Source organism: Saccostrea echinata, unplaced genomic scaffold, assembly GCF_033153115.1.
Source record: "Saccostrea echinata isolate AGI-Se365-2 ecotype Australia unplaced genomic scaffold, CSIRO_AGI_Sech_v1 ptg000027l, whole genome shotgun sequence".
Lineage (NCBI taxonomy): Eukaryota > Metazoa > Mollusca > Bivalvia > Ostreida > Ostreidae > Saccostrea > Saccostrea echinata.
This window is the reverse complement of record NW_026889776.1, coordinates 9,703,980-9,848,158: the sequence shown is the minus strand read 5'-3', so window position 1 is coordinate 9,848,158 and position 144,179 is coordinate 9,703,980. Positions and strand designations below refer to the sequence as shown.

Here is a 144,179-nt window from a genome sequence, read left to right as displayed (position 1 = left end):
AAACACGATTAAATTACATTCAAATAGGATTAAGCCAGGAACTATATTTTGTTGCGGAAGATTTTTTTAGAAGAAAATGATCATTTTTCCCTTTTGAAATATATACAGTACTGTTAAGTTTAGATTCCTATTTTTCCATGCTGGTAGCACACAGAGCTATTTTGTGCATTGAAATGTTTAATGCTGGTTCTAACATATTAATTAAATCAGTTTTTGTGAATTCTATCATCATATTGTGACAAATATAGAAAATATATTCTGAAACTCCAGGAAAAAATTGAGCCAATTTTATCACAAAATTAACAGTTTTTTAGTAATATCTAAAAAATAACATCATAGACCTCCACTTTTGATTTTCTTTTCTGAATATATAAGATAACTCTGATCAATCTACTTAAATTCAGCAAAAGTTTAAGACTTTAACATATTTTTCTTGCTTGTTAAATTTTTAATGCCCGAAAAATGACCTTTTGTGAGTGCAGAAAGGTCAAATAATTGATTATGCGAAGCAATTTGACAATTTTTCTTTGTCACAATTTTAATGTGTCTTTTTTAAAAGAGAATAATAGCATACTTTGTCCCATGATTTATTTGGATAAAAAATATTGGAGGGAAAACGTCGAAGATGTTATTTTTGATTAAGACACAAATTCAGTGCAAAAGGGTCATTTTAAATGTACTGTAGCGCCAAAAGAAGCATATTGACCCCCATTTTTTGTTTTGATTTTTAATTAAGCTATGTGTGTACAAGCTAAAAATATACTTGACAAAAAAAGTTTAAGACTTTAAATATCAGGATCCAACGTCGTTAAGAAATAAATAACAAGTTTAAAAACTTCAATGGGAATTGAAGTGGGTCGGTCACGTGATCAAATCCTGTGAAGGCCGAAGGCCTTCTCAGAAGATTTGATCACGTACCGACCCACTTCAATTCCCATTGAAGTTTTTAAACTTGTTATTTATTATTTATATATACATTTGAGACGGACAATCGAATGTAATCGAATATAAATATTGCACTAACTGTACGTCGTAGATTTTGACAAATTACGCTAGGTGTAAATCGGCTTGAAAAGCGGTTACGCTTCAAATTCATCTGATAAAGGATTCTGTTTTGAATGGAATATTCTGTGAAAGGCTACTAGTTATCAATTATAGTGAGTATATTGGTGTCTGGGAATTTTTGTATTCATGAGAACCCATATTCGATGTTAAAAAACACAAGAAACACGTCCGATGTTTGATAAAAAGTTGGAGGAATTTCGGTCCGAAAGGGATGGATGGAGACACTTGTCCGGACCAGATAACTTGTAATCAAGTACAAACTTTGATCAAAAACATAAAATCTACGATTTCAGTAAGGCATATTTATTAATTTATTATGTTGACATGGAGACAATGACGACAGCTTACATTGTTAAGACAACGTCACAACGATCTCGATGATGAAGGTGTGCATGTGCCTACCGAACTTCCAAAGTGCAGTGTTTGTCAGCTGTTTGTGGCGTGATTGCATTACATTGATATTTTTCGACAGATTTTCAAATTTATTGTGAGTAAAGTTTAATGAAAAAAAATTATAGCATTCAGAGGTCTGCGAGAAAAATAAGGGTAAACGTTGAGACTATGCCATGTATGCAGCTCAGACATGAAACTTATAACACGTAGTTTTCTATTCTCTATGTAAAATCGATCAAGAACTGTATTAATTACTCGTTTACATTGTAAATAAAATTATTATTATTTTACTTGCGTATTCTGTACATTTTTATGCATGAAAAACATGCTACATTGCTTAGTGGAGTAAGTCTTTTTATGTAGATATTACTGCGCTGTGTGATTAGGTCACGTAATGACCTATGACCTTCGAAAAACTTCATACAGGTATGAAGATATTTGCTCTCTGCATGTTTATATAATAGAGAGATACCACAAATGTATATATACGGATATAGATACGCGTTGCTCTTAATAGTGTTATTTAAGAAATAAGGTATCATTTTTAAACATCTATCGGGATATAAATATGGGTTGGTCACGAGATCAAATTCCATAAAGCCCGAAAGGGCTTTATGGTAAATTTGATCTCGTACCAACCCGTATTTATATCCCAATAGATGTTTTAAAATGATACCTTATTGCTTATATTTACATTTGTGACTTATTCATATCATATATTAGCCTGGTTATAACCTTTGACGCGTGAAATGTTTTATTTTTTCAAACTCAACGGCACGAGTTTGATCTATTGATTTCGCGTCGACCCTTTAAAACGTCACTGAGAAATTACGTCGAACCTTTATGACGCGAGGAACCCGTGTTTATACGGATATAGATACGCGTTGCTTTTAATAGTGTTATATAAAAGAAAACATTTGCAAATGTAAATATATAAAAGAAAACATTTGCAAATGTAAATATGGCTAAATGAATGTAAAAATTTGTTTTTCATAAACCATTTCCATGGATATAATAAAAATATGCGATTAATGTATGCAAATTATATAGAGGAATCCATGGGAGTGCATTTACTGATATGTAGCCCCACTGATTCAAAACTTACGATCTGAGTTTAGATCACTGACTCAGTACAAATTTACATGAATGTTATTCTAAATATATCAAGCTCAATTATTATGCTAACATATTACATAGACAAGTACTTATTGGTAGTACAGGCGGAATAAAAGCAATGTGATTAAATTCAAAGGAATGCATACATCGCAGCTCATTGCAGCCGAGAATGCCTGTATCGAGTAACACAGAGTGAGTTATTCTTGTCTTCGAAGAAAGTTTGCTATGCTGAGGTATAGTTCCCACTGCTGGTAAAGTGCGAATCGAAAAAATATTGGTTTCGGACAATCGCTACTATTGGCACCTGTGAATTGTCTACTTCAAAATATATTTTTTTCAAATTGCACAATAAAAATCATTTTTCAGAAAGCAAATTTATTAAATAGTTAAGCGATTGAATTGCTTTCATACCCGAAAAGTGCTCAATATCGAAACAGTACATGTAAATGGCTGTTTACATCTTGTTTTCATGTACTCGCAATCATAAAGGACTACAAGACTAATTGGACAGCTAAGTGGATAAATTTAAGTTTAATTCAATGTTATTCAATATAAAGTAATGTGCCTTGAATGAATAATTTCCATGGAATTTGCCAATAACTAGCAAAGTCATTTTGTAGGTGCTACAACTAGTTTCTGTAAAACGTTGACACAGGAGACTTTCTATTTCTGTAGATGCTACAACTGGTTTATGTCTATGTAACTGTTGGTTTATGTAACTAAACGTGAATAATATGAAATTATTCCAACTTGCATGATAAGAATAATAGTTTTTATAGCATATAGTCATTTTTGACCATTTCCTGGGGCTCGTTTCTCAAAAAGTCGTAGATTTGGGCCTAAGTTAGTCCGACTAAGTAAGTTACGCCAAAATTTAGACAGGTCTAAATCGCGTTTCAAAAAGCGGCGTAAGATTAGGTCTAAGACTAAGACATCTCCGCTAAGTACTAAGCATGCGCAGATCGTATTTTATTTGGTTTAGAGACTACAATTACATGTGGCGGATCAAATTAATATCAAACTTAAACTAAAATACAGAAGTAAGGCACGGAAAGCATTAGCGCGAGTGCATTTTTTTTTCTCTTTACCATCTTTATAACAGATATATTACGCAAACCTATCTGTATTTTCAAGGTCAAAGCATTAAAATTAAATAACTAATTTTGTATGCTCAGATAAATTAAAAAAAATCTATATAGGTACAAATTACATTAGAAAAGCGTAAACGTGCATGTACTCGATTGTAATATTTCGATACACAATCGTACATTAAAACCCAAACGATGTACATAGCATACGTACTTAGAAAAAAATTGGAATACATTAAGCATGAAGAATTTTGCTGAAGTAATTTCCTTTGAAAATAAGCCATATTGTCTTTCACTTATGTTTTACATTAAAATAAATACACATACGGTAGTGGCAAAGCCATGGAACGTTTGTAGCTACGGTTTAAAAAGTGGGGGACCCCCCCCCCCCCAAAAAAAATCTGACAATCCAAAAAACCTAAACAACCAAAAATTGGGGGTTGCTGGGGGGGGGGGACTTCCTAAATTAATTTGACCAAAAAAACTTCATTAACTGTCCAAGTCAAAAACCTAATGAACTGTCCAAGTCATGGAATTTGCCAGTTCTCGACCTTACAGCGACAGAAAGTGGAAGGAGGGGGAAGGGGGGGGGACCAGCATCTGAAGGAAAATTTAAATAGCAAAAAAACTACACTCAGAAAAAGTGGAGGACCGGGGCCCCTGGCCCCTTCGCCTTCTACGGACCTGTGGAAAATTTAACAATTATGAAATCATATATTATTAATATATGGATATGAGGTTTTTGAAAATTTATCAGTTGTGTTGAATTTATAATTTCAGAATAATCAATTCTAACTGAAATAATTTTTTTTTTTTTGGCATTATGCTGATACATATATTATAATACATGCATTACACTCTGGACATACAGTATAACATTGATATCGATATAATTTACACAGTCCATGTAAAAATACGCATATACAACATTTCCATTACCACACGCATTCTCAATAAAGGTCTGCAAAAGCTTAATTAGTTTTTAATCAATTTCTTGTAATCCATTTTACAGGCAAGCAATCTAGTATTTTTATAAATTTCTGAAATATTTTCATTTAATATATTTCCAGTCGGGATCAGATTTATTTAGATCGGGAAAGGTATAAATGTCAACATCACCATCTTCTTATTTTAAATCTAGTAATTCCGTTTCAATTTCTATTAAGAATGTGATCATGTAATATTTCTTTTATAGATGCAGAATATTTCTTGAAGATTTTATCTCCATATAAAGATATTACCAAGTCATGATTTTCATATTCATAAATATTTTTAGATAAGCAAAATTTCTTCTTGATATGTTTTATGAGTATAATGCATTAAATGACAGCAAATTTGAAACTCTGTTTCTCATTTACTCATAAAAACATTTTTAACACGTTATTGACCACTTTCTTTTCAAATGCATGTAATATAAAGTGTTTATCTGTTCATAAATCCATCAAAAGACACTCTCAAACAAAATTCGTCTGAGAAACGTACGATAGATTGTAAATTAATTAAAAACAAGTACCTATTTTGAAAAAAATGATAGACCAATCTGCACATCTTGTACGCCATGGCAGTTACTCCTTTGAAATAGGAAAAAACAGTATTACGGACAAGATAATTAATTACTGGAACATTTTACAAATTCATATTTTTCTGTTCTATAAATTTCATATTGAATTAAAGGGGAAATTAAGGTAAAAGGTTCATTAACTTGGCATAATTACCGAATATTTCTTATTATAGTAAACATATTAAATGTATATTGTTTGTGGAGTTTTTTTTTTTCAAAAACATTATCCATTAAAAAAAAAACAGGGACCCAGTGTCTGGGGGAGATGGGGAAGGGGGGGGGGGTAGGTAATTGAGTAACCAGAAAAAAAATATTCAGCAAACTTTGAAAGTACAAGAAAACAAATGCTGAAAGTGTAGGTCAGCCTAAATTTCAACTTAATTTTTAACAGAAAACACCATTACTGGAGAAAGCGGGAGGGTTGCAGCCCCTTCCCCATACTACGCGTGCCTGCTTTTTTTTTTTTTAACTCGGGCACTTCTTAATATCTTAAGCTTACCTAGTTTCACAATTCAAATTTCTTACTTACAAATGTCTAGGTCATCAAACCTTTTTACGGAAAAAAAATCTGCATCCTCGCTGGAGTTTTACTACCTTTCTATTTACCTACATAATAATTGTATATTTCATGATTTTTCGCATATCATGTATGTACATGAATAGGTATTACATCGTTTACGTACAAAATACTTATTCTTTTATCTCTTTATGATCAAAACACTTGCCACTTTTTTCAAGTTGTGTACAGACTAAGAACTTACGCCTACTCACGAGCAGGCCTAGATTTAAGCTTAACTTTAGTCTCGACTAAGTCTGCGCCTTTTTGTGAAACGCTCCTTGGTCCGATTTTGGGGTTTAGTCACTGACTTAGTCCGGACTAAGCTTACGCCTGGTCGTAGGCCTTTTTGAGAAACGAGCCCCTGAAGTGTTTTAACTAATTAAAATTATTTTGTTACTTTCAAATAGAATGTTATAGTATAAACGAGCAAAACGATGACACCGAATAAAACAAAATTGAACCAGGTGTATACGAATGTTTGATGGTTGTAATTTTTCTTTAAAATAGCGACCAAGCTTTTTAAAGTAATAAACGAATGCATAATGAAAACATTTTTCCTTGCAATATACAATATTGGCATCTTTAGTATTGAATTGCGTTTGACAAAATCCATTTATCCAGTAAGATCTCAAGCCCGTAGTATGCAAGTCGGGGTGTACTTTTTTCCCGCAAATAGTCTTTTGCCGTAGTTTTGTTTTCTTGTTTGTAATTTTTTATGTATAGACCTGCTTGCCCCCCCCCCCCCCCCAACTTTTCTAAATGCAAGGTAACTGCAGTACTGTAGCTCGCTGGTCTGAAAAAATGAAATAGACAACCAAAGAGCTGCAGTGCCACCCATACAAAAAGCTTGATTTAATATTAAAAAAAACTTAGACCTCTAGCAACTACTTCCGTATCTGACATCTGCACGAAGCGCGTTGAACCGAATTGTCTCTTGTCATCTTAAAAATGGTATAAAAAATGCGAAATTCGATGGTCTCAATCTCGTGTCAAGGAGGGCTATTTGCAACAGGTTTAAAGACTTTGGGAGGAGAAGATTTTCAAAAAATTATTCACTTTCAACATATGATCTATATAGCCCCAATCTAGCGCCAGAACCCCTGACCCTGGGGCCATGAATTTCAAAATTTAGATAGAGGGCCCAATGCTTATTACAATCATGCCAACAGTTTGACTGCTTGATGTCCAGGAGTAAAGAAGAAGATTTTTAAAGATTGCACCAATATTGGTGGTTTCAGCCCCACTCCTGGGGCCCCAGGGGGGCAGGGACCATGAAATTCACAATTTTTGTTCCCCTTTACCCATAGATTCTATATGCCAAAATTGGTTGAAATTGGTTGAGCGCTTCTAGAGGAGAAGTTGAAAATGTTCAAAAGTTAACGCACCACGCACGACAAAAATGGATAGCAATAGGTCACCAGAGTGACTCAGGTGACCTAAAAATTCAATTCCATTGTTTAAATATTGCAGTGAATAAATGTATTTTTACGTATTTTTTGCCATAAAACATTTCAATATTTTTCCATTGAAATTTAGAAACAATTTAATCAAATTAGATATTCTGCCAGAGATTTGCACATAACACTTTGTGATGTGAAACAAATTTTCCAGACAGTGAGCAGAGTTCGGATGCTTTTTAAGGAGAAAAACAAAAATACAAACAAAAAATAAATAAATAAATGGGAGAGGGCTACATTACTGCAGCTTAGGTTTGACCATCAAATGTGGGGTAGAATTTTTCATGGGACTTGAATGGGAAAGTATTTTTGTAAACAAAAATTTTGATGAACAGCATGGCAAAGGTGACTCAAGTGAGTACTGTGCCCCACAGGCCCTTTCTTTCATTGGATGGCACCGGCCAATTAATTTAGAAACAACAAAAAAGCTCATTGCATGCATCAACTTTAATAATGCTAGACATTCATAGTCTTCTTAACAATAAATGTACATATATTTAACTATTTAGAGAAAACAATGAATTTGGATTTAAAAAAAATAAACACCGTAGGAAAAAAAATATTTAAAAAACACCAAAGAGAAAAAAATTAAAACATCAAGATTCAAGAAAAAATAGTTTACAATACATAAGAATAGTCTACAGTATAACAGCCTTTAGAATCGCATGGAATGCAACTGCCAAATTGGAGAATTCTCAGGGTTTTTTCTACCCTTTCTCTTAGGTGATCTGCAAACAAAATTATAAACCGACATGTAAAGGGTTGAAAAGATAACTTAAATAATGCAAAAGATGTCATCAATTCATTTGATGCGTACAACAATAATTAATTCTATCCAATTCATCAATCTAAATTTAATAATTATTTAATCTCAATTGAATTCTGAATTATTGTATACATTAACTTGAAAGTTGATATAATAAATATTGGCCGAATTAAAGCACAATACCAAATTTAATTTTTTCTCCTAAAAAATTGATAATGAGCAACTGATACACACAATAATTCAGTTAAAGATAGCACTTGAAATTAATTCAAGCAAACGTTAAATTTGTTATCCTGGTCAACAACATACTTTCACATGCTAAGTAAATCAGCTAGTAAGACCATAATAACCCTAAAAATTGGTCTATTACAATTTAATTTAAGAATAGGAAAACATGAAGGTGGTAATAATGAAAAAGCACTCGTGTACAAATTTAAGTGGGGGATTCAGTAACATTATTGTATAATTTTGTTCGTAGCACTATTCCTGAAATAGAATTATTTGCTTTTAATATTTCATAAATAGCTGAAATTTTTGTAGTGAAAAAAAACTTCTGAATTTATAGTAAGTACTGCAATTGGTCTGCAAGTCATTGTGTGACATTGCTATAAGTGCTTATATTAAACAATGTTAAAAAGGCATCTACAGTATGTCAAATTGTGAATCAATGAAGTAAGGATAAAGTATAATATACTATAGCTGTAATAATTTAGCCCTCTCCGATTTTTTATTTTATGAAGACCCCCCCCCCTTCCATAAAAAGCCAGAGGGCTACATTATTGCAGCTAATAATATACTTGTGCAGTCCATCATTAAGAAAAGAAATGTGTTAAAATAAATTGTAAGAAAAAAAGCCTTCGTTGATTTGACTTTTTTTTTTGTTATAATCAGAACAGATGTAACAAACATACAAAATCTTGTAATTATAAAACTGTTAATGCCTGTATGATAAAAATAGATAATTTCAATTTATACATAGTCCAACACGATATTGTAAAAGAACATACATACCTCATCCAATTGTCTCCAGACAAAGCAAATTTATGCATAAAAATAAACAACATATATTATAAATGATAATATCAGATATAAAAAAAGAGCTATGGTTGACCCTGTATTACGAGCCTATAAAGAAAAATGCTACCAGGAAATAACATTCTTACAGTTTTCTGTTTACAAGTACTTCATTACACATGTTTAGATACTAACTTACTTATGAAATTGTTTTCCAATGTCTGGTAAGTTTTTAAAGAAAAATCCTTGCTTATTAACCAATGAAATAAGTTTACTAAATATTTAAACTTTTTTCATTCGAATCATTTTGAATTTGTATAATTTTGCTTTTAATTAATTTTTTCCTTGAAAAAAAAAAATAATAAAAACTGACTTTTAAAAAAATATTTTCACCTATACCAAGGGGTCTATGATTCAAATAAATCTCAAGACTATATAAAATAAGCCTGGAAAGAAAACTAACAACTATGATAATATTATAACATGTTGGCACTTTTGAAAAAAAAAATGTTTACAAAGGACAAGATAGGCTAAGACCCATTTTTGGCCCCTGGTTTGGGGTGTCCTTTAGAATGATGCAACAGCTTATTAATAAAGCCTGTTTTCATCCTGCCACAAAAAGAGTATTGGTTCTAAGTTACGGGATACACAAAGGTCAAAGGAAGGTCAAAAAATATGTCAATTTCCGAGTTTTCTCATTTTCATTGATTTTACAGCACATTCTGTTTCAGATAACATAGAGAACAAGCTTGCCTATCTACCAAATTTATATATTTATACACTAGCATCAGATGCATCTTGTGTATAAAAATCTTAGATAGGGAAGTGTGTACTCTATTGTTTTCTGAAGTGAAAAGTATCTCAAATTTGATGAAATCCCACCAGAATTGAGGAAATTCGGGAAAATGTCCCAGTCCTCTGCACCCACTTGTGGCCTTTGTGTAAGATTTGAATCAAAATTAGTGCTTGTTTTGAAACAAGCATCATTTTAGCTCTAAACTACAAACTATCATAGTTTTAACTGTGTTCTGATTTTTACATAATAAGGGGCCAGATTCGGTCCTTACCATACTTTGTCCTTTATATATCGTATCATTTAAGTAAATATATAATTACTTTCATAAACCATATTATTCATCATTTAATACTTTCTCTAAAGTATTCTATTATTAAGGGAGTACTGTCAAATTTGGTGACAATGAGGTCACTTGGATCTTAGATTTTGCATCCTCATATCCATATTCAGAGAAACAAATTAAAAAGTCTTTTAAGGGATTAAAATTAAAAACATTCCTTGTAGCTGAGATTTCCTTATAAGCAAATTCTCTAAAACCAAATTTTCCTGTATAATAATCCAATGTAAGCATTTTAAAATCATTTCGATGGAAAAGAAGGGGGAGATGAGAGTCAAGTATTTTGCATCTTATAATAATTTCTGTTAGGAAAATTATAAAGCCTAAAGGTCTTCAATAACCATGTTAGACAGGAAAAACGCTGAATATAGGTATAATCAATTATGAAAGAAAATTTGAGATTAGAAACTTTGATCACTGTCATTTATGATGGGAAGTTGCTAATCATAGTGGGTCACTATGGCAGGCCAGACCATTTAATGGGGGGAAATTTTACTAAAATAAGATAAAAGTCGACAAAATTAAATACAAGATGTGTGTGGGTTATAATGTTCACCTCAATACCTTTCAGTATCTAAATAATGCCAAATTGTTTTCTTTGTTATTAGATTTGGAACATACTCCTGTTTACTAATTAAAACACTAGTCTTTTAGTTATTTTTGGACCAAAACTGAACATATTAGTAAAGAACAAAGAACGTTATTGGCTATACACGGCTGAGAAATTTGAGATTTTTCAACATTTTTTTTTTGGTGCAAATTTCTTAAGTTTTGTTTACAATGAGATCATTTAGCGAATGTCAATTAACTTGTATGAATAAGACGTCATATGCAAAAGTGACACTATAAAACTACGTCAAACACCAGCCGCTATACCAAATCTGTTTATATTTCATGGAATATCAGTAAACCGTGATCGGGAGGTCGTGAGTTTGAATCTCGACCGTGACTGACCTAAGTCGATAATAAATGGGTAGCAACTGTTCCTTCGCCATGCGCTCGGCACTTTGAAGTGAAAGTTGCGGGTCCTTTGGATAAGACCTTAAAAACCGAGGCCCCGTGTCACGGCAGGCGTTGGAATGATAAAGAACCCTCACTGCTCAATGGCCCTCAGTGCTGCGTAAAGGTCAAAATTTGAAGCTAGAAAACTTTTGAAAAAGTTTTACAGGTCTTTAGATGTTTGACCCTATATGCCTCAAACTGTCTTATAATCTTCTGCAGACCTCAGGATCATGAAGCAGTTATAGCCTTAAGTCAGAAAATGTTCATGGCAATATCAGAGTCTTATCATAAAAAACATAAAATCTGAATTAATTGTCCATTTAAAGCAGTCCCCTGTTTTATGTTGTTAATTTTAAATTTTAAGAGTTGGCATAATATAATAAATATAAATAATTTATGAGTGACTGAAATTTTGATTTGAATGGTGGTCGGATGGGTTTGATTGCCAGAGGCCAGATTGCTCAGTTGGTAGAGGGTCCGGGTTGAAATCTTAGTCTGGTCCACTTCATTTTTCCTCCCATTACATTTGAACTGCCAGGGAAGAGCTTGGGTTGATGTCTTCGGTGGCTTAAAACCCTTAAGTAGGGAGGACTGTGGCAGTCAGATAGTTGTGATCCCCGGAAGCCATATAGCTGAGTTAATAGAGCACCTGACTGGAGATTCATGATGAGGCCCAGGTTCAAATCTATCTGGTCCATTGTATTTTTCTTCTCTCCTTTTACAGACAGGTCTATCAAACCAGGCACAGATTCAGCTGGTGGTGCCCCAGACATGTACCCCTCTACCCCCTCCCTTTCAAATATAGGTTTTACTCAACAAAACCAAAAATGTCGCGGGTTCGAATCCCCCTGTGAGACGTGGAGACAGGTCCTTTGGATGAGACCATACAAACTGAGGTCCTGTGTCACAGTAGGTGCTGGCAAGAAAAAGATCCCTCACTAAGTGCCGAGCATAGTTAAAAATTTGCAGCTCTCCACCGGCAAGTGGTGGCATCTCCATTTGAGTGAAAAATTCTTGAGAGGGACGTTAAACAACAAACAAACAAAAACAAAAAATTATAGCCATTTATGCATTCAAATGAGATTCACTAAATCGCTGATTTCAGGGAGATTACAAGGCCTTTGCTCAAGACCAGTCACCACCACCAGACAGAGTCTTTGATGACCTGCTGAGGACCTTCTTGTCAGTACCCAGACCACTCATCTAATAATAACCCCTCTAAATCCCGGATTCACACTTGTACACTGCTTCAAGAATCATGATCCTGGGGCCAGGTCTCTGTTTTTCATGGAAAATACGAGTATTATATCTACATGACATACCCATAGGAGTAGAATGTCTATATTATGTACCCACAGGAGTAGCGTGTCTATATAATGTACCTACATGTATAGGAGAAGCATGTCTACATTAATACATACCTATAGAATAAGCATGTGTACACTACATACCTATAGAATAAGCATGTCTACACTACATACCTATAGAATAAGCATGTCTACATTACGTACCTCTAGGAGTAAGCATGTCAACATTACGTACCTGTAGGAGTATGTCAACATGACCTACCTCTAGGAGTAAGCATGTCAATATTTGTACCTCTAGGAGTAAGCATGTCTATATTATGTACCCATAGGAGTAGCATGTCTACATTACATGCCTCTAGGAGTAGCAAGTCAATATTACGTACCTATAGGAGTAAGCATGTCTACATTACGTACCTGATGTGTCCATTTCTTGAAGCCTTCTTCTGCTCAGTTGTTCCACCTACAAGTTCACAGACAAGAATAACTTGTAATAGTTCTACAATGATTGATATTAATTCTTAATAAGGAATGAAATACTAGTTGGTAACTTTTCTCTATAATGTTATGTTTTTGGAGAAAAAAAATGTGTTTACCAATGGCAAAAAGAATAATGTTATGCACAATTTATTTCTTGAGTATTTAAACATTCTACATGAGTGACATATTTACAAGTATATGCTTTTCTTTTTTATTCTTATGTATGAATGTGAAATGTGAAGACAATGAACAGTTAAATTGATCATCAAAATCCAGAGTTTAGTATACAAATCATGAACAGAGAGAATGGATCAGGTTTAAAAGAAGATTTACCATCTCAGCCTACATGCCCTCTGTATTGATCGGGTTAACAAAGAAATCTATAGTCAAATTTACATTTAAAAAAAAAACAATGGCCTGACAACTGGAAGAAAAATCATAATCCATTGTCTTAAGCTATATGTTGCATTGCAGTTGCATTGCAAATAGTCACTGTAACAAATACTGTAAATCAGTTTTAATTCGCGAGAACTTTATTTTCGCATAATTACGCGAGAGGGCCTGCTTGTGAAAATTTCATTTCCACGTAAATTTTTGTTAGTATAGATTATATACAACACTTTTGTCTCATTTATATATACCAAATACATATCTCACAAAAATAAGGTGTTCTACAGTAATTAATAGATAGAATTTCTATAATGCTGACTTTGAAGAAGGTATCTAAAATATCTTTGTGACATCAATTTATTTGTTAGTAGCCTGTTTTGGTTTAAAAACTGATTGTACTCGAAACATGCTCGGGCATACAAAATTCAAGCTTGCAATCTCTTTCATTGGTTATTGAATGGTGTTAAGTACTATCAAAGAGCTGTCAGAATTTTTTTTTTCAGAAGTTGTTTTAAATGACCCCACTCCATTTCTGCCTTTTCTTGATTAACTCTTGGAATGAGAACCATGTCCAAGATAATTTTTACATTTTTAATGTTAATTACAATTTAAGATTCAATGTCTAACATTGCTTTAAATTTATAATGGACTTACATTTAGAAGTGCTGTATTGTTGAACTTTTGGATGTTGTTCGCACAGCAGGCTTGAAGAGCTAACAATTGGCATGTAGGCATGACAATTAAAATCTTGCGCCATCTCCTCCGACATGTTGGTTACTTCAACTTCAACAGCCTCGTTTTCAAAATCAGCACTTGAGTTGGCCTGTTATTGAAAGAAAAAAAAAAGATAGGAATAAAAAAATCAAAAAGCAAAATTTCTGAAGATTCCTGTGAATGTTCAATTGTTCATTGATGTTATTGATGTGAACTTTAACCACCATAACTTGTCACATGCAACGTAGGCTTACTGACGGGAAGTGCACTTCAGTGCAATAATATCAAAGATGAAGGATTTAACAAATAATGACCAGTCTTATAAATCTTATATAACATAATACTTAATCTTATGAATTATACTTCTAGATTATAAAATGTGAGATTTTGTGAATTGACATTTTATCAAAAATTGCTACATGGATAAAAATAAATAAGAATAATGTGAGCAATGTCTCAAGCAATGTTAATTTCTAAAAGGTAAGTTAATGGTAAATTAATAGAATTATGTGAATATAATAAAATTCATGCATAATATTTATGAATGTAACAACAGTAAGCTTCATGTCATGAAAATAATCTTTTAAAATGCTTGAAAAATACAAGATAAAGAAATATGTTATACTTAGAATTAAAGAAGAAAGATCTATTTTAGGAAGAAAAGATAGCAGATATAAGAAAATAAAAAAAAATGATGACCTACTTTTAAGTAATTGCTGATGCTTTGTGGGCTATTCATGTCCCTCTTGTTTACACAGACATTTAGTGGGTCTTCCTCCTCGAGTTCAAATGAGGTCTGAGCCCTTGTTAAGTAAAACAAAAACAGCTGTTTGAAGCATATACTTGTGAATTATTAAGGTATTCAATGTATAACGACCATATTTTGTACCTAAAAAATGAATGGTCCAATATTTTTAATCACAGTAGCATTTTGAAGGTGTTACCTAATAAAAATGCTCCACCAAATGAATTTACAAAATTTTGATTATTTTCCAGTTAATTGCACCTTGAATTTTACATTGAAGTCTATGGGCAGTGCATGTTTTTTTAAGATATTGTAAAAAGTAATTTGAATTTCAAACAAATCTCTTGGTGAAAATAAGCATAAACTCTGTCTCTATTAATCTATGAAATAAAATGAATCATTTACCGCAGAAATTTTTAGAAATTAATAATTTTCTGATTTTAATCAAGGGGAGATAACTCTTCAAAACTTTTAAGGTGCAAAATGACCGTCGTCTTACTTGTAATCAGTCATGTGAATTTGGTTCATTTCACTTTTATCGTTATCAAGCAATGCATTTTTAAATAGTTTAAATTTATTCAAAATTGATAAAAATCCCTTCATTATACATTGAATACCTTAAACTCAGTGCTGAATGTGTTAATAAGTTTTTTGTTCAAAAAACAGGGTTGTCCCTTAAAATTGATATAGCAGGGGACATTGAAAAGTAGAAAGGGGGTTTGGGGCTTCAAGAATCACAAGACTCGAATAATCATTTTAACTGTAAACACTTTGATCTACCTTTTAATGACTCTTCAGACAGTTACAAAATGAATGACTAAAAGGGCTTACAGCTGGTTAAAATGATTATTCGAGTCTTGTGATTCTTGATTTTTTTTTTCATTGGATATATCTACATCTTATGATCTCTCTCTCTCTCTCTCTCTCTCTATATATATATATAATTATGTGCAAGTCAAAATAAATTGTTGATTGAATCATGAAGGAATAATTAACAGTAGTTCAATAAAATATTAAACATGATTTAAGAACTCGACCTATCAGAGAAAGTGGAATTAATTAATTTCTAGTAAGGTACATGGGTTATGAAACCTTTATATAATTGATTTAAAATAATATTATTGAAATGTGAAAAATGAATAAAAATTATTTACCAATTGGCTAAGGTTATCATATTGACGCAGTTCAGGTTATTCCTCAGTGGTGGGAATTTTTTAAAACAAAGAAAAAGCTCCTTTCTTGACATAAGAGAAAATCTGATGCAGCTCATCACTTTTTCTAAATGCAGGGCTCTTTTTTCGAAATCATGGTGCTGTATCCAAGAAACTGCAGCCGAGAAGACGTCGAATTCAGTTGGCACCATGATAGTGTCTGATGACAGGATCATGCACAGCGTGTCTGGATCAAGATGGAAAAACGCTGTGCATTCCTTTGCCTCCATGAAATTTTTTGTTATTTTAGTAACTATAAAGTTACAAATTTCCCATTCCTCTAGCTTTGTCATAGTTGGTAATAGGTGTAATAAGGCCTCATAGCTTAGTTTTTCTAATTTCCTAAGGCACATTTTTCTCACATCCTGAACTTCGAAGACATGAGCTAATTTAATAATATCACTAATACAAGATGATGTGATATTTAACCTTCCTGTATAAAGGTAGTCCAAAAATGACTTTAGGGCTTCCTCGGAAACTCCTCTCACTCTTATGACCTTAGGGGCTACAGGTTCTGTTGAAAACGCGTCTCTTTCAAAAATGTCTTGAAAAAGTTGGCTTTGAGAAGCCAAAACGATCCGGTGTGCCGGAAAACATGTGTTATTAATTTTGAAACAAATGTCACATATTTGTTTCTTTTCGTATTTTTTTGTAATGTAGTCCCCTAAATGTGAATAATGGGAAACCGCTTCATTTTCACTGGGCTCTAGGTCAGGATCACTGATTTCTCTTTTCGTGTTTTCATTTCGATCCTTATCTGTAATAGCAAATAATATATAATTATGATTGACAAAAGTATAACTATAAAACATGTCTCATCCTGATACCACTGATTCCCAAAAATATGGCACAACATTCTGGATTAGGCAACATTTTAAAAAATTTAAAACACTTTAAACCATTGAAAAAACTGAAAAGGGACTTAAGGTTTTCATCATATTAGGCAACATTTCAGAAAACACAACATAAAGATTACAAAAGTTTTACTGTTATTTTACTATGCATATTTTACCATATAATATTTATCTGTTTGTAACTGCTGATGTGAGTAGGATGTCCACCCAGAATATAAATTAGTGTACCCTACTACACACACATGCACATGGCCTCAAAATATGACCTGACACTCAGTAACCTTTTGACCTGTTTACTATCGACACAGAATTGTCCTCAGCAGTTTTGCCTTTTCCCGTCTTCATTAAAGTCAGGTAATGTCTATATTATTTACATTGCAACGGGAAAGGAGGAAATTATGACCAGATCTGGATTTGAACGAACCCCCTTGAATCACCTTGTGACAAGATCTTCCATTTGATACCAACCACTTTGACCTATTGACCTTCATCTAGGAGTTTGACCTACTTTGGAAAAACTTTAACCTTGGCCATAACTTTTGAATGGTTGGTGCTCAGGCTTTCATACTTAAAATAGGTAATCCTTGTGACAAGACCTTCCTTTGGTTACCAACCACTTTGACCCTTTGACCTTGATCTAGGAGTTTGACCTACTTTTGAAAAACTTTAACCTTGGCCAAAACTTTTAAATGGTTGGTGCTAGGGCTTTCATACTTCACATATATAATTCCTGTGACAAGATCTTCCTTTGGATACCAACCACTTTGACCCTTGGACCTTGACCTTGGAGTTGACCTACTTTGAAAAAAACTTTAATCTTGGCCATACCTTTTAAACATTTGGTGCAAGGCTTTCATACTTCACATACGCATTCCTTTGGACAAGACTTTCCTTTGGATACAACAATTTTGGCATTGACCTTGACCTAAGAGTTTGATTTACTTTTAAAAAAACTTTAACCTTGGCCATACTCGTGAACATTTGGTTCTAGGGCTTTCACATTTCATGAACATGTGTATCACTTGTGACAAGACCTTCTCTTGGGGCTCCATTTGACCTTGACATTTTACTTACTTTAATAAAACTTTAACCTCTGCCATATCTTTTGAACAGTTGGGGCTAGGGCTTTCAAATTTCAATGGTATAAACAAGACCTTTCTTTGGGTACCAACATTTTTGATCTCTTGACCTGGAGTTTGACTTGCATTTGAGAAACTTTCACCATCACATAATCTGCCATAGGTAGGCAACACTCAAAAAGAGAAAGGATCTGTTCAAAATCATTGTATGACGAATGCACTAAAACAGTTTTAGACTTTTGAAGAGACAAAATATGTATGGTAAAATAGTCGGTTACAGTGGATGACTGATTTAGACTGACCAAGTAATTGGCTTACATTATTGTTAAAAATACACCAGGTACTGTAAAGATTGAATATTAGAATATAATACACTTAAAAGAAACTCAGCAATATTCAATAGTAAACCAAATTCCGGGAAAATCTTCTGATTTCAGAGATGTGTTACAAACTATGGTATTTTTCCCTAAAACTGATTCTGTTAATTTTCATTTATTTTTTTGGTCGCCCGCGTGGTGCAGTGGTTAGAGCGTCTGCTCTTGAGTCGTGAAGTAAGGAGTTGATCCTTACGACACGGGTTTGAATCCCACTGTGGGACGTGGAGACCGGTCCTTCGGATGAGACCGTATAAACCAAGGTCACATGTAGCAGTAAGTGCTGGCACAAAAAAGATCTCTCACTGCTCAATGGCCATAAGAGCCAAGCAAAGGACAAAATTTGCAGCTCTCCACCAGCAGGAGGTGGCATCTCCATATGAGTGAAATTCTTGAGAGGGACATTAAACAACATACAAGCAAGCATTTATTTTTTATAGTTACTCTAAATTGTTTCAAAGTAATTTTATTTTAAAAAAATAATTATTTTTTGCAAAATGATGTGTTATGCTTTAAGAGCATACAAGCATACATGGAAATTACACTTGCCCCCCCCCCCCCCTCCCCCCCTCTTTTTTTTTTTTTTCCAAAAATGATGTGGGTGTTTGTGTGTACAAACATAAGCATTGCTACGCGCCTGAAAGTTCAATTTTAATCCAAATCAGTTTTGTTCAGATCAGAATATGAAAAGGCTCTCATAGGTTCAAATGAATGCAAGATGGTCATGAACAAAATTAGTACATATCTAAATTTCTGGTACAAAAATTTCCACTTAATATATTAAATACTAACTACTGCAACCCTGTCCTTGCTGCAACCCAGAAGATTGAGCTGAATGCTGAGCAACCCAGTTGCTCACTTGTCTTATTTTGCTCGTTTCACTGGGAGCCCTTTTTACTGGTTCAGATGGAGGCGTTGATGGTTTTGAGCGCCTGTATTCTTCCTTGCCTTTATAAAAAATGACAGAGAACATATAAACACAATCACTGATTAATTACTCAAACATACTTGGATGACATTTTAAGGTCATTAACTAACTAGTACTACAAATGCTTTCTCCTTAAATAATAAAGGAGCTGGCACTAGAGCTACTGCTACTCAGAGACAGCTTCATAAAATGTTTCCTGCCTTTCCAAAATTATACTAAATAACAAAGAAAGTATGAAAACAATCATTGATTCAGAACAAATTTGTATTTGGATTGACAAGGATTATATAACTTACCACTACCATTAGTGGAGCCGCTGCTCTCACTTTGTATAGAACTAAGTGAGGGGCTGTATCTCTTGGAAGCTGTAAATGTGAAAATGTTTTTATAGTGAAAATTTAACAAGAATTAAATCTGTGAACCAATGCTCACTAATTATATCCCCTCTCTGATGAAAAAAAAACGCTCCTCTAAATCCCACCACATGGCAGGTCTAAACAAAAATTTGCAAAACTTAAGCCATGTTCGAGGTCTGTTCTGTTTTTGTAAAAAATGTGGACAAACCACTCAAAATGAGAAAGGATCTGTCCAAAATCGTTGTACGATGAACCCACTTAAAACAATTTTAGACTTTTGAAGAGACAAAATATGTATAGTAAAATAGTCGGTTACAGTGGACAACTGATTTAAACAGACCACGTTAATTGACTGATAGTCACAGTCTTACATTAATTTTAAAAAATACACCTGTAAAGATTGAATATTAGAAATTATAATGGACTAATAAAAATAAAACTCAGCAATATTCAATAGTAAACCAAATTCCAGGAAAAATCTTATGATTTCAGAGATGTGTTACATACTATGGTATTTTTTCCTAAAACTGATTCTGTTAATTTTCATTTATTTTTTATAGTTACTCTAAATTGTTTCTAGTAAGTATTTTTTTTTTATTTAAGAAAATAATTATTTTTTGCAAAATGATGTGTTATGCTTTAAGAGCATACAAGCATTCATGAAAATTACACCCCCCCCCCCCCCTCTCCTTTTTTTTTTGAACCAGAAGTCTCTGACGAGACTGTAGCTCTACTGGTTGTACTTAAAAAGGGAGACAAAAGTTGCACTTGGACTTGAAACTTTGCAACAGCAATAAATAGATGGATTGATTATTATTGTTTAATGCCGAGTTGGCAATATTTCAGCCATATTTCGGCAAACAATCATTTTTATAAATGATTGTTGGTTTAGTCTCTTTTTGTGGCAAGATTTATTGCAATCAGACTAGAACTGTAGGAGGACTAGCCGTTTAAAACAATTTTAATTTACAGAAATTTCGATTTAAGTAACCATGACAACATCATTCAACAAAATAAAAAAACAATAACATCAATTATGTATGTCAGTGTAGTCCACTAGTATGCCACGTTATACTGAAATCAGACAAAAAGTGTAGGAGGAGTAATGTTTTGAATGTATTTCAAGAAAATTTCTATTTTTAGTAACCATTGCAACACTGTTCATTGAAATCCAAAACTGGTATAGAGAATTATGTATCCTAGTGTAGTCTACTTGTGTGCTAAGTTATATTGATATCAGACCAAAACTGTAGGAGTAGCATTTTGAAAGTATTTTCCAGAAATCTCTATTTTTAGTAACCATGGCAACACCATTCATTGAAATCAAAAACAGATTAATAGAATTATGTATCTTAATGTAGTCTACATGTGTGCCAAGTTATATTGAAATCAGACCAAAACTGTAGGAGGAGTAGCGTTTTGAAAAATTGTTTACAGATGGACGGACGGACAACGGACACCTTACTATCGCAAAAACACTTCTTTTCTCTGACCAGTAGAGCTAAAAATGATGTGGAGATTTGTGTGCACAAACATATGCCTGGCTACGTGCCTGAAAGTTCAATTTTAATCCAAATCAGTTTTGTTCAGATCAGAATATGAAAAGGCTCTCATAGGTTCAAATGAATGCAAGATGGTCATGAACATAGTTACATATCTAAATTTCTGGTACAAAAATTTACACAAAATATATTAAATACTAACTACTGCAACCCTGTCCTTGCTGCAACCCAGAAGATTGAGCTGAATGCTGAGCAACCCAGTTGCTCACTTGTCTTATTTTGCTTGTTACACTGGGAGTTGTTACTGGTTCAGATGGAGGCGTTGATGGTTTTGAGCGCCTGTATTCTTCCTTGCCTTTATAAAAAATGACAGAGAACATACAAACACAATCACTGATTAATTACTCAAACTTGGATGACATTTTAAGGTCATTAACTAACTAGTACTAAAAATTGTGTTCTCCTTAATAAAGGAGCTGGCACTAGAGCTACTGCTACTCAGAGACAGCTTCATAAAATGTTTCCTGCCTTTCCAAAATTATACTAAATAACAAAGAATGTATGAATACAATTATTGATTCAGAACAAATTTGTATTTGGATTGACAAGGATGATAACTTACCACTACCATTAGTGGAGCCGCTGCTCTCACTTTGTATAGAACTAAGTGAGGGGCTGTATCTCTTGAAAGCTGTAAATGTGAAAATGTTTGTGTAGTGGAAATTTAACAAGAAGTCTGTGAACCAATGCTCACTAATTATACCCCCTCTCTGATGTAAAAATACATTCCTCTAAATCCCACCATATGGCACATCTAAACAAAAATTTGCAAAAACTTTCAAACATCTGTGATGAGTATAGTTCAGATGAGAAAACTGCAAAGGAAATTTGGTATGGACAGACACATAATGAATAAACAGAAAGCTGACATCAGATTCCTGCGTAAATAAATGCCACCACATAGCATCATATAATGCACTTAGAAAAAACTCACCAATATTCAATAGTAAACCAAATTCCAGGAAAATCTTATGATTTCAGAGATTTGTTACATACTATGGTATTGTTCCCTTAAACTGATTCTGTTAATTTTCATTTATTTTTTATAGTTACTCTAAATTGTTTCTAAGTATTTTTTTTTATTTTAAAAAATTTATTTATAAATTCATTTATTTTTTGCAAAATGATGTGTTATGCTTTAAGAGCATTATACAAGCACACATGGAAAGAACTACGCACGCTAACTCTCATTCTCAATTCCCGCCTACATTTTACACCCATTTAATTCAATATTACTAATAGCAATTTGGCCGTAAAATCTTTGTTTAATGCACTCAAGAACAATTCAATGGTAATTGACTGATAATTTTAATTCCAGTGTTAACCCTAACCCTAATTCCAGCTCTTTAAATAAGGGGGGGGGGGGGATAATATTTTCATTGAAATCGGATTTAAAGCATCACCACATTTTAAAATACACTTAGATATGAATAAATGTTCCTTAAATCTTTTTTTTTATGTTTTACTCAATACATACAAAATTAAACATAATTATAACTAGAAACTCTGCTATTGCAAGCAATATAGCTTATGTCACCCCGAACCAAACCATAAGCTTTTAGATTGTTCAATGCTTAAAGAAATGGGAATTCATAGAAACACACCCCCCCCCCCCCCCCTACACACACACACACACTTTCACACACAAACTAAACAAGTTACAGATGCTAGGTATGATCGAACCAAAGTTAAGGAAAGTGAAAGTAGAGCTTGCGAAGTCATTCAAGATTCATATCAAAACATGGCTGAGGCAAAATAATTCCTTAATTTTCCTCTTCAATTTGGACATTTCTGCACTGGAAAGGGGCTGATTTTTTTAGCTCACCTGAGCCGAAGGCTCAAGTGAGCTTTTCTGATCACATTTTGTCTGTAGTTCATCTGTCCGTCTGTCTGTCCGTCTGTAAACTTTTCACATTTTCGACTTCTTCTCCAGAACCACTGGGCCAATTTCAACCAAACTTGTCACAAAGTGTCCTTGGGTAAAGGGGATTCAAGTTTGTTCAAATGAACGGCCACGTCTTGTTCCAAGGGGAGATAATTAAGAATTCATGAAAAATTAATGGCATCATTAAAAAATCTTCTTCTTAAGAACCACTGTGCTTGAAAACATGAAACTTATGTGGAAGCATCCTCAGGTAGTGTAGATTCAAGTTTGTTCAAATCATGACCCCCGGGGGTAGGGTGGGGCCGCAATGGGCGATCAAAGTTTTACATAGGAAATATACAGGAAAAATCTTTAAAAATCTTCCTCTCAAGAACAGCAAAGCTATAATTGGTCATATTTATATGGTAGCATCCTCAGATAGTGTAGATTCAAGTTTGTTCAAATCATGACCCCCGGGGGTCGGGTGGGGCCACAATAGGCGATCAAAGTTTTACATAGGAATATATAGGAAAAATCTTTAAAAAATCTTCTTCTCAAGAACAGCAAAGCCATGATTGGTCATATTTACATGGAAGCATCCTCAGATAGTGTAGATTCAAGTTTGTTCAAATCATGACCCCCGGGGGTCGGGTGGGACCACAATGGGCGATCAAAGTTTTACATAGGAATATATAGGAAAAATCTTTAAAAATCTTCTTCTCAAGAACAGCAAAGCCATGATTGGTCATATTTACATGGAAGCATCCTCAGATAGTGTAGATTCAAATTTGTTCAAATCATGACCCCCGGGGGTTGGGTGGGGCCGCAATGGGCGATCAAAGTTTTACATAGGAAATATACAGGAAAAATCTTTAAAAATCTTCCTCTCAAGAACAGCAAAGCCATAATTGGTCATATTTATATGGTAGCATCCTCAGATAGTGTAGATTCAAGTTTGTTCAAATCATAACCCCTAGGGGTCGGGTGGGACCACAATGGACGATCAAAGTTTTACATAGGAACACATAGTAAAAATCTTTAAAAAAAAAACTATTTGTTAAGAATAGCAAAGCCATGATTGGTCATATTTATATGGTAGCATCCTCAGATAATGTACATTCAAATTTGTTCAAATCATGACCCCCGGGGGTCGGGTGGGGCCAAAATGGGTGATCAAAGTTTTACATTGGAACACATAGTAAAAATCTTTTAAAAAAAAAAACTATTTGTTAAGAATAGCAAAGCCATGATTGGTCATATTTATATGGAAGCATTCTTAGATAGTGTACATAAAAGTTTGTTCAAGCATGAGCCCTGGGGATCGGGTGGGGCCACAATGGGTGATCAAAGTTTTACATAGGAATACATAGGTTAAATCTTTAAAAATCTTCTACTCAAGAACAGCAAAGCCATGATTGGTCATATTTAAATGGAAGCATCCTCAGATAATGTAGATTCAAATTTGTTCAATTCATGACCCCCCCCCCCCCCAACCACTTTTATATTTAAACTTTTCAACCTTTCAAGATTGAAGTGATTTCTACTTTTTCCTAGCCATAGTGCTCAGGTGAGCGATGTGGCCCCTGGGCCTCTTGTTTTTTATGAGATGACAAACTATGTGTAAACTTTCTTAGTTTAGCAGAATCATGAACATTTCCAGCGTGCTGATTGTTTTGTCTATATCAGTGATGAGGCCTTTACCGAACTGCGGGAGCAGATCCAAGGATTTTCCATTAATACAAATGACGTTTCAATAATTCTAAATATCACTGAATGAAATTATTCACATGCAAGTAATACATTCACAAGAAAACTCAAAATGCTACTTTAAAAAACAAGAGGCCCAAGGGCCTTAACGGTCACCTGAGTATAATACAACAATTTAGAAGTTAAGGACATATGCAACATACCTTACCTACTGATAATTTTTCAAGATATTCTTTAAGATTATAGTGCATTCAGATGTTCATAGACAAAAAATCAGCATGCATTACCAGGGGTTTTGAAAAGATATCAATTAATTAAAATTCTTATATAATTCAAAGAAAAATATACAAAAATTACTAAACATATATTCTAGATGTTTTGTTTATCCAAACTTGTTTAAGAAGTATACAACAGCATACATACCCCTGCGAGATGATCATGAATAATTCATGATTTTCCTTATTATGTACATGTAGTTCATTCCTGGTAAAATTATGAAAAATTTCAAACATGACTCCTTGCAGAATCCTAAACCTTACTTGGTCAAGAGGAAGGTGGGGTCCTTCCTCAGCATATTTCAAAGTGTTTTTTTTTAAATGTAGCACACAGTTCCTTTAAGAATTGGAACTCTTCAACTCCAGGGAAAAAGACAATAAAGTTCAAACTACGTTGCGTATGTCCTTAAATACACTGATAGATGAAGCTTTGTTGCCCTAAAGCAAGAGAAGTAGGAAGATCAGGATCAACAAAATAATTAGTCTAGTATTCAGTATCAGCTCATAAATTAAGTTCTAATCTGTCCCCCACTTAACACTATCACCATGCATGCAGACTATAAACAAACTATTAGTGCTTCTGTACTATTTTTAAACCCATATAAAGACCTCTAGCATTGACCTCTCTTATGGTCTTTAAAGAACTTTTAATAAGATAAGTTATTTTTGTCTCATTTTTATTTATCTATTACTTACAGGTCTACCTGATTATTAAAACTAAGAAAATACTTTTTGAATTATATAAACATTCTTGCATAATTATCTTGTACCATAGGACTGGCAGTAAATTTAGATTTTGCTTTCATGTTGCTGTGGTGTATTTGCCAGAAGAATCACAGTTTTTTTAAGTCACGCCCACCTTTTGGCATCAAGCCATACTGTGTCAAGACCTTGACTAATGAATGAATGATGTCAATTTCAAGACCAAGGCAATGGCTGATGAATGAATTAAGTCAACATTTTAAATTTCAAAAATACTAACATTATTTAGCTTGTCGGTGTCCGCTTCATAAATGGTTCTGTATGTTTTCTCCGCGTATCCTTAATCAGTAAATGATACGTCCTATCTCGAATTCTCGTCATTTTCTTTCCCGTCTCCAAATACATATAGCAATTTCACATCAGAAGTCCCCGCATTTTTTTTACTTCCAATACCATTTCAAACTTTCATTAAAATGTCACAAATCATTTCATTTTTTTCTGTACGCCGATTGCCATAAAGAAAAAGTTCAATGCCGATGTTTCCTATATCCATCCCCCCTTTTTTCAAAACAAAAAAACGATCTTGAAAGATAACTTTTCTTTCAGAGTTGACGGCTTGAACATAAAAGCCTACAATCGCTACCCCTATACCTGTACCTGACAAAAAACATGTTTTCTGCGTCTTCAACATTTCAAAGGTACAATATCTTCACACATACCAATTCCGATTTTTTTATCAACAACTTGTAGTAGCAGTGCCGCAGTAAAGTATGATCCTTGCAGATGGAGACAGCTATTTATACAGACTCCGGACCGTATCTTGACACCTCGTAGTAGGCGGTGCTATTTATCAACTCGTTTTTCCCTCATTGGTCCTCTGGTACAAGTAACTTACACAATAGATATTAATTGGTTAGCTGTAAATACACTCACAGTTTTTATTAACTTGGGGCTCCGCCCCTCGTGAATGAAAAACTGTGAGTGTATTTACAGCTAACCAATTAATATCTATAGTGTAACTATAACTTATTCTATTAACCTTTCAAATACATTATTTACAGTGATTAATTATCAAAGGTGAATAGAAAAGGGGAATAACTTCTCTTAGTAGAATACAAATTAATAGAGCCCTGCCCAGGACAAGAATGCTTAGACAAATTGTCCAGATGTTCAAAAATCGCTTACTTATATCATTTAAACTTTTACTCAGTTTTCTTCGGATATGCCCAGAAGCAGAGAAGAATTTCACAGGTACAATGCATTTTCACTACAGATTCAACAAAGCCTAACCCTAACACCAGAACCCAAGACCAAGGGACAAGAAATTTACAAATTTGGAAGAGTTACCCTCATCATCATAACTATGGACTCCAAAGAATTAACACTTTTCCACTATATTATCAAAAGCCCCCCCCCCCTCGTTATGCCAGAACCCCTGACCCTAGGACCAGAAGATTTAAAAATTCTGTTCGAAGCTCCCATTTTCATCATAGCTAAGCAATTTATTTATCAGCTCAACGCTAAGGAGCAGACAGGATTAATTAATGATTAATTCACAGAATTAATGTTTTTTCACTATATAATCAATAGAGCCCCCCCCCTTCCTCAAAAACCCCAAAAACTGAGGCCATGTATTTAAAAATTTTGGAACAGGCATCCTTGCCTATCATAACCATGCACTTAGTTTGTTTAAATAATCTCCAGTAGCAGAGAAGAAGATTTTCAAAGAATCAATGCATTTTCACAATATAATCAATAGAGCCCCGTCCTAACACCAGAACCCCTGACCCTCAGGGGCCATGAAATTCACAATTTTTGAAAAGGCATCCTTATGCATCATAACCATGCACTTAGTTTGTTTAAATAATACCCAGGAGCAGAGAAGATTTTCAAAGAATTAATGCATTTTCACTATATAATCAATAGAGCCCCGCCCTAACATCAGAACCCCTGACCCAGGAGCCATGGCTTTCACAATTCTGGAAGAGGCCAACCTCCTCATCATAACTAACTTAGTTTATCACCTTAATGCCCAGGAGCAGAGGAGAAGATTTTCAAAGAATTAATGCATTTTCACTAGTATATAGTCGATAGAGCCCCCCCCCCTAACATCAGAACCCCTGACCCTGGGGACATGAATTTTATAATTTTGGAAGAGGCTCTCTTGCTCATCATAACTATGTACTTAGTTACAGACCCTGAAACGTGCTACTACCCCAAAAAAGCGTGTGACTTTCGTGCGCTTTTCGTTTCGTGCAAACCGTGTAGCGTTTCGTGTAAACCGTGCAGCGTTTCGTGCAAACCGTGTAGCGTTTCGTGTAAACCGTGCAGCGTTTCGTGTAAGCTCCAAAGCGTTTCGTGCAAACCGTGTAGCGAGCGTGCGAGAAGCGTGTGAGAAACGTGCGACTTTCGTGTAAGAACCGTGTGAGAAACGTGCGAGAATCGTGTGAGAAACGTGTAGGATTCATTCGGAAGTCCTTTTATTTTAAATATGGTTATTGATGGATCAACATCTCATTCTGTGGTGTCTGTAACTAATATTATTCGGATATATCATATACCGGTGGTATTTTAAGAGTGAAAAAAAAAATACGGAAACAACAAAATAAAATTACTCGGTAATGTATTACATATTTGTTTGAGTTTCTCTCTTTTTTATTTCAATAAAGATGGACAGAAAATGTGTTAAAAGTAATTAATTATATGCACATAAGTTTTAAGGTATTTGATTCAATACATTTTTTAAAGGGAGCAATACAGAACATTTTTTAAAAGAAAATTCATAAGGAATCCGGTCTTGTCCTTTTCATTCATTTATTTGAATCTCCTCACCATTTTACAATTACGGGATGTGGGATTATAAGAAAATATCGGTGATTAATACGAAATAATAGATAGATATGGCAGGCGTGAAAAATAAAACGCAAAATTTAGTGTGTTGATATAAATGTGAAGTATTGGAATTCTAGGCCGGGGAGCACAGTTTACTGATTTTCTTTATAAACGAACATAATTTTCTTATAAGATTGTGATACAAATAATTTGAAACGATGAATCATTTTAAAGTCTTTTTATGCATAAAATTGGCTGATTAATAATAGTCATATAAATGAATTATAATTCACGTGCATCGGCAAATACAGGGTTAAATATTTCCGGGGGGGGGATCAAATGAAAATACTAACCGAGTTTTTCTTGTCAACAAGTCTTTTATTGATAATTTTCTTTTTTGAAATAATTTAATGTTTTTTTCAGGGTGCACCCGATGCCCCCTTAAAACAATATTGGAATCTTCTTTACACTTTCAACATTCTTCTTAAGACCGTGATCAAGGTCATTTACAACAGCGATCACGGGCTCCGCGTGCCCGGACTGAAACTTGTTCTGCTATTATTTCTTGTCAATCATAGCTAAGATGACACCCGAAAATAACGATTGATTTTTAATTCGTGAAATTAAACAGTTTTATTAGTATTTAATGGGTATAAATAAATACCCGTGAATTTTATTTCTTAAATTTATCCTATTGTCTGTAAACAGTGAATTAGTTTGCCAGTGCATTCGTGAATAAAATAAATCCTGAATAATCACATATTAGTTGTTTTATTAATCACGCAGTTCTAGAGCATATTTTTTAGTTTTTAGGACATTGGACATTGGACATTTATATATTGAATATATTGTGAAGAGTCGCGACTATTGATTACACAATTATTGATTTTTTTGTCTAGACGGGGTTGGAAATCAAGGATTTTAAAAGGTGGTGGGTATAATATTGTTTTTATTTGATAAACACAATGCCTCAAAACAGAACTAACGAGTTACAATACCTATCCCCCGGCTTCTCTACCATATAATGATTAATTAAAGTTTATCTCTGTAATGAAATGATATATGTACCATTCTGATAAAGAGCATTTAATGAATTAGATGTATCGGGTCCCGCTGGATATAAGGGTATCCTTTTTCCTTAGAACGGGCACTTGTTTCTATAATATATTTTTTTTTCCGATGGGATACTTACTGAAACAAGTGCCCGTTATATTTAGTCATGTACAGATTTGAAGATACAACGGTAAGATCTCGGTAACCCCCCCCCCCCCTTTTCTGCACAATGTTCCTGTTAGATGCAGTTAACATATTACCTTTGCAAATTATAGACAGAACTTAATTTAGTCAAATGAATTTTTTCTTTTACTAAATCAAAAAATGTATAAATCAATCATTAATAAAAAGAAAAAAAAAAGGAAAAGAAAATCAATCCGTTTACAGAAATCATACTCAATTTAATCATTTTTTTTTCAAATCAATAGCTAAGTTTAATTGTCAGTAATAAATAACTATTTAATATCAAACTATAATTGGAAAAAACATCAATGCTGTAAAAGATTATGATTTACAAATATATTTTTTTTTCAGTGCGTAATTTAGAATCTAGTGAAAAAAAGTTTGTACACAGACGATAATAAGAAGTTCACCGGGCGGGTCACATACTCAGTGACAACTATTTATTAATTACAACTGAACATTGAATATTTTATCTGTTAATATACATGTAGTACTGGTGTAGCGAGTTTTAATCTTAACTTAATCTGAATGATTGCAATTCTTAACTAATCTTTGATTAATCCGTAATAATTGAAATAAAGTCCGAAAGATTCCGAATAGAAAATCCAGATCGAGGCCAAAGCGTGCGAAAATAGTGTACAAAGCGTGTGAGAAACGTGTACAAAGCGTTTCGTGCAGGCATTCGTGTAAACCGTGCAGCCTTTCGTGCAAAGCGTTTCGTGTAAACCGTGTAGCGTTTCGTGCAAACCGTGTAGCGTTTCGTGTAAACCGTGCAGCGTTTCGTGCAAACCGTGTAGCGAGCGTGTACCGTTCGTGCAGCGAGCGTGTGGGGTAGTAGCACGTTTCAGGGTCTGTACTTTATTCAATACCCAGGAGCACAGAAGAAGATTTTCAAAGAAATAATGCACTTTCACTATATGATCTATAGCTGCAATAATGTAGCCCTCTCCGATTTTTTTTTTTTTTTTTTTTTTTTTTTTTTTTTTTTTTTTGGGAGAGGGCTACAACTCCTTAGGATCTCCGTAATGGTGCAAGTGCGGGAGTGATTCACTACCGCACAGATTTCGGCTCAAATTATCAGTAAGTGGGTATTTTATTAACATATCTTACCTGAACTCATAAAATGTAGTTATGCAAGACATGAACTGATCCAAAAATATACAGAACAATCCGTATATCGGTTATTTTTCGTGTATGTCAACATCACAACTTGAATTTATCCGCCATGTTTACTGACCTTGATCGATTTTATTTTGGGACAACCAATGAGAATACGGGATCTAGGGGAGCGGATAGTTGAGGATTCCCTTATTTTAAGCATAAATATCACTGTTTATGAAAAAATATCCCATGGAATGCTATTATTTATCGATGTTTAGTGATATCATACAACACAAACATTTATCAACACCGACATTTACTTTATCAAGTGATTCTAAATTTCAAGCGCAAGTCTCAGTGCATCACGCGAGAACTGTCATGGCTGCTGAGGAGAACGACTGGTAAACACGCAGATTTATTTTACTTGGTTTTCGCGTATAAAGGGCTATGATGTTGATAGTGAATAAAAATTCCGCCTCATTGGAAGTAAGTTGAATGCAAAAACAATTTATTTTGCCTGCAGTCGCCCGTATCTAAAAAATATATTTGCACCATTACGGAGATGCAGTGGAATTGTAGCCCTCTCCTGAAAATATCAGATTAAAAAAAATCGGAGAGGGCTACATTATTGCAGCTATATGATCTATATAGCCCAACCCTGGGGCCAGAACCCATGACCCTGGGGCCATGAAATTCACAATTTTGGTAGAAGCACTCTTGCTCATCATAACTATGTACTTAGTTACTTTATTTAATACCCAGGAGCAGAGAAGAAGATTTTCAAAGAAATAATGCACTTTCACTATATGATCTATATAGCCCCACCCATGGGCCAGAACCCCTGACCCTGGGGCCATGAATTTCATTATTTTGGAAGAGGGCTCAATGCTTATTACAATGATGCCAACAGTTTGACTGCTTGATGTCCTGGAGTAAAGAATAAGATTTTTAAAGATTGCATTATTTTTGGTGGTTAATTTAGCCCCACCCTCAGGCCCCAGGGGGGCAGGGACCATGAAATTCACAATTTTTGTCAGCCATAGATGCTATATGCCAAATTTGGTTGAAATTGGTTAAGCAATTTCAGAGAAGCTAAAAATGTTCAAATGTTAACACACGACGCACGCCGACGGACGAGAAAGGATAGCAATAGGTCACCTGAGTGACTCAGGTGACCTAAAAAACAGAACATGTATTAAATATAATAATCATAAATTCTGTAGAAAAACAGAAGAAGAATGAATGCTGGTAAAATATCAGATCACATCAGCGGCACTGAATTTTATTCACGAAACCCTTAAGATCTTCCCTATCGATTATACCTGCATTTTCTACCTCGCTGTTTCGAAGGGGGGGGGGTGTATTGAAAATTTACCATCATATTGTAGTAAGTGTGAAGCCTTAGCATTTTTTAAAACTTTATGATGAAGGATTGTTTGTAATATGAAGGTCAAGGTCATTTTATTCAGAATCCAAGACATTAAACAAAACTTGCTTTGTTAACAATTAGAGAAAAATGACAGAGAGGAAAAGGGGGGAAGGGAGGGGGATAAAATACTAAATATGACGTAAATACTAAATAGAGGTAAATACAAATAATTAAATGCGCCCACAAGATATATATACCACATACAATCCTTTTTTTTAATAGAAACTCATTGCTATGACAATATGAAGGTTTTCTGTGTCTTCCCTAGCTGTCACCAGAGAAGTCACAACTCTGCACTTCATACTTAACAGTGTATGTATTACTCCAATAGAGTCCCCATAAACTACATAAATGTAGTGTTTAAGGGAACGTTGGTCCTAAGTTTTTTGGAATATGCTAAGATATTTACTTTCTTCTTAATCATATCAAGAAACTGGTAATATATAAAAGCTTCATAGACAAGCCTTTATGTATCCTAGGACTATATTACGGAAAAGGAAATTAGGGAGACAAAGAAATTGAATAAATTGCAATTTTAAAAAGTTGAAACATTATATAAACGTTTACACAACGTTTTTTGGCCATTCGTTTCAGGAAACTGCACTTAAATTATTTTTTCTATTCTAATGGCAACGGTGGAAAAAATTTTAAATGACATTTGCAAAATTACGAATAGTGATTATTATTTCTGTGGAAAGTTTCAATAATGTTGTCAAAGCTTTTTGCGAGAACATTCAAGGACAAAACCAAGTGCGAAAACATCGCGAAATAGACGACTCGATTGCAGATTTTAAAAAATTAATTGTTCTTTTTGTCCATTCTTTCCATTATTTTGCAGAAATCACTTTGATAGGATGGCAACTAACAACTCATTAAAGTTACAAAACAGATTTTATGAAAAATTGCAGGAAAAAAAAATCGAAATTTAAAAAATATGTTTTTTTGTCTGTTTCCATGGCAACAATGACAAAACTGAAAATTTTAAAGGGTTTTAGCAGAACTACAGTTGGTGATTATCATTTCTATAAAGTTTCAGTAAGTTTCTCCAGGTCATTTTCAAGAAACTTGCAGGACGGGATTCACTAACAATTTAACACAAAATTGGTCAAGTGCATCAACTTTTCTTCAATTACTTGTATTTTCCATCCATCCTTTTCCAATTTTTTTGCCTAAATCTTTTTGACAGGAGGCAAGGAACACTTCTTTAAAGTTTCAAAAAGATTTAATTAAAAGAAGCCGAGAAAGATGAAATTTAAAAAATATCACTTTTTATCAGTTTCCATGGGAACGGTTGCCATTTTGAAAATTTTGAGGAAAGATTACACATCTTTAGTTAGTGATCATTATGACAGTGGAATTTCATCAAGATTGACTGGGGCGTCTTCGAGATATTGTGCGGCCGCGTTATTGGTCAAACAATAGCAATATGTCTCCCCGACTTCGTCTGGGGTGACATAATTAATAAAGTGCAATGTTTTAGTTGTAAACCCCTTTGAAATTGGTGAAAAATAAGCATTTTTGTAGTTTTTTGTCTGTAAACATATGTTTCCCCCCATGAAACACAAAAAGCTTTGGTAATGAATTTGTGAAATGACAGTCCATATTACATGTAACAAGAGGCCCAGGGGCCACATCGCTCACCTGAGCACTATGGCTAGAAAAAAGCAGAAATCAGTTCAGTCTTGAAAGGTTGAAAAGTTTAAATATAAAAGTGTTGGGGGGGGGGGGGGGTCATGAATTGAACAAATTTGAATCTACATTATCTGAGGATGCTTCCATTTAAATATGACCAATCATGACTTTGCTGTTCTTGAGAAGAAGAATTTTAAAGATTTTTCCTATATATTCCTATGTAAAACTTTGATCACCCATTGTGGCCCTACCCGACCCCCTGGGGTCATGATTTGAACAAATTTGAATCTACACTATCTGAGGATGCTTCCACGTAAATATGACCAATCATGGCTTTGCTGTTCTTGAGAAGAAGATTTTTAAACATTTTTCCTATATATTCCTATGTAAAACTTTGATCACCCATTGTGGCCCCACCCGACCCCCGGGGGTCACAATTTGAACAAACTTGAATCTACACTATCTGAGGATGCTACCATATAAATATGACCAATTATGGCTTTGCTGTTCTTGAGAAGAAGATTTTTAAATATTTTTCCTATGTATTCATATGTAAAACTTTGATCGCCCATTGTGGCCCCACCCGACCCCCCAGGGGTCATGATTTGAACAAACTTGAATCTACACTACCTGAGGATGCTTCCACATAAGTTTCATATTTTCAAGCACAGTGGTTCTTGAGATGAAGATTTTTTAATGATGCCATTAATTTTTCACAAATTCTTAATTATCTCCCCTTGGAAGAAGGCGTGGCCCTTCATTTGAACAAACTTGAATCCCCTTTACCCAAGGATACTTTGTGGCAAGTTTGGTTGAAATTGGCCCAGTGGTTCTGGAGAAGAAGATGAAATTGTGAAAAGTTTACAACGACAACGCCGACGACGACGGACAACGGACAAATTTTGATCAGAAAAGCTCAAAAGGAGCCTTCAGCTCAGGTGAGCTAAAAAGGAATTTTTGTTTCATGAGGGGGAAAGATGTTTTAAAAATATTTTCCGTTTTCTGTTGATTTCTATTTTAAGTGAAAAACACAAGTGTTACCAAAATTATAGCATTATCTCTCTTTGTTTTCCCAAAGAAGTAATGTTTTATGAAAATTCATATAAACATCTATATAGATATGAAAAATCATTCAAATGTAATAACTTTTAAAAATTGACTTGGAGGTAGGTGGGAGAACTTATACTATCGTTCGCAGTTCTTACACACACACATCCCTTTCTCTCTCTCCTTATTTTTCAAAAATAATGTGGACATTTGTGTGTACAAACGTACGCCTGGCTACGCGCCTGAAAGTTCAATTTTAATCCAAATCAGTTTTTGTTCAGATCAGAATATGAAAAGGCCCTCATAGCTAGGTTAAAATGAATGCAAGCCTAGATGGTCATGAACAAAATTACAGATTAATTTCTTCAAATTTCTAGTACAGAAATTTGAACTAAATATATTAAATACTAACCACTGCAACCCTGTCCTTGCTGCAATTCAGACGATTGAGCTGAATGCTGAGCAACCAAGTTGCTCACGTGTCTGATTTTGCTTGTTACACTGGGAGTTGTAACTGGTTTAGATGGAGGTGTTGATGGTTTTGAGTGCCTGTATTCTTCCTTGCCTTTATAAAAAATGACAAAGAACATATAAACACAATCACTGATTAATTACTCAAACAAACATGGGTGACAAAGGTCAATAATTAACTAACTAACGACAAACTGTGTTCTCCTTAAATAATAAAGGAGCTGGCACTAGAGCTACTGCTACTCAGAGACAGCTTAATAAAATATTTCCTGCTTTCCCAAAATTATACTAAATAACAAAGAACGTATGAATACAATCATTGATTCAGAACAAATTTGTATTTGGATTGAAAAGGATTATATAATAACTTACCACTACTATTAGTGGAGCCACTGCTCTCACTTTGTATAGAACTAAGTGAGGGGCTGTATCTTTTGGAAGCTGTAAACGTGAAAATGTTTGTGTAGTGGAAATTTAACAAGAATTAAGTCTGTGAACCAATGCTCACTAATTATACCCTCTCTCTGATGTAAAAATACGCTCCTCTAAATCCCACCACATAGCATGTCTAAACAAAAATTTGCAAAACTTTCAAACATCTGCCATGAGTTATAGTTGATGAGAAACTGAAACTGGAAATTTGGTATGGACAGACGCATGGATGAACATGGACCAAGTTGGCTTCAAAATCATACAGTACAGAAATGAATCCTACCATATGGCATGACTGAACAATTAGACTGTGATAAAATTAAAAACATGTGTGATGAGTAGTTCCTGAGAAAACTGCAATGAAAATTTGTTACAGACAGACACACAAATGGACGGACAGCCAGTCAGACACACAGGGATAAAAGAGAAAAAATACATGTATATTCTCTATTTTCATCATTATAAAAGCAATAAACTTGATCCTGAAATGAAAAAAAATATGATCCTACTGAAATGATGATCATACGTATGCTTATAAGTGTATTTCAAGAAGTTATCAATAAATGATTACAGTGTAATCTTAATATCCTGAAGAATTTTTAAGATAAGTATAAATTAAACCATATTCTAAATTAATCAAAATAAATTTATCAAGACTCTTATTTAGAGGATGCTTAAGTTACAGCTGAAAAGAAATGCACGGTTACAATCATTTCAAAAATTAATTATTAGTAAACATTCCTATCAAACACAGTTGAAATTCTTAATAAAAGATAGCATTTTTATAGTTTTTGCCCTGTCTGTCCATCTGGCTGCCCTTTTGTCTGTTTGTCTGCAAAATCTTTAACATTGCCCAAAACTTTTGATTAGTTGGAGCTATGGCTTTCATATTTCACATGTGCATTCCTTGTGACAAGACCTTTCTTTGAGTACCATCATATTTGACCTTTTGACCATGGAGTTTGACCCAAAAATTTTATCAAACTTTAACCTTGGGAATAACTTTTGAACAGTTGGTGCTAGGGCTTTCATACTTCACATATGTAATCCTTGTGAGAAGACCTTACTTTGGATACCAATAACTTTGACCTTTAGACCTTGGAGGTTGACCTACTTTTGGAAAATTTTAACCTTGGCCAGAACTTTTGTCAATGAATAGTTGTTGCTAGGGCTTTCATACTTCACAAATGTAATCCTTGTAACAAGACCTACTTTGGAAACCAACAAATTTGACCTTTTTCACCTTGACCTTGGAGTTTGACCTACTTTTGGAAAACTTTAACCCTGGCAATAACTTTTGAATGGTTGGTGCAAGGGCTTTCATACTTCACATATGTAATCCCTGTGACAAGTCCTTCCTTTGGATACCAACAACTTTGACCCTCTGACCTCGATCTTAGAGTTTAACCTACTTTTGGAAAGCTTTTCTATTTATTAATATCATGTCTATTCCTTGTGACAAGACCTTCCTTTGTATATACCAACAATTGTAACCCATTGACCTTGGAGTTTGACCTACTTCTGAAAAACTTTAACCTTGGCCATTACTTTTGAACAGTTGGTGCTAGGGATTTCACAAGTGTACTTTTTGTGAGAAGGCCTTTTCTTTGGGTACCATGAATTTTGACAATTTGACCATGATCTTGATGTTTGACTCACTTTTGAAAAACTTTTCCCTTTACCATATCTTTTCAATGGTTGCTGCTAGGGCTTTCATAATTTTCACATGTATATTCTTTGAGACAAGACCTTACTTTGGGTATACCAACATATTTGATTTGGATTTGAGAAAGTTTAACCTTTGCTATATGTTGCCATACGGGGGCATCAGTGCTTCACAAACACGTACATCTTGTTTTTAATATAATGAAAAAGATCATGAAATATTTGTAAATGGATAATGAGTACATAAAATTAGTTCAATTTTGATCCAAATCAATTTTGTTCAGATATGAATACACTCATGAAAAGGGTCAAATGAATGCAAGACGATCTTGAATAAAATTACAGATTTAAATTTCTAGTACAAAAATTTGAACTAAACAGTACATAATACGTACCACTGCAACCTTGTTCATACTGCAACTCAGATGATTGAGCTGAATGTTGAGCAACCCAGTTGCTCACGTGTCTAATTTTGCTTGTAACACTGGGAGTTGTCACTGGTTCAGATGGAGGCATTGATGGTTTTGATTCTGCTTTCTGGAGCTTATAAAATAAAGTTCAGTAAAGAATATCATTCATTCAAAAAATAGTACAATAAAGCAGTTGAAACCCAAAACAAAAACAAAAAAGAATTTTCAAAGGTAAAGTTTACTTGACAAACAAGTCTTGCAGCAAGAAAGTAATTTTTCAAAATATGAAATTATACACTCTGCAAATATCAAAAGATTTAAACACAGTTAGCAAAAGTTAATAAATTTTGACATCAATCTTGGTTAACTTGATGGGCATTTGCACTGGATTCATATGTAATTTATTAAAACCAGAGAACTTATCAGTGCCCACATACACGGATCTTTAGGGGGTGGGGTTGAATGGGGGGTAATGGGGACCAAGCCCCCCCCCCCCCCGAAATACGGTATTAAATTTTCATAATAAAATAACTAATAAAGGATTTTGGACCTCCATCCTCAAAAAAACATGACCCCTGTGAAGAATGTTTGTTTGCTTGTTTAAAGTCCCTCTTGAAGATTTTTCACTCATATGGAGATGCCACCACTTGCCAGTAGAGGGCTAAAAATTTATACCTAAACTCAGCACTCAGGACCATTGTTTATGAGCAGTGAGGGATCTTTTTTGTGCCAACACCTACTGTGACACGGGACCCCAGTTTATACGGACTCATCTGAGGGACTGGTTTCCACATCCGGCAGTGGATTCAAACCCGCTATGTAACCTCATGTACCATTGTATGGTTTGAGAGTAATATTTATAAACAAACAAAGGATCAGCTCTTTATTCTGCGACTCTTAAGAGCAAATGCTCTAACCACTTCGCCGCCACGCGGCCAACTCCCTATGAAGAATTGAGAACTATACATATATGATGTTGAAGCTAAAGAATGGAAGAAAAGCCCCCTTCCCCCTCCACTAAATAGGTTTTTCACATTTTGGAAAGGAGTTTTTTGTTTTTATTTGTTTGTTTGATTGGGTTTTTTCTTCAGTTATGAAACAAATTGGGCAGTTTGACTTGGGGGGGGGGGGGTGTGTTCTTGGATGGGACCCTTCCCTGGAAAAAATCATGGACCTATGCCTGAATAAGTGTACTTAAACTTCTACTGGTTAATGGCCAGACACCATCATAAGAAATTAGAACATGTAGAATGTGGACTATTATGCCACTGTTGGGAGTGTACATGTTAAACAAGAGGCCCATGGGCTAGTGGTTCTTGACAAGAAGATTTCAAATGACCCCAACCTGTTTTTTATCTTTTCTTGATTATCTCACCTTGTATGGGGACTTGGCCCTTCATTTTCACAATTTAACTCCCCTTCACCCGAGGATGCTTTGTAAAAAGTGTTTCTTGAGAAGATGTTGAAAATGTGAAAAGTTAACAGATGGACTGATGGATAACAAACAACAGGTGATCTGAAAAGCTCACCCCAGGTGAGCTAGAAATTTGCTGAAACAAAGTATTCAGGGGAGGGGGCAGCCCCCCACTTTTTTCCAAACAATACTTTATACTAAGTCTATTGAAAATGTTCATTCGTTTGATAGGCTCGTTACCTGCCCCCCCCCCCCTTTTGATTCAGTATACAGTATAGTGAAAGTAGGTAATGAGGTAATCATCATAATTTATACATAAAATTTGGCCATAATAAAAAAAATTGGTGCCCCCCCCCCCCCAAGTTCCTAGAAATAGTCTTTTTCTTTAAGTTTGAACAATTTTTTTGGCTAAATGTCCTAGAATCTACACTAGCTTAGGATGCTTCCACATAAGTATCATATCTGACTTAATGGTTCTTGAGAAGAAGATTTTTTAATGACCCCAGCCTGTTTTTATCTTTTATTGGTTATCTCTCCTTGTAAGGGGCTTGGCCCTTCATTTTCACAATTTAAAGTTTTAAACTTCCCTTCACCCAAGGATACTTTGTACCAACTTTGGTAAAAATTGGCAATTGATTCTTTCTAAAGAAGAAGTTGAAAATGTGAAAAGTTTACAGATAGACAGATAGATGGATGGATGACAAACAACAGGTTATCAAAAAAGCTCACTTTCAGCTCAGGTGAGCTAAAAATTGCTGAAATCAGAAATGTAGTATCCAGGGGAGAGGGTCGGGGTAGGTAGCCCCCTTCCTTTTTTTCAAACAAAACTTTATACTAAGTCTATTGAATATGTTCCTTGATAGGCTCATCCCCCCCCCCCCCCCGTTTTTGTTGCAGTATACTTAAAGTAGGTAATGTATAAATAAAAATAAAAAAGTTGGACCAACCCTCACTCCCCCCCCCCCTCCTAAACAGCCAAGAAATAGAATTTTTCGAATTTGGACAGTTTTTTTGCTTGTCAAACTTTCTCCATGTAAGTTGAAATTCTTTTTCTGTGCCCCTCCCCATCTCTATCCCTTTCGAAAACGATACTGTTGCGTTTGCCTGAATTGTGAGAGTCTATTTACGGGTGAGTAATAAACCGAGCTAAAGACTTATCACAGTAGAGGTGGTTAGAGCGTTCCACTCCTTGATGGTACAAAAAATTCACCAAGTATGAACTTGACCTAGGGTAAGACCTAAGTCGACTTGAGCTGTTGAGTGAAACTGGAAGACTGCTGAAAATGAAAGGCTGTTAAACAATTTTTATAGGTTGGTTCCTCGTTCAAGTAGTTAAGTTAACAATCTGCTGAATGTACATGTACAATAACTTCGTGAACAAATTGTCAGTTGGAGTAAATAACCACAAATCTACCCCTTACTCCCCCATCCATCCACATCCCCCGGCCATTAATTTTCCTAGCTTCATAAAAATACATGTATGTAGAATTGTAGCTATGACTTGGAAGAAAAACTTACATTCATTCTCCTGCGTTTCTCCCAAGCCTCTTGGGGAAAACAGTCTTCCCAGCACATGAAACTGAGTGGTCCTCGCTGGAACACGTCAGCCTTCGCCATTTTGAAGTTCAAGCCTAGAGATTGTGTAACTAGGGAACGGTTCTATAAAATCTGAAAATTCCCGCTCAGGATACTTTGTTTCCGGAAGTTAGAGAGATTGAGATAAAAAATCAAAATAAAACATCCAAACATGTCAATGTCATTTACAATATTAATATACACAATTTTTGTTTTATAGACATTCTATGTAAAGTATATCTATATGGGTTATTTAATATTTAATCAAAAATTTAATCGCAACCTTCGTTAGATGAGATCCTAGGATTCTGAGCGGGAATTTTCAGATTTTATACTATAACTAGGGTACGGATCCAGATTTTTTTGATAGAGGATTGGAGCTGAGAAGATTTTTTTTTTTTGGTCGGCACCCAACCCCATGTTTGTATATTAAATATTTCAATAAATTCAAAAGCATTTTTAACAAATGGAGTAATTAATTTTAAACCCATGACAGTGGTTTAATTTTGGGTTTATTAACCAGAATAAGTTAATGTATACAGCATGTATTAAAAAAAATCTAATAAACAAATATATTTATTTTACATCATTTTCTATGGCCTTGTTGAAAAGGCCCGATATATAAACTATAATGACATTATATTTTTCTTACAGTCAGATTTATTATAAACATTTTGAAATAGGTGTTTTATGTAATTTTAAAGAATCCCATGCGAAAAGAATGTAAAAACGTCTTTGTAGTCCATGTGGACGGTATTATAGGCTTTTTCGAACGACTCACTCAGAAACCTTTTACATGCTTAGAATATAAGTTCTACCCACCCACCCACCCCCATCCTGCTTTTCCGCGATTTTATTTTCGCAACCTGTCTGCTTTTTCGCAAATACTCCACATCGCCTTTTCGCGATTGATTTTTGCCATAAGCTATATGTTACGTGTTTTCCACTTTTTTAATACTTAATCCTTTCCGCCATTTTTAAATTGGAAAAAATATCACATAATTTACTAATCAATTTTACTAAAATATAAAGTATCAAGTATAAAACCATATAGGAATAACCAGGAAGAAACGCAAAAACATTCCATACAAAAAATACCTATTTTTTTACTTTATAAGAGAGAAAGGTTTGTTAATTTGTTTACATTTTTCTGGAATAAAAAACATGCATTTATTTTATTTCATTTAACCTAAAATGTCAGTTCAGACTGTCTCTATATATATTTCTGTCTTAGTTCATCCTCGTCGCCAGTGGAGAATAAACGACAATGATTTTTTTTATAACGACGAGGACAACTCGGCGTACTATAATCTTTTTTTAACTCTTACCTCGAAAATCTAAACTTCAGAAAATTAGCGGTGTTTAATTTAAGACAGTCCGATCCTCAGGTTCTGAAAATCAGACGTTGAATTATTGAAAATGCTCACAAAAATATCTCTGAGTTCTCAAAATGATGTGTATTTACCCACGGTAATTCTTTGAACTTCATCTTTAAAGTTTTACATATTATAAAAAAAAAAAAATCAAAAATATTCCCGAGTTCAGAATAGCAAACATATTTGAAGTTTTGCAATGAACTCCTAAGATATCTTTTAAAAATTTAATATGAAACTTTTCATAAGATGCCGAGCCTGATTTTTTTTTATGACTGACTCAATACCCCCAAACTTCGCTTCCGTGTAGCAAAATGGGAATTACAATAGTATCAAACAATTTTTCAAGTAATCGACAGGAATTATGTATTCCAAGGGTTTTCTTTATCTTGACTAAAGCTTTTCTGGCTTTATCCACTAACTGAGCTGCAGCAAGGTTAAATTTGCCACTACGTTTAAGATTTATACCAAGATAACAATATTTGTCAACAGTTTCAATACAGATACCATTAATAGTAATGTGGTTTTAAAAAGTTTTACCACTACAATTAAATACAACATTTTTTTTATCTGGACGCGTTAATCTCTAGCTTCCAATCAACACAATAATTTTCAAGAATATTTAGGCTACATTGTAGACCATCAGGACTACTTGACAACAAAACTAAGTCATCTGCATATAACAAGCAGTGTATTTTTGTATACTTGACTATTATTAGATCAGAGTTGATATTGTTCAATCACCTTGTTTGTCTTATGCAGTGGGACAATAAATGTTTCATTTCATATTTTAGGAAACGCCCTTTTTTTCAAATACAAAATTAAAAAGTTTAGTGAGTGACTCGAGCAAAGTACATGTATGTGTATTATTGTTTATCATTTCTTTTGATATTAGATCAATAGATGGGGATTTACCATTCTTCATGCAGAGATTTAATGGCTTTTAGTATTTCGCTAGATGTGATTGCACTATTCAGTATATTTGTGTCAAAATATAACTCTTGTTTCTTTTTTAGCTCTTCATTTTTCAATAATTTCCCTTTGAAATGTATTAAAATTTGAATTATCCAATTTTTTTTAATGAGCCTTAAACTTATCGTGGGGTAATACATCGTCAATTTGGCACTTTGATGAACGGTAAAGTTAAAGTTTGTTAATTAATTTCCAAAATGATTTAGGATTGGAATCAAGGGAGTTCTCTAACTCAGTACAAATCTTTTGTTTGCATTGTTTCTGCTCTGACGACGTCTGAAGCGAGAACGAAATGAAAACGCTTTTCGGTATTCAGCATTAAAAGGGAATTTGTTAACTTATTTTTCATCATTTTTAACTGAAGTTCTTAATTCTTCGCATAAATCTGAAAACCATGATTTTATTTTTTATTTTTTTTTTTTTAATTTTCTACAATGTACTTGTTTCTTACTCCTTTAGACAAATTTGTCTGACATGTTAATTGGCTGTTTCAATTAAAATTGAGTTAATCATCAACCTTATTAATATTATTATCAAAATCTTTCTTCATGAAATTAGTAATTTTACTTTTTATAGTTTCACTTTGAATGTTAGGCTTGAACAACTTAATGGCTTAACTTGCCTGGTAAAGGAGCAAGTTTTGATGATGGGTTGGTACACTCTGTGTTACACTTAATAATTAAACCACATACAATAGGACAATGATTTGACAAAGCAGTAAAATCCTCTACTTGAAAAAAAAAATCCTATAAATTGTAAAAGTTCATTTGATACAATGGTATAATCTACAAGGCTACACCCATTATAAGTAAAACATGTTGGTCTATATATCAAATAAATACACGTAGTTCGACCATTCAGGATTCTTAGACCTGCTTCTTTATAAGTTCAAGTTCAATTTATTCACCCAAACCAAAATATTGGTACATGGGGTTCATTAACAACATATATACATTATATACAATCTGGTCAGAGGTACATATACAAGACAAAAAACATGACATATGATTGAAAAAGAAAATAAATAAATAAGAGAGGGGAAAATATATCAAGGAGGACAGACAGCATCATAAATTTTTAAAATAAACATACATAGTTTTTTCAGCATTTTTTCATTTTTGGTTGACATTAATTCCATAAATTTAATAACATTAGGTCTGTGGGAATAATAATTGCCCAGGTAATTTTTTCTTACATTAGCTAAAGTTTTATATTCTAAGTTATAATGAAATTCATCAGCAGTTTGATTATTTTTACAAAGTGTACAGATTCTATCACACAGTGGTATACCATACCATCTTCCAGTCTCTACTGGCAGATGATGATTTGCAGTTCGAAATTTTATAAATATTTTTCTAAATTTAGGAGATAACTTATCAATATAATGTTCAGATCCAAAGTTTTGTTTAAAGGTTCTGTAAATCTGTCCTTTTGAAGAATTATTTACGTCACTAGACCACTTTTGAATAAATTGATCTTGTAATATTTGTTTTACAGTAGCAGTTATCCATTTATAATTCATATTGACACCCTGTTCGTACCAAACATTTGATAAACCACACATATTACATATTTTCTGTATACAGTCTAACCATGGGTTTGTTAAGTTTCCACCACTGTACAGTTTAAACATATGTTTGTATAAAACATTTACAATTTTATTTGGCGGGCCTGAAAAAAGCTTTGCCCAATATGAAATCATTCTACAATATACCGTAATATACAGAGGAAAGCGACCTGTTTCACCATAGACCATGTACGATGGTGTGGAACTTTTCAAATTAAATACATACTTTATAAACTTCAAGTGCAAACGTTCAATAATATCAAGATTTTCATAGCCCCATATTTCAGAGCCATATAGTAAGACTGGAACTACAACTCTATCAAAAAGGTCAAATTGACAGTCTACTGGTAATTGGAATTGTCTAATTTTTCTTATAATGCCATACATCGCTTTTTGTGCTTGTTCATATAAGTGTTTTTTTGTTTTACAAAAGGAAATAATAAAATTTTCTTTTTAACATAGGACCCTTTGAAAATACTAGAATCTTCGTTTTTTCAACATTCACTTTCAACTTCCATTGTAAACAATATGTCTGAAATTTATTGATTTGCATGTTGTAATTCATCGGCTGATTCAGCCATAATAACAGTGTCATCCGCATAAAAGAGAATCAACAATTTAAAATACATTAGTAATTCGTTCTCAATGGTTCTTGAAATACTTTGTAAGCCTGCAATATTCTTGCTCAGTAAAAAATCTTCAAGATCATTAATATACATTGAAAATAAAAAAGGTGAAAGATTTTCTCCCTGCCTTAAATTACTCCTACATTACAACTAAAAAATTCTGTGGACATCCCATTTATTTTCACCATAGATTTAACACCTTTGTACATATTTTGAATTTATTGAAAACATTTACCATTTATACCATTAATATGTAACTTGGTCCAAAGCCCGTTTCGCCATACAGTATCAAATGCCTGTTTAAAGTCAACAAAGGCGCAAAATAGTTTCTTTTTTCTTTGCATCAAGATATTTGATAAAAATTGTAAGGCAAGGATATGATCAAGTGTGGAATAATTTTTCCTAAAACCAGCTTGGTTTTCTTTAAGTAGATTAATTTCATTTGCATAAGCTTCCAATCTAGTATTTAAAATACAAGTAAATACTTTTCCTAAGCAACTAAGCAATGTTATGGGGCGGTAATTATCAGGTTTAGTCGGGTCTCCTTTGTTTTTATATATAGGTTTAATTAAACCAATCAACCATTCTTCGGGAACAAAACCACTTTCGTATATGATGTTAAAAATTTTTAAATAGACTGGCATAAATGTAGTTAACGTTGATGAAATATGTTCATTCAGGATATTGTCAACTCCAGGGGATTTACCTTTTTTTTATTTTTGTTACAGCTTCTAGTATTTCATTTTCACGAATAACAGAATTCAAAAACTCGTCGGATATGGCATGGGTTGCATTTGTGACGGATGCAAACATTTAAAGTCTGATCTAGTAAATGAAAGGTGCTTACAGATTTCTCAAATGAGAAATAAATTCCTTTAATGATGCTTTATAACTTAATTTAGCTTGGTCAAATAAGGTGTTTCTGGGCATAATTTGTAGGTAAAGAAGACGAAAAATCATAACTTAAACTGTCATTTCCAATGAAAAATTAAGAAAACCAGTCATGAATATGGGAGTTTTTTTTTCCATATCAGACAAATGAAAGGTATCCAGATTGCATATACACTGTAGTCTCTCAGAAAACGGTAATTTGTATGTTCTTGACCTCTTCTTGAAAATAATATTAAACTGAATATAAGTATCGGGATTACTTTTTACAATGTTTTGAATTCCATGAAAATACTTTATTTTCTTCCTAATTCTATTAGAGCCGTAAAGTACCGGAAAAAGAAATTAAAATTGATTATGACGTCACAATGGATCTAGCACCAGAAAGACAATCATTTACTATGACCTTAAAAGATGTTTGTACCACTAGTCTACTATTTATTCTTTTGATATCTAGATTATTTCTAGGCAAATTTATATCAATTTATAAAAAACATCATCATAATTCATCATGTAAAACAAAATCAGGCATAGTATTGGTGTATGCATTAAAATCACCTTGAATTTCTATATGCCCAACTTTGCTAATTTAACTATGTCCTCTAGCAGGACTGAATAAAATGTTTCAATATTATCTACAGTACAAGATGTACTTTCAGGGGATATGTAAATAATAGCTAAATAAATATCTCTTGGCAAACCAAAAAAACTGTTAAAACATATATCTGAATTATTAGATTTTAATTTTGTAATACCTTTGGAAATGGAGATTTTGGCATAAATGCTTACCCCTCCAGAATTTCTCCGTTTTTTTTTTTCTTTCTTGTTTTAGCGACAATTAAGTCAAATCCTGGCAGGTCATTACACTTATTGTCATTTTCTAACCAGGTTTCAATTAAACCAAGGATATGAAAATTTAAAATTATCTTCAAAAATTACATACATTTTGTTTGCAATTAGAAAATCCTTCAATATTCCACATTGCTAACTGGAGGAGTGATGATTTGTTTGTTTGTTTTTTTTTTTTTTTTTGTTTTTGTTTTTTTGTTGTTTTTTTTTTAACATTTCGGAAGGGGAAATAATATCAGACAAATAAAAATGGGCTGTTTTGAATGTTGGGAAGATATATGTGACTAATTAATATAGCAGATCTCAAATAAATTGTCAGGAAATGCGAATAAAAACACCTACTATGCATTTTCTAGTTGAAAATTGATCAACAAATACATTTTAGGATGAAAAATTATAAATATCCAGGCTTTTGAAGAAAATTCATGCTTTTTATACGGTACTATACTTACTTCTATTTACTTCAATCATTTTATAATGCAAAGTGTATAAAGCGCTTCCTATCATTGCAAAACGACACTAATCACTTCTAATCATGCTAATAAACATTGGTATTTACGGCTAGATTAAAGGAAATTCGATTTTTTTAAACTTGTAATTTTTTAAATGCTTTTATGGGGTACGGATATTAATTACCGTTTCTAAGAACTTCAAAGAGCATTGAATCAGATTGAGACGCAAAAAATGAAAATTGCAGTCTGATTAAAACCAGCCCCCTTAAAATTCTCCTTTCACTCGTCAGATGAAAGGAGAAGGGGGCTGGTTTTAATCAGACTGTGAAAAATTGTTGCATGAAAAGATTTCAATTTCAAACTTCATTTTGAGACTTTTTGAATAAAATTATAAATTAAAGAGTTATCCTTCCTGATTGAGGATCGGATATCCTTAAGTTTAAATAAGTTGTAACTTCTTAGGTTTTTACCTGAAATACGTACATGTACATCAAGTAAGAAACCGAAAAATACCGTTTTCTAGTGCAAGTAGCAGTAATTCTGCTTGTGTATTATTTAAAGCATGAAAAATGTCAAAAAAATACACTCATAAAACATTTTATTCAGTATGGTGAAATAAAAAAAAAATTGGATCGAAACTTTTACTCATCCCGATTTCTAAATAAAAATACACATCAAATAACCCAAACTCTCTCTCTGGATTTCAATCTGGGCACACGATTTTTTTTCCTTCTATATTTGCAGGGACTTATATACTAATATAGTTAGTATATAGTCCCTGATATTTGGCTTGTTGACCATGGTCACGTGTCAACTTTAAGTGCGCAGGGTACAGGAACGGATGAGAAAGGGCACTTCTTCCAAAATTTGAAATTTGCGGCTATACAAGGTCAGAGGATTGGACGAAAGGGGGGGGGGTGTTCTATTGATTATATATAGTGTAAATGCATTAATTCTTTGAAAATCTTCTCTGCTTCAGGGTATTTCGCAGAAAAAAATAAGTACATAGTAATGATGAACAAAGGTGTCTTTTCTAAAATTGTTACTTTAATTGCCCCTACATGGGTCAGGGGTTCTGGTGTTAGGTTGGGGATAAATCGCAACGTCTAGGGCCTTTCCGAGCTGCGATTGGGCTTGGGATGAGTTGAATCTTTAGTGACATTGCATATTTTCATTATTTCTTTGAATATCTCTTTTCTGTTCAAGAGCATCAAGGAAGCAAATAGGGTACAAATTCGTTATAATCAAGGGTATTTGGACCATATTTTTGAAAATCTGGACAACCTGCATGGTCAAGTGTTCTGGGGCCCGTTTCATGAAAAGTCATACGACCGACATGCGTTGCACTTCCCCGTGATTTAATAGTCAGGTACATCATCTCTAAAAATACGGTTTCTAACATGCAAGTGATATATCGGTTAGCTTTAAACCTTTCTTAGGCCTCATTTCCCCCTAGATGGACCTCAAAAGATTTTCCCAGCATTCAAGAGGATCAAAAGTGAAGCTCATTTTTTTTTTCTATATTTACCTGGCCATATCTAATAAATATACTTGAGACTAGTCATCAGGCATGTTTAAAACCTGTAATGTCGTGTGATTTGTCTTCTGAAAGGGCAAACAATTTGGTTTATTGATTAATTTTTCTGTCGTCCGACAGATGTCGCTTTACTTAAAAAATAAAATCTGAACCATAGATGGAAACATGAATCCGTTGAAAGTGATAGATTATCATATTAAAAAGATTAAGATACCCAAAAAATTATATATAATTATATATAATTGAATTCAAATGATGTTAAATTAATTGATTTATTGTTTTGAAATTAATAAATAACTTAAGAGATGATCAAATACTATTTGACGGAATAACGTTATTTGTTCGCAGAGGTTTTAAAAGTTATTATCAAAATGGCACCTTCTTCAAGGCCTCTTCAAGTTAATTTTGTTTGTTTAGAATTAAGTAAATTAACCTTTCAATATGGAGCGAACATAAGTCATTATAGGGAAATTATGGTATGTATTTTTTCAGATTAGTTTATTTAAGATGTTTTTGAAGTTATCAAATAATCTTTTCTTGAGGAATTTCAAACTTTCACAGAGGAAATCTTGACGTATTTTAATGGTTTTTTGATTGAAAATGACGCGCATTTTTAAGACTTAATATAGATATCGTGTGTTTGTAAAGTTTGGCCATGTTTTTAATTACAGGTTGAATTGGAAGAACATTGCAACACGTGAATAAAGTGTATTGGAAAATAGGAATAAAAAGCACATCTTCCAACAGTGACTGTAATGAAACGTTTGAAACATTTCAATCAGATTTTGTTTTTAAATTCATTTCATAATGGTAAAGAAAGGTCATTTACTGGTAAATTAAGATGTGAAGTTAAATTTAAAAAATGTCAACCCAAAATTTTGAAAAACTCAAGTTGTCCATTTTGCACATTTCAGTGTATAACACGTTTAGAGCATATTCTGTCGTTGATGCAAAATATTCTACTTTTAGAGATAATTAAGATAGAACTTAGTATGATATATATTAATTAGAAGAAGGAATTATTATATTTGCATTAGTGTATTGTCCAAAAGTGCTTAAAAATGACCTTAAAAATGCTGGAAAAGTGCTTAAAAATAACACTATATTTTGATGAATAAAATCTATTTCAGACCTTGAGAGTTCAGAATGTTGCAATCTCCATTGAGCCCCCATGATGTCACAGGTCAGCTTACGACCTTCAGGTCATACGTTGCTCTCATTGCAGATCCCACCCCAGGGAGTAAGTATCAGACCTCTGAGGACTCTTATAAAAAAAAAGTCCAAATTAGTAATAAAACATTCAGTACTAACCAGCCATTCATTTTGGTCTGCATTAGTGTTGTTACGATAGTTGCTGACTATTGAGAAATCGTTGCTAAAGGAAGCACATTGGCAACAATCGATAGAAAATTTTAAAATCGATAGTCTCTAAATTTTTTTTTCAAAATATTTTCTTATATATCTTCTTACATTATCAGGGGATGTTCCTCTATTTCTCTTACAAATGGCGGATAAATTTTCCCACTAAGCATCAATTGAAGTTAGTCTCACAGATTTGTATTGAAATATTGTTTTCATTTATGAGGATATCTTAATATTTCATGGTTAACGCTATTTTATTTACCTTTTAAATTAAAGTTGACTGTTCAAAATATCTATCATATAATCGATTGTATGCTACCAGTGATTCATTTTGAAAATGGTTATCATGGGTCCAAAGGACCCCTCTTAATGACAACAATGAGTCCCCTGCCAAAATCAATGCGTCCAAATCCAAGGGGACCGTATATTAGATGTTACAGAGGAAATTCTGGTGAAATAAAAAAAAGTGTATTGCACGAAAGTGCAAATGTTTTATTGTAGCTGTGAGTGATTTATACTTTTACTATCAATTGTCCAAGTAAGAGTACTTGATTTTGTGTCATAAAAATAATATATTGTCCACTGTGCACTTTGTTTCTATTTTTAGATCGTACATACGATCTCACACATTGTATCAGTCATAAAATGCATAGAAGCAGAAAGAGGAAAATAAAACAATTTAAGAAGAAATGACAAATAGTCAGAAATAAAAATGATTAAATTAAAATTTTATACTTCTTAGCTTGTAAGGAAAAAACGAAAAGAAAAAAAAAACCAATGATACAGGTTACAGCTTAAATATGAAGGTACAAATGTATAGTATTCGCTTCAGAAACGTTCCACTGTATAGACATAATCAGTGATAATCGAACTATGCTATCTAACTTTCAAATATTTTCTGACAATTGCTTTTAACTTGAGTTGTGAAATCTGACCAGTTGTTGGCAACCTTGTAGACCTACCTGTTAAAATCGTTCATGCATGTCGTTTAGCACGTGGATATGATGCAATCAGTCAAGTTTTGAATCAGATTATACCGAAATAATTTAAAATAGTACATGTCCTTCTATAAATTTATTGCGTCCATTGGGATGCACATTTATTGAAATAATGCGTCCTGGGAAAAATTTGTGCGTAATTTACGCAGGACGCACATCAAAATGAATCACTGTGCTACCAATTCAATTTGATAAGCAGTAGTAAAATTTGTCCAATTTTGCAACACTAGTCTGCATCCTAAATTACACATCAGTGTTGCTCAGGAGGCATTATTTCAATAAATGTGCATCCCACTGGGTGCAATAAATTATAAAAGACATGTATTGTTTTATATTATTTCGGTACAATCTGATTCAAAACTTGGTTGATTGCATCGTATCCATGTGCTTAGTGATAGGCATGGTATGAGGTTGCCAACAATAGGTCAGAATTCACACTTCACTGTTAAATTGCAGTTAATAAGCAATTATTAGAAAATATTTGAAAGTTAGATAGCATAGTTCATTATGTCTACTTTGGAACATTTCTGAACCGTATACATTTGTATTTGTATTTTAGTTGTAACATTTATCATTTAATTTTTTCCTTAGAAGTATAATAAGCTAAAAAGTATTTGATCATTCTTCTTTCTGTTTATTTTTCTTTTGTCTTTTTTTTTTAAAACTTTCTCTACTTAATTTGCTGGCCTGCTTCTGTGTATTTTATGACTGAAGCTAGCCTATTTGTGAGATCATATTTATGATCTAAAAATAGAACCAAGCAGCACAGTTGACAATATATTACTTTCATATATCATATATTCTTACTTCCAAATGATGGTATAAACCACTCACAGTTACAGTAGAAAATTTGCACTTTTATGAAATACCTTTTTATATTTCACCAGAATTTCCTATGTGATATCTAACAAACAGTACCCTTGAATTTGGACACATTGATTTTGGCATGGGACTCATTGTTGTCATTAAAAGGGGTCCTTTGGACCCAATGATTACCGTTTTAAGATGAATCACTGACTTACATCAGTATTGTATGCAAAATTTTGCATTAAATATTTTGCTATCCTATAGTAAAGCTTAATACAGATTAATTGTACATCACTCTCCAAGGAACGGAATTTCATTCCCCCACTTTTATTCACCAGATAAAGAAATATGATGATTTGTTTCCAAAAAAACTTGTGATTTAGGATTAAAAATTGAACTTATGTCAATGATGCAACATCAACAGTGTTGAGAAGAAAATTGAATTACTGGAAATGAAATTAATATTTTGTGGAATGATTAACAAATTTGTTGTTGGCGATCTGACTCCCCTTTTGTTTTGGGTTGAGGCAGACATGACGGTATACTGCTGATAAGATCTGACCACACAGTTTGAGTAAAGATTTATAATTATCGTGTCAATAAACACGGAAAACTTTCTTTTGTTTTAAAAATTATGAATATTTTATGCATTAAACATGAATTGGATCAAACAGCAGGCATAAATGCCTATAATTATCATTCTTTACATGGGTCAAGTACATATAATAAATTAATGATACATTTAAAATATTAAAAAAGCCGTATGTAAAAAAAAGATCATTGATTGATACAATGTATACATTCTATTTATCTTTTGATCACTTTTTACGTGTACTGATTTTTCACACAAAGTTTGACTACTTGTATTATATGTTTCAGTTGTTGAGAAGAAATTGAAGGCAGCTCAAGAACTCAGTGAGAACTTTGAAGTAAGTATTTATACATGTATTTATCATGCTTTGTAGAACTTGTTAACTATTTTCATAAGACTGCATATCAATATTACTTTTCTTTTTGGTGGCATAATCAGTAGACAAAAGTATATTTGACTAAAATTCCATTACAATAAGGAAATGAAAGTGATCATAATCTGTGAAGCTGATGAAATTTTTATAAAAATTGTAATCATATTAATCATAATTTTCCTCCATTTTTTTTCTTCCCTTGAAGCAATTCCAAAGATCACTGAAAATAAACATGATCATTTTCACATAAGTATGCAGTCTACCTACTGCATGACAAATATTCTTAAATTTCAAAGTTAATAATGATCACATGTGCTATATGTAGAAGTACTTCTAATGAAATGTCTGTCCTCTCATTACAGAGTGTTGTACTGTCCCCCCAGTACTCACAGTTTCTGGGTGAGGCTCTGAAGGTCTTCCTCAAGATCCTAGATGAAGGGGAGCCTCAGTTCATTGCAGAACAAAACATGCAGGTTCAGGATCCATGCTGTTTATTAATATTTATACAATGTTCAAAGCAACTGTTAATCGATCATCAGACTGTAGAGTCATTATTTTAGCCATGTCAGTCTTAGGAAGCAAAATCTTGACATGTTGAAAATAAAGAAAATAAAGAGGAGGAAAAGAGAATCTTATAATTTTTCATAATTGAAGTGAAATGTATTCCTTAGTATTGAAAAACATATATGAGGAGAAAAATTCATTTATTTTGATTCTCATAAACTTCTGAAATCAATTACTAGTATGCTAAAAAGAAAGATCATCCTAGGGAACAGAAATTCTCTATGAGACTTAGCTGTTTATGTTTTGATTTTTTAGCAACTGAGAAAGTTACTGCTGGAGATAATTCACCGCATTCCTAGCAATGAACACCTGAAGAAATATGTCCAACAGATCCTTTCACTCATGTTCAAACTCTTAAAGGTATCCTTGAAAATCGCTTAATTTTTACATTGATTCTGTTTCTCATGTTAAAACTGTTAAAGGTCCTTAGAAATTGATTAGGGTTTAAATTGATCCTGTCCCACATGTTCAAACTCTTGAAGTTATCCTTGAAAATTGCTTAATTTTTACATTGATTCTGTTCCTTATGTTAAAACTGTTAAAGGTCCTTAGAAATTGTTTAGGCCAGGCTTAAAAAAATCTTTGTTTGCAGTTGCTGACCTATAATATTTAAAGTGGGTAGGTAGGTAGGAAGGTAGGTATATTTTTTTTTTTGAAAAAAAAAATGTAGTTTTCAGATTTTTGTTAAAATTCAACAAAAATAGGCTATCAACTAAACATAAGCGAGCTCCACTTGTTATAAACTACTGATTGATAAAACAAAAATCAAAAATACAAAATGAAACAGTTTCAAAATCCTGAAAACTTGAAACTAAAAAAAAAAATAATAATACAAAATAGCTGATAAAAAGTGCATTTTCATTGGGTCGGTAGGCAGTTGCAAACAAATTTTCATTTTAGGCCTTAGGTTTTAAATTGATCCTGTCCCACTTGTTCCAACTCTTGAAGGTATCCATGAAAATCACATACATTTTATTACTCACCTTGCCCCTCATGTTCAAACTCACAGGTATACTTGAAAATCAGTGAAGTTTTAGATTGAACCTGCCCTCTATATTCAAACTCAATAAGACATATGTATTCCTAAAAATGAATTAATTTTTTCTTTACTAAATCCCTGTCAAAAATATGCCATACAAGTAGGTTTAACATTCCTTGCAATTTAGGACATGGAATATAATGTAAAACATAAACATTTGAAATGCAGTTTTCTTTCCAATGTGTGTACAGTCCACTAATACATGTACATTTTCCATAGGCGACAATTTTAATGTAATCTCACAGAGCTTCTCCCTTAATTTTTGTTGAAGGATGGGACACTACTCAAATGAAAGCTCATCAAGTTCTCCACACTGGTTAAAATCTTGAGGTGGCATTTCAGATTCATTTTCCAGCAAAATGCACATTCTCTAAAACATCTAAAAATGAAATTAAAAGTAGGGAATTTCAAGAATTCAGGGCATGAATACATCTGACAATTCAAATTCTTTCAAACTGTTCCATTTTAGTGCACTACTTTCTTCCCCTACCGATTTCTAAAAATAATTAGTATGTACCCCTGTGTCTTTTATAGATTGAGAATGAGGAGAACGTCTTGGTTTGTTTACGTATTATAATAGAGCTACACAAACAGTACAGACCACAGATGAACGAGGAGGTAAAAAAATCAACTCTACTGAACACAAAATGATTGAAATTTTGAAAAAAAATTGTATAGAAAAATTGTCCTGATGAAGCCTTACGTCAGTAATTCCAAAAATGTCAACACTGCATTGTTTTCACATAGTTTAGAATTGTTTACATTATTCTTTTTTTACTGGGAATTTGTAACAATGTACTTTGTTACAAAAAATATTTGTTGCTAAGGTAAGATTTGAATGATTATTATTTTTGTCGTTTTTACTGGAAGCATATTTTGTACTGTTAGCTATTAGTAGTACAGGTATATTGTCAAATGTAATGGGCATTGCAGTGTCAAAATGATAGTACCAGTATGTGTTAAAATTAAAGTCAGATGTGTTATTTTTTGCAGATTAAAGACTTCCTTCAGTTTGTGAAAACTATCTACAACACCATTCCTAGTCACCTGACCAAAATTTTTGAGCCTCGCAGTCAGATTAAGGTCAAGGACGTTACGGAGGTCAATGTCGATACCATACTGCAGGAGACCTTCACCACGACAACCATCCTAACAGACAAGAAAAACGCCGACAATCAGAACATATCAGTATGCCATCATTATATCATGTCAAAAATCATGATATTTTGGTTAACTTGCTTGTGAATGATTTTTTTGTAGCAAAAATGCCTCTTGACATAATTTTACTCAAAATGTCACAACTTCATATTATTTTTGAGATTATGATCATAGAGTCTGAAGAATTTAGATATGTTTTTTTAAAAAAAAAAAAAAATGCTCATTATATATTGCAATATGGATATCAAGTCTTGTTAATAATGAAGGTACACAGTTTGTCTGGTGCATGTGCACTTATTTTTATTAAACACTACAATGTGATACAGGTTAACGAGTTAAACCTTACTGATTTCAGTACAACATTATCCCCCGTGGTGTCCTGTCACTGAAGGTGCTGGCCGAGTTACCCATTATAGTGGTCCTCATGTACCAACTGTACAAACCTAATGTACACCAGGAAGTTGCAGAGTTCATTCCCCTGATCATGAACACCATTACACTACAACCCTCAGCCACTCACAAGTAAATACTCTGCCTCCACTCTCTCTCTCTCTCTCTCTCTCTCTCGTGTGTGTTTAGGGCATTCTCTTTCTATTTTTGTATTGTTTTCTTCCTTTCATTTTTTCTCTTTCTCTTTCAATGTTTCTCGCTGAATACTAATCCCATTCTCTAGTGTGTACAGCTGGAACTTGAATACAGACCATCTAGTAATTGTTTACTTTGATTTCCAGGACCAGTCCGTCATTCAATAAGGAGGTGTTTGTGGATTTCATCGCCGCTCAGATCAAAACTCTTTCATTCCTAGCTTACATCATCAGGATTTATCAGGTTGATAATTTACACAACTTATGATTTACTTCTCATGTGTTTTAAAGATACAGTTGAGTGGTGGTAATAAAAAAAGTTTCAAATTGAAAGCACAATTAGGATCATATGAAACATTGGCAGCTAAAGATTTTAAAAAATGATTTGAAAGCTCCAAATGCTTTCTGCAGAATTTTTTTTACTAGATGAATATTTGGTAAGTTTTTGTCAGCTTTAATAGGTAAATCTTTATGTCAGCTTTAGGACTTATTCTGGTTTGTTCAGTTTAATTTAGAAAATAGATTTGTTGTAATGATTTTGATTTGATTGAAAAGCTTTCTAAAATTTGTTTTAAGTTTGAAGTATTTACATTTTATATTGTATGTTCATCCTTTTGGAATACATACACAGTATTTTTATTCCACCATGATTTCTAGGAACAAGTCCAGCAGCATGCCAATCACATGGTGAGTGGACTTCTTGGATTGCTAGAATTCTGCCCGCAGGAAGTGGCCCATCTAAGGAAGGAGTTACTGATAGCAGCCCGGCACATACTGGCCACAGACCTCAGAAACAGTAAGAAGCACTTGTGAAATATTAATTTTACTGTCAGAATGTAAAATATATGAGGGATTTTTACAGGATGTAGTGTACAATGTACCTTTGCATAAAAGATTTGGATCACCTTGTGCTGTGATTTTCAGAAATCAAATTTCAGCATGATGTGTACAAATTGGCATGAAGTACAGTCTGTGCGAAAGTCACCGGACCGTCGGTTTTTACCGGTAAAATTTGGTTCGGGTCGGTAAAAAAATTCAGGATACAGGATCGATTGTCCGATGAAAAATTAAGGCCTAATTAAAAAATCTTAATTTACTTGTACATATGGCCTCATTGTCCACACATATCCTTCATTTGATCCATTTAGCAGTAATACATGTTTAATTTTAATCTCCAGGAATCCTGTCATGATCGTTTATTTCTAACTCGAATTTCCTCTGTCATGGAATATAGATCCATAGATAGCTCATATGTAGATTCGGTTGGGCGAAATTATTTTCATTATTAAACAAGAGTAACTGTAATGAGTTACTTCAGGAAAGAAATAAATATATTTTAAAGTGCATTTTAAGTTAAAAAAAATCTTTGACAATGTTTATTTCGTTCGTACGTGTCAAATAACCAGAAAAAGAGAAAATTGTGTGGAATTGTATATTACCTTTTAAAAAGGAAAATTATTTATAGTAAGCTTGTTCATATCAATAAAACAATTTTTTAATAATCTCAAATCTGGATCTATTTGAGATTCAATTTAAGTGAGAATCCCCCCTCCTTTTTTCAATCTCTGTATCATAATGATGTATGATTGAATTTAAGAAAAAAGGTCGGTCTGGTAAGTAAATGCTTGGTCTGGTAAAATATATATTTTTACCAGACCTTATGTCCTGTAAAAATTTCAGACTTTCGCATAGCCTGGAAGTAGAATCTTTGCTTAGACTCATTTCTGTGCAACTGACAAATTATAAAAAAAAAAAAAAAATTCACTTTGACTCTTTAAAATTCTAGTTCCCTTAGCATATTGTTTTTTTTTTTTGAATTTATAAAGTCATTTTGAAATCGGAAGGAAGAAATATAAAGGAGAAGACATTGATGGTTGTTGCTTCACTATTTATTAAATTAAATAAAAAAATACTGTAGATGCAGTTTTCTCTTGATTATTTTCTTATAGCAGAGCCAAATGTAACTATTTTCTCTCTACAGAGTTTGTGCAGGTCATTGACAAACTGTTTGATGAGAAGATTTTGATTGGATCAGGATGGACAACTCATGAATCTTTACGGTGTGTTATATTTGTGTGTAGTGGATGAAACAGGTTTTTTTTTGTCCAATTAGCTGTCTATAAACATGATAAAAACTGCTTGTATTGCTCAAATAGTGTTTTTAACATTAACGTTTACTTTGTTCATGTACTGGGCAGTGTAAATTTTTGGTACGGAATTTAAATTTATACATCAACAATAAAATTTTGTGTAATAATAAATGTTCCAAGTGTTACCTCCAGAGGAAAATCAATTTTATTCAGTAAGATTTGAATCATGACTTAATGTGTAATTAGTATTCTTGTGAGACATGTTTTTTCAAATGAAAATTTAATTCAGTTGTATAAAAAGAATTCCAATGTATCATTAGATACCGGATATTAGAATCTGTATTTATAATTCCATTGCTTATTCCTTTGACAGCCCCCTGGCCTACAGTACACTAGCTGACTTAGTCCATCATGTGCGTCAGTCCCTGCCCCTGAAAGAGCTATCAATGGCAGTCAATCTGTTTTCTAAGAATGTCCATGATGAATCCCTCCCCAGCAGTATCCAGACAATGTCCTGTAAACTTCTGCTGAACCTTGTGGAGTGTATCAGAGCCAAGAGTGAGGCAGAAAACGGAAATGTAAGTTAATTGACCAGTTTTAAAGTGTGTTTTGTGTATTAAACTAATAAATTTATGTAATTAAGGTATTAAGGGTGTAATGGTCATGACCTTGAATATGACTAAATTCAGTTTAGTTATAATGGACAACACTTCAGGCAATATTTCCCAAAGTTTCATGCAATTCTGTCCAAACATAATTTTTCTATACTTATTTTCATACCTGTACCCTCTAACCACTGGTGCACCTTTAATAGACAAAAGGTACAGATGTAATTTTTACCTCTATTCTAGTTAGTCGCAAACAGTTGAATGTTTCATGTATTCAGCTGCAACACTAAGCAGTACAGATTGTATATATGCATTCTTTTTAGTTCAAATTCATCAGGTATGATATATGAATACTTGTAATTGAAACTTGTCTACTTTGAGTGACAATTTTGGCGACTTTTTTCATAAAACCGTTTGTAATATTCTGTCAAAATAAAATATGGTAGGAAAGATCAATAAAAGAACAATATCAATTTTGTGTAAAGTGTGTTTGTGATAATATAACAACAACAAAAATTTATTCCATCCACAATATTTATCTATATTCTGTATCATAGCGATGTACCCCTAAAAATTTAAGCCATTATTTTTTGTAAATGTCATGGGATATGTGATACTTAATGAAATAATGAGCATATATAAACAACAGGTTATTGTCATATTGAATACACTTCACTTTAGTCAGATTCATTTGTTCAGAAGATTGACCTCGTCACAGTGACCTTGACCCAGACGAAGATTTGCAAAATGACCTACATTTTTGCAGCTTACATGTGCATGAAGTTCTTTACAGATCAAAACATTACTATACAATGTAGACTAAAATATATACTGACAGAAACACTTATCAAAAGGTAAAAAAAAAAAAATAATTTGTTCCCCACATGATAAAAAATATCAATAAAAAATATTCAACCCCCCCTTCTAAACAGTAAACTTCTGTAAAAATAAATAAATAAATTAATGTAAATAAAATAGCAAAAATCACCCTAACCCAACCAAGAATAAATCATTTATTCCCATATCTAATATTAAATTTTTTCTTTAAAGTTGTAAACACATTTACATTCTATGTTTTACTGATATATTTTGAACATCTCAGATATTTTACGCATGGACATTGAACGTCACTTCTACAATGCACGCAATACTACATGTACCTATTACGTACATTTTCCCCCTCAAACGGTTTGCTGATATTGAGAGTATCACAAGAAATCGCGATGCGAATGTGAAGTTTTGAAGAAAGGTATACTTCGTTCGTTCTTCGAAAATGGTGCCATTTTTAGAAGTTGGAAAAACCCATGAAGTGTGTATTTGAAGGTATCATCATTTTGACTGCATATTTTGTCTAACAATATATATTAACGTGTTTTCTACGTAATATCATATTTATTCTCTCCTCCGCTAAGTTATATTCCTTTTATTTGGTGTATGTTTTATGTTAGCGTCCTAGGCCGTCTTGACGACACGCCATTTTTGTTTACGAAGTACAGTGTTCCGAAAACTGCCGATGTCAGACACCTCAGTAAATGCCGTCATTTTTACCGGAAATGGCGTATTACACCTCTAATACCTTAAAGCAAAAAGGAAGACTAAATGGAGAAACATTCAGCCATTTTGCAAATTGTTAAAAACTTTCAATTGATATTTATTTCTTGGTGTTTATATTGCATTTAGAATGCTATTGTTTGATGGAGGAAAACAACAAAGTAGTCTGAGCACTTTTTAAGAATTTTCTTTTCATAATCTAAGATTTCTTGGCATTTTTGATACTTGTGCATTTTATCTTTGTTTAAAAAAATTTTTTTTTTTTGAGCAGTTATAAACAATTTTTTTTTTGTTGGGGTTGGGGTTACGGCTCACATTTAAATTCACATTTTAGGGGAGAGAACTGTTGATGAGAATGCTGGAAGTTTTTGTCCTGAAGTTTAAAACCATTGCCAAGATTCAGCTGCCGCAGATACTACAGAAATGGTCAGGTTTTTTTGCAAGTCACTGTAGATTGGGAAATTAATTTTTTTATTGTCATGAAATTAAATTTGTAGAGAACAAGGTTATCAGATCACAAATTAAAGTATCTGTCACAAGGCACATGCCTGTACCTAATGCGATTGATACCCAGGTAGCAAATGGGGAAATTTTACCCCCATAAATTTTTCTTACACAAACAAAACAGAAATGATAACAGAAATCTATATTTCGTTACAAAAAGTGTTCCAAGATTTAAATTGTTCATAATCTTTATTTATCTACTGTAGCAAACAGCAGCCACAGAGTCCTACACAACAGACACCGACCTTGACTGATGCCAAACAGAATGTGGAGGTCAAGGTCGAGGCCCCTAAGACTCCGGTAGAGGAGAGTAAGCCCCCAATGACTGCCTCACTACTGGCAGACACAGCCACCAAGGACACCGACAAGGCATGGACTGAAAAGGTCAGTGGGGGTCAAGGACATCAATTGTCCTAAATTATGGATACCAATTTTCACTTAAATAGAAACTGAGATAACAGGCTTGTGATATTTTGTGTTACACACAAATTAAGATAGTAATGTATCTTGCCTGTACTTAACTGCATGTAAAACTCTATAAACAGTTGTTTACATTGATGAATTCAAAGATGCTTGTGGCTTTTTACACAAAATTTTAAACATTTTATTTTACAGTCACTGCAGAACCGTTTTGGTGTGACTCCTAGTCAGTACAGCGTTTATTCAGTCAGTGACTGTAGAAGTCTGGTCAAGACTCTAGTGTGTGGAGTTAAAACCATCACCTGGGGCATTGTATCCTGTAAGGCTGTAGGGACAGGTGAGAAATTTGAGTGTTATATAAAACATATATAACAGTGTTATATTACAATGAAAATCCTAATAGGTAAAATTATAATTATACTAGGATATTTTAAATTAATCAATTATTGATTTACTATAGGTCACAAAATTTTGGCAACACCTCATTTTCACATGAAAATTATTTGACGTTAATGAGGGAAGAAAAAAAAATTGTCATGCTTATTGTTTATTGATGCTAGAATGAAATTTTTATGAGCAGTAGGGTCTCGGGTAATGAAGTTCTTGCAAATGAAAAGTTATTTTTGTATTTAATCAATCAACATATTTGATGATGTCAGAAGATAAAAAAAAAAAGAAATATAAGGAGAAAAAATAAGTGCTAAGTATATGTAATACACTGAGTAAAAAAATGTCAATCAACATTCAAGTAAATATACTAGTATAATTGATTTATGAATATTCTAAGATTCTATGTTATCAGAAGCGGCTACAGTCCAGAACAAGCAGTTCCTGCCTAAGGAGGCCCTGGTCTACATCCGTCTTGTCAAGTTTGCTTTGCAGGCGCTGGACATCTACACTATCAATATCGGAGCTAATGGTCAAGCGGTCATCAGACCAGCAGTGTAAGTAACCAAAACAGACTAGAGCAAATGCAAATATACTGGTAATCTGTATTCACAGGGCTGTATTCTGTATTTACAGGGCAAATTATTGTATTGTATGGTGTCTATTATTATCATATTGGTTCTGAAATTTGCATCCAATGGGCTTCAGGTTTCAACCATTAAATACATGTATTACCTTATAAAAATAGAGTACATCATAATAACAGGAAGAAAATTTTTTCAGAAAGTGAATTGTAAACTTCATTTTGAAACTTCTTTTTACATTTTTTGTAATTTTTGTATGAAATGTTAAGTTTTAGACTTTTGAAGCTTACACTTTTTAAAAAACAAGAGGCCCATGGGCCACAACGCTCACCTGGGTCAATATGGCCCTGCTGTTCTTTGTCAGCAGATTTCTTCTCCTATATTTCTCCTATATATTCATATATAAAGCTTTGATTGCCTGTTCTAGGCATACCCTACCCCAAGGTGCCATGTTTTGAATGAAATTGAATATAAACCTTCTGAGGATGCTTCTATCTTCATATAACTAATCATGATTTTGCTGTTCTTTAAAACAGAATTTTAAATATGTCTAACACCCTACCCTGGGGGGGGGGGGGGGGGGGGTCATGATTTGAACAAAGTTGAATGTACACTACCTGAGGATGCTCCCATATCAATATGACTGATCATGGCTTTGTTGTTCTTGAGATTGAAGAAGATTTTTAAGGATATTTTCTGTATATGTTCTTTTGTAAAACTTTGATCCCCCATTATGGCCCCACCCTACTACTGGAGGATGCCTTGAGCAAGCTTGAATCTACAATATTTGGGGATGATTCCATATCAATATGACTAATTGTGGCTTAGTTGTTCTTGAGAAGATTTTTAAAGAATTTTCCTATATATTTCTATTAGGGATGTCAATTTTGGCAATGATTCATATTCGAATATTCAATGAAAGTATTCGAATATATTCGAATATTCGATAAAATAAATTAAATCTTTTTATTTTTAAAATGCAACATCCTAGCTACTCTCATGAAAGGTTTAGCGTAAGATATTGGAAGTAAAATTGTATGAAGACTTTTGTAGTTGTTTTTACAATAAGAAATTTGATATTTGTCAATGTTTGAAATAAATAATTGATTTAAATGTAGAAAAGCATAATTTTAACAAATGAAACATGTGTATTTATAGTAGCTCCAACTGAGGAACCGGTCGTCTTGCCAAAGGCAAGATAATCGTAACGGTATACTGTTCAGATTTCAGTATGTGTAATAAATTACAATTATCTGCCTAATTAGAGATATAATTATAATCTTTGATAAACAATGTTTTTAAAATATAAACAAATATTTCCAACGACAATTTTCCTACATAATTAACATAATTATACATAATTAACTAATTTCCCGATAATGAATATGAAATTCAGGATTATGTACAACCCAATATATAATCATTTATTCTGAAATTGAGCCCTTTACAATATTAATTACAGTCTAATTCTATTGGACATTCATTTGAATGATCAATTAAATTTGTTTTGATAAGTATACGATTCACGTCTTTTAGACATTCTAAGAAGGTTTTCATTTTGTTGTCCTCGATTCTAGATCCGATCGTATTTAACTAATAAAACTATGCAAGTACGTTTTGTATTATACATAAAGCATTATTGCACAATTCTTTAACACCTTATACTCAAAACAAATTACATGTAATTTAGTAAATCTATAAGATAAGAAAGTAGTCAAAGAAATCAGGCGATCGAAATTAATCGCTAGTAAATTAAACAGGGATAATTCCAGCACTGTTCTAACCAAACTTTATTAATCACAGTACTTCTTTTTATGAAATCTGAAAAAAACACCGAATATTCAAATATTAAATTCATATTCGAATATCAACTCATCGAATGAATATTCGAATGTTCGAATATTCGTTGCCATCCCTAATTTCTATGTATAAATTTGATCCCCCATTGTAGCCCCACCCTACCCCCAGGGGTCATGATTTGAACAAATTTGAATCTACACTACTTGAAGATGATTCCATATAAATATGACTAATTGTGGCTTTGTTGTTCTTGAGAAGAAGATTTTTAAAGATTTTCCCTATATATTCCTATGTAAAACATTGATCCCCCATTGTGGCCCCACCCTACCCCCAGGGGTCATGATTTGAACAAACTTGAATCTACACTACCTGAGGATGATTCCATATCAATATGACTAATTGTGGCTTTGTTGTTCTTGAGAAGAAGATTTTTGAAGATTTTCCCTATATCTTCCTATGTAAAACTTTGATCCCCCATTGTGGCCCCACCCTACCCCCGGGGGGTCATGATTTGAACAAACTTGAATCTACACTACCTGAGGATGATTTCACGTAAATATGACTCATTGTGGCTTTGTTGTTCTTGAGAAGAAGATTTTTAAAGAATTTTCCTATATATTCCTATGTAAAAATTTGATCCCCCATTGTAGCCCCACCCTACCCCCGGGGGTCATGATTTGAACAAATTTGAATCTACACTACCTGAGGATGATTCCACATAAATATGACTAACTGTGGCTTTGTTGTTCTTGAGAAGAAGATTTTTAAAGATTTTCCCTATATATTCCTATGTCAAACTTTGATCCCCCATTGTGGCCCCACCCTACCCCCGGGGGTCATGATTTGAACAAATTTGAATCTACACTACCTGAGGATGATTCCACATAAATATGACTCATTGTGGCTTTGTTGTTCTTGAAAAGAAGATTTTTAAAGAATTTTCCTATATATTCCTATGTAAAAATTTGATCCCCCATTGTAGCCCCACCCTACCCCCAGGGGTCATGATTTGAACAAATTTGAATCTACACTACCTGAGGATGATTCCATAACAATATGACTAATTGTGGCTTTGTTGTTCTTGAGAAGAAGATTTTTAAAGATTTTCCCTATATATTCCTATGTCAAACTTTGATCCCCCATTGTGGCCCCACCCTACCCCCAGGGGTCATGATTTGAACAAACTTGAATCTACACTACCTGAGGATGATTCCATATCAATATGACTAACTGTGGCTTTGTTGTTCTTGAGAAGAAGATTTTAAAAGATTTTCCCTATATATTCCTATGTCAAACTTTGATCCCCCATTGTGGCCCCACCCTACCCCCAGAGGTCATGATTTGAACAAACTTGAATCTACACTACCTGAGGATGATTCCATATCAATATGACTAACTGTGGCTTTGTTGTTCTTGAGAAGAAGATTTTTAAAGATTTTCCCTATATATTCCTATGTAAAACTTTGATCCCCCATTGTGGCCCCACCCTACCCCCGGGGGTCATGATTTGAACAAACTTGAATCTACACTATGTAATGAAGGTTTCACCTAAGCATTAACTTTTCTGGCTCAATGGTTCTTGAGAAGAAGATTTTTAAAAGATGACACCAAATTTTCACCAATTCTTAATTATCTCCCCTTGGAAGAAGGCATGGCCCTTCATTTGAACAAACCTGAACCCCCTTCACCCAAGGATGCTTTGTGGCAAGTTTGGTTGAAATTGGCCCAGTGGTTCTGGAGAAGAAGTCGAAAATGTGAAAAGTTTACAGACGGACGGACAGACAGACAGACAGACGGACTACAGACAAAATGTGATCAGAAAAGCTCACTTGAGCTTTCAGCTCAGGTGAGCTAAAAACTACATATTTAATTTTTTTTTCATTTTGGCTTGACAGGGTTCAAACAGTGAGAACTAAAGAAGAGAAGGAGGTGCTGGAACATTTTGCTGGAGTGGTGAGTATCACAGATCCATGTTATTGTGATTGCTACAATTAAGGTATTAGCACATTGTATGTAGGGAGTATGAAAATGATATGTTGTTTTTGTTTTATTATAGTTCACGATGATGCATCCATTGACTTTCAAAGAGATTTTCTCATCAACTGTTGAGGTACTTTATGCATTTGCTCTTCCAAGTTTCAAAATTAAAAAAGTATATATTTGAAAAGTAATATCCAGAATTTTTATAATTCTTCTTAATTACTTTGTAAATGTCATAATAACAGACCACCTCATAGAATATGTTATGTTTTTCAGTACATGGTGAATCGGATTCACAACAATTATGCTCTACAGGTAATTAAGGGACACAACTCTTTCTTTATCTGTTTACTTCACAATCCAGTCATTGTTGTCTGCTCTTGGCCGTTGAAAAGATTTACATACACATTTCAATCAAGAGATAGAAGTCGAAAAGAAATAAACTCTGAATCTCTTAATTATAAAACCACTTCAGTAGGTGTACTTGTGTAATTAATACAAACAAAAACAAATTCTCATCTGCACACATGTGATGATGTCATGTACATGTATTGATGGAATTAAATACAGTTAATAGCTCACTGCAGGCTTATTAACTTAGAGAAAAACTACTAATGTGATCTGCCTTTCAGATTGCCAGTTCTTTTTTAGGTCACCTGAGTCACTCAGGTGACCTATTGCTATATGTTTTCGTCCGTCGTCGTGCGTCGTGTGTTAACATTTGAACATTTTCAGCTTCTTCTCTGAAACCGCTGAACCAATTTCAGCCAATTTTTGCATATGGCATCTATGTGTGAAGGGGAACAAAATTTGTGAATTTCATGGTCCCTGACCCCTGGGGCCTGAGGGGTGGGGCTAAAACCATCAAAATTAATGCAATCTTTAAAAATCTTCTTCTTTACTCCTGGACATCAAGCAGTCAAACTGTTGACATGATTGTAATAAGCATTGAGCCCTCTACCAAAATTGTGAAATTCATGGCCCCAAGGTCAGGGGTTCTGGTGCTAGGGCGGGGCTATATAGATCATATAGTGAAAGTGCATTATTTCTTTGAAAATCTTCTTCTCTACTCCTGGGTATTATTGAAACAAATTGAATACATAGTTATGATAAGCAAGGGTGACTCTACCAAAATTGTGAAATTCATGGCCCCAGGGTCAGGGGTTCTGGTGCTAGGGTGGGGCTATATAGATCGTATAGTGAAAGTGCATTATTTCTTTGAAAATCTTCTTCTCTACTCCTGGGTATTATTTAAACAAATTAGATACAGAGTTATGATCAGCAAGGGTGACTCTACCAAAATTGTGAAATTCATGGCTCCAGGGCCAGGGGTTCTGGTGCTTGGGGGGGGGGGGGGGGTATATAGATCATATAGTGAAAGTGCATTATTTCTTTAAAAAATCTTCTTCTCTACTCCTTGGTATTATTGAAACAAATTAAATACATAGTTATGATAAGCAAGAGTGACTCTACCAAAATTGTGAATTTCATAGCCCCAGGGTAAGGGGTTCTAGTGCTGGGGGGGGGGGGGGTATATAGATCATATAGTGAAAGTGCATTATTTCTGAGAAAATCTTCTTCTCTACTCCTGGGTATTATTGAAACAAATTAAATACATAGTTATGATAAGCAAGAGTAACTCTACCAAAATTGTGAATTTCATGGCCCCTGGGTCAGGGGTTCTGATGTTAGGGCGGGGCTCTATTTATTATATAGTGAAAATGCATTAATGCTTTAAAAATCTTCTTCTCTGCTTCTGGGTATTATTTAAACAAACTAAGTACATTGTTATGATAAGCAAGGACACCTCTTCCAAAATTGTGAAATTCATGGCCCCAGGGACAGGGGTTCTTGTGCTAGGGTGGGGCTATATAGCTCCTACAGTGAAGGTGAATTATTTCTTTGAAAATCTTCTTCTCTGCCCCTGGGTACTATTTAAACAAACTAAGTACATTGTTATGATATGCAAGGATGCCTCTTCTAAAATTGTGAATTTCATGGCCCCAGGGTCAAGGGTTCTGGTCAAAAGGGGGGGGGGGGGCTCTATTGATTATATAGTGAAAAATCAAAATTTCTTGGAAAATATTCTTTTCTGCTTCTGGTTAAAAAGCAAAGATGCTAAGTATATAGTTATGATGAGCAAGAGTGCTTCTTCCAGAGTAGTGAATTGCATGACCACTGGGTCAGATGTGCTGGTATAAAGGTGGGGCTGTTGATAATGTAGTGAAAATGCATTAATTCTATTAAATAATCCTGTCTGCTCCTTAATGTTAAGCAGTTAAACAAAGTGATTACTTATGATGAGCAAACTTGAAACTTCTGGTCCCAGGGTGAGAGGCTCTGGTGTTTCTCGGTGGTGAAAGGGGGGGGGGGAGGGGCTCTATTGATAATATAGTGAATCTGTAGTGAAAATGCATTATTTCTTTAAAAATCTTCTCTGCACTTGGGCATATCAGAGGCAAAAAGTGTAAAAGTTGTAATAAGGAAGGGTATTTTTACCAGATTTTTGAACATATGGACCATTTGGTCAAGTGTTCTGGTCCTAGCCAGGGCTCAATTAATTTGCATTCTACTGAGAGGAGTTATTCCCCTTCGCCGTTTACTTTTGATAATTAATCATTGTAAATAATGTACTTGAAAAATTAATAGAATAAGAGAATTATGCAAGAATTTTTATTGTATAATACAAAAAGTATTTTCATAGTTTTAATGATCATGTGGACTTGTAAGTAATAGATAAATGAAAATGAGACAAAAATAACTTGTCTTATTAAATGTTCATCAAAGACCAAGAGAGGCCAATGTAAGAGATTACAACAAGGAATTAAAATAGTACAAAAGTACTGGTAGTTTGTTAATATACTGTATGGTGATAGTGATAAATTGGGAACAGATTAGAACCTAATTTATGTAATGGATATATGCCGAATACTGTTCTATATGTAAAATTATCAGACTGTTTGAGGCCCGTTTGGGCTGAAAACAGTCTGATAATTTTACATATAGAATTGTATGAGGCATATATCTTACTTAAAACATTGCTATTTAAATGTCCAAAAGTTACCTGGAGGAGTCCGATATTTACACAATAGGAGTTCAGGCATCAATAGTTTTCTACCTTGAAATCGTCTAATAAGTAGACAAAAGAAAAGAGAAAGTTTTTTTTTCTTTAGACAGTAAAATCAGTGAGTGAACTCTTTTGTTTCATTCACTCAATGGCAGTCGTTTGACTTAGCAGGAACTATGGACAGTGGTCAGGTGATGAAGGATTTTTTTATGATTCGGAATATTTTTTTTTTATTTAGTGCATTTGACATTGATACAGATACAGTGTTGGATGATATCTTCAAAATGCATTTAAAGTAAAAATGCGGTTTTTTATCTAAAATTTTGATTGGATGATATAATAAAAATCTTCGGTTTTAAAAGTGCGGTCATTGGCGAACAAACCTCGTTAAATGAAGATATTCGCAGACTGGTTCTTTTTCAGAAATGGATTTAAATTGGCTTATTCACAGTGCTGTATCGAAACGCTTTGCAAAAAACCAAATGGAAAGTGTTACTTTTGAGGAAGGTTAAAACTCCAGTTTCTTCTTGGATTTGCTATTTTTAACAACTTAATTTCCTCGCGTTCACTTTCCCTGAATTTTTTTCCTCCCTACTTTTTTTTGGTTTCTGGACAAATTAAACTTTGATTTCACTCTAGTTGTTGTTTTTAAACTACTGTCTGATTTTGTTATCACTGCCGTCCGATAATATATTATTGGACTGCTAATTATTATTATTGGACGGCTACAGGTAAATTTTTAGACTGCAAGAACAAAGGCATGACGTCACAGCAATGTTTTAAGAACTGTTAATGAATAGTAGACTAATTATTTTGTTGATCCTGATCACCCTATTTTTCTTGCTTTTGGGCAACAAAGCTTCACCTTTCATTTCATTTTAATACTCTATGGATCCTCTAAATTGTTGTATTGTACTCAGGTGACCGTTAAGGCCCTTGGGCCTCTTGTTTGTGTGATATGGTTTGATTGACTGTCACTGCTTTTACTTTCAGATTGTTGCCAATTCATTCCTGGCTAATCCTACCACCTCTGCCACATTTGCCACTATTCTTGTTGACTACCTGCTGGCCAGACTGGAGGAGATGGGATGTAAGTAAACACTGCAATCAGTGAAGGGAGCTTTCTTAGTGAAGTTACTTGAATTTATTAGTTTTATACATATAGATACGAGTCTTGGAATACATTTAATACAAGAATGAAAAGTCTGACATGATTCAGGTCATATATAACCAAGTGGTTATTAATAAAAATCAAAGTTAATAATGAACGTTTAATCACTCCATAAATATATCCATGATAATCTTTAATTTGTTTTAGTTGAAAATTCTTTTTAATATAAAATTATTAGGAAATGTTGCTGGTAATATCTGACTTCTTGTTTACAGCCAATCTGGACCGTTCTAATCTCTATCTGAAGTTGTTTAAACTGGTGTTTGGCTCAGTGTCTCTGTTTGCTAATGAGAATGAACAGATGTTGAAGGTAAGTTAATTTGTTAGAATTTAGAAAACACATGATTACCATGATATATTACTTCTGCAAGTTAAGTTTAATTCATTTGTGAATGTTTGCTTAAAGTCTGCAGAAAAAGCGACTTGCACGAGTTAGTTCTTTTATGTGTAGAGTCACATATACAATCATGTACAGATAGGATATCGGTACCCCCCTTCCCAAAAAATACAATTGAACTTCAATATCTCGAACACTGATACATGTATTTTGAATACCATGGATATGTCAAAGTGATTAGAAAGCCCCAAAAACCTATTCTTTAAGAATTTTACCCCCATATCTTGAATCCTCAGATATCTCAATTCTCAAAGTTTTTTTTTGGTCCCATTAAGTTCAAGATAACGAGGTTTGACTGTATATGGAATTGATACTTTAATGTTCATTTAATGAGAAGATTTTATGTATCTTTGTACAGCCACATTTGCACACAATTGTGAACCGCTCCATGGAGCTAGCGATGAGTGCCAAGGAACCGTACAACTACTTCCTGTTATTAAGGGCATTGTTCCGCTCCATTGGAGGGGGAAGTCATGACCTGCTGTATCAAGAGTTCCTTCCCTTGCTCCCAAATCTACTACAAGGTAAAGACTATTTGAAATTTAGAGAAATGATATTCAGGAACTGAACTAAGTGTTGCTGTTTTAAGTTTTACTGGCATTTGAAAATGTTTCAGCTAGTATTGAACAGAAGTAAGTTTGTACATGTATATGTGTGTGCAGGCTGTTAGTAAAGTACTGTACATCTATAAACAAGAGAATGTCTAAACAGAACTTTGAAGAACTTTAATTTACTTAAATATGTGTATATGAGATACTGAGCATGAAATACATATTCATATATTTTTCTAAGCATTTTTCCATTGCTTATATGGCAGATTAACTTGCATTTGAAACCATAATGGTTCCTTCAGTAGCTTCCTAGGAAACTGTAAAAAGATTTTGAATTGTATCTATTCGACAAAAGATAATTATCAAGTACAAGCTCACTCATTTCTCTGTATCATAGGATTGAACAGCCTACAGAGTGGACTACACAGACAGCACATGAAGGACCTGTTCGTTGAGCTGTGTCTGACCGTTCCAGTTCGTTTGAGCTCCTTGTTACCATACCTCCCCATGTTGATGGACCCCCTCGTGTCAGCCCTGAATGGGTCACAGACACTGGTCAGTCAGGGACTCCGGACACTGGAGCTCTGTGTGGACAATCTCCAGCCAGACTTCCTGTACGATCACATACAGCCAGTCAGAGCAGAACTCATGCAGGTATAGATAGTTATAAAAAGATGGGTTGATGCTTGATTGTTAGGATGTAATAAATAAATGGAATCATTTTGTTCTTAAGGTTTTTTCCTACCTTCATTTCAGAACTCCAATCCTGGTATTAAAATTTGATTTTAAGGGAGCCGACTGGGGTTTTATTATGTGAAAACTACTGTAGAGAAACTCTTTAATTTTATACCAAATGTACCTTACATTGACTTAAGTATATTTGTCAAATTTAGTGAGCATCTACCGTCTGGTTATTTTTTAGGGACCATCTCAAAATACAGGTACATTTACTATAGGATTTTATAGGAAAATAAGATTTTTTCGCACTTCGGAGCAAATTATACAAATGCTACTATAGACTTTTTGCTCAAATTATATTATTTGATGGGTAATACTATATTGTACATTTTTTGCGAGAAACACAAAATTCTACTGTCTGGTTTCCAGAGGGGGCATCTCAAAATATTTTCCTGTTTTTATGGAGTACAACAAAACATGACAGATACCACAGATTTACATAAAAAATAATAAAAATGATTGTGAGATTCTCAATTTGATGTGTTTAAAATTTCAAGAGCATCTATTTTATACTTTTTATTTTATGACATAATTTATGACCCCGCTTAAAGAACTTCGGTTATTCATAACGTCAAAAACACGCTATTACGATGTCTATCTACCCATCATTTGAAAAATTGTTTAAAAATCAGTTATTTAAAAACGTAATTAGATTTTTTTACCTTAGATTTCCTAAATTTGTTAATTTTTATAAATTATGTAAAAATAGTTGCTTTAAAAGAGTAAATACGCTTTATTTTACTATGCTGCATGAAGTATTGCGCAATGAAAACCCCAGTCGACCCCCTTAAGCAAAATGAAAGACTGAGTTTTAAGATTGTAAAGGTTTTGTAGAGATTTACATGTTTTATCATAGAATTTTATGGGGATTATTTTACTAATATTAATATTAATGAAATTTGAAAATGAAATCTCTTCTATAGTCTATCCTTACTTTTAGCACGTGAAAATTTAAATGAGAAGATAACACGTATTGACTTCTTTAATATATTTTACAGGCTTTATGGAAGACCCTGAGAAGTCCAGTAGATAACATCGCTCATGTTGCATTTCGAGTCCTTGGAAAATTTGGTGGAGGAAATCGCAAGATGTTGAGAGAACCCCAGAAGGTTAGAATGTGTACATGTATACAAGTGACTTTTTCATTTCATAAAACACAATATGTGAAAAATTTTTTTTTGAAAAAAGTGAGAAGTAATTCTAAATCCTCTGTTTAAATAAGTTTATGCAGAACTTTAGACATGAAAACTTTAAACAAAAAAATGGAGGATTTGTAATTGAATATAAATTTTTCCCCCACAGCTGCACTACAATGACCGTGAGACAGTGGGACCCTGTATCACCATCTACTTCCAGGATTGTAAAACCCCCATCACTAAACCAGTGGAAAAGGTATTGTGTCTAACACACTAGATAAGAGAGATACAAGGCTAAGTAAGGGAAACATAGGCTTTAGAATGAGATGTTATTAAATTTCTTCAATTCCTGTGTTTTCTTTAATTTTAGCTCAACTGGTTTTAATGTTACAAAAAATTATTTCTTAATGTTATCTTTATGATCTTCATCTTTAAAATCATAATGCTATAAGCTGATTAAGTTTACAAAGTACATAGAGTACATATTTTATAAATATATTCGGAATTATTACTTTAAAATGTTCACATTTATCTTAAAATTTATCAATTTAAGGACCCATTTGCTTATGCCTGTTAACTCTTATACACATTTACTACTATTTTACACCAGGCGGTGGACTTTGCCCTGACAACACTCAAGTGCAGCACCACAGATAACTTTGCCCGGAGACAGGCCTGGGAACTTATCAAGTGTTTCTTAGTCTCTGTGATGAACTTAGAGGACGAAAAACTAACACTCACCAATCTGTTTACACATGCCAGGTAATCAATTACACACACACAACAGGTAATTCATGTACATGTGATCACACACCAGGTACTTTGTAAGAACAAAATTCTGTGTTACTTGAATTATACCTACATTTACACGAATAAATAATTAGGCCAACTACACAAAAGTTAAAGATGATGATTTCTGTCTTACTGAAATGGAAAAAAAGATATTCATATCTTATCAAACTTAGAAATAGAATAAATACAGTCTCTTTGTCTCATTTCACATTGAGATATTCAGTAAAACTGTTTTTAGAGTGACATGAGTGTTATGAAAATGGAAACTGTCTTTGTTAATGATAGTACATGATTTCAGTTAGAGACAATTTATTTTATATACATGTACATACATATTGAACAAAACCATGAATTGCAGCTTCACAGAGAAGGAGATTCCCATACAGACAAGTCAGCTGTACAAAAATCCAGACGCTCACTCCAGAAAAGTCCACGAGCAAGCCCTGACCGGAATGTTTGGTAGGTTGTGTACAATCCAGACACCCATAAACACATGCTTGGATCTTTGGTCAGAGTCAATGACTTTACCCTTGGCTAGACTGACTATTTCATCAGATGACTTTTTGCTGTAGATAAATTACTTGAAAGCAGAGACTTCAAGGCAAAATAAATATCAGTGTTGATATTTCTCAAACATAATGCATTTGCTGTTGTTATTTTTCTTCAGTTACAGAAATTCAGTGAATGAAAGCAAATTTTTCTTTTAACAACAGTTGCAGCAGCCATTAAGGAGTTAAGACAGATTGCTCTCCCCTTCATGGCGTGTATGGTCAAACACTACACCATGATAGCCATATCTCAGCAGTGTGGTGAGTCATAAAACAGTATTTTTGTGTTTATAAAAATCATTTGTTTGAGTTGTGAGTTGCTGAACTAGACTGAATAGTGAGGAAAACCAAACTTGTAAAAAGTGAGGTTATTGTACTTTCTGTTTAACAAAAACAAAAACAAAAAAAATCTGCCTATTCAATACAATTTATTAAAGACATCACTTTCAAATATTTTTGAATGAATTTACATGATTGTATAATGTTTTGTTAACAGTAACACATAAATGACTGTTTTCTGTCAATACAGGCCCATTCCCAGTGGGGGACAAACAGAACAAGCTACAGGGTATGGACACACAGATCCTGATAGATGCCCTCGCTGTTATCATGGGACACGAAGAGAAGGAGCTGTGTAAACCGGGGAACCTGGCTCTGGTTCTAATTCTGGATACAGCAACTACTCTACTGGGATCTAAGGAGAGGGTAAGTGTAAACCGGGAACATTGCACTGGTCCTAATTCTGGACATGGTAATTACCTTACTGAGCTCTAAGGTAAGGGTAAGTGTACAGGATTAGTTTGCTGGGGAGTCTGTCTTGGCAGGATACATGGTTTAGGTATTATTGAGGTTCTGAAGCTGGGGTAAAAAAAAGAATTCTGTATGGAGCAACAAGTTCTGAAAAGTGAACATTATATGGAATGTAAAAAGATTGCTGAGACTTTTTATTAAGTTTCTTTCACATGTAAAAAAATTGATTTTACAGACATTGTTTAACTTGCCTCTCTAATTTTCATGCTCATTCCTGATGTTTATTCCTTTGTTGTATCTAGGCCTGTCAGCTGCCCCTGTTTGAGTACCTGGTGGAGAGGATGTGTTCTCTCTGTTATGACAGAGCCTGGTATGCCAAGTTTGGAGGGTAAGACATTACATCAGGTCACGATATTAACAAAACATCTAAATGAAAACTTAAAAATGAAAATTTAAGCACAAATCATAAATGAAAAAAATGGAGAACAATGTACAGCGATTTAAAAGAAATTCTAAGTATTTTAAATACATGTAATATTATGTGTATATTTTGTATACCGTATTTGGCTGAATATAATACGCACTTTTTTCCCCAAATAATTTTCTGTGAGAAAGGGGTGCGTATTTTACACCACAATGGGATTTTGATAGGTTTTTCTTTCATGTGAAACACGGCTATCATACGCACATACCGTAGTATTAACTAGAGACTTGTGCAATTTCTTGCTGTTTATCGCCGTATTTAAAACTTCGGAAAGTTATTGTTGGAATGTAGACTTGTTAAAAATGTTATATTTATAACCTTTTGATAGATAAATTAAATTTAAAAGCAAGTTAAAATTAATTTGAGCTGCACGTTCATCGTCTCCGTGAAGGCCGCCATTAACGATGTTATTTATAGATGTTCACACATTCCTTTGCCACGTGCTTCCGTAATCATAGTACACATGTACCTAATCAGTCAGACACTCGGTCAAAAAAGTAATAAGTCATTTTTTAATGAAATACAATAAAATAAAATTTTATTTTAGGTTTTAAATAACTCAGTGAAAATTCATTTCACCATAAACACCCCTCTATACGTCCCAATGAATGGAAGCCAATGTTGTGAACACGTGCACTTGTCACTTGATAATTACCCCTCAACACCCCTCCAGGCAATTCAATTGTTTACTGACTCCAAATCATTGTTTTTACAGTTAGAGCACTGATTATTTACTGCCTTTATTAATGGCTTTGATTATTTTCTTTGTTAAAAATCGGGGGTTGGTTTATGATCTTTCGTATGTATAAGCGTGTGTTGATTACGACACATTAAACAGTTAAACGCTTGTTAAATGTAATTTTACTTTATCTTATATCGGCCTCGTGTTAAAATGGTTGAGAGTTAAAAAAAGGAATATGAAGTATGTTGAAACTTAAGTTTATCATTTACTCGTGCTCTGTAGAAAATAAGATATCCACGAAGATTACCTCGATGTATGAAGACATATATCCCATCTTTGTACATCATTTTTACAGCTTTGGAGGTGTGTTGATAACTACACTTTATACGCTTGTTAAATTTTGATTTTATTTTTATAACATCAGCTATTTATTTAATTAATTAATTTCAAGTTCAAAATCGGAAAATCGTAGTCTATGAATACTTTGATGTTGCAATATCGCTTGCCCTGTTAAATTTACATAATTTTCAACATGATTACCTTAAACTAAAAATAAATATGCCAAGTGTTAAACTTGCAACAATATCTCGTGCTTTGTTGAAATAAAATTATTTCCACAAAGAATAGTTAGAATACGGCGACGTATAATTTCAATATCACCGTTTGCTGGAAAAAAAAACTCTGTTAATACTTTAATGTAACATTATCTCGTGCTTTGTTAAAATAAATAATTTCCTCCAGATTGCCGCGATATAGAAAGTCAAGATTAAAAAATAAAAACACATTTGAATAAAATATCGTGTTCTGTAAATTTTCGGCACTTTATCTCCGCGCCGATTTTCATGGCAAATTACCGCGATTTTCAAAAGTTCAGAACACTGCTTGGTAAAATTTTCTGCTGCGTATAATACAACCGAACTGCGTTTTTTCCCCCAGTTTCAGGCTCAAAAAGGGGGGTGCGTATTTTACACCAATGTGTATTATATTCGGCCAAATACGGTAGTTACCATGATATTATACAGGTGCCTGGCTGTCAGGTTTATGTATGAGAGGATGGCTCTGAAGTGGGTACTGGAGCATCAGTTTATCTTTCTGAAGGCTCTTCTGTTTGTGATGATGGACCTCACCAAAGAGGTGGGTGAACAGGCATTTATTACTCAGAGAGTATTCTATTCTTTCTTATTCTATTCTATTCTTTTTTCACATGTTTGTGATTTCTATTCAACACACTGCACTCGTTTACATGCTTTAGCTGTTAACCATGTAAACAAAACAAAAATTTGACTTGTTTTTTCTAACAATTTATCAGAGAAGTGAAGATTTGATGAAAATATGACACTTGTATTTGTGCTATATATTATTAAATATATTGTATTGTAATTATATGCACTTTAGCTTACAGTGAAAGAATTTGATAAAAAGTTTTTTATTTGTTTATTTCTTTCTTTATCATAATTTAGTTTTCAATCATTTATATTGTGTTAACAGAAGCACATGATGTGCAAAAATTTAATGTCTTTAAAACTTTCATTTTCATTAAATCTATTTTCACTTTCACTATCAGGTGTCCAGTGGTGCTGTGGACTTGGCTAAAAATAACCTGGAGAACATGCTGATCAAGTGTGCCTCAGAAATCGAGGGGGAGAAATCCTCGGAGGAGATACTGGCCGCCCAGAAGAAATCCTTACACGAGGTGGTGCATGAACTGGTCAGACAGATCACCTCCCCCAACACAATCGTCAGGGAACAGGTGAGTCAGGGTCAACATTTTTATCTCTCTGTGTCTAAGGGAATGATGCGTACCTATATCCATCAGTGTTACAATGCCATTGGCATTCACAGCATGTGTGAATGCAATAGAGTAGTTGAAAGTATGTTTCACTTGCAAGTTTTTAAAAATTTTGCATTTTTTGCAGAAATAATGAAAGAAACTTTGATTGTACATGCATTTTCTATCTGTTCTCATCTAATTATTTGTTAAAAGCAAAAAAGTGTTGTTTTTTTAATTTGAGAAATAATATTAATACTTTAAATATTTCCATGGAATGTTGTCCATGATAACTGATTTAAGATTTCTTTGCTTATGAGGGTAGCTTTAGAAATTTACAAAATAACCATTTTCCTTTCATCTCATTAGATTAATAATGTGTGAATCTGTATTTGCATTATGTAGGCCATGCATTCCTTGGAAATTTTGGCCAAGACTACAGGGAGGTCAGTGACAGACATCATGGAACCTCATAAAGAGGTGCTACAGGATATGATTCCTCCCAAAAAACACCTCCTCAGACACCAGCCTGCCAATGCACAGATAGGACTTATGGTAAGTCATCTACACCTCTCCTATTCTACTTTAGGACACAAACAGACAAATAATGGAAAAAGCATATTTACAAACTGCCAACCTACAGGGACCTCCATAGTTACCCCCACCCCCTAATCCATGGAAACGGGTAAAAACTTTGCTTGAAAAAAGAAAATTATGTACAGTCTACCAACTTGAGGACACAAATAGGACTAATGGTAAATAAATGACCCCCCCCCCCCCTCCTCTTTCAAATAAAACACATTATCACACATGCACACATAACTACACATGCAATACAAACTTAACAAATAAAATCTAAAGTACATGTACAGTTTCATTGAAGAAATATTGGCAAGTAAAGTGTAAGCTGTCTCTCACCCTCAAAATCAACAAAGAATTACAAATTCTTATGAATTTGTGTAGTATGGACTTGAACTACATGTATTAATGCTCTGTTAATTTGAACACCAAAAGCTTACAATATGCATCTGTTTTGTCATTTTCTATGTGAAATTTTGTGTTTACTGATATATTTTCACAAAGAGTACAGAATAGCAGTAGTTACTTGATGTTGGGAGATATGTCATATGTTTAGTACATGCTGTAAAAAAAGTTTTATTTCATCATTTGAAAATCTTTTTATTTCTCCTTGGCAGGATGGCAACACTTTCTGTACTACTCTACAGCCCCGGCTATTTACTATTGATCTTAATGTACTGGAGCACAATGTATTCTTCACTGAGGTACAGTACTCTATATTGCTAAAGAAATTTGAATAAAATGTTGAAAAAAAAAATTGAGGAAAAAATCCTTAAATTTATCATAAAAGAAGAAGCAAAGTTATCCCTCAGTTTTTCATAAAGATATATATATATATATTTATATACATGTACATGATTTTTAGAATAGCTTTTTACCTAGTGTCTTATTTGTTGAATTTTGATCTTTAACCTTTTGATTGACAGCTGCTGAGTCTATGTGAGGCAGAGGATGCTGTGTTGTTGAAGCTTCCCTGTTATAAGTCAGTAACAGACCTCGTACCACTAAGGAAAAGTGCTCTCAGTAAGTAAATTCCCCGTCCAGTGAGTACAAAATATTTTTAAGAATGGGGGAGTGGTGGGGTAGGGTGAGCATTGAGAGCAACTTGATCACAATTTTTTGATAGAAACTTGTTTTTCAATAGATTAAATTTAATGAATACACCTTTGGGTCTATGTAGTTATTTTGTTTATTGTAAAGTTAATTTTTGACAGAATGCTACAGAATACATGTAAGTGGAACTGGATATAGCCATGTAGCAAATAAGTTTGTATCATGAAGCAGTATTAATTTCCTGACAGATTTTAACACTGTTCTGCTGTAACACATAAACTGAGTTTAAAAAAAATTGTAACTGTAAAAGGTATCTATTCTTTTCTGGATACATATACCTATATCTTGTGGAGAAAATTTTATTTGAATTTTTTGCTCTGATATTAGGAGCCCTGGCTGCCTGCCACTACATTTCTAACAAGAGGGAGAAGATCTTCAATGTTTTATATAAGGCCTTAAACAGTAACAGTACAGAACTACAAGAGGTCGCCCACGACTGTATGAAGAAAGTAAGTCTTATTTAAACATGCCAGTTATGTATGACGTTTAAAAAAATTCCTCATTAATGTTTTAAAAATGTGTTGAAGCTTTGTTGTAAAATCAAACAATGTGATAGACTGTGCATGAAGACAAAGAATATACAGTGGTTCCCGTTTTATCGAATAGTCAAGTTGTCAGCCTAGTTTTATCCGAATAGCCGAAAATTAGAATAGCCGATTACTCCACACCAAATCCAAAGATAGATGTATAGAGCTACATGTATTGATAATACATCGTAGCAAATTTCAAGCTTGCACTTTCGTTTTCTTTTGACATGTTTACTGAATGACTTTACTAAAAATAATTTATTTCACTTACTTATGAATTTAATATGAAATTTTTTTTCAAATAAATTGACGTATAGAATATATTCTTTGATAGTTATTGCCATCTTAATTCAGCACATGTTTACAATCCTTCTTCGATGGTCGTCATTTTGGAAACGGAAGTAGACTAAATGCTTGACTAATAACCGTAAACTATTTTTCCCTGGATAGATTGTAAATTAAAAATAAACAAAAATATTAAATATATGTAATTTGTTTCGTTTTTATTTGTTTCTTTAATACGGTTACGTATTTTATACTGTGTGTGAGTTTACCAGATTCGTTCTTGTCTGCTGAAGAGAGATTTTGAGAGCCATGTGGAGAAAGATGGTATGAATTTTGAGACGTATTTTTATAGAACGGGCCATTTGTGATTTTTACCATAAATTTTGCACTGAAAAGTGAATAAATATTAAGCCAATTGACCAAGTTAAACGATTGAATAGGTTTATTTCATTATCCAAGCAAATTGTCATACACAAGCTAATCAGTTCAACAATTAAAATTTCACGCCGAAAAAATTGCAAATAATTGTCATAATTAACAAGTGCATCATTGAACCCAAGCTGATCACCACAACTGTAATCAAAACATATCTATTTACTATGCCCACTATTGACACAGGTAAGGTGCCTGTGTGCGTCCAGGCGTAACTAATCCCCTCATTGTCGTACTCAAGCCAGTCAAGGTAATTGGTGTCAAACTGTGTAAACAAAGGCTTCACATACGAAGTTGGAGGTGTGAACAAGGTGCTGATTATCAAAAAACACTATGATAGTCCAAATTTTGGTATCGGATAAAATGAAATTCCAATATTTTCTCATCAGAATATCAGTTGAAATTATTAATAAATATATAAGAAATGGTTTTGTGCTCTGATATTATATTGAAATAGCCGAAATATTCGTTAAACCGCTATCCAATAAAATGGAAGCCACTGTATTAGTCACATTATACTGTGCAGTGCAATTTTAACACACTTATTTGAAGCATGAAAAAAAAATATACAGACCCTGAAATGTGCTCTAACCCCATTCACTGTGTGCAACACTAAAGAATGGATATTTGGTTCGCAAGAAACACTGTTTACTATTTTTAAATGCTTCTTGGTTGCAAGAAAGTCAATTGACATGCTTTGATAGGATAGTAGCTTGTTTCGTGTTCTGTATTCAGTAATGATCACATTTGGTATAAACTAAAATTGTAGAAAACACAGTAACTGCTGTTCAAGATTCATTCATAATGAACATATTTTGTACCTTATAGTTTATACTGGGATGTCAGATTGATATGGAGAGTGTACACACCGCAATCCGCCCCCTCCTTCTGACCCTGGGGGATCACCGCAGTCTGAACGCCAGCGTCATACAGAGACTGTCCTACATCACACAACTCTTCCCGAACACATTTAATGAAAAACTTTGTGAACAGCTGCTGGTAAGTTTATAGATGTAGTATAGAACAAAGCATGTGCATGTAGCTATGAAAAGCTACTAATTGTATTAATTATTAATTCATTGTAATAGTCTGTAAACACCCGCTGTAAAGTCTACTGTTAAAATAATTATCCCATTGAATGTTTCTTGAAAAAATGTGAATGAGAAAAAAGTATGAGGTCATACCATTTTCAAAAAATTAATTAACACTCCTGTGTATGTTCCCTATATTTATTTTCCTCAAGGACACAGAAATTCATAGACTGTTACATACTTGATTCTTTTATGTGTATGATTTGATTCTGACAAATTGTAAACATTTACTGGAGAAGTGATGCATTGAAAACAGGTTGGTGACAAATTAATGAAGTAAAGTGTACAAAGAGCTTCCATGCTGTAACAGTTGTAACTAAATGAAGCAAACAACTTTTTAGTTCTTACATTAATAATCATTCAGTTTATGGCAATTATTAGTACAGTGTGGTCTCGTTATTACGATGTTCAATTTGCCGTTGTGTGGTAATTGTCAGAAAGATGGAAAAACTCCATTTGTGCAAAGGCCATTTAATTAGGGCCCCACATGAAATATTTAGTTCTATTAAAACATTACCAAGGTAAAGGTGTTACTTCCTCTGAAAGCCTTTTAACAGGGCTCTGTTTATGTCAGTTTTCTACAGCGCCATAGCAAAAGTATTCACGATTTTTCAAAATGGCGGCCATAAACAAGGACGCACTTCAAAATATTCAACTATTAAAAAGTATGAGAAACTGACTTATTTTCTTAATATTTTGTGAGTTGACCTTTGGATCTTATTATGGCCTGTTTCTGAAGGGGAATCAATAGGTATTATATAGGTTTTTTTACATACACAGGGGCGATGATTTGCCAAATGTCAAGTATTGTATTAAAAAGTTCATCTCGGGATTTGATGTCTCTGGCAGTGTTTTGAAGTGAACCTTTTATTTTCAACCAAATATTTTCAATTATATTGATGTCCGGGGACTGTGCCGGCCATGTGATGGAAGGAATGCTGTTGTTCATCTTATATTGACACGTAATCCTGGCTCTGTGCACGGGTGCATTGTCATCTTGAAATAGGTACCGGTAAGCTTTATTGGGAAAATGCCTCGCTATAACTGACCACAAATGTTCGTCGAGTTTGTCAATATACTTTTGAGCAGTTATGTTGCCATCAGCAAGACACAAAGTCCTTACACCATCATAAGCACTGTAATAGATCCCCACACCATAACTGTAACCCAACATTTACGAGGAGGGCACATGCATTGGGGTAGATATGCCTCATTTGCTTTTCTCCAGACATAAACCCTGTGATTATCTCCAATGACATCTTGACTTCCATCAGAAAATATATTTTGCCAATATTGCCCCACTGTCAGTTGTCGTTTCCCTAAACTTCATGAATAACCATATGATTTTGTACAACTTTTCTTTGACATCCTTTTTTCTAAGAAATCTCTGGACTGTACATTAACAGTTTCTGTAGGTCATTTTCCTTCATTCAAATCTTACGTAACACCATTTAAGGTCCTGTATCTGTTGCTTTTGATCGCATAATCCAGTTTTCATCTCCGTGTGACAACTTTCGAGGTCTACCAACTCTTGGTAAATTTTCCACAGTTCCCCATTGAATAAACTTATTCCAAACAGATCTAATGGTATATTCACTAATATTCAACAGACGAACGATTTCTGAAGTTTTTTGATTCTCACTTTTCAGAGTTACGAATAGATTTTTAGTTTTTCTCACTCAGCTCACAAGATTTTAAAATTCGATGCAAGGTTAAATTCTGCTTGTTTACATTAACTAAAAAGGTGCAGATGATAATGTGTATAAAATTATGTCATCTCCTACATAAAGATAACTCAGTAGAAAAACAAATGGATAACTCATATTTTCTATAGAGTTATCGCTTTTTTTTATCGAGACGTGCAAGTAAGCTGCTGCCATTTTTAAAAATCACGAATACTTTTGCTTTGGCGCTGTAGTTTATTGCTCTAAATTAATTAAATAATTATTATGTAAATAAGAATTAGTTTGGATAAAAGTCATTTATTTTATTTATAAACTTGGATATAAAAAATGTTGCACATCTTACAGTGGAAATATTGATCCGAAACCTTGTTTGTTTATGCATAAAGGAGAAATTGTTTAATACTTAAATTGAACATGAACAAGGATCAAATACATATGCTTTTTATACCCCACGCAACAAGTTGCATGAGGTATAATGTTTTTGACCCATCCATCAGTCAGTCAGTCAGTCAGTGAGCCCGTCAGTCCTGTTTTTTTGTCAGCGCACCTCCTCATAAACCGCTGCACAGAATTTTGTAAAACTTTGCAGATATTTAGGACACAATGTGTAGATGTGCATATTACCAGGAAATTCCGATTCCTTTATTTTTTCTTTGAATTTTGGCACTTTTCAACTTAGATTTTTGGCCATATCATGAATATAGAGATGAACAGTTTGTCAGCACAACTCCTCTTAAACCGCTGCACAGAATTTGGTCAAACTTTGCAGATATTAGTACACAGTGTGTAGATGTGCATATTACCAGGAAATTCCATTATTTTTGCCTTAAAGGTACTTAGACACAGATTTGAACTTAATATTTTCTCAAATTTTCTGTATAATATCACGACTTATATATTGCAATAGCATTTCACACGAAAATATAATTAAAAACTTATTTTATCTGGAAATTATTGGAACTACGAATTCCGGAACTCATTTGATTAACACATCTTTGCACTTGCACAAATTTTAACTTTATCCTTAATATTTAAGAAAAGAAGCGATTTTGTTGTGTATTAATGAAAAATATTACATTTATAATCCAGAAAATTAAGAATAGAAATGTTCGAAAGCAAAACCAACTCATCAGGTGTTGTCAGTCCGTGCTCAGTGATGTGTGCAGAGTTTAACAAATTGAACACACCAGTGAAACATAAACTGTTTTTGTAAACAGGGCACGAGCTCTGTTATTGTTAATGTTTACGATTCAACGGGTGTGTTCAATTGTTAAACTCTGCACACACCACTGAGCATGGACTTACAATACAGTGAGTGGGTTTTGCTTTCGAACATTTCTACTCTGAATTTTCTGGGTTATAGTTTTAATATTTTTCATTAATTCACAACAAAATTGCCACTTTTCTTAAGTATTAAGAATAAAATTAAAATATGTGAAAGCGCAAGGATGTGTCAATCCAATGCATCCAGAAATTCGAAGTTTTAATAGCTTGGAGATGAAATAAGATTTTTATTATATTTTAGTATGAAATGCTACATCAACATATAAGTCATAAAATTATACAGAAAATTTGAGAAAATATTAACTTCAAATCTGCGTCCAATCACCTTTAAGAGTTTTGCCTATTATTGAAGAAACTTTCCAGCTAGGTAATAAGGAAATCCACTGGACTCAGCTTTTGTAATGAAATTTTATGTGAAATATTTTATAACCTTAAAAGACCCCTATTGATTTGAGATCAAAATATTAATGATTTAACACACACACGCACACACAAAATCTTGGATAGTTCTCCCCCTCCCCCCTTCAAATTCGTGCTTTGCCTTAAATAATTTCATAAGTACAATATATAAACAAATTCATATGACTACATCATAACTTTGTTTCCATCAATTATTTAAATGTGTAAATTGTCATGTGTTGGACATGGACTTACACTCATTAACAAATCGAGATCACTGAGGAATTTAAATAACAGTTTGTCAGCATAACTCCTGCACTGAATTTCCTGAAACTTTGTAGGTACTTCAGATTTGTATATTACCAAGAACTTTTGATTCCATTATTTATCTAGAAACTTCAGCCCATTTAAATTTGTAACATACAAAGATTTGAATGTCCTTATATGCAAGAAGTTTTGATGTGATGATTTTTTGCAAGTAATGCCCCTTTTTGAATTATACTGTGTATTTAAAATGCACTGTGCCATTCATTACGTGTTGCATTGTCGAGTTTTGGGGGAGCGTGAGGTATGTGAGCTTGCTCACTTTTTCTTTCATTTACATAAAAAAATATTTGAATACTACAACTTGCAGCCTGTTTTAATATAATTAATACTGAAAATTAACTGAGGATCACTTTCCTTTATTATTTTGAAAGAGTCCCAGTGAATTAAAAAAGTTCAAAGTAGTTAAATCATTACTGTGGTTGAATGATATTTCCTACCTCCATGTTCAAAAACATGATTTGTATCGAATATTTTGTGTTTTATAAAAAAAAAAGATTATTTTTATTAATTTTTTATTTAAAAATATTTGTTTCATATATAGTCAAAAGCTAGGGTGCTCCCTACCAATCTTGATTAGTATATTTATCTCACCACATACAAATGCCACCTGCTAGGTAGTACTATGAAAATAATTTTGTACATTTATTACAAAAAAAAAAAAACAACAAACAAAACAATCTACTACCCTAATTTTTTTGGAAGAGTAACCGGAACCACACATATTCTTTTAATTGGCCTAAAATTTAGTAATGGTAACCATCATGATGACATTAATGGTCGTTTAATTTTTGGAAAAAAAATAAACAATGAAAGCTAGAGGAATTACATACGATGAACATGTGAAGATTGGTGTCCCCATGATCATTATTATATATTTGTAGTGTACAATGTATTTCACTGCAGCACTGTATTAAACTTTACTGCAAATATTTAATTTTTTTCACTTGCTTGTTTGTATATTGACCAACAAACAGATTGTCATTTGTATCTGTACACAGTCCCCAAGGATCTTTCAGTTCACAATCTATGAAAGCAAGGAACTCCCATCCTGATCTATGATGTGAACACACTCATTATTTATATCAGCTGTAAGGATGTGACACTGACTATCTGTGGTGATTCCTCGGGGACTGAATGGTTTATTCTTTGGAGCAGGTGTATGTCCAGTGTACCTGAATCTAAATCTCCCAGCCTGATTGACCACCACTACATCATGAGTATGAGCATTAGCCACACAGATATCCAAGTTCTTGTTGTCGCTGATGTTTTTAAGATTACCAGGTAAAAAGAGGGGTTTACCTTCGTCATCATACTGAATTGTTTGTTTCTCTGTGAAGCCAGAGTAACGGACAACCTTGGATTGTTTATCATCTCTATTCATGACGACCAGGAGGTCACCAGAAGAGGTGCTGCAGACATTGTAAGGTTTCCAGTTCTGTACTGTTATCAAAGTCTCTATCTTTTTATTCTTGACAATCTTCACAGCACTGTCATTGGGATCAGTGTAAATAAGGTAGCCATCTTTTGTTACTGTTATGTCTTCAGGAATGTCTGGCATTGGTATTGACATGAGAAGTGAGCCATCATTAGTACTGTAGAGTGTCATGGTGCTCCCATCTCCACCTGTCCAGATTTCATCATCACTTAGGCAGGCTACATCAGATAGGTTATATTTTTGCTCAGTCTTTATAGTAGTGGTTATCTCTGGCATATCAAGCAGCTGTTTTACTGGAGGAGAGAATCCAGCATCTGGTGATTTTTGTATTTTTTTGATACTGTATCCACATTCTTCTGAAGTTAATTTACCTGTTGACACACTTCCAAAGAACAAGATAAAAAGTTGATCCTCCTCTGGTATTGTCCCTGGGGTGAATTTAGGTAAAGATGGCACAATTCTTTTTGGAAGTTCTGCATATTTATCTTGTATGTTCAATGCAATACTAAACAGTTTTGAAATGTCAAAGGAATCTACATCATCAGTTGAGTTAATTTCATCCTTTATAACAGAAATTTGCTCCTTAATTTCCTCCAGATGTTTCTGTAGAACATGTAACTGTTGGCTTTTCATCTGATCAACATTAGCATGAAGTTTTTTAACTTTCTGATTAAATAATCTGTGCCAGTCTTCCCCATGTTTTGTTATGGTTGTTAAGAGATCGCCATATTCCCTTTCTAACTGCCTTATGGTGTTTTCTACATCAGATGCAATGTCCAGATAAGTTGGAAGTATTGTTTCAGCTAATTCATTTTGTTGTTTGATGATCCTATCTTTTCTCTCATCCAGAATTTGCAAAATGTTCAATACATGTATTTTATGACCCGAATGTTCTGATGTTAGGCAAGTAGTGCATACAGGAACATCACATGGTTTACAGTACATTTCACATCGTTCATTGTCATGAAAGGAACATTGAGGGTAATCTGGGATCAGCTTTCGGAATGTGAATCTTACAATCTCATGTTTCTTCCTGGATTCATCAGATGACATGTGCTCTCCTATACAGACATTACACAGTTTGGTGTTGCATGTTTCACAGTGAACCTGTACCATTTCACTATTACACAGGTCACATCGTATCAACTCCTGGGCACGAATGTGTGGATCCATGACTAGAATTTCAAGAGAATATTAAGCATTCTGTTTATTATCGTTAAAGAGGATAACAAAGAAATATGTTTCCAAAAATGGGTTCATTAATATTAGAAATAGAGTATTTATGTACGAGGCAATTGAAATAATAGTAACTATGATTAACGAAAGGCTAGATTTAATGGATAAGTGAACAAACTTGAATCCATCAAACGTTTTTGAAAGCAGTAATTTGTATTACCTGACTGTAGACTGTATGGTCGACTGTCTTACCAACCAGATTTGAAATGTACGTGGAGTTAGACACAAACTGTGTTATCTACCTCTCAGGTGTTTTATTTTTCCTAGTCTAAAATCTCCATTGGGATATGCTTTGAACATTTATTGATTTAAAGTGCTCTTGCTTTATGGTATAAGTCGCAGTGTTATATAATGTTCTGCACATTTATTGATTTTTAAAAAAGCTGTTGGTTTATGGTTTATGTTGACGTGGGGTAGACATATGCAGTGCAAATTCATCAATAGCATATAAAAAGAACATGTATTGAAAATTTAGACATGCTGACATGGGAAGCTTGATAGATCATTGGAAATTCCTTCTTAATTGTATGGAGAACCATAAAGATGCTTATAGACATACTGTCTTGAAATTATTATTATCCTGGGACATATGTATCTTTCACTAATTTACAATTTTCAGTTGTTAACGAGTACATGAATAATTAGGTACATCATTTGCACCAAATTACATTGCAATGGCTAGAGTTTGGGTTACATTTTTTTGGAAAAAATGAAAACAGCAGTATGTTTCTGAAATTTTTATGCATTTTTAGAATCGCCTAAGTCACTTAAGTGACCTATTGCTATCTCTTTTGTGTTTTTACATTTGAACATTTTCAGCTTCTTCTCTGGAATAACTGAACCAATTTCTACCAATTTTGATAATACATATAGCATTCATGGGTAAATGAATCAAAACAAAAATTGTAAATGTTGTTGTCTTTACCTACCTAGAGCTTGAAAGATGTGGCCAAAACTATCAAAATTAATGTAATCTTCAAGTATCTTCTCTTCTGGAAGTCAGACAGTAAAACTGTTAGCATGATTTATGAGCACTGAGCCCTGAACCAAAATTGTGAAATTCATGACCAATGTCAGTCAGGGGCTCTGGTGTCATTTTGGTGTCATTAGCAATTTTCTACACAAAAATTACAAGAAACCTACTAGACAAGTACAATTTTAATTTTATTCTTATATTAGCGAGTGTATATTTTTTTAGACACACTTGAAGAAATGGTTAGAGGTGGCAGCCATCAGTCAGAAGAGTGGGCAGAACAAATCCAATGGGCAGGTCATAGGTCAGGTAAGTGCATAAAGGTCAAATACAGTTGAACTTCTGTAACTCAAACACTAATATATCTCGAATGCCATGGATATGTCATAGTGATTTGGAAGTTCCCACCACTTGTTCTTAAGGACATATGCAACGTAGTTTGAACTGTATTGTCTTTTTCCGTGAAGTTGAAGAGTTCCAATACTTGAAGGAACTGTGTGCTATATTTTAATGTCTATATATGGAGTTGTAAACTTCTTCTAAAACAAGTTTGGATAAAAAATTGCTAGAATATATGCTTAGTATTTTTAGCTCACCTGAGCCGAAGGCTGTCTGTCTGTCCGTCTGTAAACTTTTCACATTTTCGACTTCTTCTCCAGAACCACTGGGCCAATTTCAACCAAACTTGCCACAAAGTATCCTTGGGTAAAGGGGATTCAAGTTTGTTCAAATGAAGGGCCACACCATCTTCCAAGGGGAGATAATTATGAATTCATGAAAAATAAATGGAATCATTAAAAAATCTTCTTCTCAAGAACCATTGTACTTGAAAAAATGAAACTTATGTGGAAGCATCCTCAGGTAGTGTAGATTCAAGTTTGTTCAAATTATGACCCCTGGGGGTAGGGTGGGGCCACAATGGAGGATCAAAGTTTTACATAGAAATATATAGGTAAAATCTTTAAAAATCTTCTTCTCAAGAACACCAAAGCCATGATTGGTCATATTTACATGGAAGCATCCTCAGATAGTGTACATTCAAGTTTGTTCAAACCATGACCCCTGGGGGACGGGTGGGGCCACAATTGAGGATCAAAGTTTTACATATTAGGAATATATAGGAAAAATCTTTAAATATCTTCTTCTCATGAACAGCAAAGCCATGATTGGTCATATTTACATGGAAGCATCCTCAGTTAGTGTAGATTCAAGTTTGTTCAAATCATAACCCCCGGGGGTCAGGAGGGGCCACAATGGGCGATCAAAGTTTTACATAGGAATATATAGGAAAAATCTTTAGAATCTTCTTCTCAAGAACAGCAAAGCCATGATTGGTCATATTTACATGGAAGCATCCTCAGATAGTGTACATTCAAGTTTGTTCAAATCATGACCCCCGGGGGAAGGGTGGGGCCACAATGGGCGATCAAAGTTTCATCGGAATACATAGTAAAAATCTTTCAAAAAAACTATTTCTTAAGAATAGGATATTTATATGGCAGCATTCTTAGATAGTGTAGATTCAAGTTTGTTCAAACATGACCCTGGGGGTAGGGTGGGGCCACAATGGTTGATCAAAGTTTTACATAGGAATACATAGGAAAAATCTTTAAAAATCTTCTACTCAGGAACAGCAAAGCCAAGATTGGTCATATTTAAATGGAAGCATCCTCAGGTAATGTAGATTCAAATTTGTTCAATTCATGACAAGCCCTCATTCAAGGGGAGATAATTCAGAAATAGTGAAAATTTGGTGACATGTGTAAAAAAATCTTCTTTTCAAGAACCACTGGGCCAGAAAAGTTGAAATCTATAGGAAACCTTCTTTACATAGTGTAGATTCAAGTTTGTTCAAATCATGACCCCCCGGGGTAGGATGGGGTCACAGTCGGGATCAAGGTTTTACATAGGAATATATAGGAAAAAATCTTTAAAAATCTTCTTCTCAAGAACAGCAAAGCCATGATTAGTCATATTGATTTGGAAGCATCCTCAGGTAGAGTAGATTCATGTTTGTTCAATTCATGACCCACAGGGGTAGGTTGGGGTCACAATGGGGGATCAAAGTTTTTACATAGAAATATATGGGAAAAAATCTTCAAAAATCTTCTTCTCAAGAACAGCAAAGCCATGATTAGTCACATTGATATGGAAGCATTCCCAGGTATTGTAGATTCAAGTTTCTTAAAATGATGACCCCCCCCCATGGATAGGGTCGGCCCACAATGGGGGATTCTGCATAGGAATATATATGCAAAAATATTCTTCTCAAGAACGGAAAAGCCATGTTTAGTCATATTGATATGGAAGCATCCTCAGGTAGTGTAGATTCAAGTTTGTTCAAATGATGACCCCTGCGGGTAGGAAGGGGGCACAGTGGGGGATTAAATTTATTTGCAAAGGAATGTATAGGGAAAAAACTTCTTAAGAACAGAAAAGCCATGTTTAGTCATATTAATATGGAAGCATCCTCAGGTAGTGTAGATTCAAGATTGTTCAAATGATGACACCCCCCCCCCCCATTTGGGGATATGGGGGGCCACAATGGGGGATCAAACTCTTATAAAGGAATATATAGGAAAAAAATCTTTAAAAATCTTTATAAATCTTCTCAAGAACAGCAAAGCCATTTGATAAATTGATATGGAAGCATCTGTATAAAATTCAAGTCCCCCCTATAAACTTTTCAATACTGAACTGATATGTGCTTTTTCCTAGCTATAATGTGCTCAGGTGAGCAATGTGGCCCATGGGCCTCTTGTTAGGTAAGCCCATTCCCAAGTTACTGCAAGCCCTATTGGACTAAAGTTGCATAAATGTTAAATCTAGGGATGCACACTACTAGATTATTAATTTGGGACTTTGCCTTATTTACTCGTTGAGATGAGCTCTGTAATCTCTGATTACCTAGTATGTTTCTTTTGGGTTGTCACAAATCTTTTAAGAAATGATTCCCTACGTGGACAGTGCTTTATATAAGGTAGTGAATACAGTGTAGTCACATGGTCAGTCTTTTGTTAGTCTTTGAATTGAGATCTTGTTATATGATACCCTCATAGAGCTGAAAGGCGATATGTAATAGAATGACCTGGAATTAAAACTTCTTTGAGATAGTGAACAAAACATTAGTATGTTTCATTATACTTAGACCAATTTTTTCTTTCTCATTATTGAATATTGAAATAGCCATCTTGCATTGAAAAATTCTTTCAGATAATTTGCATGTCCCTTGCATAACTGCATGTAAAATTTTGATTTTTTTATTTGTCATTGAAATTTTTTTTCAGGAACTTAAGACCTGTGCTGCCATCATTAACATTTTCCACATGATACCAGCAGCCAGCAGTAAGCTGATTGAACCACTCATTGTTGTAGCCCTCGGTGGAGAAAAGTCACTGTTCTTAGAGGTCAGAATATGATGCAATCATTTCATGAGTTATTTGATATACAGAGATTCTGCATTATTTAAAATTTTTGAGTTGGGGGTTTATTTTATGATATTGAATGTACAACAGAAAAGTCAAAACATATACATGTACTGGTATGCAGTGGAAATAACTTCCACAAATAGAATCCTTTCTTGGGAAATTTTTGTCTCAATACACTGCAATGATGCAGATATTAATGTTGCACTTCTCCAATCTATAGGCTGGCAGTCCCTTCAGAGACCCTCTTGTAAAGTTCCTGTCACGGTATCCTGAGGTTACAGTTGACCTGTTTTTGAGTGAAGCCAGATTAAAGGACCATCAGTGGAACAGACTCTTTGAGGTAAGTGATGCGCAACTGATGATTGTTGGGTTCTGTCTTGGTCAGTTTGTTCAGACCATCAATATCAGAAGTATATATTTAAATGATCAATTTAATGTGTAAATGTATTTTATTCCACAATTCACTTGAAAAGGAATATTCAATGATTTGCTTGAATTCTCTGATGGATTAATTTTCTAACATAACACAGTGTGATGGAAATATTTGAACTGACAACCTTATGTTATATTTTGTTGGGTTATGTAGAAGAAATTTCATGAGCTTTCTTCTTTTCTCTTCAGTTTATCTTGACACACAGTGATGGTAAAAAGTTCCGAGAAGTTCTGGAGGCCAACCCAACCAAGCTGTTGAATATTGGACAGCAACAGGTATTAATGTTAAATAAAAAATTTTCCTTAAATTTATCATACATGGTATTATAGTCCATATAATTTAATAATTTCAAGAGATTGATTTTTGTGGACCTCTCATTGGGATACCTTTGTGCTCTTATTGAAGATATCAGTTGATATTGGAAAGGTTGTACTGGCTGTTGTATTTCAGAGTTCGGAGAATGTCCCAGTGACGGCGGGGACTAACGACCTCCAGTTTCAGATGATCAAACTCATCAGTCTACTGACAAAGTTTGAGGAGGCCTGGCTATCTCAACATACACAGATAGTGAGTGTTATAATGTCAATGTGAACATGTGACATGTTCATGTACAGTGCTGTGTGTGATGTATACAGTGTATGTAGTTAAAACACAGAGCTTAACATGTAATAAATGTACATAAAGTCTGCTCATCTGGTGTTTCCTAATGATTCCTATTTTAAGTGTGCTTTGTAGTCAAAACAAAGAGAATTATCATGTGATGAATTTACCTGAAATCTGTTCATCTAGAGTTTACCATACATGCCTATTCTAAACTTATTAGAATGCATTAAACTGTATATTTTCTTTTCAGATCACCCATTTGTTGAGCATTTGGAAAAGTGAAAATTTTCTGGAGAGGCACAAAAAAGTGGTATGTATTTTGATGTAATGTGTCTTTGGACTTGGATGTATTATAACTCATGCAGTTATTAATATTTGAGATGTCAAGTTCAAACATACAACTGATATCTTAATGTTGTTTTGATCACAGTTGATTCCTTTTATTGTAGAACTCTGTAGATTTTGTGATTTGGAAGGAACCAGCACTGCTAGTAAAATGTCTGCTGAACTATTTCAAGTGAGATATTTTTAAATGAATAATTATACAGTTTTTATAACCTTGTCTTTTGAAGTGAATAGTAGAAGAATGAGTCATCAATACATTTATACATGTAGTTTATGCCTCATACTTGCCTTGATGAATAAATTGTTTTTTCTTTTTATATAATTATCTGACATTTTACCAGGTACCACACAAATGAGATAGAGCTTCTGTTCCACATCCTGCGGTGCTTCACCACGCGGTTCATCATACAGTTCCAGTTTGTCAAGGACTTTCTGGACAATGTGGTGGCGGCGGTAAGTGGAAGTTTAACTCGATAGAATTCTCAATTCAGTCTGATTTTTTTTCTGTGTATTTTATGGTAGGATTTACCCTTATGTATTGTACAGTGTAAAATAACACTGGATTTTCAATAAATTCTAGCAATCTGTGGAAAACTTATTGCCTAATAACAGCATTTGATTCCATCCTTTGTTTCAAACTATCACAATCATCACAAAGTTTAGGCATGGAGTGAGTTTGAAGCATAGAAGTTTAAGAATTTTTTTAAAAAAAATGAATTACATATATTTTCTTTTTTTTTTTACAGACATACACCATTGAATGGAAGAGAAGTGCCTTCTTCAAATTTGTGGACATCTTTCATGATCAGACCTGGACACAGGATTTGAAAGCCAAAGTGAGTACTGTGTATGGCAAAAAAATACATATTGAAACTTACAAAAAAATGTCTTAAGTACATGTGCATGACTGTCGTTGTAATGAATAGAAAGAATTACTGCAGGCTACTAGTGTAGTGTAAACCTACTCTTTCTGACCAGCTATTGGAAATATATGTGTCTGTGAGAATTAAGCAAGTGACTATATAGTGATGTAACATTAACAATTGTTATAATTTTCACATTTCCAGATTCTGCAGCACATCTTGATTCCATGTTTCCAACATGCCTTTGAGCAAAACGATGGGGAGAAACTGATTGGAGGACCCCCCACCCCAGACCAGGACAACCCAGAGAATGTCATCAGTGCATTCATCACCAAAATCATCGACCCTGAGAACCCATTTGGGACCTCGGACTCGGTCAGGATTCTTTTATTACAGCTGTCCTCCCTACTGGTGGAGCAGGCCTCCTCTCACATCCATGACGCCAACAACAAGTAAATTTCTCTGATATGGTCTTTTCTTGTCTCCTAAAACACAGAGTTGATATATACCTTGTGTCTGCCTTCTAAATTTATGACAAAACAGAATCCCACTACAGTGGTGTGAAGTTAAAACATTGTGGTTTTCCTGCAATATGTTCTAGATATGGCAAGCATATTTTGGCACTTTCTTCACATTTGTTTTTTTTTCTTTAAAAGGAAACAGGGTAACAAACTGAGGCGACTGATGACATTTGCCTGGCCGTGCCTCCTCAGTAAGAACTGTGTGGACCCCGCCACCAAATACCACGGACACCTCCTACTGTCCCACATCATTGCAAAGTTTGCCATCCATAAACGCATTGTACTGCAGGTCAGATATTTTACAGTTCACTCACTGTTCTTGTTTATGAATGAATGTTTATTATTTATTTTAGTATGTTTATTGATAAATTGTTTTGTTCTATTTTCCAGGTGTTCCATAGCCTACTGAAAGCCCATGCAGTTGAGGCCCGGGCTGTGGTCAGACAGGCCCTTGAGATCTTAACCCCAGCCATGCCAGGACGAATGGAAGACGGAAATGTATGTATAAAATAATTATTATGCAATTTGGTTGAAATCTTTAATTTTTGTCAAAAGTTTACAAGATATTCATAAATTGAATGGAAAAAATTAAATTATTATAAATTAAATAAAAAGAAGGGAACATACCATCATTGAATGTAATAAATTTATCAATGTGGAAAAACATGTACATGTACTTATTTTATTATTCATAGGTTAAAATACATTCGTGTAATGTTTTTATAAACATGCATGTTTCAGGGTATGTTGACTCACTGGACCAAGAAGATAATTGTTGAGGAGGGACACACTGTGGCTCAGCTTGTCCATATTCTGTATGTACAATGTAAACAAGGGATTCTTGAATTGATCAAAATAAAATTCTTGGGAAAAAAATGTTCATTCAGTGTGATGTGTTGCAAACAAAGTCTGACTCCTGAATGTGTTTGAATGTGTTTTTATTGTGAATGGGGGAGGGGAGGGGGGGTAGTCAAGAAACTTTACATGTAAATTGCTGTATATTTTACATGTATCTCCATTTTCAGACAACTGGTGGTCCGTCACTACAAAGTGTATTACCCGGTCAGACATCACCTGATCCCTCACATGGTCAACTCCCTACAGAGGCTGGGCTTCACCTCTAGTGTATGTATACAGTCTACAATCTGTGTCTATACCGTTCCTGTATTTATTGACATTTTTGCAGTCTTGTATAAGAATTGCTCAGCTTTGACATAAGCAATAAGTTGTCAGAATAAATGTAAAGTCTGCTATTTGTGCGATACATGATTACTATGTGTTTCAACAATGATATACATGTCAGTAGTGTAACACTTTGAAATCTAGCATAAGCAGCTAATATTTATACAAGTCTTTTTTTTTTACTTGTAGGCCACTATAGAACACAGGAAGCTGGCTGTTGACTTGGCAGAAGTAGTCATTAAGTGGGAAGTTCAGAGGGTCAAGGATGATCAAGAGGTCAATGAGGTCAGTGCAGAGGTGGATCTAAGATTTTTTTTGATTCACTCCCTTACTCGTTTCCTTAGAAAATATTTCAGTGTATGAAAGTATCAGTACAAAGAGCTAGGTTCACTTTATGCACAAAATGGCCCTATAGCTATACCAATTTATTGACTAACACCTTATGTTCCATTTTAAACATCAAGATAAGTAGAGACTTACTGCTTTCATTTCCTATTAAAATTTTTCTCCTTAAAGTGCAGGTCTTGGAAAACAAGCTTTATGGAATTGCAATGTTCTTGAATTTTAAGGAAAACAGGTATATTTTAAGTACTTTCAGAGAAGAAAAATAATATGAGCGCATCCTCTGATCTAAATAATAAAACATGTTTTGTAATCCTCAGAAACGGTTCTATCAGTAAATAATTGCATATTTTACATCAGAGATTGCGCTCTATATTAAATATCGAAAAGTAGCTTTAAAAAGTGGCTGTTTTTGAAGAATTGTTCGGGATAGGAGGAAAATGCACATTTCATGACATCATAATGCATTGACTAGCCAGAAAATTACGTCATTTTTGGTAGATTCACAATCGCCAAATGTTGAAATGAAATTTAATGCATTGTCAACTAAAACGGAAATTCACAGGGCCAAAAAAGGCTCTAAGTGAACCTTGTTCTTTATTTGAAAATATAGATGTGTCATATAGTAGTTTATAAATTAGGGAGCTGCTCTATCACTATTGAGAGAAACTTGCTGATAGACTCAAAGCCTCTATGAAAAATTGAGAATTTTTTTAATATATGAAATTAAGAAATCAGTTAATTGTTATTCATATACAACTTGAAAATGATGTTATTTTATTCTTTTAAATAAAATTTTGCATAAAATTTACAGCCTGCCCCTGACCTGACCCAGGCACCACAGCAGAATGTGGGAACTAAACGTCCTGCCCCTGGTACCCCCCTTTCAGTGGACTCACCCCAGGAGGCCAAACGATCACGTCACTCCTCAGGGGCACCCAGTGAAGTATGTACAAACTTTCTGTTATGTCCATGAAAAGACACAGTGTTTGATTGGCTAGAGTATTTATCACATGTTTGATCAGGAAATTGAAAAAAAAAAAGATAATTCTAGCCAAAGTTAAATGTCTCTTGTTTGATTTACAGAGTAACAAGAGTGTGACTGAGAGTAGTAAACCAATAGAGAAGAATTACTGTGATGCTGTGGTCAACTTCCTATTGAGAATTGCTTGTCAGGTAGGATGCCAAGTATGATGACACATAGAGTTATTAAAGTCTGTATCAGTCTGTGCCATTGTACATGTACATGTTTTAATGCAGATGATGGTGTAAGCATGAAGTTTAGGACTGAAATACTGCCATGTATTATGGAAAAAAAAATGTGTAGTTGTTATTGAGGCTACATATATCATATACTGTCTATTCTTGGTGTTCAGGTCTATATTGATATTACATGTATCTTTTAATGGTGTAAGCTTGAAGTTTAGACCTAAAATACTGTCATGAACTGTGTACTTAATAGACTTCTCATTCCAGGTGAATGAGAGCCCTGGATCCCCAGGTGAGCTGTTGTCACGGCGATGTGTGGCTCTCCTGAAGATGGCGCTTCGTCCAGACTTCTGGCAGAATACGGAGCTGAAGCTGGCGTGGTTTGACAAACTCCTGACGACAGTAGAGAACCATCAGCCAAATTTTAACAACATCTGTACAGCCCTGGAGCTCCTCAGCTTCCTGTTAACTATACTGGTGAGGTTTTTTTTTTTTTTAGTTTTGGTTCCTACATAACATATATCAGTTCAATTAGGATCAACAATTTCAGATTTTGCATTTAGGAAGATAACACATCATAATACATGTATATGTCTCCCAGTTATGTATATTACTTGTCCTGTTCACCAAAACTCGATTAGCTTAATGATAATAAAGCTCAATTTGTAAATGGTACATTGGGCTTTTAATGTTAATTCAGGTAGATAGATTACGTACATGTATCTGGTATGTTAATTTGTGAAGAAAAAGATTTGTGAACTACCATAATCTTTTCAATCTTTGCTGAAAAAAGTTGAGTTCAGTTAAATAACTTCCTATTTCACTTGGTGATGTGCACAAGCGATGGAAATCAGTACTGAATTTGTTAAATTATGATAGTGTATATCTTTTTACAGAAAAAGGACACAATCCTCTCTAGTTTTAAGCCCCTCCAGCGAGGTATTGCAGCATGTATGACCTGCCCCAATACCAAGGTCATTCGTGGTGTCCATGGTCTGTTGTCCCGCCTGATGAGTTTCTTCCCCACAGAACCAGTGACTTCTAATGTGGCCTCTAAGTATGAGGAACTGGAATGTCTGTATGCTTGTGTCAGCAAAGTGGTCTATGAAGGACTCACCAACTATGAAAAGTAAGTCAAGTCATAATGTTGAACACAGAAAATTTGACTGTAATAATTTGAAGTGCAAAGTATAAGGTACATGTATGTAAATTTACTTCCATATTCTATGCAGGTTTGATTTTGTTTATCTAGAAAGTGATGAAGTCATTTACATGTAGTCAAATTACTGTAAATCACATTTTATTCACAAAAACTATTTTCTTGTCATATTGCGAGGTCATTTGCTCACAAAAATTTCATTCTAAATTTCATGGAATTTTAAAAAGGGTTAAGTACAGCAGTAACCAAAAATTTGGAAAATAAGGTGTTGAAAAAATACTGTGATCTACAGTATTTCAGTTTTGAACAAACCCTGTATTTCAGGTCAACCAATGGTTCCCCCACACAGCTGTTTAGTACCCTGATGATTCTGAAGGCAGCCTGTATGCACAATCAATGTTACATTGACCGACTCATTACCACATTCATGAAGGTCCTACACAAGATGGCGCGGGAGCACCTGCAGCCCACCTCTACTGAGACAAGTCCCAGTAAGATTTTAAAGTTTATTCAGATTGAAAAATCTTCAGGAAAAGGGAGGTGGTGAAGAAGGGGGGGGGGGCTGGCTGAAGAATTCCAATCTGCAACATAACAGAGAGAACAATTTCAGTTTTACACTCATACTGCTGGTAAAACTCTAGATCTGGGGTTATATGATATGTATAATATTAGAAGATTCTGGAGGTTGGACCAAATTAAGTTTCATAGATTTTTAAATTCCTATGTACTTGTAGAGAAATGTGAAATAGATACTTGATGAACTTATGTGATTTCATTTTACATTTTTTTTTTCTGACAGTGGCCAGTGAGTTACTGATTTTGAGTCTGGATCTGGTCAAGAACAGAGTAGGAGTTATGTCCCTCGAGATGAGGAAAAGTTTTATTGGTCAGATCTTAGTTGGCCTGATTGAGAAAACAACTGACCCAAAAGTCATGAAAGCCATAACTAAAATGGTAGAGGACTGGGTCAAAACAAAGGTAAATGTAATTAGATGTAAATATCAGCATTGTAGAAACATCAATCTTGTTACCATTAAAGAAAATGCAAGCAAAATATGTTTAATCACCAAACACTTTACAGTATGACATTTTTATACATTAAATGCAATATATGACTGAAAATCTTTAGGTTCAAATTGTAAATTTTTTTACAAGCTGTAATAATTGATTTTCATTACATCAAATATGAAATGATGATTTTGTCCTAAATGTGTACATAAATGGTACTGATGAAAAAAATTTGAAATCTTTAATAATATATGGTAAAACACATTTATAACAAAGTGCCAGGAAGAGACAGTTTTTCTTTGTTATGAATGTAATTCATTATATCTCTTAAGTTCAAAATATATTTTGAAGTTATGGGGAATGAAAATCACTTTGTTATAAGAATCAGTTCAGCATGTTTGCTATAAGCATGCTTTACTGTGTTTTGAATAAGATGCATTGAATCCATATTAAATACCTATTATACTACAGACCCCTATAGCTATTAACCAGTCCCCGGTCATCAGAGAAAAGGCCATACTGCTGGTCAAGCTGATGCAGCACGTGGAGAAGAGGTTCCCTGAGGAACAGGAACTCAACGCTCAGTTCCTGGAACTCGTTAATTACATCTACAGGTGAGATCCAGGAATCTCAGGTGGGGATCATAAGATTTAGTAAATTTTGTTGGATTTGAGTTTCAGTTTTTGAAGACTTTATTATTTTTTTATGGATTTCTCATATATGTGTACCTGTAAGCTCCCCTTGATTTTCAGGAAATAAACGAGAGTTGTACTAATGTTATGTTGTGTTGAACTTTTAAAATATACTACGTAAAGTGCTTTACAGATATATTTTCATTGAATTTGAAATAACTTCCCCCTTGATTCTCCTCATTTATCCAGGGATGAAAGCTTGAGTGGCACAGAGCTGACCTCTAAATTGGAGCCAGCATTTTTAGCAGGACTGAGATGTAACCAACCTCCCATCAGACAGAAATTTGTAGAGGTAACACAAAAAAAAAAAAAACCATACAGTAAAACTCAGTTACATGGCAGTCACTGGGACCTGGAATTTTACTTCCTTATAAATGAGATTCTTTATATCCATATAAGGAACATAGTGAAAAGTTCCTTATAACCGAGATTTCCTTATAAGAGAGTTCTTTATAACAAGCGTTACTGTACATGTGTTCAGCTTTTAATTTGCTGGTGGATGTTTTTGTTTTCATAAAACAAAATCTATTTTTGACTCTATTTTAATCCTTTATAACTTTGTAGGTGTTTGATAACAGTATTCCTAAGAGGATTTTTGACCGCTTGCTATACATCACATGTTCACAGAACTGGGAGTCCATGGGAGGACATTTCTGGATCAAACAGTGTCTAGAGGTACGCACAACTGTTCTACTGTTAAACAATGAAACAAATAATACATGTATTGTTAGATAAGCAAGCAGAAAGATAAAAGATTAACAATAACATTTAAGGATTGTGCGCAAAATTGTATCCATCAAAACTCTGCATATTGTTCTGTGTTAATACGTGTGACCTTCTTTTATGGATTTGACCTACTTTTGACCTACATTACAGTTAATCCTGTCAGTGGCTATGACTGGGCACACCATACAAAGCTCCTCCCCGATGAATCTCCTGCCCTCGGCCAGCAGTATTGTTAATTTAGCGGACAGCCAGGAGAGGGCGGCCTTCGCCAGCATCATGAAAATGAAGGAAGAACCAATGGATGTGGAATCTGTAGACTCCAACAAAGAAGAGGTTAGAAAAAAAATCTGTCATTTTCAGTTTTGCTGTATTTGTAGTAATTTCACACATTAGAATACATTACCATACTTGCACATCTTTAATACCATATAAGCATGGTTATTGAAATAAATAATGAGATTTTGAATAACAAGTATTTTTTAACATGTTTTTTAGATATGAGAAATTTTTAAAACAATTCTCGGGGAATTTGGTAAAAGAAATTGCATCTTCAGTGAATTTGAAAATGTGTCTAATGCCTATATTCATTGTACATACAGATCTATGAAAGTAATGATTGGAAGATTTTAATTTGTCATTGATTTTATATGAAAAAGAATTTCCACTTTGACATCATATTCAGCTGTACATGTTTGTTTTATATAAATAATGGTATCCACTACAGGAGGAGATTGACATGGAGTTAGGGGGCGTGTCCTCGGATGACAACACCTCCTCCAAGGAACCTCCCAAGAAAGACCTACAGGAACCCAAACAAAGTATCAACACATTACTACAGAGACAGGCCAAGTTCTTAGAGGGCTGCCGGGAAGTCAAGGTAGGCTAGAAATGACAGCAAGAGTTCTCCTTACACATAATGCATTTATGAGAGGAACAAAAAGATATGAACAAGAACTTAACACAGTCATCAATTAAGCAACAGAGATTATAATAATTTATGCAAAGAGATTAATATAACCTTCAGTCATTAAGATGAAATGTTGATTGAATTTTGATCTTTGAAAAGCCAAAGTTTACATGATTTTGTATTTATTTTCATTTTGATTTTTCTTTGTATTATAAATTGCCCATGTCTTTATTGATTTCTCTTGTGTTTTCAGACTGTGTCATACCTGAACTCCCTGTCACAGTTGTGTCACAGTACGACAGACCTGACACACAGTATCTGGATTGACATCTTCCCAAGGATCTGGAAAATTCTCTCAGAGAAACAACAAGGGGTAGGTGTTTCCCAGTGAATTTTTTTGAAATAATTGATGAAATATGGGAGAGTACTTTTTTATTTCTGTATAGAAACTTTTTATGGAAAAAGGTAATTGACATTTACTATGAAATAAATGGATCCAGGAATATTTTCTACAGGACCAAGTAGAATTCAGATTGATCTAAATTTTTGACATTGCACTGCATAATCTATTGGAACTTAAAAACTTGGGGGGGGGGGGGGGGGGGGAGGAACTCAGAATCCCAAGCCCTTACATAATATGAGATTTTGGTTTACTATCCTCTTTGTTCCTCTTACAGATGATATCTGGGGAGCTGATCCCCTTTATGTGCAGTGGGAGCCATGTGATACAGAAGGACTGTCATCCCAGCTCTATACACACGTTCCTGGAGGGACTTTCTCATGTGGTACCTCCTGTACAGATCAGGCCTGCTGTCTTAAAGGTGAGTTGTCTATTCTGCCCTACACCTTTCATTTGAGTAGCTCATATTTTGTTGAGAATTTGACAGTTCAAAGGTAGTGTTTGAATGAAAACATTTTTATGGTCATGTTTGTTAGGGCCCCACTCTTGGGTGCCCTATAGTGATCAGTCTGACTGAAATCAATTGTCCGCAGTATATTTTCTCTCCTGTAAAATTCTTTTCTTGAGCATTTTTTCTCCCTTTTGTCCCATTTGACTCAAAATTTCACCCAAAGAGTGCCCTTGGATTAAGGATCTTTCATCTTAATGTCCTTTGCAAAAAGTGGAGCCCTTTGAGATGGTCGCCATCTCTACTATGTCTAGTTTTTGGTGAAGCTAAATGTCCAATTCTTCAAATTGGGAAGTTTAACTATTGATGTTTATTTCCCTCAGTACCTTGGTAAGACACACAACCTCTGGCACCGAGCCTGTCTACTGCTGGAACAACTCGCGTTTGAGAACAATGCTCAGCAGGCTCTGAAGAATCGTCCAGGGAGCGAGTACGAGTTTGAGCCAGTCCAGTCATCTCAACAGGTAAGTGTTAACTTAACCTTCATAATTATAACTTACCTATAGTTTAAAAAAATGAAACCTTTCTTCACATTCCCTTGAGTTGCTGATCAGAAATTTATAAAATAAACAATCCATTTTCCCGACAGTTGTTAATGTGTGCCATGTTTACATGGAGGATATTCAATGTTTTGTTGTTGGATATGGAATTTATTTCACGAGTGGGACAGGATTTTTTGATATTTTCACGAGTGCGAAGCACGAGTGAAAATATCAAAAAATCCTGTCTCACGAGTGAAATAAATTTCATATCCAACTACAAAACATTGAATTTTCTGTTTATTACATTTTCTTTGATTTTTCTTTGCCTCTGTCTTTTCTTAACACAGTGTTGTAGGCTGTGACATCATAGTTGAGTGGCTGAGACGTCATAGCTTAGGAATTGTGAGATTGAAAACATTGTAAAATTGTTTTTAGCAATACATTTGGGAGAAAATTTACAGTTTTAGTCTCTATTAAGATGGTTTAGTTACTATTTCTATCTTATGACAGACCAGAAATCATTTCTACTTTCTTTGATATTCTTTCACACTGTGAGAGAATATCACTTTTATTCAATGAATAAATCACAGTATTTCACTGTTGAAAATGTAATAAAGCAGATTCTTTCTTATTATTTACATTCAATTTGCAAGTTCAAAAACTACTTTACTGTAAAAATTTAACATATGTTCTACTTTGTTGGATGAACATTACAATTCTACTAATCTGAGCTCCATCTGATATCTGTACACTAGGAGACTTTGGACTGCCTCTGTGAGCTCTACTCTCTGCTGAAGGAGTCTGACATGTGGACGGGACTCTGGCAGAAACGATCCAAGTTCCCAGAATCCAACACTGCTATAGCCTACGAACAGCACGGCTTCTTTGAACAGGCACAGAGTGCATACGAACAGGTAACCTAACACACAGTGGTCCATAATCATAGAAATTGTCTCTACTCAGTAGAAAACTTAAAAGGATTATGTTTATAATAAGTTTTTCTTGCTGTCATTATTCCAGTGTATGACCAAGGCCCGACAGGAACACAACACTGCCCCTGCCCAGCCCTCAGTTTTACCGGAGTACAAATTGTGGGAGGACCACTGGATCAGGTAATTAATGATAGGATTCAGCACCACCTTTTCTTGTGTTTGACAGCTCCTACTTTGTCAGTTTACCGTTTTTTTTAAAAAATGCAAGACATATTATTCAAATTGAAACTAAGTCAAAGGAAAGGGGGGATATTAGCATAGTGGTGAGACACTTTTAGAAACATTTTAATATAAGATTGTGGGCACAAATAAAAGAGTCCGTTGATTTTTTTGTGTTAAGGCACTCAGAGAATGAAAAATTTGAAAATATTTAGAAACTTAAGCAGTAAAGAAATTCCACAATAATCATAAAGAAATGTTTTCTTTTATGTACATGTATTTGTAGGTGCTGTAAGGAGTTGAACCAGTGGGACTTGCTTCTGGAGTATGCCACGTCTAAGGGGAACACAAACCCCCACCTGGTTCTAGAGAGTGCCTGGAGGGTTCCTAACTGGTCAGTCATGAAGGATGCCCTTGCCCAGGTATAGAATTGTGAAATTTCACAGTTCTCTGAGAAATATTTTTTTTAACAAAGTTACTTCCCTTTATTCAGACTTTTAGATAATATGAATCTGAACAAACATACAGAAAAAATCAGATAAATGAAAAATTGAAATTAAAAAAAAACAAAAAAAAAAACTTGCATATAAATTATCTTTCAAAAAAATCATGACGGAAGTGAAGTTTTGAAAGTAATCTGTGATAACATTCATATCGGTGTTTTAAAAAATGTGCAAATTCCTGCTGCATCATTTTTGTGCTGTTATTTGAATGACCTTATTCTGACCTGCCTAGGTGGAGCTGAGCTGTCCTAAAGAAATGGCCTGGAAAGTCAACCTGTATAGAGGTTATATTGCCATCTGTCATCCCGACGACCATCATCTCAACATGGTTACCATGGTAATGTTTCCTTTTGATTGTGTAGAATATTGGCATATAAGGATTGTTAACCTCTCTCACCTCTCATTGAGAAATTGTCAGTCAATTTTAAATGGATTTAAAAAAAAGAATGCCATGATTAAGTTGGAAGCTCATGTACAATTGATTTCTTTTTAAAGTATTACATAACAACTTAATGTCACAAAGTTTGTATCATTTCCAACATATTGATGCAGTATTTGATTATGCCATGATTGAATTCTCATGTTGATTTCTTTTCTTAGTTTTGCATCCTGCTGTAATTTGAATTTAATTTTTCTAATGTAATATTTGTTGTTGCTGTAATTTACTGTGGTGTTTTGCAGATTGAGCGGCTGGTGGAGGTGTCCAGTAATCTGGCCATCAAAGAGTGGCGCCGCCTGCCTTCCATTGTATCCCACATCCATGTGCCCCTCCTCCAGGCGGCACAGCAGATCATGGAGCTCCAGGAAGCTGCTCAGATAAACCAGGGCCTCCAGCCAGCCAACATTACCCGCAGTTCTAGTCTACATGACATGAAGGCCATCGTTAAAACTTGGAGGTCAGAGATTCTTTTATCTATTATATAAAGAAGATTGTGCATTGTTGTTGAAAAAATACTTATTCTGTTTTAAATAAGTGACATATTTGATTGATGTAATCTGTGCCAGAAAACAACATCGTGTACTTTATTTCTGTATCAATAATAAATGTGTAATTTATAATTTCCTTTTAAATTAGTTAATGAATGTGTAGGTTTTCTAGTGGCTATTTGATGAATTCTTTAGCTTGAGTGATGGGGCAATGGACTAACATGCTTGTTGAGTTTATTTCAATTCTAAGAAAAGCAGAAATACTGACTTTGTATATGCATATGTCCATAGATTAAAAATATATATGTACAACCTGTTTATTTCAGTTTATCAGTCTTTGAGGAATGTTAAGTACATATACATATTATTCAAAGAAATGCAGCCAAATGTTTTGCAAGCATATTATTAATCTTTAAATGTAAAGGAAATGTTAATAATAAATTTAAATACTGAAATCCTTCTATCCCACAGGAACCGTCTACCAATGATATCTGATGACCTTTCCCACTGGAGTGACATTTTTACCTGGAGACAACACCATTATCAATTCATTGTCAATCACTATGACTCCCATGCCCAGCAAGACCCAGTAAGATCAACTTATTTGACATACTTTTCAGTTTGTGGAATTTCCGTTACATGTATTCACTGAAAAGAAACTTAATTCCAAGTTTTTTTTAATGACTATTATTTTTTTCTCCTACAGCAAAACAGTAACCACTCAATGCTTGGCGTCCATGCTTCTGCTCAGGCTATCATCCATTTTGGTAAAATTGCCAGGAAACATGGACTGACCGGGGTCTGTCTGGACTCTCTCAGCAGGTAGGAAAATTTTCAGTAAAACAATTCCAGCTGCAAGCTAAATAGGTAAAACTGAGAAGCTTCAGGAAATAGTGCAGATCCTTTTTTCTTAAAATACCTGCATTGGTCCTTTGAAATTGACACTGTTTTATTTAATTTAAAGCTTTTTATAGATTTAGAAATACTCAAATTCTGACATATAGTTGAATATTTAGTTAAAAAAAAGAAATCTTTATAAGTAAATTAGAGTGAAAAACAAGACAATTTCTTCCAATAATACCTGTATTTTCCATTATGATTTTACAGGATCCACACCATCCCCAGTGTTCCTATCGTGGATTGTTTCCAGAAGATCAGACAACAGGTCAAGTGTTACCTACAGATGGCGGGCACCATGGGTAAAAATGAACTGCAGGAGGTCAGTATATAAAATCTCACAGGACAGTAATGTGTGTTCAAGACAAGAATTTATAGTTTGATTTATAGAAATTTAAGAATGTAATGACATCACATCTTTCAAATAAATAATCAGATGTTTTATATATTTCCCTGTATGAAGTGTGTGAAAAACCTGAAAATTATGTGTATTGAATTACTTGTAAATGTTATATATTTCTTAATCTTAAAAAAAAAAATGTTTTGTAATGTTAAAGAAACCAACTTAAGTCAAAATCTAATTATGGTTAATATTTATGGAAGATCAACATGTACCAGTAATCAAATTTACCATTAGCCAAATTCAGAACTGTCATTTTCCTACATAGCTGCAGATCTGTAGCTCACTGGTCTGAAAAAAATTGGGATGGATGACCAGAGAGCTACAGTGCCACCCATTGAAAAAAGTGTGTATTTGTTGTGCACAAAAAAGAGCGCTGTTTCTCGAATTATTTTTCAGTATATATAAAAATATTACTAACTATCTGTTCCTAACATATTCTTTTACCACTTCCACAACAAAACTATATATACAGGTCATGCACGAAGGGTGTCGGACCGAATTGTCTTGCCACCCAAGATGGCAGTATACATATGCCAAATTTTCGATGGTCTCAAATTCAGGCCAAGGAGGGCTTTTTACAACAGTTTGGGGGAATGTTTTATTGTTGAAGTATACACAGGCAAAAGTGGCTTACATAAATTTCATATGAAATTCACATGAATTTTTTGTAAATTCTTTGCATGAGAAAGAGACGAAAAACAAGACATGTGAAATTTTTGTGAAAACTTTAAGCCATTTTGACCTAACTTTCTTATGAATTTTACAGGAAGAGCATATCGCATAAAAATCGTGCAGAGAAAACTTCACATGAAAGTTCTAAAAAATATATATGTGAATATCACACAAACTTATTCACATGATATTCGCATGAAAAAATATTTATATAATTTTTACATGATTTTCACATAATTTTCAAATAAATATATAATCACATGATTATCATGTAAGCCACTTTTCCCTGTGTATAGTGCAAAAATATGCAAGGAACACACGGTCTGTAATATTTTGAGATGTTAGTTTATATATGCAGAGAAATAAATTGTGAAACAGCGCATTTTTTGTGTGCAGTAAATAAACACTGTTTTCAATTGGTGGCACTGTAGCTCTCTGGTCGTCCATCCCAATTTCTTCAGACCAGCGAGCTACAGATCTGCAGCTATTTCCTACATAAAAACACAAATACATAGCAGTTCTAATTCCTTATTCAAGGGCCTGGAGGTGATTGAGTCCACCAATCTGAAGTACTTCACCAAGGAGTTCACAGCGGAATTCTACGCATTAAAGGGGATGTTCCTAGCCCAGATTGGCCGCTCTGAGGATGCCAACAAGGCATTCAGTGCTGCGGTGCAGATGCATGACACCCTGGTCAAAGCTTGGGCTCTCTGGGGAGATTACCTAGAGAATGTCTTCACAAAAGAAAAGTTTGTATATTAGTTTTGTTCAAGGGATGTGTCAGTTTTGGTACAATGTTTTCCAGTGTTTTGGGATCCAATAGATCTTGGAATTTTAAGGGGATTTCTACTTGCTGAATTAGAAGTACTGGGGGGGGGGATTTAAGGAGTTTAGGATTAATATGATTATTACATATTAAGATCTTTGTCAAAACTTTAAGAATGAAATATACTCTAGAAAAATACATTGAAAGTTTTACAAAGAAAAGAGCAAAGGATGAGTTTGAATATGCAGTTTGTTGTTTTATGTAATTATGTGTATATAATTTCTTTATACCCGTGTGTAGTTTACATACTTTGTCCGTTATTTGTGTAGGAAGACAGAGCTAGGTGTGTCAGCCATCACCTGTTTCCTGCACGCCTGTCGTCACCAGAATGAGAGTAAATCTAGGAAGTATCTGGCCAAGGTTCTGTGGCTCCTGACGTACGATGACGAGAAGTCAGCTCTGGCAGAGGCAGTGGACAAGTATTGTGTGGGGGTACCACCGATACAGTGGCTACCTTGGTAAGATACAGCATTTACAAAGTATAAGTTTTTGTATTAATAAAAGGGTTGAGAGGGGGGATGATGTGGAGTGTGCCAGGAAGGGTGAGGTATTTCTGGATCCATACTTTGGAAACAAAATTTAGTGCTTAGATTCTACATTCTATTGTAAACAAATATGATGCCTTCTGGCTGTAATTGTTGTGTGTCTCTTTTATTGCTTCTGTACAGAACAATATTTTTCTTGATCCTCTTTATTATTCACTCTACGAGTATATTTATTTAAGTGTTTTGTGCTACATGTATTGTGCTTATATTCTTTTGATTGCATTCTACAAACCTAGGTTAAAGATTTGATCAGTTATTACATATTGTTCATGCTGTACATCTGTGTTCCAGGATTCCTCAGCTACTGACTTGCCTGGTGAGGAGTGAGGGGCGCCTCATCATGAACCTCCTCAGTCAGGTGGGTAGGATGTACCCTCAGGCCGTGTACTTCCCCATCAGGACCCTTTATCTCACACTCAAGATTGAGCAGAGGGAGAGATGTAAGTACATGTGTATCTCAAACTCAATGTGTTGTAGGAGATGAGAACACTTCATATGATGCTTTGGCTAAATATTTGTACATGTATTGTACCATTTTCTGTGATACAGCTAAATCTATCTTTGAATATCTCATAAGCAGATATCTCTGTCTTTCACCTATAAAGAATATTTAAAAGCAGTGTTTTTGATAACTTTGTTTACTGACTGAATATTGACTGTGACAAACATAATAGATAGCTTTTATGAAATTTATCACCTGATGGTGAATGCACGCAATGACTTTCAGATAAGAGTGGTGATCCTAGTGCTGCCCCAGTCAGCAGAACCCCCTCCACTACCCAGCAGTCCTCAGTAATCACCACGACAACCGCTACAACAACCGTAACCTCTAGTTCATCAGGTCCCCCAGGATCATCAGTACCCTCCACCCCCACCACTCCTGGAATCTCTCTGACTGGTGAGTAGGATCAATTTCAAAGCCCCCAGAGTTACTGAATTGCCTACCTAAAAACTGTGTTTCATAGTCATTGATACATGTATCTCCAAAAATTGTGGGTGGATAACAATAAGAAAATTTAATTTAAGCCGTAGGCGTGTTTTGATGGTGAGATTTTTATGTACAATGTATGAGGAAACAAGTTTTACATGGCAAATACACATACTTTTCTATTGAATTATCTTCTGATAAAAAAAAAATCATTTTGTAAAGAATTCATTTTGGACAAAACAGTACTGTTCAATTTTAAAACTTATTAGTGAATAGAAAAGCTTAAGTGTACGTATATTATAGAAAATATCATAGAATACAGTGTATGTGTTTTTATTCTCTCTTTAAGTTGATGAGCCACTGCAAACCACAGTCCCAACTTCGGGCACCACCTCTCAGGGGGCTGCCGGTCAGGGAGGTCAGAAGGGTGGGTCTGCAGGAGGAGCAGATGCAGGCCCCATCCGCGCCCCTGCCCCGATGTGGAGGTGTAGCAAGATCATGCACCTGCAGCGAGAGCTCCATCCCACCATCCTCAACTCATTGGAGGGAATTGTTGACCAGGTGAGGAAGAACTGTCAAAATGATTTAATTTCCTGATAAAAAATCAAATATCAATTGAGAGTATGGGTATTTTGCTCAAAACAACTTCCTATCTTGAATTGAAATACTGTGTTATACATGTACAAAATCATTAAGTTTGTCTTTTAGACCAGAATTTGGTGATAATGTACATTTATGATGTATACTTGTACGAAATTTACATGTATATGACTGTGAGATGAGTGTTTTAACGGTGATTTCTACATACAAATGTACTTGTTAGGGTTGCTAGCCTAAAGTTGCTTAGGGTTGAATTTCATACAGAATTCTGATGATGTTTTTACACAGATGGTGTGGTTCAGAGAGAATTGGTATGAAGAAGTATTGAGACAGCTTAAACAGGGACTGACCAAGTGTCACGCTGTGGCTTTTGAGAACAGAGGGGCTGGTATGTCTGTCTGTGTGTGATAAATGTCTCCTTTATTGAGAGATTAGTTTGTCCATAACTTAATGATTATATCCCCCGCAAATGAATTTTAGGGGGGATATATTGGAATCAGCATGTCTGTCCGTTTGTCTGTAGATGAGATTTTGTCCAGACCATTTCTTGGAAACTAATGCAAGGATTTGTCTAAAAATTTGTACACTTATTTGCCATATAAAAGTGTGCACCTGGTATTTTCATCATAATTGGATAATTTTTTTGCATTTTACAGGTGTTTTTTTTCATTTTTATTATGTGGTTTTGTCCGGATCTGTTCCCAGAGACGATTGCATAGATTTGTATGAAAATTTGTACACTTATTATTTACCATATGAAGGTGTGCACCTGGTATTTTCAACATTAATTATTTGATAATTTTTCTGCATTTTACAGGTGTTTTTTTTTTTCATTTTTATTGACTTAGTCATTTCAGGTTCATGTCTAAGGTTTGAGACATAGAATCTAGAACATCTGTACAAAAATGTGAACTACAGCTTAAAACTACTCATTAGAACTAAAACAAAATCACAAAGTATTAAAAACAGTTTTTACATTACATAGCAGATAGTGTAAATGCATTTGTCCCTTTGGAGTAATGAGTGGACATTAGGGCTGTCACGGTTCCAAAATTTTTCGGGTCGGGTCGGGTCTGTAATTTTTCGGTACAGTTTCAGGTTTTTCGGGTCGGGTATTTACATCTATTTTAAACCTTAATTTCAAGAATTTAACTTGAAAAATCTTTATTTGTTACATTAAATTTACGTTGAGAAGAAATCTTAACCATGCGAACGTCTAGACATCGGTGACTTGGCCTACTATTAGTCACAACCTGACCATTCCTGCTCGTTTTGATAATTATCTAATACTTCCGTGACAAGTGTTTTGTTATGGAATGAAGTAGATTTCAGTTGTGATGTTTATTTATCACTGTTACCGTCATCATTCCTTTGATTCCGACGCCATTTTTTGTATTGAACAGACTCTAATATATAAACCAGACCCGAACCGAAATCCGGAAAAATGAAACCGGAACCGAACCGAACAACTTGGACCGCGGTTCTTGGTTATTTCGGGTACTCGTGACAGCCTTAGTGGACATGCATCCAGTTAAAGATTAATTAATGAGTTCAGTGTGGGAAGCTGTTAGGGCATCTCTGATCAAGTAGGTCTTATCTATATCTCCTGGGAATTGGACAGAAAGAAATAAAGATCTCTGTTGTCTAAGTCTCTTAATTGTAATTTATGTCTGTCAAAATACATAGTTACTGGAACCAGTCTTTTATTTTTAAAATGAGTTTGATATAAAGGTAATTAGATCAATTTGATTTTGTATAATTAATTATGAAATTTTTTTTTTCAACAATCAATTTGCAGAGTGTCATGTCTCACAAAGATGACAGATAGTTGCAAGCTATTTTTTCAATGTAATAAAAAAAACGCTGTAATTATTAGTATTGATGTTTTATTAGGCTGCATCTTAGTTTTATTCATTAAAAAAATTAAATTTTCACTAAGTGTTTAAGCAAATTGTGAACACCTCTCACATTTAGAAAAACATTAGTGATTTGGTACCTTTTCTGAAAAACCAAGCGGGGGGTGTTTGTCTCTTTTGGACAGTTCTAGTTAGATTAGTCCTCCATAAAGATATATGAAAGTCTGTGTGTGATGAATGTGTCCTTTGAATTTTTGACAGGTTAGTTCGTCCATCACTTTATATAAATTGGTCCTTGATATAAAGGATATGGCTTCAATTATTTTTTTAAAGTTAAATTTACATGTAATACATGTAATCTGCTGCACTGAATTTAGTAGAAAAGAATTTGATAGATTTTCATTTCTTTACACAAAATTGAATTTGACTGTATAATGAGTTCAAATTATAATGCATCTCTGCTCAATTTTATCTACCAGTACTCAATCTTATGACTAATCATGTGTCATGTGACTGATCATGTGACTATTTATCCTATCTTGTTAGTTGCTGATGCCACCATCACTCCACACACACTGAACTTTGTGAAGAAGTTGGTGAGTACATTTGGGGTGGGGATAGAGAACGTCTCCAGTGTTAGCACCACCTTCTCCAGCGCCGCCTCGGAGTCCCTGGCTCGCCGCGCTCAGGCCACCGCTCAGGACCCTGTCTTCCAGAAAATGAAGAGCCAGTTCACCACAGATTTTGACTTCAAGTAAGATTCTGTGATTTTAGTTTTGTGAATCATATTTACATATTGTATATAATAATCCAAGATATCTAGAAATTAAGCTGTATTCAGAAGGACATAAATACATGTATATAGAGAATCATTTTGTCTTATTGTATAAAAGCAAATTTGGGATGAAATAATCTATTCTGCATACTTTTTCACTCGGATTTTTCTACTTTGTTTCTGTTTCAGTGTCCCTGGTTCAACCAAGCTACACAATCTGATCAACAAACTGAAGAAATGGATCAAAATCCTGGAAGCTAAAACCAAGCTACTGCCAAAGTAAATATTATACAGAGTATCCTTTATAGTTATTATAATGTGAATACTAGTATATAAAGATGATGGTCTTGTCAACTCAGAGAAGGAAGTGTTTCCAGCTAATGAAATATTGGGACTCTGATCTATTGATATCTATTATCAAACTTGAGAGGATTTTCTGAAATATTTTCAAGCTAATGTAAATTTGATTAATAATTAGTGCACTAAAATGATATTTGTTTTTAAAACTTAAATTATGCAACGTTGTTGACAAATAGAAAAGATCTTTTAATGGATACTCCAAAATATCAGTGGTTATGTGAGCATTAGAGTACTTTTCTTTAGTATAAATAATTTTTAATAAGTTCTTGTCAATTTCCTTTGAATAGATCTTTCCTGATTGAAGAGAAATGTCGATTCCTGAGTAACTTTTCTCAGCACACAGCTGAGGTAGAACTGCCAGGAGAGTTCCTGTTACCAAAGGTAAAAGCAACAGTCTGAGATTGAAAGTTTTGGTCATATGAAAAACAGATGATGCTATGTTTTATTTGGAATCTGAAGTGTTTTACTATCATGTAATATTTTCCCACTAACAGCACAGCCATTACTATGTACGGATTGCCCGCTTCATGCCACGAGTGGAAATTGTACAAAAACACAACACAGCAGCCAGACGCCTGTACATCAGAGGTCACAATGGAAAGGTAGGAGACACAGGGAGTGAAGTTGTGCAAAGTGAACATTCAGATTCATCATAAGAATATCTAGGTCAAGTTCTGTTTTGGGTATGATTGAGCAAGTTTTGACAGAGTTATGCCACATAGACTTAGGAAAATTCCAATTATTGGGGGGGGGGGGGGGGGGGTGCATAAGTTGTTTCACAAACATCTCTTGTTCATTCAATATTTCTACTTTGTCAACTTTGTCAACATCTGTAGCTTACATGTACAATGTAGATGTACAAGTATGTATACATGAAAGTAAATTAATCAGTTTATGTATAATACATGTACTAGTTTTCTTAGTAGAATTTTAAATTTTCATCAATGTACAAATTCCTGGATATTTACTGACCTTTAACCTTTCAGGTGTACCCCTACCTGGTGGTCAATGATGCGTGTCTGACAGAGTCCCGTCGGGAGGAGCGAGTCCTTCAGCTGTTACGCATGATGAATCATTTCTTGACCAAACAGAAGGAGACGCTACGTCGACTTCTCTACTTCACAGTCCCCCGTGTTGTGGCTATCTCCCCCCAGATGAGATTAGTGGAGGATAATCCAGCCTCCATCTCACTGCTGGATGTCTATAAACAGGTTTGTCATTGATATACTTGTAATGTATACTCTACTGTAGAAATTCTATCTAATCTCTATCTCAAAGGGACTGAGAAAAAGTATTCCTTCAAGATAACATGGATTTTTGGGTCAGAGATATTGAATTTGAGGCTCAAATTCTTAAAATGGTTGAGACCATAGACTTACTTTACTTTCTCCCTAGTATTTAACAAATACAAATATAGGTGTTTGAGATGTCATACATTTATATCAAATTTATACATGTATGTTATTGAAATTCTTTGTGTGTCTGGGACCCTTAATTATTACCTGTTGTGATTTACTTGTGGCTAATATTATATACTGAGTACTTGTGTATTGAAAGTAAGACTGAAAGTGATGTTGATAAATTTGCTATCCTGTAAGATAATGTTTGCATGATAAATTCTGAATATCAGGTGGACAGTGTAAGGTTTAGAACAATGTTTTGAAAATCAGCCGATTGGGAAGCAAAATTTTTCAATCAACCTCTTGTTGATTGAAAAATTTTGCTTCCCAATTTCAATTTCCATTTGAAATATTGAGATAAACAGAATGATCCCCAGTTCTTCAACTGTTCAATTAAAGGCAAACTGTATTTATTACATACATGTACATGTATTTACAGAGATGTACCAAGCGAGGTATAGAGCATGATGCCCCTGTTGCTAGGTACTACGAGCGTCTGGCAACAGTCCAGGCCCGGGGGTCACAGGCAAGTCACCAGGTCCTGAGGGACATCCTCAAGGATGTTCAGAGTAACATGGTCCCCCGGGGTCTACTGAAGGAATGGGCTGTACACACATTCCAGACCGCCACAGACTACTGGACATTCAGGAAAACGGTCAGTTCTCAAATGGTGGAAAATACATTGTGCTTTATAAATTACGAGTTTTCATTTATGAAATTACAGAAACAAATGTTTTTAAAAAAATTTACTACATGTACATTGAAAGAAATCAAAAGAAAATTTACATGTAGTTGATTTTGATGCATATATTATTTCTGATTTAGTAAATCTAACTCAGAGAATTTATTTTAAGAAGATTTTTTTTTTAGTTCAATGGGGTTAGAATCTAACTAATATAAAAAAGTGTTTAAGTTAAAATTTTAAAGGTATTGAAAAACCAAACCGTCTTTGTAAAGGAATCCTGAAAAAAAGAAACTGAAAGTGAAAGTTAATTGTGCTTTGATTGCTATTCTGAAGTTGTATCATTTGTTGACAGCTGACAATCCAGTTGGCTTTGATGGGATTTGCTGAGTTTGTCCTCCACCTGACCAGAATGAACCCAGACATGGTGTACCTCCATCAGGACTGTGGTTACATCAACATCTCCTACTACAAGTTTGACATTGACGACCAGTCAGGTATTGACAATACTATAGGAAAAATATAGTATTATTGTATTGTTTAAAGTGCTTAGGTTAAAATGTTGTAATGCAGTAGTTCTTTGTGACACTCCAGTTGATCTACATTGTACATGTAAAGGTATATGTACATGTTGATAGAATTTTTTTTTCATTCTGAAAGAATTATATAACAGAATTTGTTTTCTGTATGAAGGAAAGAATTATTTGTTTGAGGAAATGAGCTACTTTTGAGTCAAGTTATTTTTTTTCAAGTGGAGAGAATTGCATTATTAATATGTAATTACGAAGTCAACATGATGTATGGTATGTACATGTAGCAAGTCTCAAATACATCAATGTGTAGGTTTCCTTCTTGCATTCATTTGAATGGATCTAATGTGTTTTGATATTTATATTTGATAAAACTATAATATAAATATTTCTTCAAGTTGACACTTTGTCAACATACTGTATAATTATCTATTTTTGACATTATTTTTGTCAGGTGAGCTAGATGCTAACCGCCCTGTACCATTCCGACTGACCCCCAACATTGCTGAGTTCCTGACAATGACCGGAGTTAATGGTCCACTGACTGCCTCAATGGTAGCCTCTGCCCGATGTCTGGTCCAGCCTCAGTACAAGCTGCCCAGTTTTCTCAGAGCCGTGCTTAGAGATGAATACATTACATGGCATAAGAAAGTAAGCACTGCTGAACATCTAAATGGATTTGCTAATTGAAGGGTTTTTTTTTCATCTGATTAAATGGTAGTTAATTAGGAGGGGTTCAGTTATGACCCATAAGTTGGTAACAATTCAAACTTTCATTAAGTACTACTGACAGCTGAACTGTGGGTTGATCTTTGAAGAAAAATCTGGGGGATTGCCCTTAGGGCTACAAATGTACATTGATCAAGGGTAATCCTGTTGCTAAATATTGAGATTTATTTTCCATCTGAGATTTTAGTTGGTTTTGCTTTCTTCAGACTTCTACCCCCATGTTCTGAAAAATACAATTGGTGACTGCTGAATCCTGTAACATTGATTTTGTATATTTTTGACAGAAACAGGAAGAGTTGAAACCTGGAGTAGAACCTACAGACATGGAGAGTGAACAGCTGATTAATATGGTGAACAAAGCAGTGTCTGCCATCACCACTAGACTTCATAGTAAGTGAAAACAAAACTTGACATGTACAGTGTGATTAACCATCATGCATAAGCTCCAGCTCACATGGATGACTGCATAGGAAAGGAGTTGTTACTGATTTCCTTCTTCAGTATATAAATGTTGTTGCATCCAGAAAAGCAGACATGCATGTACTGTAGCTGACTTATATATATATATATATATATGCATGCAAGGGGAAAAAACTTGGACATATCTGAGTGTTTGAGGTATTGATGGTAAAATACTTAAAGAAAAAGAATTTTGGACTTCAAAATCACTTCGACATATCCATGGTATTCAAGATTTTTATGTTGTGATTCCAAAGTTCAGCTGTATATGTGCAATAATGTATAAACATTTTGATAACCTCCCTTTATTTTCAGATTTGGCTACATTTGATGGAGCAGAAAGCCGGGTCAGTACTCTGGTAGCAGCTGCTAACAGTCATGATAATCTGTGTAGAATGGACCCAGCCTGGCATCCGTGGTTGTAGGGGACATATATTCAGCATGTAGTCCCTATCTTTATGTGACATTTCTCTTGGGGAACCAGCATAATATTTTTGTTCTAATGGACATACCCTTGACATGAATTTGGGCTGAAGGAGACATAACTTGAATGGTTGTCATCCATATATTACGAATGGTTTGAGAAAAATTGTTCATGTCTGAAGAAATTATTCTTTTAATGGACTATCGAATAAGCAAATTTTCTTCATATCATATGTATGTATAAATTAAGATTTTTGTTTTTTGTTTGATGAAAAGTTTAGACTTCATAAAAGGCAAGATGTATAAGTGAATTTATTGAGAGAATTTTATTGAAGAATGCAGAAAATTTGGCTTCTGCATACCAGACTGTTGATTGAACCTTCAACTTACAATGATATACATGTACATACAAAAAGATAACAAATACACATATTGAATGAAAGTCATATGTTCCTTAAAAAAAACAGTTTAGTATGTTGAATGTATTGGAGAGGAAATATTTTATGTTACATAACATGTTTGTTCATGTAATTGTATGTTTCATTTTTGTCAATATTCAAGTATACTTCTGTAACTACCATTACTTGACTTGAAATCATCCTTTGTAAGAATAAAGTACATTTAGAAATGTTCATGTATTGGAATAAATCATGCATGTTGGATTTGGTAAAAAAAAATCTTTCTGAAATTTGGTAAGAGTGGAATTATTTTAATTTGTTTAGGTCAATGTTCATGGTTGACCATAATTTTACTGGTTTGCGGGGACGTTATTTCATGGGTAACTAGTTTATTTTAAACATCCAATCACCTGATAGTTGACAAAGCTGTCATTGGTAGGAATGTACATTTTGGTCCACAAACATTAGTCCCCAAGGAACAACGATATAATCCCATTACCACTGCAATATGAGGGTGTTTACAAAAAGTTTTTTTCCTGCATCTTACTTTTAATAGCTCACCTGAACTGAAAGCTCAAGTGAGCTTTTCTGATCACCCGTTGTCCATCTGTCTATCTGTAAACTTTTCACATTTTTGACTTCTTCTCAAGAACCACTGGGCCAATTTTAACCAAACTTTGTACAAAGCATCCTTGGGTAAAGGAGAGTTTAAATTGTGAAGGGCCAAGTTCCTCTCAAAGGGTAGATAATCAAGATAATACAAAAATTGGGAGGTGTCATTAAAAAATCTTTTTCTCAAGAACCACTGGGCCAGAAAGGCTGAAACTTATTTGGAAGCATCCTGGGGTAGTGTAGGTTCTAAATTGTTCAAATCATGACCCAGGAGGTAGGGCGGGGCCACAATAGGGAATCCAAGTTTTACATTGAAATATATAGTAAAAATCTTTTAAAATCTTCTTCTCAAGAACCACTGGGCCAGAAAGGCTGAAACTTAAGTGGAAGCATTCTGGGGGTAATGTAGATTATAAATTCTTCAAATCACGACCCCCGGGGGTAGGGCGGGGCCACAATAGGGAATCCAAGTTTTACATTGAAATATTTAGTAAAAATCTTTTAAAATCTTCTTCTCAAGAACCACTGGGCCAGAGAAGCTGAAACTTATGTGGAAGCATTCTGGGGTAGTGTAGATTCTAAATTGTTCAAATCATGACCCCCGGGGGTAGGGCAGGGCCACAATAAGGAATCCAAGTTTTACATTGAAATATGCAGAAAAAAATCTTCTAAAGAACCACTGGGCCAGAAAGGCTGAAACTTATGTGGAAGCATCCTTGGGTAGTGTAGATTCTAATTGTTCAAATCATGACCCCTGGGGTTAGGGCGGGGCCACAATAAGTACTACCGGGGGGGGGGGGGGGTGAGAGAGAAATCAGGTGAAAAACGGCAAGGCCAAAGTTACTGAAGCGAGCATTGTGGCCCTGGGCCTCTTGTTTTTATATACCTCTAGATCGATGATAAGGAGACATACCGGTATTTTTTTTCTTTCTAAAATCTCTCATGGTGTTTCTTTTGTAAATTTTAACCTTCTTAATAACTTTTCATCACTAGAAGTTAGAGACAAAGTTGGCAAAATTACAGAAACATATAAGGACATGTAAGGATTTTAGTATTTAGCAGTCACCTTGTCCATCTCTCTGTACAATCAAGTCTAAGAATAGTTCATAACTTTTTAATGAAGAAACCATTGAAAATTCACAAAAAAATAACATATTAATTATTAAGATGGGTCATGATTTTGATTGAATATCTTTTCATCAAGTTCAAAGTCAAAGTTTTTAATGTAAAATTCCTGTAACTGTACATGTCATGCCATGTCCTGTAACTCTGTAACTGTCAACATCGAAAGCTAAACCCAGACACAAAGATTACTTATGATCTGAGAGTATTCCATGAAACTGAACCATGTTTATTTTGGTAGATTCATTCAAGGTCACTGGCTGAAAAGAGAATAATTCTTGTCTGCTACTTAACTCTCTGGTGGAGAAATATTGGAGGATATACTTGATTTGATCTGCAGGTTTGTCATGATCTTGACTCAGAGTTTTTAGCTCACCTGAGCTGAAAGCTCCAGTGAGCTTTTATGATCACCTATTGTCCGTCGTCTGTCTGTCTTGCTGTTCATCCATCTGTAAATTTTTCACATTTTCAACTTCTCAAGAACCACTGGGCCAATTTTAACCAAAGTTGGTACGAAGCATCCATGGGTGAAGGGGAGTTTAAATTATTAAAATGAAGGTCCTAGCCCCCATACAAGGGGAGATAATCAAGAAAAGACAAAAATAGGGTGGTGCCATTAAAAATCTTCTCAAGAACCACTGGGCCAGAAGAGGTGAAACATACATGTATGGAAGCATCCAGGGGTATAGAGAAGATTCTAAATTGTTCAAATCATGACCCCTGGGGGTAGGGTGGGCCACAATAGGGAATCCAAGTTTTACATTGAAATATATAGAAAAAATCTTTGAAAATCTTCCTAAGAACCACTTGACCAGAAAAGCTGAAACTTACATCAACACCTATTGTTTTAATTTCAGTCTAGACATTCGATTTGTATTCAGAAGATATTGATAATTCACTATATGTATCACTCCATCTTCACAGCCCACCCAGAGATAACCCGAAGTATCCAGAGCTATACTAGATGGTGATCGGAGCCCATCCTCTTCACTAAATATCAGTCTCTGAAATCTCAAGGATTTGTCCAGTAAATGGATGGCATGGTCATTTTTAACAGCAAGTAAGACGTTGTTGTTATTATCGGTTATCATGTCACATAAATGAAATCGAAAGCCTGGATCCTTTCCCACAGCTCCACAGTAAGCTTCAGTACATCTGCCAGAATCCCCAGTAAATATTTGAGATCTATCTTTGGTAGAACGATAGAATTTGTTTTTTTCATTCGCCTTTGAAACCCTCCAATCGTCAGTGGGCAAGACAATGCAATAATGAAAGGTTTTTAAAACCACCCCGAACTCGTTTAACAGGTCCAAGCATAGGTATACCAGGAGTAGCCTTTTCCAATGTCTTTATTCTGTTTATACAAAACACACGCATACGCCTCATCCCCTCCAGAACTGACAAACTCATATTGTCTTTCGGTAACTAAAAAAGTTGTTATGATACTTCGATTAGAAATGCGTTTTATTTGTTTTTGGTTGCTCATTATTGATAGTATGTCTCCTGTAGATGGTATGAGAGCAATTTGCCCAACATTGCTCAAAATAAGCTTCGTATCTATCTTCCTTGTATGAAAAGTACAAAAGTATACATTACAGGAACTAAGAATAAAGAACCCAAAACTATCCAATGGTATTATATTTTTGATTGGCTTATCGAACACTTGACATCTTTTTTGTAATTCCTCGCAATCATAAAATTCTTCTTTTTCTTCTTTGTCGTTGCTGAGAGGAACTGAATCTGACGCGTACTCTTCATCCGAGTCATAGCTCAATGTCCCGTAAATGTCATATAAGTTTTCTCCAGAAGGACCGATATAAAACCCGTATAAATCAGAAATTTGTTTATCAGAAGTCGAGCAAGATTCTGCAGTTAAGAGACGTTTTGCTTGAAAACACAGATATGAAATTTCTAAAGCAATCCTCTGGGATTCAGCGTGTAGACTCTTTTCCTTATGTTCAAGTAGAGCAGAAACAATATAATCTGATCTTCCTTCAAATGTTCCTCACGCGCTTCTCTGAGTGATGTGATTTTTTCAATCATATTCTGTCTCCAAATTTTCACTCTCTCAATAATTTCTTCCTCTCGGTCTAAAACATTACGAAGCAGACTTTCTGTATGCACGGCCAAAGATTTTTGTTGTCTTCGTAAATGGCTTAAACACCTTTCAAGAGATAATAAAGATGTATCACAACACAGAATCCTTTGAAGTTCGTGTTTATGAGATTCTACAACTTCAGAAACTTTACAGAGGTTATGTCCTGTATGATTAAGAGTAACGCATTCGCTACAGAGAAGACAATCACAGTCCCTACAGAACAGTGGGAGCAAGTCATCACTGTGTGTGTCACATTTCAGTCTAATATCCTCCTTGTCAGAAATATGCATATCAGTCGCCATATTGTGTGTTCACCAAAACTTTAAATAACGACGTGCATTCTTTATCCTGGGCACCTTCCCGTCATGCTCTTTGCCTTTGTAATATTTGACATGAAATAGATTTAATCAACATTGTGAATCGACGTTTTTGTTCAATTGAAATTCACATGCAAAAACGACTGTAATTTGAAACTGCCTCTTTATTCTATTAAGAATCAAGTGCACTACAAATAAAACGCCCATATTTAAAGACTCATTGTACGATGTTTTCAATTGTACAAATAAGCTTATTTTAAAGAATTGAAGGTATATGTACTTTGGAAAATAAAACACGTGATTTTTTTTGGTAATTGCCTGACAAAAGGGAGAAGATCTTCAATGTGTTGTATAAAGCCCTGAACAGTAACAGTACAGAACTACAGATCGAGGTGGCCCACGACTGTACGTATGAAGAAACTATAAATCTTATTTAAATGCACCATGTCAACTGCATGGTTTTGAAAAAAAAAATCTCATATGTTTGTAAAAAATGTTTAAAATTTATTGTATTAAAATATATAAAAAATGATATTATAAATTTTGCACTGTACACATCAGCCACAATCTAAATTAAAACACAATTTAAGTTTGAAGTAAGATGTATAGATCTTGAAACATGCTTTCACAACAGTTACATGCTGAATGCATTGTTACACTTCTGAACAGTTTGCATGAAACTCTAAACACTTTACTTGGAAGGTCTGTGGTTTGTTCGAGATCAGAAAAGTGCACAAAATTCACAAACTTTGATGGGATACTATCTAGTTTCATGGTCTGTATTCAGTTGATATAATAATTATATTTGGTATAAACCAAAACTGTAGAAAATACTACAGTTCTTTTATTAAAGTCATATTTTGTACCTTACAGTTTATACTGGGGTGCCAGATTGATATGGAGAGTGTACACACCGCGATCCGCCCCCTCCTTCTGACCCTGGGGGATCACCGCAGTCTGAATGCCAGTGTCATTCAGAGGCTGTCCTACATCACACAACTCTTCCCAAACACATTTAACGAGAAACTCTGTGAACAGCTGCTGGTAAGTTCAAACAGTGAATATTTGCAAAATTGTTCAAATTATAAACTATGAAAAGTTACCGGTGAGTTCATGTTAGTAGTTTTGTAAACAGCTGATTAATCTATTTTAACTGATGAAAAAAATATTTCAATCAGTACTTCCAAATGATATCAATAAAAATATTCTATTATATAAAAGTATTACAAGATGCATAAAATATAAATATAATACATAATGTATAAAAGTTTATTCTGATTATCAAAGACGGACTTCCTAACTTGCGCCCCATGGACGCGTTTCGTCAAAAGTCGTAAATTTAAGGTATTCAATGTATTGTGAAAGGATATTGAACGATTTTGAATCATTTTAAACTAGTTAAATATGTATTGCTAAATAACGATGAAAGTGAAATGAACCAAATTCACATGACTGTTAACATATAAGAAGCCTGCCAGTTTGCACCTTTAACGTTTTTGAAGAGTTATCTGCCCTTGATGAAAAGAAGAAAATTTTAATTTTGTCCAAATATATGTGGTAAATGTTTAATTTTACTTCAGATTTTAATAAAGAAAGAGTTTATGTATATTTTCACCAAGAGATTTGTATGAATTTCAAATTATTTTTTTAAATATCTAAATAACACCTGCGCTGCCCATAGACTTCAATGTAAAAATCAAGATGCAATTAATTGGACAATAATCAAAATTTTGTAAATTCCTTTGGTGGAGTATTTTTATTTGATAAGACCTTCAAAATGCTACCATGATTAAAAATATCGGACCATTCATTTATTAGGTACAAAATATGGTCGTTATACATTGAATATACCTTAAGACTTAACTTGGATGTACGTCCGGGGCTTACGCCATAATTTAGTCGGGCGTGCCGGTAATTTGCATTTCATGAAGTGGCGTAAGTCTGGTCGTAAACGATACGCTTAAGTCTCTCGACAGTCCTTAACAATGCTGCATTGCACATGCGCAAAAACATAAACATACGTATTGTATACAATGTGTGCATATACATTAACTTAAATAAATTTAGGGACCTTGTAGGAAACATATGCATCTTAAATCTAATTATTTTAAAATATTAACTACTTACAACATACCAGCTGATTAAATTCCAAAATTAGAAGTCTGAGAAAAGAAAGAAATGTTCTGTAAATGAATGGAAAGAAAATATTTATTTTGGAATATTTACATTATCTCCCTCTCGATTTTAATTCAGAGAGAGAGAGAGAGAGAGAGAGAGAGAGAGAGAGAGAGAGAGAGAAGTAGAGAGAATCCGTTTCAATTTTATGTACTTGTGTACAGTAACTAGGCATAAGATATACATGTACTTTTAAATTATTGGGAATCGATAAAATGATTATACAAACACTGACTGGGGTTGAGGGTAACATTGATTATGTTAGCCTCCAAGGGATAAAATATTGCCCGACGCGTCATCATGTAAAAAGAGATATTTTTTTCTATTTCTTCTCTGACATGCCTTTGTACGCCATTATGTTTGTTCCTTAAAATTGTAGTATTTATTTTTAAAAATGTGGATTCTTTTTATCATCGATATTCATTTTAAAATTTTCATAGATTTATAATTTATTGTTTAAATATTAATATACTGGTCAAGTTTCTCTGACCGATGATTCTTAGAAGCTTTCGAGTGACTTCGTTGCCCCTAGTACCTAAGGTAAAATTATCTTTAATTTTTGTATACAATATCAGGAAATATTGAATTTCAAGTATATTTACGAAATCAACTGGAATCCTTTTAGTCTTTTGAACGTTAACAACTTTTTTCTGGACGTGATTTTTTTTCAAGGGGGTAGAGGGAGCAGGGTCTCCAGTTAACGAAAAATCCATCTGAGAAACCTGTTGAAAATTGTTATATTCTTTCCCAAACCTGAAAATATTATTCCGGGGGGGGGGGGGTCTTCCCTACAATTCTTAAACTTCATAAATATGGTTCTTCCTACCAACCTACTATATTAACTCTGAAACAGGAGTCTAAGGTCATTTTCCTTTTTTAATTACTTTACTCTAGATTTTTTCATAAATATCTCAGCAAATTGCGGCGAAGGGAACTGGACCCCCTCCCTGACCCCCCATCTTCATACACACATGTGGACGTGGAGTAAATAAGAATGGAGTTTCGAGTACGATATTTTTTTTTTAAAAGCCTAGTTTTACGATGAGTTAAAAAATAGCTTTTTAAATATAGTTATTAACCACAGATAAGGAAGATACATATAACTGTGCTTTTGTGGAAAAAAAAAAATTTCCGGAAAAAATATGTTTGGAATTTTTTTAAATAGACATTTTTAATAGGTTTCTTTTCAGTGAATGACACAAAATGTATGTCATTTCGTTGGTTTACAATACCTTATACTTAAAATACAACAATCAAATGTGTACAAATGCAGGATTGTCAAAACTTAAGAGATGGTGTAAAAATGAATCCCTAATAAGGCAATCTTTTATGAAGAAATTTATCTAAATAAGTTACATATTATGTATGTGAATACTGCACGTCAGCTATCTCCCCAAGCGGGTGTAACCCCCCACCCCCACCCACCCTGTTCCCCAAATCTTCATGGTTTGTGAAATTAAATTATGCAATGTTTGTATTAAAAAACTTCTTAGAACCATAATTCTTCTTAAGGAATGGTTAAATCGTTTACAAATCAGTAAAGTCGCTTTATTTTATGTTTATGCCAGAACTTACGCCTACCCATGAGTAGACGTAAAATTTTGGCCTAAATTTAGTCCGGTGTAAAGATACGCTATTTAATGAAACGCAAATCTTTGCGCTAGTCCCGACTTTACGCCGGCGTAGCGCTACGACTGGGCGTACAACCTTAGATGAAACGGGCCCCAGGACTTAAGGGTGCTTGGACACAGATTTGAAGTTAATATTTTCTCAAGTTTTTGGTATAATATCATGAGTTATATGTTGCTATAGCATTTCAAACGGAAATAAAATAAGAAATTAGTCCCGAAATTTGTAGTATCAATAATTTCCAGATAAAATAAGTTTTTTTAAAAATTTTATTTCCATGTGAAATGCTATAAAAACATATAAATCATGATAATATACCGAAAATTTGATAAAATATTAACTTCAAATCTGTGTCCAAGCACCTTTAAGGTTTTTAAGTCACCTGATTCACTCAGGTGACCCACTTTTATCTGTTTTTGTCTTAGACGTGTCACATTTAAGGAATAACTGTCTAATTTTTTGGATTCATGATGTGATCAATCGAGTGGCTTGCGTGATAATTTGCATAAACGCCGAAGGCGTTTATGCATAAAATTATCACGCAAGCCAATCGATTGATCATCGTCATGAATCCAAAAAATCTGACAGTTATTCCTTATATTTACATGCTCCTGATTCTGCAAATTCCCGTGCTAATAGCCCCGCTTCTGTCTCTATTTGTCCCGCCCCGCACGTGATTTTTTTTAACCGCGCCTATCGATGAACCAGTAGATTTATGTAGAAATAAAGTATTTTTACAATTTGTAATTTTATCTCGGACAAAGACATTGGAAATGTAAATATTATAGTATACAATGACAAATGCTAATCTACATTAGGGGAAATTCACAAGATAATCAACCCACATTATGTATACAGGCAGTTATTATGGTTTCTAGATGAAATACAAGCACAAGATTCCTAGGTGTGAAAAACTGCACATATGAGTTTTAACAGCTGTTTAATAGCTATCAGAGTTTTTTGGCAAGCAACATCATGGACTAATATAATCATTACATCTTAATATTTTCCATTATTATCACTGTTAACATCTTTAAAAAGAAGACAGGTACAAATAATACAATTATTGTTGGTTTTAAGGTCAATACGATGATTTAGACACCTGAGGAATACAAATAAACCGAACCCGAAGGTGTACTTCGACGTTGTACTTCGAAGGTGGCTAAATCATCGTATTGACCAAAAGAAGCAATAATTGTTTTATTATATGATTCAATGATTAAAGGACACAAACTCATTGAGCAATACATGTCATCTTGCTTATTTACATTAACTGAAGTATTAGCCAAACGTAATGAGAGAAATAGAGTTGTATTCATTTGGAATCTTAATTCTATTTTAGGTGCAATGTAGAAAAAATAAATTTCAGGCATGTAGATAAGATCGATTTTGAAATGGGAGAAGGGGCATCATAAGGAAAAAAAAATCACAACTTACCTGCAAAATAATCTTTGAGTAGCCCTCCTCCCAGAAATAGAGGAGATTTTTCATACAGGGGGGAGGGGTGCTTTCATTGAACACTTTTACCCTTAAAATTTAAATTAAAAATTCACGTTCTCAAAAAAGGGTGGGGAGTGGGGCGGTCTCCCTGCAACACCCATACCCCCTTCACCCACCCTCACTCAAGATTCTGTGTACCTTAATGTTATGTTCTTATGAGTGGAAGTCAGGTGCCAATAAAATAACTTTCCAAAACTATTTGTATCAATTTGGAATTTACCAATCTGTTTTTAGTCTAATGTGGATAAAATAAATTCTTATATTCATCTGGAAGGTCACGTGCAGGTACATATAGCGTTGTGTTTTTTTCTACAATGTTAGATCTCATCCTATTAAAGAGATAGGAATTATTCAATCATATAATAAAGGTCTTCATTGGAATTGAACATTCATATTGTAATCTTTATATTTGTATATATAGCCCCGCTTGGGGGTGTCCATCCGTCTGTCTAGCTGTTCGTCCGTCCGCCCGTTACGCTTTGGGATACCCATCTCTTATCCGCAATTCCTATTATACCACTGAATGAAATTTAATGAGACTTTCACAGAATCTTTGTTATATGGTGCCATTGTGTACCTCCTATATTACTTGTTGATCGGACACATATTTTGGGTTCCCATAGCAAAATATGGACACTTCCATTCTTTCTACAATATTGAGGGGTACCCATCTCTTATTCGCAACACATCTTATACCAATGAATAAAATTTAATGATACTTTCACAGATTTTTTTTATTACTCAGTGCCATTGTGTACCTTCTACTTTACTTTTTGATTGGACACTTATTTGGGGTCTCCCGTAGCAAATATGAAACTTTACCATTATTATCATATGGGAGGCAGGGGTATCATTTTGTGAGCTCAGTTCTCACAGTACCTCTATTTACATTTACGATGAGTAGCAGGCATTTTTGATTTAAATCCTCACAGCTGAAATCTCAAATTTTTAAAATACCCATTTTTTTTTCGCTAGCGAGGACGTGTTCACTTACAAGTCCTTGGAAACACAGATTTTAACAAAGTTGCGTCTCCCACATAGTTTTACTGCATCCATCTTGAAAATTCTTTTGTAAATGAGAACCCTGGTACATGTATATAGATTATTGACATCTTGAGTTTAGGTTCCTTCACGTAAATAACACCTGTACTGATAAGAACACTCCCTTTCCTCAGGTAACTATACAGTAAAAAATCCTTGATACATTATTTATTAAAATTTTGACAAACATTAAACAATAAATAATCCTAGAGTAAATACATTTGACGAACAAGTGAAAGCTGTTGTGTCGACTTGTCCATGATTCGAATTTCCGTGAACATTCATGCGTGATGCACATTGTTGTACAAATGTTTTTATGTCCAGCACTTTGTTAAGCTTCACTTCAGATATTTTATTTTCTTTACTTGATGTCTTCTCCTTTGAACAAGAAAGAGATGGTCATTTGTATCTGTGTACAGTCCCCATATACTACTCAGTCCAAAAACAATAAAAAGAGGGACTGTCCATCCTGGTTTATGATGTGAACACAATCATTGTGTTAATATCAGCTGTGAGGATGTGACTGACTGTCTGTGGCGAGTCCTCGCGGACTAAATGTTTTGTTCTTTAGAGCAAGAGTTTGTCCAGTGTATCTGAATTTCAGTTTCCCGGCCCGATTGACCACCACTACTGCATTAACTGCACTGTCAGCCACACAGATATCCAGGTTCTTGTTCTCACTGATATATTTAAAAATCAACAGATGAAAAAAGAGGTTTACCATTATTATTAAATTGAATGTTTTGTTTCACTTTGGATTCAGAGTAAAGGACAATCTTTGATTATTTGCTATCATCACTGTCCGTGATAACCAAGAGGTCACCAGAGGAGCTGCTGCATATATTGAAAGGCACCCAGTTCTGTAGTGTGATCACAGTCTCAATCGATTACCTCCTCAAACCTGGCATTTTACATTTGTATTTGTAGAATAATTTGGATTAAAATTGGGCTTTGGATTTGAAAAATAATTGGGACGAAAATTTCTTTGACTATTTTGGCGAAAACGTTTCTGAAAAGGCTGGGTACCAAAATTTGAAGTGTTTGTGCTGGATATTGCAGCCGCGGTAGATTCAAGTTTGTCTGATAGAGTTGACATTAACCTGTCTTCTAAATGCTGACTGGAAGCTGCAAACGAAGCACTTTTGATGGTTTGCTCCGCCACAAGAGCTAGTTTTCTTACTTTTTCTCAAGTGTCTGAACTCTGAGACATTACGATTTGCCTGAGTTCGGATTTTAACCCCTGAATAGTAATCCCAACTAGCAGGTGCATGGGGGGAGATCATATTCAGTGGTTAGACGCGTGACACGGATCATGTAATGATCGACTGTTTCCTTTTGGATTTTAGATTTAATAAATTAATGTCAAATGTTGTCTTTTGTTTTTGAAATCTTTCTAAGAATGCTTGTTTTAGATTTTCCAGAGATGACTTTGCCGAATTACTTAGTTGAAAATACCATTGCTTGGTAGAAGTAGAAAGGAAACGCCAGCATTGCTGCCGGTTCTGACATATTAAAATATGCCACCATGGCCGTGAACAACGACCACCACTGGCTGACTAGTTCAGCCTGATGGTATGGTGACAGTTTTATTACATTTGGAGCATGTCTGTGGCGCCGCAACTTGACATATAGATGAATGTGACGATGGTGGTGAAAATGATGGAGGAGGAGGACCAGAAGATGATGGCACATAAGTAAGAGGTGCAAAACCTGTTGAAGATATGATTTTTGGAAAAAGATGAAGAGGACTGAAGTGTACCTCGAGCTGTTATGTTTGGTGTCTCCTGTAGGAGTCTTGTGGCACTCATCAATCCTTGCATTCTAACCGATGGTGGTGCGGTGGGGTGGTTGTTCCAGTAGGGATCACTCCATGAAAGTTGGTTTGTCTTCCACTTCTAAGATCCATGTTCCGGTGTCAGACATATTCTCAACCAGATTGTTATAGTGTGTTTTGTTGCTTTTGATTTAGCTTGTTCCCGCTTGGCTAGTGAGGGTATGATAAACACAACTTGGATTCAGCCTCTATTAGTTTGGGCTTAAAAGAAAACAAGTTGTAAGACTTTAAAATTTTATTTTAGAGAAACCGCAACTCTCAATATTAACAAATAACAATGAAATAAATAATTTTACCTCCTGAAAAATAAATAAATTATTAATAACATTTTATTTTCCAACACATTACAGTTCAGTTGCATTAACTTTTTGAAATAGTTTATACATATGATTAACATAAAGATGATTGAATATACATGTACGTACCTTAAAAGAAAACAAGTTGTAAGACTTAAAAATTTTATTTTAGAGAAACCGCAACTGAGGTTGTCAGGGCGCACACGGCCATTATATACCCCAGAACCGGTTTCCATGACAATTCCACAACTTGTTAACTTTTTCGGTACCCATGTGACATGACCACATGTGGTCATCATGTGATCAGTGTTTTCGTAATCCTAATTAATAATTAACCTTTGCCAAATTTGGAATTTCGTATTTCGTAAATTCAATTTAAGACGACGTGGTCAAAGTCAATAAGTTTGACCAAAATCAACATTGTTATCCCTGAGAACACTGACCACTTACATGAAATATTTGATATATTGATAGTGATTGACTTTATTACTCAACCGCCTGGTCCGAATACACAATTTGTAAATAAGAGTTACGAAATATGTTTACAATCTGTCAATCAGTAATAAATGCTAAGTAATTTCAAATATGACTTTGCGCTGAGTATAAAGATTACACACTTAAAACTAATAGATATTATTAGATTACAAAAAAAGAGAATAATACAAAAAAGTCTATATTATTTTTATTCTTCACAGTGTTCACAGTTCTGTCTTTGGGGTCAGCATAAAAAGATACTGCTATATTGAAGGGGATGTTACCGGACTTGGTTCTGATTGACTTGAGTAGTGAGTCCTGACTGATACTGAGTAGTTTCATGGTGTTTTCTTCTCCACTTGTCCAGATTTCTTCATTACTCAGACAGGCCACTTTGTTAAGGTGCATTTCAAACAGTGGTCTCTGGTTCATCAAGCAGCTGTTTGACTGAAGGAGAGGATCCCGATTCCAATGATTTCTGTGTTGTCTTGATACTATATTCATCTTCATCTAAAATAAATTTAGCTGATGATTTAATTCCAAACAGTCTACGAATTCCTTCCCCTTCAACATTCATTGGAGTGAACTTAAGCTCAGGTAAAATTGGTATAATTTTTCGTGGAAGTTTTCTATATTCATCAACATTTAATGTAACACTTAACAGTTCTGAAATATCATGGGAATCTATATCAACATCAGCTGAGTTAATATTATCTCTTATTTTAGAAATTTTCTTCTTAATTTCATCAAGATGTTTCTGTAGAGATAGCATCTGTTTTGTTTTCATTTCATCAACTTCAGTATGAAGTGTTTTGATGACTTGATCAATTTCTCTGTGTAAGTCATCCCCATGTTTTGTAATGGCGGTGACAATCTCTCCATATTCCTTTTCTAACAATTCTATCTTGCTTTCTACATCAGATGCAATGTCCAGATAGGTTGGAAGTAACGCATCATTTAATTCATTTCTTTCACTGATGATCTTATCTTTTCTTTCATCCAGAATTTGCAAAATTTTCAATATTTTATGGCGTGAATGTTGTTCAGATGCAATGCAAGTAAGGCAGAGAGGAAGATCACACTGTTTACAATACATTTCACATTGTTCATTGTCATGGAAGGAGCACCGAGGGTAAAGTGGAATTGACTTTCGAAACTTGAATCTTACAATTTCATGTTTTTTCTTGGATTCGTCAGATGCCATATGTTCTCCAATACAGATATTGCACAGTCTGATATAACATGTATCACAGTGAACCTCTACCTTTTTAGTCTTACACAGATCACATCGTATCACCTCCTGGGCACGAATGTGTGGATCCATGACTAGAATTTAAAGGAAAAAATCAGCATTTTGTTTATTGTCATTAAAGAGAATAACACGAATATATGTTTTTAAATTGGGTTCATTAATATTAGAAATAGTCGAAGATTATTCATATACAAAGCAAGATAAATTGGATATTTGGATTGAGAAGTTGTTACAAAATGCGTAGAAAATATCATTATAGATTTGCATGTGGGTATCTTATTTGAAAGTTTTCATTTTTTCAGCAAAATGAAAAATTCTCTATATTCGTATTTTGATTTCATATTTTTTAACATAAAAAATATATAAACAAAAGTTTTACGAAAATATTATCATAAATGAAAGTCTAGATTAATAGATAACCTAACAAATATTAAATCTGACATTTTTTTTCAGAAGTGTGCAGTAATTGGTATTACCTGAATGTAGACTGTAATGGCGACTGTCTTACCAATCAGATTCGAAATGCACATGCATTTAAACACACAACATGATCTATTTAACTGTGTTATCAACCTCTCAGGTGTTTTAGTGTTCTTGGTGTAAAATTTGCGGTATAATGTTATTGATTTAATTGCTCTTGGTTTATGGTTATCTTTGACATACAGTAAACATATGCTGTGTATACTGATCAAAACTCTTAGCATATAAAGTGAAAATGAAAATTTAGACATGCTGACATGATAAGTTTGATAGATGATTGGAAAATCCTTGTTAATTTTATGGAGAACCATTAAGATGCCTGTAGAATGACTGTCTTGAAATTTTGATTATCCTGTGTCTTTCACAGGAATTAAATTATTTATGAGTTCATTTCATTGACTAATTATGCACATCATCTTTGCAGTATACAGCACAGCCATTACTATGTACGATTTGCCCGCTTCATACAACACGGCAGCCAGACATCTCTACATCGGAGGCCACAACGGGAAGGTGGGAGACACAGGAAATCAAGATATTTAAAGTGAACTGTGAATGATAATGAATAATTTCATTCTTAATTCAATAATTCTATTTTGTCAAAATCTGTAAACTTACATGTACAATGTAGATGTTCAAGTACGTATGCATGACTGTAAATCCATGTTTGTGTAATTATACTAGATTTCTCATCAATTTTTTAAATTTTCATCCATGTACACATTCCTGGATATTTATACAGTTACTGTAAAAAACTGACCATTAACCTTTCAGGTGTACCCTTACTTAGTGGTCATTGATACGTGTCTGACAGAATCGCGTCGAGAGGAGCGAGTGCTTCAGCTGTTACGCATGATGAATCATTTTCTGACCAAACAGAAGGAGACGTTACGTTGACTGTTACATATTTCACGGTCCCTCGTTTGGTGGCAATCTCCCCCCAGATGAGGTTGGTGGAGGATAACCCTGCCTCCATCTCATTGTTAGATGTCTATAAACAGGTTAATACTGCATATGAAATTAAGTTTTTGTGTATTCTACTGTTAATTCTCTCTACCTCAATCTCAAAGGGACTGAGAGAAATAATCCTACAAGATACACGAAAAATTAAAGTTGAGGCTCAAATTCTTAAAATGGTTGAAAACATAGACTTACTCTACTATGTCCCTAGTAAAAAACAAATACACATACAGTAAAACATGTTTATAGTGAACACGCTTACAACAAAGTGATTTTCATTCCCCAAGGCTTTAAAATATACATGTATATTGTGAACCCCTAACGGATAAAACGAATTATATTTATAACAAAGCCAAATATCATCCACCCCTGGCACCTCATCAGAAGCGTGTTTTACTGTATAGGTGTTGAAGATGTCATACATTTATATTATCTTTATTCTTCTTTTTTACGAAATTCTGTGTGTGTCAGGGACGTCATCATTCCCTGCTGTGATTTACAAGTGGCTGATTACATGCTGAGTACTTGTGTATTGAAAGTAAAACTGAGTTTGCATGATAAATTCCGAATTTCAAGTGGAGAGTGTAAGGTTTAGAACAATGTGTGGGAAATCAGCTGAAGAGGTTGAATGAAAAGATCTGGCTCCCAGTATCAATTTCCATTAGAAATATTACGATAAACAAAATGGTCCCCTATTTCTCACTTGTTGAGTTAAATGCAAACATTGTGTTTATCACATACTTGTATTTACAGAGATATGTACCAAGCGAGGTATAGAGCATGATGTCCCTGTTGCTAAGTACTACGAGCGCCTGCAGGCAACAGTCCAGACCCGGGGGTCACAGACTACTGGACGTTCAGGAAAACGGTCAGTACTCAAATAGTGGAAAATACAGGGTGCATTATGAATTGTTTAATTTTTTTTTCTGAATTGGTAAATGTAACTAAGTTTATAGCTATTTGAAAATTTATATATAATTTTTTAGTAAAATGTATATGGGCTTTTCAATCAAACTATAAATATGTCTTATCACCTAAACAGGATAGAAAATTGTGCATGTATTGAAAGAGGAAAATCATCTTTGTAAAGAAATCCTCAAAAACAAGAGGCCCATGGGCCACATCGCTCACCTGAGCACATTGGCTAGGCAAAAGCACAAATCAGTTCATTATTGAAAAGATTACTGGGGAGGGGGGGTTGAATTTTAAACTACCCTCATGTCAATTTAACAAATGGCTTTGTTGTACTTGAAATGATTTAAAAAAATTTTCCTATATATTCCTTTGTAAAAATTTGATCCCCCATTGTGGCTCCTCCCTATCCCAGGGGTCATCATTTGAACAAACTTGAATCTACACTATCTGAGGATGCTTCCATATCAATATGACTAAACATAGTTTTTCTGTTCTTGAGAAGAAATATTTTTTCTATATGTTCTTATGTAAAACTTTCGATCCCCCATTGGGCCCAACCCTACCCCCGCAAAAGTGGATCCAGGGCCAGTGCGCCCCCGGTTTGAATTTTTTTATGTAGAACTTATATGTCCATTATCCTAAAATCAAGGAAAAAAACATCTCTTCTTTGTAAGAATTCGACACCTTCACAGACCCCCCAAAAGGCCTTGCTCTAGACCCACTGGGGGCTTCAATGCAGCCCCCAGACCCACTGCCCCCCCCCCCCCCCCCCGTTACGAAATTCCTGGATCTGCCACTGCCCTGGGAGTCATCATTTGAACAAAATTGAATTTACACTACCTGAGGATGCTTCCATATCAAAATGACTAAACATGATTTTCAGTTCTTGAGAAGAAGATATTTTCCTATATGTTCCTATGTAAAATTTTCAATCCCCCATTGGGCCCCACCCTACCCCCGGAGGTTATCATTTTAACAAATTAAAATTGAATTTACACTACCTGAGGATGCTTCCATATCAAAATGACTTATCATGGCTTTGCAGTTCTTCAGAAGAAGATATTTTTTCCTATGTATTTCTATTTCAGACTTTGATCCTCCATTGTGGCCCCACCCTACCCCCAGGGGTCATGCTTCAATGCAGCCCCCAGACCCACTGCCCCCCCCCCCCCCGTTACGAAATTCCTGGATCTGCCACTGCCCTGGGAGTCATCATTTGAACAAAATAGAATCTACACTACCTGAGAATGCTTCCACATAAATATGACTAATCAGGGCTTTGCTGTTCCTGAGAAGATTTTTTAAAGATTTTTCCTATATATTTCAATGTAAAACTTTGATAGTCCATTGTGGCCCTATACCCCCAGGGGTCATGATTTGAACAAATTTGAATCTACACTACCTGAGAATGTTTCCATATAAACATGACTCATCTTGGCTTTGCTGTTCTTGAGAAGAAGATTTTTCCTTTATATTTCTAAGTAAAACTTTGATCCTCCATTATGGCCCTGTGCCGTCTTGTAAACCGTAGACATGTCCGACTGGGATGAAGCCCTACCTCATTATCTACTTGAAGAATGGGAGAAATGGAAAAATAACTTACCTGACTTGGAAAAATTACAAATTCCTCGATTGATTGTTCCAAATTTGAGTGAAGCATATAGGAAAGAATTACTTATTTTCTGTGATGCGTCAGAACTAGCTATTAGTGCTGTTTGCTATTTAAAAACACAGTGTCACAATGGTTCTATTTCTCAAGGATTCGTTTTAGGAAAAGTAAAAGTGCCACCTGTCAGTGGACATACAATCCCTAGATTGGAACTGTGTGGTGCTGCACTTGCCGTGGACATAGGACAAATAGCAAAAGAACAGTTAAAGATAGAAATAGATGATGTGAAATATTTTAGCGACAGTCGAATCGTATTAGGATACATACACAATGTAAAGAAACGATTCTTCGTGTATGTCAGTAATCGTATTGCTCACATTCTCAGTTTAAGCGATCCGTCACAGTGGTGTAACATTCGTAGCGAGATCAACCCGGCAAATGTAGGCACGAGAGGAATCCTCCCGAGTGAAATGCAAAACTGTGCTTGGCTCTCAAACCTAGAAAAAACAGATATTGTACCTTCTAATGAACACTTTCCTCTTGTGAGCCCTGAAGGAAATCCGTTGTAACAAATTTGACATTGAGACAAAAACAGTTTTTGGTCTGGACAATGAACTCCTCACGAAATTCTCGAAGTGGAACAAGCTAGTAGCAGTGGTTGCTAAGGTTTATGGATTTATTCAGAAGTGTCGCAAAGCTGCGAGTATGATGAAGAGTGATGTTTATCTTCTGTGCAAAGCTGAAACAGTTATTATCAGAGACATTCAACAGAAATTCTATTCTGAGGAAATTGAAAATTTAAAGGACTCCAAACCTTTGCCAAAAAATAGTCCTATTCAAAAACTAGATCCATACATTGACAGTGAAGGCATTTTACGTGTTGGTGGTCGCTTGAAAAACCTCAGTGCAGATGTTTTATTCAAGAACCCAATGATTCTTCCTGCAAAACATCATGCTACCACTCTCATTGTCAGAAAACTTCATGCTGATGTCAGCTACCAAAAACGTCATATTATAGAGGGTCATATTCGTTCATCTGGATTTTGGATTGTTGGAGGAAAAAGACTTGTGTCATCTATTCTTCATCAGTGTGTCACTTGCAGGAAACTAAGAAAAGTACCTGAATATCAGAAGATGTCTAACTTACCTGAGGATCGTCTCATACCAGGACAACCACCCTTCTCTACTGTCGGAGTTGACATTTTTGGACCGTGGAACATCATCACTCGGCGTACCAGAGGTAGTGCAGCAATAAAAGATGGGCTGCTTTGTTCACTTGCCTCGTTACCAGGGCTGTACATATCGAAGTCGTGGCGGAAATGACATCGTCTTCATTCATAAATGCGCTCCGTCGATTTATCGCCATACGGGGACCTGTTCAAGTCTTTCGATCAGACAGAGGAACAAATTTCATTGGTGCTGCTAAGGAGTTAAAGATCAATGTCATAAATGTAGAGGATGAATGTCTCCACAACTTCTTCAACGAGCAGAGAACAACATGGATCTTCAACCCTCCCCACTCCTCTCACATGGGAGGAGTGTGGGAACGTATGATTGGGGTCACTAGACGTATATTGGATGCTATGCTACTCGACTACGGATCTAGGAGTTTAACGCATGAGGTGCTCACTACATTCCTAGCAGAAGCTTCCTCCATAATCAACTCAATACTACTGGTGTCAGTCTCTACAGATCCAGAAAATTCACTTGTGTTATCCCCTTCAACTCTACTTACTCAGAAAACCAATGTTAAGGATAGCATTCTATTCTCTGATCATGTTAACAAGAACGAGATGTTACAGACACAATGGAGGAGAGTACAACACTTAGCATCTATCTTCTGGAAACGATGGAAAATGGAGTATTTGAACACTCCTCAGATGCGCCGTAAATGGAATCTACCCCAAAGAAATCTATCATCCGGTGATGTGGTGTTAATCTGTGATAAAGAACTATCCCGCAATTCTTGGCCAATGGGAATCGTTGTCAAATCTCTGCCAAGTGATGATGATCTAGTGCGTAAAGTGATAATTCGTGTTAGTGTGAACGGTGAACCCAAAACTTATGTGCGCCCAGTTACCGAACTTATTGTTTTTGTGGAACAGTGAACATTTCTGTCATTAGTGCGGCAATTAATATAAGAGACTGTAAATTTACTGTAATTTAATTTATTACATGTTAACATTATCTTAAATGTCTAAAATTTGAAGTTTGATGATATTGTTAATATCAGGCGAGGAGTGTGCCGTCTTGTAAGCCGGAATTTTTTTCTTCCGGTACACTTTGGTTTTTCTTTTTTGTTTACACTTATATATGATATTTTCTCGTCACTCGTCGCCTTACTCAGTACATGTACAGTCATACTGTTGTTACAGTTTTTTTTACTCTGCCCACAATGTAAGTATTTCATATATTTTTCTTCTTACAGTTACTTGTATTATGCTTATGAATTTTCGGCAATGATTTCTTTATTATTTTCTTTTACATATGTGAAATTTGACTGCTAATTTTTACCGGAATTCAGAGTAGCTAAATTTGTCATATGTATTATCCATGTTTGCTGATATTTGCAAAGTGTCTCTATTTATATAATGCTAATTTACATATTTATCTCAGTAATATGTTCTATTTATTGTGAATATAGGTATTTTTCAGATTTTTCGTAAATTTCTCAAAATTGAGCATTGTACATCACATTTATTATTATTTTGTCTATTGTAGCTTTTCACTGTACGTATTATGTATCACCACATTATTGAACTATGGAGTTTCAATAAAGATAAAAAACGGTTTAACTAGCTGTAATTTATGGAGGCAGCATAGGCCCCGCCCTACCCCCGGGGGTCATGATTTGAACAAACTTTAATCTACAATACCTGATGATGCTTCCATATAAATATGACTCATCATGGCTTTGCTGTTCTCTTTGAAGAATTTTTTAAAAGATTTTCCTTTATATTTCTAAGTAAAACTTTAATCCTCCTTAGTGGCCCCGCCCTACCCCCGGAGGTCATGATTTGAACAAACTTGAATCTACACTACCTGAGGATGCTTCCATATAAATATAACTCATCATTGCTTTGCTGTTCTTGAGAAGAAGATTTTTAAAGGTTTTTCCTATATATTGCTATGTAAAACTTTGATCCTCCATTGTGGCCCCGCCTTACCCCCGGAGGTCATGATTTGAACAAACTTGAATCTACACTACCTGAGGATGCTTCCATATAAATATAACTCATCATGGCTTTGTTGTTCTTGAGAAGAAGATTTTTAAAGGTTTTTCCTATATATTTCTATGTAAAACTTAGATCCTCCATTGTGGCCCTGCCCTACCCCAGGGGGTCATGATTTGAACAAATTTGAATCTACACTACCTGAGGATGTTTCCACATGAGTTTTATCTTTCCTGATTTTTAAAAGATGCTATTAATTTTTCACCAATTCTCTATTATCTCCCCTTGAAAGAGGGCGTGGCCCTTCATTTGAACAAACTTGAATCCCCTTCACCCATGGATGCTTTGTGGCAAGTTTGGTTGAAATTGGCCCAGTGGTTCTGGAGAAGAAGATGAAATTGTGAAAAGTTTGCAACGACGACGCCGACGACTACGACAGACAACGGATAAATTTCGATCAGAAAAGCTCACTTGAGCCTTCGGCTCAGGTGAGCTAAAAAGGAAAGTCAATTTTTTCCCTTTATAATTGTGCTTTGATTGCTATTCTGAAGTTGCATAATTTGTCAACAGCTGACAATCCTGTTGGATCTGATGAAATTTGCTGCGTTTGTCCTCCACCTTACTAGAATGAATCCAGACATGGTGTACCTTCATCAGGACTGTGGCTACATCAACATCTCCTACTACAAGTTTGACATTGATGACCAGTCAGGTAATGTTTAATATAATACAGGTGTACCTTTGTTGTATTGTTTGTAGGACTGAGGTTGAAATTTTGGAATAGTTATCCTCACCACTTGATTTACATGTTAAGATATTGTCACCGTGGAAGAAAAATGGTTTCAAATGTACAATTACAGAATATCTTTTTTGTGAATAAAAGAGTATTTTTTTTTTGATAGTATCTTTTTTAAGAATAAAAGAATATATTTTTGCATTATTAATTCAGTGTATATAATTAATGTGGTTTCCTCCTTTCATTCATTTGAATGTAGCTACATGTAATGTGTTTTGATTTTTTGCACAGAAAATTCAAATATATTTGATAAAAATACAACATTCATGTATCTTGACACCCTTGTTGATATAATGTATATACTATGTTTGTCAGGTGAGCTAGATGCTAACCGCCCTGTACCATTCCGACTGACCCCCAACATTGCTGAGTTCCTTACAATGACGGGAGTTAACGGTCCACTGGATGCCTCAATGGTAGCCTCTGCCCGATGTCTTGTCCAGTCTCAGTACAAGCTGCCCAGTTTTCTCAGGGCTGTGCTTAGAGATGAATACATTACATGGCATAAGAAGTAAGCACTGCTGAACATCATAAGGGATTTGCTAATTTGAAAATTTAGTATGTAATCAATTCATAGTTGGTTAGGAGGGGTTCAGGTAAAGTGTGACCCATGTCTGTGAATTTGTTTTCATGGATTACAATTAAATCTTCCGATGAACTGTGGATTAATTACCCTTATAGGGCTACATGGTCAAGGGTACTCCTGTTGCTAAATATTGAGACTTGTTTTCCGTCAATGGATTTCAGCTGGTTTTGCCTCAATTTATTTTAATGTTCGAACTTCCTCATCATGTTGTAAACATGGGTAATCAGAGATTACAGAGCTCACCTCAACGAATGTTGTCTTTAAGTAAGACAAAGTCCCATACTAAACAAATAATCTAGTAGTGTGTGTCCCTAGGTGCAACATTAATGCAATTTTGGTCTGATAGGGCTTGCAGTAACTTGGGAATGGACTTATCTAAAATCTTTAAACTAGTCTCTCATCCAGAAAGGTCGAATCCAGCATACAAAGCAAGTTTAAATGTTTGTTCCTTGATGCATCATGCATGCAAAATTGGTTCAGATAGGCCTTAAAGTTTCTTGGCAATGGACCTGCTCCAAAAACTTTAACCTGGTCACTCATCCGGAAAATGTAGGTCAGATCCAGCATCCGAAGCAAGTCCAGTAGTGTGTATACTTAGATCTATCATCCATCCAAGTTTGGTCAACATTGGACTTCTAGTTACTTGGACATGAAATCTGCTCCAAAAACTTTAACCTGGTCATGTATACGGAAAATGTAGGTCAGGTCCAACATCTAAAGGAAGCCTGGTAGTGTACATCATAAGATGTATCATCCATACATGTTTGGTCAACATAGGACTTATAGTTACTTGGAAACGAGATCTGCTCCAAAAACTTAAACCTGGGACACCGACGCCGAGGGTATTACATAAGCCCCCCCATCTTCGTTGAGGTGAGCTAAAAATTACTGATGGTGATTGTTGACTCGTATAACATTGATTTTGTAAGTTTTTTTTACAGAAACAGGAGGAATTGAAGCCGGGATTAGAACCTACTGACATGGACAGTGAACAGCTGATTAATATGGTCAACAAAGCAGTGTCTGCCATCACCACCAGACTTCATAGTAAGTATATACAGAACTGGCATGTACTGTGTGATTTTTATCATCCAATGCATAAACTTCAGCTCACATGGATGGCTGCTTAGGAAAGGAGTTGTTACTGATTTCCTTCTATAAAGTTTGTTGCATTAAGGATGTACAACACACCTACCCCAAAAATTTCCTGTCGTTTAATTTTCGCTATTTTTGTATATCATATACATGACAATATCTACTATGTGTATGTACATTTTGGTCAAAATCGTTCGAGCCGAATTCGGACAGGAAGTTCCTAAAGTTACCCCTCTTTGGCTGATCACGAGTACAAAAAAAATTCAACCAACTAACTATAAAATC

At 34.4% G+C, this 144,179-nt stretch overlaps 3 protein-coding genes across 3 annotated transcripts; 2 read left to right on the top strand and 1 right to left on the bottom strand.

Annotated features, from left to right (window-relative positions):
• Positions 1–7,667: 7,667 nt before the first annotated feature.
• Positions 7,668–40,985, bottom strand: LOC133193083 (kelch-like protein 1). Its single transcript, XM_061329059.1, has 13 exons — positions 40,887–40,985; positions 37,940–38,087; positions 35,820–35,888; positions 35,389–35,541; positions 21,714–21,782; positions 21,294–21,446; positions 19,530–19,598; positions 19,098–19,253; positions 15,942–16,755; positions 14,746–14,845; positions 13,983–14,151; positions 12,876–12,921; positions 7,668–7,967 (listed from the first exon to the last, which is right to left on the bottom strand). Exons 1-13 carry the CDS (start codon positions 40,983–40,985, stop codon positions 7,895–7,897), a joined length of 2,118 nt encoding a protein of 705 aa, XP_061185043.1. The 3' UTR covers positions 7,668–7,894.
• A 9,345-nt stretch (positions 40,986–50,330) lies between these two features.
• On the top strand, positions 50,331–119,684 carry LOC133193495 (transformation/transcription domain-associated protein-like). Its single transcript, XM_061329466.1, has 89 exons — positions 50,331–50,447; positions 53,254–53,303; positions 53,702–53,812; positions 54,159–54,263; positions 55,477–55,560; positions 55,936–56,130; positions 56,456–56,622; positions 56,832–56,928; positions 57,342–57,480; positions 58,666–58,744; positions 59,148–59,352; positions 61,268–61,359; positions 61,644–61,821; positions 62,053–62,194; positions 62,660–62,801; positions 66,524–66,581; positions 66,685–66,738; positions 66,885–66,923; positions 70,669–70,765; positions 71,062–71,156; positions 71,602–71,767; positions 72,192–72,448; positions 73,531–73,641; positions 73,835–73,924; positions 74,279–74,430; positions 74,819–74,919; positions 75,174–75,269; positions 75,538–75,713; positions 76,061–76,146; positions 77,947–78,058; positions 78,489–78,674; positions 79,098–79,247; positions 79,889–79,975; positions 80,198–80,294; positions 80,712–80,833; positions 82,457–82,627; positions 90,284–90,367; positions 93,346–93,465; positions 93,707–93,826; positions 94,108–94,194; positions 94,370–94,486; positions 94,773–94,832; positions 94,972–95,039; positions 95,209–95,320; positions 95,614–95,703; positions 95,935–96,182; positions 96,387–96,540; positions 96,642–96,749; positions 96,993–97,066; positions 97,277–97,376; positions 97,623–97,718; positions 98,590–98,721; positions 98,862–98,951; positions 99,252–99,461; positions 99,881–100,113; positions 100,468–100,634; positions 100,943–101,121; positions 101,623–101,765; positions 102,033–102,135; positions 102,408–102,518; positions 102,720–102,902; positions 103,294–103,446; positions 103,730–103,849; positions 104,154–104,297; positions 104,708–104,848; positions 105,622–105,780; positions 105,887–105,978; positions 106,304–106,439; positions 106,753–106,857; positions 107,202–107,416; positions 107,919–108,036; positions 108,154–108,269; positions 108,555–108,666; positions 109,957–110,168; positions 110,515–110,703; positions 111,082–111,230; positions 111,518–111,688; positions 112,068–112,279; positions 112,607–112,706; positions 114,721–114,928; positions 115,139–115,228; positions 115,597–115,690; positions 115,804–115,911; positions 116,296–116,520; positions 117,149–117,364; positions 117,747–117,888; positions 118,376–118,572; positions 118,935–119,040; positions 119,425–119,684. The coding sequence occupies exons 1-89, from the start codon at positions 50,354–50,356 to the stop codon at positions 119,532–119,534; spliced, it is 11,712 nt and encodes a 3,903-aa protein (XP_061185450.1). The 5' UTR covers positions 50,331–50,353; the 3' UTR covers positions 119,535–119,684.
• Positions 119,685–138,168: 18,484 nt separating this feature from the next.
• LOC133193178 (uncharacterized) lies at positions 138,169–139,567 on the top strand. The gene is made up of 2 exons (XM_061329147.1): positions 138,169–138,684; positions 138,800–139,567. The coding sequence occupies exons 1-2, from the start codon at positions 138,169–138,171 to the stop codon at positions 139,565–139,567; spliced, it is 1,284 nt and encodes a 427-aa protein (XP_061185131.1).
• The last annotated feature ends 4,612 nt before the right edge of the window (positions 139,568–144,179 follow it).

What these genes read in the sequence shown, in the direction of transcription:
- LOC133193083 (XM_061329059.1), bottom strand. Translation starts at nt 40,985, where the DNA reads ATGGCGAAGGCTGACGTGTTCCAGCGAGGACCACTCAGTTTCATGTGC. An exon ending in GCAAGGACAGGGTTGCAGTA is followed by an intron (nt 19,599 to 21,293) that starts GTTAGTATTTAA and finishes TCACATTTACAG; the next exon opens with CTTCCAAGAGATACAGCCCC. An exon ending in TCAAGAAATGGACACATCAG is followed by an intron (nt 7,968 to 12,875) that starts GTACGTAATGTA and finishes TTTTGTTTGCAG; the next exon opens with ATCACCTAAGAGAAAGGGTA.
- LOC133193495 (XM_061329466.1), top strand. Translation starts at nt 50,354, where the DNA reads ATGTTGCAATCTCCATTGAGCCCCCATGATGTCACAGGTCAGCTTACG. An exon ending in ATCCATGACGCCAACAACAA is followed by an intron (nt 96,183 to 96,386) that starts GTAAATTTCTCT and finishes TTTCTTTAAAAG; the next exon opens with GAAACAGGGTAACAAACTGA. An exon ending in CTCTACTGAGACAAGTCCCA is followed by an intron (nt 100,635 to 100,942) that starts GTAAGATTTTAA and finishes TTTTTCTGACAG; the next exon opens with TGGCCAGTGAGTTACTGATT.
- LOC133193178 (XM_061329147.1), top strand. Translation starts at nt 138,169, where the DNA reads ATGTCCGACTGGGATGAAGCCCTACCTCATTATCTACTTGAAGAATGG. An exon ending in GCGAGATCAACCCGGCAAAT is followed by an intron (nt 138,685 to 138,799) that starts GTAGGCACGAGA and finishes TGAGCCCTGAAG; the next exon opens with GAAATCCGTTGTAACAAATT.